The 144,179-nt window shown below is 42.6% G+C and overlaps 2 protein-coding genes across 4 annotated transcripts; one reads left to right on the top strand and one right to left on the bottom strand.

Moving 5' to 3' along the window:
- The first annotated feature begins 24,053 nt into the window (after positions 1 to 24,053).
- On the top strand, positions 24,054 to 44,429 carry Csrp2 (cysteine and glycine rich protein 2). 2 transcript variants are annotated; one of them, XM_052164992.1, is made up of 6 exons: positions 24,054 to 24,114; positions 36,886 to 36,998; positions 40,297 to 40,465; positions 42,865 to 42,994; positions 43,577 to 43,670; positions 44,146 to 44,429. In XM_052164992.1, the coding sequence occupies exons 2-6, from the start codon at positions 36,887 to 36,889 to the stop codon at positions 44,220 to 44,222; spliced, it is 582 nt and encodes a 193-aa protein (XP_052020952.1). In that variant the 5' UTR covers positions 24,054 to 24,114; position 36,886; the 3' UTR covers positions 44,223 to 44,429. The 2 variants fall into 2 exon arrangements, with proteins under 2 accessions (XP_052020952.1, XP_052020951.1); XM_052164991.1 differs by lacking the exon at positions 24,054 to 24,114 and adding an exon at positions 36,273 to 36,402.
- Positions 44,430 to 46,820: 2,391 nt separating this feature from the next.
- Zdhhc17 (zinc finger DHHC-type palmitoyltransferase 17) lies at positions 46,821 to 108,551 on the bottom strand. 2 transcript variants are annotated; one of them, XM_052164989.1, is made up of 17 exons: positions 108,351 to 108,551; positions 89,606 to 89,709; positions 86,082 to 86,204; positions 77,774 to 77,851; positions 77,167 to 77,311; positions 72,498 to 72,562; positions 71,729 to 71,891; positions 64,966 to 65,091; positions 60,468 to 60,610; positions 59,034 to 59,134; positions 55,727 to 55,851; positions 54,850 to 54,912; positions 53,107 to 53,200; positions 52,270 to 52,353; positions 51,143 to 51,300; positions 50,452 to 50,546; positions 46,821 to 49,545 (listed from the first exon to the last, which is right to left on the bottom strand). In XM_052164989.1, exons 1-17 carry the CDS (start codon positions 108,441 to 108,443, stop codon positions 49,407 to 49,409), a joined length of 1,899 nt encoding a protein of 632 aa, XP_052020949.1. In that variant the 5' UTR covers positions 108,444 to 108,551; the 3' UTR covers positions 46,821 to 49,406. The 2 variants fall into 2 exon arrangements, with proteins under 2 accessions (XP_052020949.1, XP_052020950.1); XM_052164990.1 differs by lacking the exon at positions 52,270 to 52,353.
- Positions 108,552 to 144,179: the final 35,628 nt, after the last annotated feature.

Here is a 144,179-nt window from a genome sequence, read left to right as displayed (position 1 = left end):
CTCCCTCTCTCCCTCTCCTCCTCTCCCTCTTCCCTTCTCCCCCTCCCTCTTCCTCTCTCCCTCTCCCTCTCCTCATCCTCCTCTCCCCCTCTCCCTCTTCCCCTCTCTTTCTTTGGCTGTGTCTCTCCCTCTCCCTATCCCCTTCTCCCTCTTCCCCTCTCCCACTCCCTCTTACCCTTTTCCCCTCTTCTGCTCTGCCTCTCCCCACTCACTCTTTCCCTCCCCATTTTACCCCTCCCTCTCACCCTCTCCCTGTTCCCCTCCCCCTTTCCTCCTCACCCTTTTCCCCTCCCCCTCCCTTCTGTCCCTCTCCCTCTCCCCTCCCTCTTCCCCTCTCCCTCTCCCTCTCCCCCTCACCCTCTTCCCTTCTCCCTCTTCCCCTCCCCCTCTCTTTTTCTCCCTCTCCCCCTCCCTCTCTCCTGCTCCCTCGTCCCCTCTCCCTCTTCCCCTCCCCTCTTCCCTTCTCCCTCTCCCTCCCCCTCCCCTACTCACCCTCTTCCCTCTCCCCCTCTTTCGTTCTCCCTCTTCCCTTCTCCCTCTCACCCTCTCCCTCTGCCCCTCCCCATTTTCCCCTCTCCCTCTCCCCTTCTTTCTATCGCCCTCTGTCCTCATCTTCATCTCCCCATTTTCCCCTCTTCATCCTCCCCTCTCCTTCTCCCTCCCTCCCTCTCCATCTTCCCCTCTCCCTCTCCTCCTCTCCCCTATCCCTCTCTCCCTCCTCCCCTCTTCCTGTCCCCCTCTTTCTCTTCCCTTCTTCCTGTCCCCCTCTCCCTCTTCCCTTCTTCCTGTCCCCCTCTCCCTCTTCCCCTCTCCTCCTCTCCCTTCCCCTCTTCCTCTCCCTCTCTCCCTCCCTGCCGCTCCCCCTCTTCTGCTCTCTCCCCCTCTCCCTCTTCCTTTTCCCCTCTCCCTCTCCCTCTCCCTCTCCCACTCTCCCTTTCCCTCTCTCCCTTTCCTCCTCTCCCCCTCCCCCTTCCCAGTCCCCAACTCCCTCTCCCCCCTCTCTCCCTCTTTCCTCTTCTCTCTCCCTTTCCCTCTTCACCTCTCCCTCTCCCTCACTTTTCCCCTCTTCCTGTCCTCCCTCCCTCTTCCGCTCTTACTCTCCCCCTCTCTCTTGCTCTCCCCCTCTCCCTCTTCCCCTCTCCCACTTCCTCTTCCCCTCTCCCTCTCCCCCTCTCCCTCTCTCCCTTTTCCCCCTCCCTCTACCCTCTCCCTCTCCCCCCTCTCTTTCTTCCCCTCTCCCTCTCCCTCTTTTCTTCCATTTTCTCTCTTCCCTTCTCCCTCTCCCTCTTCCCCTCCCCTTCTCCTCTCCCTTCTCTTCCCTTTCCTCTCCCTCCACATATTTCATCCACCGATGCTTCTCCTTTTCCCTTTCCTCCCCATGTTCTCCCTTCTCTCCCCCCTAGGTTCTCAAAAGCTCAATCCCACCTCTCTCTCTGCTCAACTATTGGCTGCCAGCATCTTTACTCACCAATCAAAATTAACTTGGGCTCGTCCCTGAGGCTCTGTGCAGACTCCAGATCTTGGAGACCAGCACTTAGCCTTACAATAAACAGTAAAAGACAAGACCTCAACAGGGGTGTTGCTTCTTTTGGCTTGTCCAACCTGCTTTCTTAGGTTGGACCACCACCCCAACGCAGCACCACTCACAATGGTGTGGGCCTTCCCACATCAACCACTAAGAAAATACCCCTCGGGCTTGCCTGCAGCCCAATCTTATGGAGGCATTTTGTCATTTGATGTTCCCCTCTTTCTAATGATGTTAGCTTATCCCAAGTTGACTCAAAAGTGTGCAGTTACCAGCTCATCAGATGCTGGGGTGTCCTTCATTTAGCTGGGCAGTCTCTCTTGCACTTTCTTTCATAGCCAGTTTGATTTTGGCCGCTGGAAGCGTGTTGAATCATTCTTGCTCAGGTCCCCATTGATTCTGAGTGTTCGCTAGAAGCTCCGGCAAAGCTGTGATGTGAAAAGTCTGCCTACATCCCTGGATGTGTTCTTACCACCGGTGTGGTGGTTGGGTTTGAAGATCCTGGGTCTAAATCCCCAGGTGCAAGGTACCTTTATGACATAGCCTATGAGGTCATACAGGGTCAACTTCAGCATAGTTACAGGTGTCCGATTCAAGAAGAAGCCTTGGGGGGGGGGGTGCACGGCAGCATCACAGTTTTCAAGGGAGGAAATCGACACATACTTGGTCCTCCCTGTACCCACATCTGCATGGCCAAATGAAAAACCATTCAAACCCAGTAACTGAGTAACTAATGCCTTTCTTTCATGGGTACATACTTTGAAATATTGGTTGATTAAAAAAAAAAATAGCTTGAACAAGGTTACTCCTTGTAAATTTGCAACAAAATTTGCCTTAACAGTGTTTCCTGTGTTGAGTTCTGGGAATGACCATTAATGCTGGCATAGAAAGCTAACATTTTGCTGGCTAATGCTTTACTGTTAGGAAGGTTTGTCAGATGGATTTCAGATAATTGTGGACTGTCTAGGTCTCCTGTTAGGAAGAGGAGAAGTATGCATCTTATCCTATGCACTTAGTCTTATCAGTAAGGAGGATGGGAGGAGGAGGAGGAGGAAAAGGAGGAGGCAGAGGGAAAAAAGAAGGTAAAAAAGCCAGATTAGAATTTACAGGCGTTGCTTACTAAGCTCAATACACTAGGAATTAACTAAGCACATCTTCCAATAACACCATGCTTTAATTTATAAACTCAAAATTTATAAACTCATATGAAATGAGAGCTATCTGTGTACAGAACTGCTCAACACTGTGAACTCAGCTGATTATTTTGAGAAGAAAAGACCAAAAGATGGAACAGATAGAAGGAATTACAAAATTTCAAACTGGCAAAGGTGAACCCTGTTTTGTTCCCTCTTTTGCTTCCCACCCCCACCTCCCAGTCTCCCACCCCTATCCCCCACCCCCATCCCCCAAGCTTTGCTTTTGGCTGAGCTGCCTCCCATTCCCAGCCACCCCATTTCCTCCCTCCCCTCCCCCCTCTCCACCCCACAGACTTTGCTCTGTTTTGACTGACATGCTTAGAGAACAGGAATGCTTGGCCTAGTATCAGGAAGCCACTCCTCAGCCTTTATAAATCTCACAATCCAGATACTGTAAGTGCACAGACTGTGATAGTAGGCTGAACACCCAACCTTAAAAAAAAAAAGTCTCTGATGATTTATATTGTCAACTTGACACCCTCAGGAGATAAATCTCTTGGCGTTGTGTACAGTAGGCTAACTGGGGTGAGAGGCTCTACCCTAAATGGCAGCACCACTTTCTAGAGGCTGAGGACCTGGACTGAACACCAGCATCCATTACTTCTTCCTGACTGTCTTCCACTGCTGTGAAGAAACACAATGAACAAGGCTTACAGTTTCAGAGGTTCAGTCCATCATCATCATCATGGTGGGAAACATGTCGGCGTCCAAGCAGACAGGGTACCGGAGTAGCTGAGAGTTCTACGTCTTGATCCGAAGGCAGCCAGACCACACTGACTCTTCCACACTGGGTGGAGCCTGAGCTAACCTCCAAGTCCCGCCCCCACAGTGACACACTTCCTCCCACAAGGCCACGCCTCCGAACAATACCACTCTCTATGGGCCAAGCGTATTCAAACCACCACACTGACTGTAAACACAGCGTGACCAATCACCTCAAGCTCTGGCAGCCATGACTTCCCTACTATTGTGGACTGTATTCTCAAGCTTTGAGTCCCTGGGCTAGGAAAATAACAGCCTTCCAGGATCACACAAATGGAGGTTTTCATTACTGAGATAATCAACTTTCTCCTTAAGGCTTGTAGGGATATTTTCTTGTCAAACAAATTCAGAAACTTGAAGAAGAGTCTTTCAGGCACAGCATCATAGACTGATTAGGATGTATTTAATGAAAAATATAAGTGGTGGGGGATATAGTAGAAAACACAAAAAAGGAACACTTCTTGCCCTCGTGATACAACTAATTATTGTGAGGACATGTTGTTGTCATAGGTGACAGAAAATGTAAGGCAAATGTCGTAAACTGTAGACCGGCTTGCATCCCACTCACCCTGCTCACACTTACATAAACCAAAGTGTGGGGGAGAGGGAGGGTAGCAGTTGATTGGTCTGGTTTAAAAGCCAAGGGCCATCTGGGACAGAGTCTTAAGTCACTGAGCGACTTGGTTCCTCAGATTTTTACCCTGCTCACCTTCCTTTGTGTTTATTGTCATGGACAGATTCTGAAATCAGCTGAATTACTTTCTCAACTGCTTTGAATGCACCTTATCAGTAGAAAAACTCTCCCCCCCCTCTCTCTCTCTCTCACACACACACACATACACACACACACACACACACACACACGGGTCAGTCTCTAGAAGAGATGGAGATGTCTTATAAGGAGACTAGGAATGGCTATCAGCCACCAAACACATTAGTTGTCTACTTCAGTGCCCCTGAGGAACAGATAGTTTGTTCCAAATAGCTCCCTATTCGGGCAAAGTACAAACACAAACTTCTACTGAGGTCATTTCTGTCCTTCTTGGTATCTCTCAAAAGACTATGAAAGGGGATTCAGTGGCCTAGAGACACATCCCCTGTCCACATCGCTCTCAACATCCTACACATTCTGTAGATTTCCCAGGGTCTCCCTGAATACAGTGCTATCCAGGCCCTGCCCACCTGCGACCCTGGCCCACCTTCCGGCCGGCTGCCCCTTGCGTACGGTGCTGTCCTTGATCCATTACTCTCTCAGCCTTGAACTTTCCTCCCTGGTTTCTAAGCTTTCCGGTCTCTCAAGTTTCCCTTCATTGATTCACCCAGTCTACACAATGAAGCCCACCAATTTTGCTAAACAGTGGCCCAAGGAGAGAGGTGGAGGCAGAAGACTGACTGTTTTAATCTGTGTGGGTAAACCCTCGGAACCTCTTTGCCTCCACCTCTGCCATCCAATCATGCTACACACGCTGTAGTTTCAGACTGTGATAAAAATCTGGGGTCAGATGAAGCTACGGGCCTGTGCAGTGGCAGGATTTGGATTACAGAGCTATCGAGGGGCTGGGATCTAGCCCGTTAGTGGTAGAGCTTGCCTGGCAAGTGTGCTCAAGACCTTATTTGACCTCTCGACATCACAAAAGACGATGCAAAGAGCAAATAAGAATGAAGTCAATGAGAAAGATGGGGAAAGATAAAACTGTTTGTGAAGCACTTGGAACATTAGATAAGACCCTGCCACTAAAGGAAGCCAAGAACGAAAGAGAAACGGATGGTTCGGAATACCGCTTGGCGCTGCACAGAGAAGGCTCCTTAGGGTAACCCCTACTCAGTGGACTGCAAAACAGAAGACACTGCCTCACAAAACAACCATGTGGCCCGAAGATCTACAGAGGCTCAAAACCTTAAGAGCACAGACCTTCAAAAGTCTTTCCCTTTTGAAGCCTTCCTGGGTGGTTCTGCTGTAACCACCAGAATTAAGTAAGGGTGCTGTGTGTGTCTCTTGGCTGAACCTGCCAAGCATCTTTCCGTGAAATGCTTAAGTCAGAAAAGGAGTCATTGCCAGGAGCATTTTGCTGTTGTAACCGCAGCTAATGCAAGTTTCTAATCCTCTGCTCTTCAACTTTGGGAGAGACATTTGATGCAGAGAGGAGATCAAAGCCAACTTGTTGACTTTCGTGAGAGTTCAGGCTGCCCACGCCCACGCAACCTGAGTTACACAGCCTCCTCTCCCGATCTGTCTTTGGTGTGACTCATCTCGTCTTTGATCCGGTTCCCTTATTTTCTGCCTTCTTTCGGATTGCACGGGTATTTCTCTGATTCTCTTCACCCCTTTTGGTGACCTATTAGCTAAGACTATTTGTGTTGTTTGGTGTTGGTGATAGTTTTTGGGTTTATACTAAACTTACTACAATCTACCTTAAATGACAATATATCATTATTTAAATAGCCCAAAAGACCCTTTCTTTTCCCACCTGGGGCTTTTCTTAAGTGACTGTCACACTCTCACTTTATATTTACATCTTACATTATATTATAAACTCTCTAGACACAATACATTGTATACATTTTCAGAGCTATCTTGTTAAACTCCCCAAATACCTTTGAAACTATTTATTTTAAACAAAGAAATCAATCTTTTACATTTATCTGCTTTTTTTTTTTTTCCCTATAAACAAGATCTTGACTCCTTTTGCTGGCACAGGTTTCTCCTTAGGATCATTTTCCTCTGGTGAGCAGGAATTGTGTTTTACCATTGCTTGTACTTCAGTTAGTCTGTGATGAATTTTTTTTTTTTTTCAGTATTCACGTAAGTGAGATTTCACCTTCAATTTTGAGGGCATTTTCGCTGGGTTTTGAAATCTACGTTGACACTTCTTTTTTCTTTCAGTAAAGACTATTATGAACTCTTCAATTCTTCTTTCTCTCTCTTTCTCTCTCTTTCTTTCCTTCCTCCCTTTCTTCCTCCCTTTCTTTCCTTCCTTCCTTTCTTTCTCTTTCTTTCTTTCTTTCTTTCTTTCTTTCTTTCTTTCTTTCTTTCTTTCTTTCTTTCTTTCTTTCTTTCTTTCTTTCTTTCTCTCCTTCTTTCAGCTGCTTTCATTACAGGGTTTCTCCGTGTAGACCAGCCTGGCTTTCAACCCAGAGAGCCACGTGCCTCTACCTCCCTAGTGCTGGGAATGAAGGCCTGCGCCACCCTACCCAGCAACTTGTTTCTAACAAGATGTTCGACCCCATTCTTACCCTTTCCTGCTCTGTATGTGCTCCGGTGATCTGCTGTTCCACTGCTCTATCAAAGGATTTATTTGTTTTAATGTGTGGGTGAGTGTTTTGCCTGTACACATATATATGTGAACCATGTGTGTGCCTAGTACCCAGAGGTTCAAAAGAGGCCATCACATCCCTTGGAGTCACAGATGGTTGTGAGCTGTGATGTGGGTGCTAGGAACTAATCCTGAGTCTTGTGCAAGAGTATGTGCTCTTAAACACAGCGCCGTTGCCCAGCCCCTCTTCAGCGGCTTCCTAATAATCTTCATTGTTAATAATTTCTATTCCCTAGTGTCCTTCCATGGGTTTTGTTCTTAGGATTTGGCGATTTAGTTTTCATGCCTTTTGGAAATTTTCTTCTCATTGTTTATCAATACTCTCGCTGACCCTCTTTGCTAGGGACTGTACATGCACACATTTGGCCACTGAAAACTGTCCTACAGGTCACTAAAGCTCCGCCCATCTTTTCTGGCCATCTTTCCATGTATTTTATGTTTCCGCTGCTACATCTTTATTTAATCTTTCATCCTGCAGAACTGAGTAGATTATATTTCATCTGAGACATTGGCTTTTTCAACTGTACAAGTTTCATTCAGGTTACCTTGTATTTCCCACACAATAAATCCTTTCTCTACCTTTTCTGTCCCGTGAACAAGTGGAAAGCGGCTATCACTGTTATCACCCTTGTTACTAATCCCTCTTATTTGTCAACCTATTTCTATTTATTTGCTTTTATCTTCTTATCATTATGAGTTATATTTTCTAGTAAATTTTTATTTGATCCCAATTACTGTGAATTTTCTCTCACTATTCCTGAGTTTTGTCCTGAGATGGCCTGCTATTTGGAAATTATTTAATCCTTTCAAGACTGACTCATTTTAAGCTTAATTGGGGTTAGCAAAGACTTTGAGAGCTAATTCTGTTTCATTACTAAAGCAGTACCTTGGAGTATTCCACCATTGCTCCTTGGATCAGAACACAACTCCAGGCATTAGAATTACAGATCATAATCCCACATGGGGTCACATGACTGAACATGGGAGCTATGAAAAATTGGGTGAGAATTTTAAAAAAAAGGTCTCTGGATGCTTTGCAATAAAAAATTAATTCAAATCAAATGCATAGTGGATCTGAGATGCTTATGGCTTTGTTCATCAGCTTTGAGATGGATTACAATTTCATTCCATCCTTGGTTCTGAGTACCCAGCATGCATTGCACACGTTATCACGTCATGCAGTGCCAATGCTGGCTGCCTGACACCTCTGCTCAGATTCAATTGTATGTCAAGAACTGCAACATTTTTTTCTGTAAATGCAAGTATCTGCTTCTATAGAAACATTATAACTGCAGAATACAAAAATATTTAATATTTTCCTACTATACTCTCTCAGCGCATATCAAATTAGTTTATCTCTGGGTTGTTTGGGTTACAATATTTGATTTTTAAACTTGCAACTTATCTGTACTGATGAGTGCCTTTGACCCCCGCACTTGGGAGGTAGAGTTAGGCACATCCCTTATGAGTTCAAAGCCAGCCTTGTCTATGCAGGACAGCTGTGGCTACTTATAGAAATCCTGTCTCAAAAAAGCAAACTAACTGAGTTGCAAACTGAGTCGGAGGCTTAAGTTCCATAAGATATTGTTAAATGAGTTTAGTTTGGGATTAAGACAGGATTTCCCACAGCTTCTAAAGTAGGTCTACATACTGCCAGTTCGATTCTATACATTTATGGGAAATGGCACTCTCAACACTGACGATGATAAAGTCAAAATATCGCTCAACTCTGAAAACTACAGAATAAACCCCATTTCCTATGATATCAAATATTTACCCCAGGTTAGCCCGTCCACTGCATCGGTATGTAAACTTGTAAGAATTGTAATTCATGGTAAGAAAAAGGATATGTAAACTGAAGAATTTTTTTTAAAATAATAGTTTAATTATTTGCTAATAATAAATGTTAGACTTACGCACATATTTTATGTACCTGTTTGCTCGTGGTTGTGTACAATTTGATTTGACAAAATGGGGTCTCAAGCAGAAAACGTTTGAGGCTTTCAATGAGGAGATGCGACATCCTTGGCTGGTGTGGAATAAAAATCCTTCTCTACCCCCACCCCACGCACCCAGAAGTTTAATTTGCTCCATTGGAATGTATCTTTGCTCCAGTCTCACCCATTCCCCCTGCACAACAACTGATACTCAGGAGACCCTCTGTAGCTCTCTGGATTTTCAGTACAGGCAACATTTGATTCTAGTATTATGCCCTGCTAATGTTGGCCACATTAGTCTTCTAAAATTTTCAATACATTTCTATAGTTCGTTGGTAGCCTGGATCTGCATGGTAGTTTGAATAGGAATGGCCCCACCGATTTATATGTTTGAACGCTTAGCCCGTAGGGAGTGCCACTGTTAGGAAGTGTGGCCTTGTGTGCTGGAATAGGTGTGGTCTTGTTGGAGGAAGTGTGTCACTAGGGGGTGGGCTTTGGTGCCCAGGCTCTGTAGCTCACTGCTGCCTGCCGGATCTAGATGTGGAATCCTCTCCTCCTTCCCCAACAACATGTCTGCTTGTACCCACCATGCTTCCTGATGTGACAATAATGGACTAAACCTCTGAAACTGTAAGCCAGCCCCAGTTCTTCATACCTTGGTCATGGGGTCTCTTCATAGCAATAGAAATCCTTAGACAGTCTGCCAAGGTTTCATCTTCCTGTCTTCCACTCTTCCAGCAAGTTGGAGTCCCCACAGGGATGGCTTCTCTTTACTCTTCCCCAGTAATAGCCATTTGTGCTGCCTCGAGTCCAGCCTCTAAGAACCTTTGATTCAGATATTTGCTCCAGTGCTTCCCTTGTACCTGATAAGAGTCAATATTTCTGAACAGAAAGCAAAAGTCTTGACTATTTAATATTAAGCAAGGTTCAATGTCCAGACTTGTAAAGCAAGACAAAACAACAACAACAACAACAAGCAACAATGTTATCTTCCAGTTCTACTCAAGCAATTGCACTGAGGATTCATGTTTCTTGGGGGACTTAGAAGCTGCGTGGCACAGGGCCACACATGGAGAATCACAACGTTAAACCACTCATCTAAGAAATACCAATGTTCATCAATGAATTAGCAGTAGAGGGTGAGCCACACCAAGAATCAAGAGAAAGCCTGCCAATAGTCAAACATTTATATACAGAGCTGCTGGGCTCCAGCGGGCAATGCACAGAACAAGCTCATCTCCTACAGGCAATCTGGGAAACCAACTCCTTGAAAACCATACAGAACAATGTCTTCTAAATTATGATTTTTTTTCAAGAGAAAATGATAGGATGATTCACGGATCTGAATGCTATCCTTGCACAGGTTCCATGCTAAGCTTACCTGTTTCCTTCCAGTTGTGTGGGACGCTTGTTTGGTCCTCAGCCTCCCTCTGGCTACACTAGACCATGGTGGGATCAGCCTATTTCCAGACCAGGAACCCAAGAGGCTAGCCTCGATATGGCTCAGGATCTGTCTGTTCATGTGCTAGGTAGCGTTACAGGAGTCAATCAATCGGGAGATACACTTTAAAGTTACTCTCCCAAATATGGCAGGAAACTGGACCTATAAGGAAATGCATACAACCGTAAAAACATATAAGATGATCTATGAACTGTTTTAATAAAAGGTAAGACTTGAAATAAGATATAATGTATATAATTATATAATTACTGAAACATAAAGATGCAGCCAGAATCCTGGAGAAGTGTCAATGAAAAATTACGGACAGTAAATATGCTCAAGTAGTAAGTAATATTTCATCTAGAACTCAATGGAGAAATTTCATTACACATCCTGATAATAACTGATATTGAACTGATCATTATCCCATGGAGACACTTGACCCTGAACTCAATCCCTCATGAGGAAAAAACAAATCAGAGAAATAAACTTCATGTGTCAAGATACATGGAAAGTTACAAAGGGAAAGTGATGTTACTCGAAATGACCCTTTATGAGATTCTGATCTCAAGTTGTTCTATTCCCTCTTTTGAATTCTACTTTATGACTTCTTTCTCCTAATTAACAAATTTTAGCCAGCATCCTCTATGTGCCAGGTGGTATGATAGCTATAGAGGTTTCCAATGTGAAGAAGAGCCCTGCCTTTCAGGGGCTTCCAGCCAGCCTTGGGTTTAACTGCATGTTTTTCCAGGGGAGAACGACTGGGAACTTCCATGGCCTGACAGGCCCTATCCCCTGCTAAAATGTCTAACCTAGAAGGGTGGGTTTGATCAGTCTTATTCGCCTTTGTATTTGTGAAACACATGTCTACTGATTAAATGTAAGTTTGAAAAATAACCTCGATGTTGACATGAAGGAGAGTAAACAAGAAGTGAGCTAACATCATGAACTATTTAGCAGCAATAGAAGAATTAATAGATTAAAAAAAAGTCTAACCATCTAACTAACTAGCATACCCAGGAGTCGGCCTTCTCTCTGTCTTCATACTATGCATTCTCCGTTTGAGATGGCATTTCCTCCCTTCACTAGTGATGCCCTATCACATTAAAGATCACTTGGAATGTCCCATCGTTTAAGCACTGACAAGATGCCTATGTCCCCGTGCTTGAAACCCATCTCCTTCTGAAGTGTAGGTGGGAAATTCCCACTCGCGAGCTTCCATCTTTACACTCAGGGCTTCCAGGCAGACTGTAAACAGCAGCCATCTGCCTAGGCGGAGGACTTCTTCCCAAGCTGGGGAGGACCACTGTTCCCATTTGCCTGGCAGGCAGGTGTGCTAGCTTTCTCCAGAACAAAGCCCGGCCCAAAGTTGGTAGGGACTAGTGAATAAACACCTGAGTTTCTTTGCTCCTTGGGCAATGTAGCTCTCCCACTGCGTAGGTATCACTTCCTGGTTCCTAAGGGCTTAAACTCACAGTTAATGGCTTCTCAATGGCTCTGCTGGACACCATCTCGCATTGCTCACTCTCTTCTGCATTGCCCACTCACTTCCGCATTGCCCACTCTCTTCCGCATTGCTCACTCACTTCCGCATTGCCCACTCTCTTCCGCATTGCTCACTCACTTCCGGATAAAGTTATCCCCCCCTCTACAAACCAAATGCCGCCTTCCTCTGGGCAACCTTTCCCCTGTGATGTCTAGCCTCAAACTGTACATCACACTCTTCTGTGACTGTCTTGGCTCTCCTAAACAAACTACACACTCCCGAACCAAACACTTAACTGCTCCGTTTCTCAGGGCCTGACAATGACTCTCTCAGACAACAAGCCCTTAGAAAAGACTAGATTTGGGTGGTCAAGATGGCTGAGAGGGTATAAGTGCTTGCTATGCAAACCCAGAGACCCAAGTTTGGTCTTAGAACCAGAGTAAAAAAAAGGCTACTGATACCACCCAGACGACTCCATGCGCATGGTAGAATGTGTGCTTCTTAGGATTCTGTCTAAGCTCCACCCCACAGCTACCTGGCAACCGTATGCCCCGCCCCACCGTTACCTGGCAACAGCCAGGTAGGTCGGCCCACTATAAAAGGGGCTACTTGCCCCTCCTCTCTCTCTTCTCTTGCCTCTTACTCTCTTAGCCTCTCTTTTCCCTCCCTCTCGTCACTTGATTTTGCCTGGCCTCTACTCTTTCTCCTCTCTGCCTTTCTCTGCCTCCTTAACTCCCCTCCCATGCCCTGAATAAACTCTGTTCTATGCTATACCATCACGTCTCTGTGTCTGGACCCGCTGAGGCACCCCTTCCCCCACCCGCTGTAGATCATATTCTTAAGGCTATTTCACTTTTTATGATCACAGCAGCACTCCCACACATATATACACATTAATAATGATAATGAGAACAAATAAAACTTAAAAAGAGAAAAAAAAACCCTAGATTTCATCAAATTGAGAATTTTTAGAAAACCAACTTGCACCTCTCACACCCAAATAAATAGCTTTGTCTTCTATGGCGCTGAGTAAATCAAATTATTGAAACAAGGTTTTTTGAATTGTACTTATATCCAAGTTCAGAAAAGTCATAAGCTGCTCTCCCAAGTTTAAATTGAGGCTTTAAGTTGAACCAACAATATGCCAAACATACTTTAGCATTTTCTAGTTGGAAAGATAAATCAGCATCTATTTAGGGAACTAAAGGGACCAAAGCTGGCTCGCATCTCAAATTCTTAGCTTGGTACTGAGGCCTCCCTTTCCAGCTTCATCTCTCTCATGTTTCTCCATCGCTGTGGTAGGGGCGTGCAATCTTCCAGTAAATAACATGCCATTCAAATTTCTGTACACGTGTTTAAAACAAACACATAATACTACAGATTTTTTTTTTACTTCATTCAATAAATTGGCATGCTTTTAATATGAGCAGTGAGAGAAATGGTGCAAGTAAAAATTCTACATCTTAAACTTCCCTCCCTCTCCAACCTTACTATAGTATCTCGGGATCACCATTAAGAAAGTTTGTTCAGAGACATAGGACTTTGTGGGCATGATCTGAGTTGAAATAATGTGTTTTTTTTTTGTTTGTTTGTTTGTTTTTTTTTTTTTTTTTTTTTTTTTTTTTTTTTTTTTTTGGTTTTCTGAGACAGGGTTTCTCTGTGTAGTCCTGGCTGTCCTGGAACTCACTCTGTAGACCAGGCTGGCCTCGAACTCAGAAATCCGCCTGCCTCTGCCTCCCAAGTGCTGGGATTACAGGCGTGCGCCACCACGCCCAGCTGAAATAATGTTTTAAATGCCCTTCAAATTTGCTTTCAACAGCTAGTCCTGTGGCTTATGTCTCAAAAATGGTTGTCTATAAAACTCAAAAAACAGGGTGTTAACTTTGTGCTACGTAAAGTCATAGGTAGACAGATCACAGGTATTACTCATTTATGAACTCATACAAGTTTGTCAACATTTTAGATGTATCTCTGTGTGAGAGCATTTTAGATGTATCTCCGTGTGTGAGCATTTTAGATGTATCTCTGTGTGTATGAACATTTTAGATGTATCTGTGTGTGTGTGAGCATGTCTACCTGCATGTTTATATGTGCACCATGTGCATGCCCGGTACTCATGGAGAAGAGAAGGTTGGATCCCAGAGAACATGAGTTACAGATGCTTGTGACCCACTATATGGGTGCTGAGAACTGAGAATCCTGTGTCCTCTGCAAGGCAGCCAACACTCTTAACTCTTGAGTCATCGCTCAAGCACCAGACAATATTTTTGGTCAAAAAAAAAAAAATTAACCTGGGCTAGAGAGATGGCTCAGTGGTTAAGAGCACTGACTACTAAGCCGGGTGTGGTGGCACACGCCTGTAATCCCAGCACTTGGGAGGCAGAGGCAGGCAGATTTCTGTGTTCGAGGCCAGCCTGGTCTACAGAGTGAGTTCCAGGACAGCCAGGGCTACACAGAGAAACCCTGTCTCAACCCCCCCCCCCAAAAAAAAGAGCACTGACTACTCTTCCAAAGGTCCAGAGTTCAAATCCCAGCAACCACATGGTGGCTCACAACCATCTGTAAATCTGTAATGAGATCTGACACCCTCTTCTGGTGTGTCTGAAGACAGCTACAGTGTACTTACACATAATAAATAAATAAATCTTTTAAAAAAAAATATGTCCTTATCCAAAAGCACATGAACATAATATATAATTGGTACAAAAATAGTAGTTGAACTGTAGAAGTTTAAAGCTAAGTAGAACCTTAGTAATAAGCTCTACTTAAATTAATTTAAGTCAATAATTAATAATAATAATAATAATTAATTAATCTAAGTCAATAACTTACCAAAGCTTCCATAAATGGAAGCAGAGGCTAAACAACATATGGTCCTATTATTCTGGCTCTAGATAAAGAATTTATAGCATCCTTTTGCCCAAAGAGGAAGTGAGGCAAATGGCCAGCCGGCTGTGCTCCCAGTTACACTTTTGCATTTTTTGTGTTAGCCTAATGTGCTCATCTGTTGTCTTGCTGACTTTAGTGGAAGGACACACAGAATCACAGACAGAATCTGGCGCTTTTGTAATGAGTTTACTTCCTTTTCCCGTCCACCCCACCTCCCACCTCCACAGCACAGGCCCTTTTCCACATCAGCTCCCCTGTCTGAAGCCTACCTAGATTGCCGCATGGTACCAGCGCTCTTAGTGGAGACTGCTGTATAGCACATCATATAGAGGCCTCTGGAGGCTGTAGGTCTACCCTCCAGTTAACAGAAGACAGGTTCCCAAGAAGGCAGAGTTCTATAATAAGTTCTCTGAGCTAAGAGGAACCTAATATGTATATATTTTAAAGTTGTTCTAGTTTGACATCAAAGAACCATTGTTGAAAGGATTTAATAGTGGAAAGAATGTGGAGCTCAATCCAAACTGGACTTAAATCCCTGCTCTGCCCCTTATTTACTATGTGAGCTCAGAGAAGTTATTCAATATCTCACCTTTTCATGTAAAATAATAAACTTGCAAGACCACTCAAAGGACTATGAAAAATATTCCCACAATGCTGGACATGCAAAACAACATTTAAAGAATACTTGTGGTAATTTTATTGAAATATTGTTGGCTTGAGGAACAACCAATGGTGACTTTTGGTCCTTTTTTATATATGATTTTACAGCTGATGCAGTAGGTCATAAGGTTCCAAGAGCCCGGCAGTGATAGAACACGCCTCTAATCCCAGCACTTGTGAGGTAGAGGCAGGTGGATTTCTGAGTTTGAGGCCAGCCTGGTCTACAGAGTGAGTTCCAGGACAGCCAGGGCTACACGGAGAAACCCTGTCTTGAAAAACAAAGACAACAGCAAAAGAACTAGCACACAAAAATTTCCCATAAAAAGAATTGAAAATGGGAATGGGAAAGATACCATCCTACACCAGCAGTTCTCACTCTGAGGGTGGCGAACCCTTGGTGGGGGGGATCACATATTTATATTACAGTTCATAACAGTAACAAAATTTCAGTTATGAAGTAGCAATGAAATAATTTTATGGTTAGGGGTCACCAAAATGGGAAGAACTATATTTAAAGGTCCCAGGATTAGGAGGAGGGTTGAGAACTAATGTGGAACACTGTATTCTAGTGACATTTAAAGTAAACTCTAAGCCTGGAGTGTTTTTAAGCACATAAGTGCAGTTTATAGGAGGATTTTCTTTTTTAATCATTAACTTTTCCTCCATAGCTCAACACTTTTCTTATGAAGTGAGAGCTGAGAAGATAGGACAGATTTTATTTTCTTTTACGAGGAAAGGTTCATTTTACAAATGACTTTTAATCCCATGTGTGAGGATTGCATAAAAATCCTTGCAGGCATATGCCCTAGACAATACAGTAGCTATTAATTACATAATTCATTATTGTTTCTAAAATTGAGTCAATTTTCTCTACCTCTTTCCCCGCAGAAACAATACACACACACACACACACACACACACACACACACACACACACACACACCTTAAGTTGACATTTTTATGAGGTTTTCTCCAGACTTTGTGGCCCAGATAAATGGAAATCTCATTACCTACATTTAAAATGAAACATATACCTATAAGTTAATTTTAAAAGCCTGAGTTACACTGATTTTTCTAGCATTTTCCTGAATGGGGAAAAATACTTTTTTGTGATAAGACGTATTGAGCAGTCTAAAAAATTTTTTCTTAAAAATTGGTAGATAAATGAATACATTTTTTATTTACTCTTACATGAATGAAAAATGTAATAAAAAAGAAAATAAAGAGATTTTCTTTTCCTCTGGCTATTTGGGGCTGAATACATGACTCAGAGATTAAAATTACTGGCTGCTGCTGTTCTAGAGGACCTGAGTCTGATTTCTAGAACTTACACGGCGGCTCACAACCATCTGTAACTCTGGTTCCAGAGAATCTAATGCCCTCTTCTAGGTCTCTGTGGGCACCAGGCATGCATGTGTTACACAGATATTTATGCAGCCCAAACACCCATAAAATAAGTAAAATAAGTAAAATGTTCCTGGTGCTTCTAGTAACAATTAAGATAATTATTTGCTATGGTTTCTAATGTCCTCCATCCCTCACCGCACAAATCTTGTAGGGAAGGCGTATGTTTCCCAGTGGTTGGACTTTATTCCCATGTCTCGTTAGAACAGTATTTAAAGATAGGCGTTAACTTGTGTGGAACTTCAGAAGAGCGTGTACATTCAGTCAATCGGATATTTATCAACGCTGTTAAAGAGCAAGAGAGTCGAGTAAAGATTGAAAACCCACAACTTGTTTGGCAGTTAGGAACTCTGGGATGCCTTAACAAGGGGCCCTGGGTCTCCCCCAAGGTTGCTGAAGCACTGGCCAGGGATTAGGTCGATTTGTTTGTCAGGACTAGCAGGTCTTCTGAGCTCAGCCTTGCTTTTGTTGCTTGGCCAGGGCTCTTGCTTCTCACTATGAACCCTCCTTAGGGCACCTGAGCCTCTTCCCAGCGTGGGCGGGGCGCTCATGTCCCCTGTAGCACATGTAAAAAGCAAGGTCAATCACGAAGCACGGCATCATTAAGCACTACGCCCGCCCGGCGTTAACGTGCCCTCTAGCACCCTTTCCTTTTTTATCAACTGAACATTTCTGGAGGAAAACTGGCCATGCCCAAAGGCAATTATGTCTACCATATAGGGAAGGCAAACTGAGTATGTCCAGATGTGTTTCTGTCCGCCATCTTTATGATGCAGGCTGACCATGCCCAAGAGTGCTCTTGTCCGCCATTTTAACCTTCTGTATATGTGCTCCATGGCAGTCAGCTAGGCATACCCCAAAATGTCAAAATGTGTCTTCTAACTTTCCTGCTAAAACTATGACCCTATTGAGCAACCTTAGGAATGCGCCTACCCATGATGGTCTTCCATGTGAGTGTGTGTATGTGTGTGTGTATGTGTGTGTGTGTGTGTGTGTGTGTGTGTATACTATCTGAATAAAATTCCTCATCTTTCCTCTATTGAGGACTGGTGGTTTGAATGAGATGATCCCCATAGGTTTTGCAGGCCTAGTCCCTAGTTGATGAGCTTTTGGGGAAGGATTAAGAGGTGTGGCCTTGTGGGAGAGGGTGTGGCCTTATGAAAAGAGGTATGTCACAAGGGGTAGGCTTTGAGGTTTCAAAATCTAACTCCAGGCTCTCATTCTCTCTCTCTCTCTCTCTCTCTCTCTCTCTCTCTCTCTCCCTGCTGCCTGCAGATCGGGATGCAAAGATCCCAGCTATCATTGCAGTACCAGGCCTTCCTGCCCAAGGCCATGCTCCCCAACATGATGATAACGGACTAAGCCTCCAAAACTATAAGCAATCCCTGAGTAAATGCTTTTTTTTTAAATGAGAGTTCCCATAACCATGGTGTCTCTTCACAGCAATAGAACACCAAGGTAAAGAGGCAGGGAGATTGTTCTGAAACTAACCTGCATGTTCTACTGGATTATTATAGGTGTTAAAATCTTTTTCTCCCCTTTTATTTCATGGACATCCTTGTTTCAAGCCTTTTATTTGCCAAGATACAAATTCAGTGGATCCAGTTATAAGATCAGGAAAGAGGTATAGGGGCAGGAATAAGACAATAGGGGAACAAGAGTGGGGAGAACTCTTTTGTTTCTTGTTTATCTTGAGGCCACATCTCACACAATCCAGGCTGCCTTTAAATGTGTATATTTGAAGATGACTTTGAACTGATCCTCCTGCCTCCACTTCTCAGGCTTGTCCACCATGTCTACCTATGAAATATTTATTTATTTATATCTCAGAACCACATACTTTATTTTCTAGAAGCAAGTTATAAGAGAATGGAAATATTAAGTCTTACCTTTTAAAGGTAATGATGTTTAAAAAATAATAGTGGTTTCCAGCCATGACCATGAGTTAGTCGGGAACCTTTACTTGAAGTCTCAGAAAACTTATATGACAAAATAGACTGACTGACAGGAACGCATTGTCTGCCATAATGAAGAGATACTGAAGGCAGGTAAACTTCGTGTGGCGTTGTTCTCAGCTCTGTTTCTCTGTCTTCTGTGTAGACTCATTCTTGGGCCAGTTTTCTAAAGTTACACTCCCTAGAAAGCCATAACAACTCTAGAATTTCTTTATGAACCCAACACTTTCCAGGGCTCTAAGATTCCCCTGCTCTCCATTTTCATATAAACCAATGGCCAGGATGCCCTGCTTGGTGCCTCTACCTTAAGTGCGATCTGTGGAATCACTTCCCTGAAACCATTCACACCCTCAGTGGGTTGAGGGGAGTGGATACAGAGAAGAGACCCCAAATACTAACACAAGGTTTGAGGACACTTTTGTAGGATTTCTTAGACTCTAAGATAGACAGTATTTTTGCTGTCTGAAAAGAAACCCCAGAAACAGAAGTTGAAAACCAAGGGGCCAGAATAAGCCAGGCAGGATGGGAGACACCTGTTGTCCCCACATTTGGTGAGACTGAGGCAGGAGGACCACTTAAGCCCAGGAGCTTGCCACCACTCTGTATACTGAAACAAGACATGGTTCAAAGCAAAACCAAATCAGACAATAACAGAAGGCAAACACTCAAACAATCCAAGGAGCATTTGTGAAGTGGGAAAGTCACCCATCCTCCCAAGCCCAGGGATGGTAAATACCAACTCTGGAGAAAACATAGGCAGACATTTTGTGACGAAGGGGATGGAGGTTGAGGTAATGTTGTCACGTGACTGTGGATGTCACTAAAGAAGCTGATGCCTCCAATAGAAAAGACAGGAAAGTGACCCAGCACTGGAGGGGCTGAAACACAGGAGAAATGCACTGCCTTCTCACATGTGTGGAGCTAGAAGAACTCAATTATAACAACAACAATAACAATGACACGTATGCATAGAGCTAGGAAAGCCAGGTAAACCTCGTCTAAAAGAAGGCATGAAAAACATGGTAAGAAAAGACAATGGTGAGAAAGATTTGTACTCACTGTTGAGAGCGGGTTAGAAAAAGAATCACGGATGAGGGAGCAGGGGTCTGTCGCAGATTTAAAAACACACAGCAATGACAAGCACCAAGGATGGGATTGTGAGATGCTACTCTCGGAATTTAAATACGGGGAATGTGTTTTCTGTCAAAAAACGCCTCAATGAGCATCACGGCTAGCACGAACACGTTAAAGTCCCCACCACTGCTACTTGACTTAAGCCACAGAGCAGCTGTGCTTGTTTTCTGTGTTGTCCATTAGCAAAATGGGAACCTTCTGCTTTCTTCAGTATGGATTTAAAAACTCCTTTCCTTTCTAGTCTAACTGGCTTCTAGGAGAGAAGGCTTGGCCTTCAAATAAAGAGGCTTTGGGTTTCTAGTCACAGCCATTTGATTGACAGCTTTTGAGGAAAGGTGGTAAGAAATGGAAACAATACAACTATTTGAAAAAAAAAAATCTAAGCTTCAAGCACAAGGTTATAAAGAAACAGCCTTGGTTTGAGTTGCCTCAGGACCCTGACCTTGACACAGAATGTCGACTGAAAATTGGTTCCAGATTATGGAAGGATCTGTTACACAGGCACTGTGTGTTTTCAGAGTGGAAAATGCAAACTCCTTCTAGATATTTTTTAAGCCTTCCATTTTGCCTTCAAGGTTGCAGGGGTCAAACAGACAAGAATTATATGACAGTAAGGAGAACTGAGTCTTGCCCACAAAGTCAAACTTCTCCAACGAGCTCTTCTCCAGGCACATAAATCTCTTTCTACTAAATTCTCCTAGTTGTTTTAGAGAACACTTAATAGATTTCTACTTCAGAACCTTTAAGAAGGCATCATGACTGGTTAGCAGAAGACAACTTCTGTTTCTTTCTTTAAAAAGCAAAAAAGGATTTTATGATATCCATTCCGAGTATAACAATCATTTAGCGAGAATTTGCCTAGGGCTGGGTGCTATGTTTGGTATTTTATATATGGCAAATGATTTGTTCTCTTACAAGCTGGATACTATTATCTTATTGATGTAATGGTTTGAATAAGAATGGCTTCCACAGGCTCCTATGTTTGAGTGTTTAGTCACGAGGCACTGTTTGAGAAGGATTAGGAGGTGTGGCCTGTTGGAAGAAGTATGTCAGTGGGGCGGGTTTCATAGTTAGGGAATTGAATCATCACAACATGAGGAACTGCATTAGGGGAAGACTAGACTTACTGCATGATAGGCTGTTTCAGAACCCAGCTGGCACACTGTGGAGCTGAATGTTGAAACCACATGTTCTACTCAAATGACACACCTGCTTCTATTTTAAAAGCTAAAAGAAGGTATTCATGTTCATAACTGAAATTCTGAGTTTAAACTAAGTAAATGATGTTTTAAAATATTGGTAGTTAAATACAAATACATTTTTTAAAAAAATCAGTGTATACCAGTCCCAGATTTACTGAAATATATAGAGACTGCAGCACTACTTTTGTCTTAGGGTTTCTATGTCTGTGAAAAGTCATCACAACTCTTATAAAGAAAAATAGTTAATTGGCGCTGGCTTACTGGTCAGAGGTCTTGTCAATTATCACCGCGGCAGAAAGCATAGCAGCACACAAGCCGTTGTGAAGCTGGAGAGGAGGCTGAGAGTTCTACATTTAGGTGGGCAGGCAGCAGGAAGGAAGAAACACACTGGACATTGAGCTTCTGAAACCTCAAAGTCCACCACCAGTGGCACACTTTCTCTAACGAGGCCACGCCCACTCCAACGAGGCCACACCTCCTAATAGTGCCCCTCCCCGTGAGCCTATGTGGCCATTTTTATTCAAACCCACCACAACTTTTGTACTGGCTGGTTTTGTGTGTCAACTTGACACACGCTGGAATTATCAGAGAAAGGAGTTTCAGTTGGGGAAGTGCCTCCATGAGATCCAGCTGTGGGGCATTTTCTCAATTAGTGATCAAGTGGGGAGGGCCCCTTGTGGGTGGTTCCACCTTTGGGCTGGTGTTCTTGGGTTCTATAAGAGAGCAGTCTGAGCAGGCCAGGGGAAGCAAGCCAGTAAGAAACATCCCTCCATGGCCTCTGCATCAGCTCCTGCTTCCTGACCTGCTTGAGTTCCAGTCCTGACTTCCTTTAGTGATGAACTGCAACATGGAAGTGTAAGCTGAATAAACCCTTTGCTCCCCAACTTGCTTCTTGGTCATGATGTTTGTGCAGGAATAGAAACCCTGACTAAGACAACTTTCATAAATAGCTTTGCTTCACATGAAAGGTTTTGACCTTAGAATATAGGGACAGATAACTTGATAGAAAGGCAACAGGTTGGGTCCTGTGACCTCTTCCACAAAGAGACTCTAGTCAACCTCAGGAGTAACAGAAAAAGGACAATCGCTTGCTGAACAAAAAACAAAAACAAAAAACAAAAAAGTAACACGAACTACCCTGCTTCCTTCCGTGAAAACAAACCAGAGGCCCCTCTTGTAAGAAGTGCAGCAAGCGGCAGAGGTGAAGCAAACAGATCGGAATCATGAATGTAACAATTGCCGGAAATCAGTCTGGCGGTTCCTCAGAAAACGGGACATGACACTTCCAGAGGACCCTGCTATACCTCTCCTGGGCATATACCCAGAGGATTCCCTGGCATGCAATAAAGACACATGCTCCATTATGTTCATAGCAGCCTTATTTATAATAGACAGAAGCTGGAAAGAACCCAGATGTTCCTCAATGGATACAGAAAATGTGGTATATATACACAATGGAATACTACTCAGCAATTAAAAACAATGAATTCATGAAATTTTTACGCAAATGGTTGGAACTGGAAAATAGCATCCTAAGTGAGGTAACCCAATCACAAAAGAATACACATGGAATGCAATCACTGATAAGTGGATATTAATTAGCCCAGAAGCTCTAAATACCCAAGGCACAATTAGCATAATAAATGACTCCCATGAAGAAGGAAGAAGAGGGCCCTGATCCTGGAAAGGCTTGATCCAGCATTGTAGGGGAGTACCAGGACAGAGAAAAGGGAGGGGGATGATTGGAGAATGAATGGAGAGAAGAGGACTTATGGGACATATGGGGGGAACTGGGAAAGGGAAAAGCATTTGGAATGTAAACAAAGAATATAGAAAAGAAAAAAAAAGAATTGCTGGTATTTAGAAAAGCTCACAGCAGGCACCAGGCTTTCACTCTTGAGGCAATCTGGGGAGAGGTCAATCACTACTTGCAGTGTTTTCATACAGTACTTGGTGGACAGCGAATCTGGCTGCAATTAGAAGCTTATTCTGGGCTGAGCCCAGCATACAACATAAAACAGTATCATAAGCCAGGACTGTACTTTGTCACCAGATATACACCCCGAGGGGCGTTCCTCAACTTTGCCTCCCTCCTCCCTGCCCCCCTCCCAACAGGGCCTTTGGCAACGTAAGCGGGACATCGGGACATTTTTTTTTTTTTAATAGTCGCAACGTGAGGGTACTGGCATCTAGCAGGTAAAGTCATCCTAACCCCCACCAAAGAATCAACTAGCTTGTTAACAGCATGATGTTGTGCCTGGATGAAAGGGATGATCGATTTGTGACAGGAGGGAGTAGTTTTTGTCTCTGTCTATTGCGGGAGGGGGCGGGGTGTCACGATTCTTCAAATATTAATTCTTAAGCCAACCCACTACTGATGACAGAGAAGTGGATTACCAGATGTCCTAGAATACAAACCAGATAGAGATGACATTATTTTGCTTTTTGTCTAGAACAATAAAACGTCACCTCAAACCCAGATTTTAGGTCCTTTCTGCTGTCTTCGCTGCAGAGGCCTCCCTGGGCTTTTCTGACAATTGTAAACAATTGCAAACTGAAACCCGAAGCCTTTTGGCGCCGGGGTTTTTTGCGTGGGTTGTGGGTTTCATCCCCCTCAGCCATGAGTGGTGGGGAAAGCAAAACACTTGGGGAATGAGGTGTTTTCATAACGTCATTTGTTTAGTCTAGATGAGGAATGCGGCTCTTTCACGACAGGAAAGCTGTGGATTCCAGAAGCTGGGATGCTGACCAGAGTCTATCCTGCACCGGGAGGCTAACATGTGGCGTTTGCGCCGTAGAGGGTGGTGGGAACCCCGTGGGGCGACATCCGATCTCGGTGGCTCCGGGCCGGTCCTGAGTGCTCAGGAAACCCGGGACCGGCGGGGAAGGAGCAGCCGGAGATGGTGGGAGACTTGGACGCGCGGGAAGCCGCAGGAAGAGGCGGGATTCCGGTCTTTTGTCTCGGAGCCAGAGCTCGGAACCCGCAGCGGGAGCCCAGCTCAGCGCACCGGGTGGGGGGGAGGGGGGGAAAAAACACATACACAGCCCGAGGGGCGTGCCGGAATGGTGGGCGTCGCTAACGAGGCCACGCCCAACATAAGTCTTTAAAAGCGGGCGCGGGCGCTCGCGTTAGTCTGATCCACCCGGCAGCTTTCCTCCCTCTCAACTTCGCTAGCTCCGCCCGCCGCGTGCTCCCTCCTCCCACTCGGGTGAGTCCTGGGAAGCCTGCCGCCCCGCGGTCCCTGTCATCTCCATCCCTGCTCCTAGCTGTGCTCCCACCCGCCCACCCACTTCTGCCCCATTGCGGGCTCCACCAGCACACCTGCTGTCGCCCCCAGGCCATTCCTGCCCTGGGACCTCTTGTCCTTGGAGCAGGTAAATCATCCCCAGTGACCTTTAATTTCAGGTCTCTGGGAGGAGAGGCGTCCTGGCCGCCAATCCCTTTTTGTAGCCCAGGCTCCCTCCTAGGGCTGATTCTCGCCTTAGGGTAGGAGGGGGTTAGAGGCTTCGGGGCTCCTGTATCTCAAGGGTGTGCATGCCCAACCCTGCCGAGCTTCTCGAGGGGGAATTGGGTGGGTGCTCTGGGGTGGAGGGCGTCTCCATAATCCTCTGAGCTCCAATTCTTCTCCGGTAGCGAATCGGAGCTCCTGGCCATCGCCTTTGTTCAGTGATGTCTGCCCACCCGGTACAGAATCTTAAATACAGAAGAAACCATAGTGAAATTAAAGTGGAACATTCCTAGCTTTTCCTGGTACATTCTACCTTTAAGGTACAAACAAGGATACAACATTGCTTGGTTCTGAAATTCTGCAACAGGTCCTAAAAGTCACAGTCTGGGTTCAGAGCTAGATGCTGGTATAGGCGTCCATGAGGTGAGGGGAGGAGAGTGCTCTTGAAACTTCTGTCCCCTTGGAAGCCAGGACTTTGAACTTTATTTGTTTACTTTACATGATTGCATTTGAGTAAACATTTGGTTTGACCCGTTTTGTTTGGGCTGCATACGTTTTTACTTTACAAATGCTTTTCAGTAGGGGGGGGCATACTGGATGTTGCAATTTTTTAACTTGGGCAGTGAAAATAATACAATTTTACCAATGTGTACTAAATCTCTACTTAACATAAAAACAACAAAAAGGACGAGATACTTGTACCCAGATTCTTCCAGAAAGATTTAAATGGTAGATTTTAAAAGAAAGACTCATACAATCTCAACACTGCATACAAGTGACATTTTTGATCCTTTTCCCTTGTGACCGTTACTGCTAATTCTTTCACTATGGGCTTTTGACCCCGATTTTTATAGCCAGGTTGCCATAGACGGATATATCCCGTGAGTCTCTGGAACACTGTTTGCTTAGTTATCTTAAATATGTTTGGAGCACACCTCAGTACTTGTTAACTGAATAATAAAGGCAGGAACGGACAAGGTGTCATTGTGGGGAGCAGTAGATATTCATTAACGGATTCTAGCCAACGTTTTTGTGTGTGTGTGTGTGTGTGTGTCGTTATGTTTTGTCTTTTATACCGTATGTACTGGCTGTTTTTTTTTTGTGTCAACTTGACACAGGCAGGAGTTATCACAGAGAAGGGAGTTTCAGTTGGGGAAATGGCTCCATGAGATCCAGCTGTGGGACATTTTCTCAATTAGTGATCAAGTGGAGAGGGCCCCTTGTGAGTGGTACCACCTTTGGGCTGGTATTCTTGGGTTCTATAAGAGAGCAGGCTGAGCAAGCCAGGGGAAGCAAGCCAGTAAGAAACATCCCTCCATGGCCTCTGCATCAGCTCCTGCTTCCTGACCTGCTTGAGTTTCAGTCCTGACTTCCTTTAGTGATGAACTGCAACGTGGAAGTGTAAGCTGAATAAACCCTTTCCTCCCCAACTTGCTTCTTGGTCATGTTTGTGCAGGAATAGAAACCCTGACTAAGACACCGTAAATTGTTAACAGATTCCTCCCAAGTTTGTTTAGAAAAATGTGGCTGATGTGGAATACACTCAAGACCATGCTGAAATCAGTACTGTTTGGAGGACCATCCTGGACTGGGGGAGGGGAATTGTATCTTTATTAAAGGATAGCATAATCATCCTTTGGTATCAAGTAGGGGGACAGGATACTAGGTCCAGGCATAACCCTGTCAATACATAGCTATGGAGAGATCAAACCCTTCTCATTTTCCTTATGTTACGAATGAGATGGATGAATGAAGAAATGGAGAGAGGGGGCCCTCTATGGGAGAGGAGGCGTAGCGTGGGGAGGGCAGAAATCAAGTCTGGAGTGTGACTCCCATGTCAGTACCTCTTAGTTTGCTGCCCCTAACAAGTTAACACTGTCTGGTCTCAGTCACTTCCTCTTATGACGTAGGTCTAATAGCGCCCTTGCTGGGGGCTGTGGGTGGGGGAGGGAAAGGGTGTGTGCGGGTAGGGTGTGTGTGTGTGTGTGTGTGTACGGAATGTGTAAGAACAAGGTGAAGCCTTAGGGATATGTATGTGGTGGGTGCCTTGTGGTTTTAGACCACATTCTGTGCTTCCTGAAACTTGAAGTGAAATGGTTCTTGATGGCAGTCTTCCCAGCGAGCGGTGACTTCCACTTGGACATCTCCCAGTCCTTCCTCTACCTACAGACCTCCGAGGTTTCCTCAGGACTCCATCACTGCCTAGACTGGCATTTGCTTGCCACCTCCTGGCTTCTGTCGGTTGGGTAAGACCTAGGGAATCCTCTCTTTGTGTCCCAGGCCTTTTCTCCAAACGTGTTGCTTTTTGGTGTGTGTTGTTTATAGTCCTGGGATTGAACCCAGGACCTTGTAAATACTAAGCAAGGACTGGGAATGGAGCCACAATTGGCCCTTTTGTTTTTCATTTTGAGACAAAGTTTTACAGAGTTTCCAAGACTGGCCTTGAACTGTAGATCAGCTCTTATCAGAGTCTCCCAACTAACTGGGATGACAGCTCTGTGCCTGGTCCAACATGTTTTTAACTATATAAGATACAGCATGGGTGACTGAGTTCACCGGTCCCAAGATTTAAACGAGTTGAATTTCTTACATTGAAAATCAAGATCGAGAGGACTGCTTCTCATTCTGAATTCTGGGGAAGCAAGGCACGATTTCTGGCTGTTAAATTTTATTATAACCTGCAGAGGAAGAGCCATAAGGTGTTGTGTGTGAATCATTTGCAAAGGCTTAGCTGGGTCCTTGAATTTTCAGGAGTGCCTTGTGTCAATGGTACTAATTGCTTTTGACTAGCTATCAAAGTTCAGACAGATTAGGATACAGCAAGATGAAGGGCCTTGTCAGTTAACTGTAGGAAACGTTTCCTGGTGGCTTCACAAAAGAAAGATGGAGAGAGAATTGAATCCAGTATAGCAAACACTCCAAATCTTTGTGGCATGGCCACCATCTCTACCTGGCAATGAGCTCTACTGGTGTTCTAAGTCAAATTGGTCGTCTTATTTTCATAGTTAATATTTACCAGGTTTTCCAGCTATAAAAATGGGAATCATGTTAGTGCCAACTTCAGTTGTGAAGACTAAATTAATAAATGACTTAACATAAATGAATATGATAAATATTACAGGAGTATTTGTAATTAGGACTACCTGCTATGTAACAGACACTATTGTAAGGGTTTGCTTATATCATTTAATCTCAGAACCACTTTATGATATTAATAAGCATTCTTTTCATTTTTTAAAATAAGAGAACTAGCAGATAAAATGTTATCAATCTTTTATCATTTGTCAAATAAGCAGGAATCTTGGCAGCTAACCCTAGGTTCTCCTTGTAAAGAGGGTGAAGATGTTGAATTGTTTGAATAGTCAAGTATCTGGTCATATTCACAGATTGGGGATTGCTCTGGGATATGTTGAGTCCAGAGATTACCAAATTTACAGCATAGCTGCGCTTAATTACAGAATGTGACTGGGCAGGTACCACTTGCATCCATGTCAAGAATTTTGCTGTCCTCCCGTTGAAGGCATTTTGGTGACGACATGCACTTTAGTTAACCTAAAGAGGCCAAGGTCACTCAGTTGAAGGGAGGTTTCTTTCCATGGTGAAACTAGATCTTCATGCGCAGAGAAGATAAGGCGGAGCTTCTTGTTGAAAAGTCAGTTTGAGTATGGAGGAGACCCGGGTGGGCAGGAATCTATTCCGGTGCATGGGACATGGGAACCCAGAGATGGAGAAATTGAGGTGATTTGAATGCTTTAATGTCCTTTAATGGGAAAAAAAAATCCAGGGAGTTGTAGGGATAGCTTCAACAAGAGTCTGATTTGCTACTTTGGAGGTCAGTGACCTCAGCAGGTATGCACGGTTGAACTTGGTGCCATATCCAGGCCAAGAGGTGTTCCTGAGGAGAAGGTGGCCTTAGTGGAGTGGCTGCCTTAGTGGTGGTACTGACCCTGGCTAGCTCAGAGCTCAGTTCAGGGTGTCGCAGCTCAGAGGTTATGGATTCACTAGGGTCACCTCACCGGGATGGGGCCTGGCTTTCAGACCTAAGTGCTTCAAATTCCCACTTCCACAATCACTGTGTCGGACCTGGAGTGTCCATGGTCTTGAGGTAGTGTGTACGTCACTGTTCGTGGAGGACATTGTTCCAGTGATCTTTAGTGTACAACCGGACTGGGCTTAGCGTTCTCACGGGATGCATGGTCATGGATATGCAGGAGAAAGCCGTGTCAGTAAAATTAAAACCGTGCTAAAATCGTTTACATCGTTTATGTATGTGTACTCTCGTTTGAGTGTGTGTGTGTGTGTATGCAGGTGGAGGCCAGAATTTCAATGTTGGGTGTCTTCCTTGATCCCCGTGTACATTAATTTCATTTATTTATTGTTTGCCCCCCCCCTCGCCCTGCTCACTCCAGCCATATTTATTTCATATATGTGAGTGCACTGTCGCTGTCTTCAGACACTCCAGAAGAGAGCATCAGATCTTATTACAGATGGTTGTGAGCCACCATGTGGTTTCTGGGAATTGAACTCAGGACCTCTGGAAGAGCAGTCGGTGCTCTTAACCACTGAGCCATCTCTCCAGCCCTATTGTTTGTTTCTTTGTTTACCTATTTATTTTGGTTTTTCCAAGTAAGAGTTTCTCTGTAGACCAGCCTGCCCTGAACTCAGAGATTTATCTGCTCTGCCTCCCAAGTGCTGGTGGACCACACTACCCAGCTGCTGTTTATTTAATTTTGATAAACAATGGCCTGACCCTTCGGCTTAATGATTCAGCTCTGATGGCGAGCCACATGAATTCAAGAGATCTACCTGTCTGTTTCCTCAGTGTTCAAACTGTACACGCACACGCTGCTATGGCCTGTTTTTGTGTCCATACTGGGAATCCCAAGTCAGGCCCTCATGAGTTTGTGCTGCCAAGCATTTTACAGACTGTGCTGTCTCAGCCCTGTTTGCACAATTTTAAAAATCGCTTTCTGTGTATGGATGTTTTGCTTGCATGTATGTATGTATGTATGTGTACCACGGGTATGCCTGGTCCCTGAGGAGTCCAGGCAACGGTGTAGGCTTACTGGAAGTGGAGTTACAGAAGGTTGTAAGCTGCTGTTTGGGTGCCAGGAACTGAACCCAGGTCCTTTTGAACAACAGTGACTGCTTTTAGTCACGGAGTCACTTCTCCAGCCTGTTTATATATCTTTACCACCAAAGAACAAATCCCTAAGAAACAGATGCTCTTCCTTATAACTTTGTGGTCTGTGTGTGCATCTGTCTGCGTACACGTGGGAGGGTGTGTTTGCTGATGGTTGACAGTGTCTTTAAGCTGTGCATTTTATAAGTTTTGAGACAAGGTCTCACCAGGCGTGGAACTCAGTGTTTTTAGTTTGGTTGGTTTTGCTTTGGGCTGCACTGGTTGGCTAGAGAGCCCCTGAGATGCTCCAGTTTGCCACCACCCCCTAGCTCTGGGAGCACAGTGCATGCCATCAGTCTGCCGTGGACACTGGAGATCTGAACTCAGGACCTTCCTCTTGGTTGTACAGCAAACTCTCGGATTACTGAGGCATCTCTAATTCCTGACCTCCAGCTGCCAAGCCAGTGTATGGTATGATGATTACAAGGCCTTGTAATGCCTTGTTTGGTGCTGTGGCTGGATCCAGATCCTCAGTCCCATCTGTGAGACACAAGTGCTCATTGAGAGTCACCTTCAGCCCCCAGGATACAGCGTCGAATTATGGTTATATCGAGTTCTTCATAAACTGCGATTACACAGTGCTTATAATCCACTTCTTCCCCAGAGGAACGTATGTACAGAAATTAATTTAGAAGTTGCTCCCTGGGTGGGGGAGGGAATGAGGTCAGAGGCCATCAAAGGCAGGGGCAAGGAGGATAAAGAGAGAGGAGTATTATAATGATGTTTACACATTCCTCTGGGCCTGGTAGCATAGGCCTGCAGTGCCATCTACTTGAGAGATTGTCAGGAGGCTCGAAGTTCAGCTCTCAGTAACTGCGTCCTGTGTGTAGAGAAGCGGAATACTGTGGAATATGGAGACACTGTCATTTCAGTGTCTGCTGTCCCAGCACTGTCCTTGCAAATTCTGGGAGCTCTGTAAAGAAGGCATTGCTGTCCCTGTTTCTCACCAGGGGAATGGCAGACTCTGTGTTACACTGTGTTACACTGTGTTACACTGTTTGCTACATGGTTACTCAGCGCAGGGGTGAAGATCTGGCTTTCTTAGGACTCAGATGGAGATCTGGCCTTCTTAGAAGGACTCTGATGGAGCGGGTAGCAGGATACCACACCGTGAAGAATCCGTTCTTGGCGCTGCTGTGTTTAGTAGCTGAGAGAATTAGCCTGCATAGGTAGCTGGGGCAGCAGAAGAAAAATCCTCAGACTAGCAGGAGCTGCTGCCTAGTTTCTGGTTAACAACAGCTTTCAAAGACTTGCTTTGCCAACAGCCATTGTATTAGGGTCAGTCCCACTAATTTGTATCCTTTAACAAGCCACTTGTCCCCAAATGTGGCTCGAGATGAGGCTGGTTTATAAAAATGTTCCCTTTTGAGAGAGTACAATAGACAAGTTTCTAGGGTAGCAGGGGAGGCTTTGATGTAGATGCATTGAGGCCGGAAGTATTTAAATTTAAAATCTGGATTTATTCACAGAGACACCGAACTTTCAGTGCTAGATCAGGTGACTTAAACTCCCAAATGGGGACGTGTACACTTAAATGCACAGGTTCATTCCTTTTAGGTGCCAAATACGGAGCCAGCAGTCTAAGAGCGGCTGTTCTATGGGGCTGGAGGGGTGGCTCACTGGTTAAGAGCACTTGCTGATCTTGCAGAGGGCTGTACGTAGTTTCCAGGACCCACGGGATGGCTCAAACCCAGCTGAAGAGCAGCAGTTCCACAAGTCTGTGGACCTCTTCTGGCCTCTACAGGCACTGTACCCAATACATAGACAAGTGCAGACAAACCGCTCAAATTTATAAAATAAAAATAGATCTAATACATGTGTGCACGCACACACACACACACACACACAGAGACACAGAATGACTTGGCCCTGTAGCCACTTTGCAGGTCTTTTTATTTTGCTTTATTTTATTTTTTTGGTTGGTTGGTTTTTTGGAATTTTTTTTTTTTCCCCAGACAGGGTTTCTCTGTGTAGCCCTGGCTGTCCTGGAACTCACCCTCTAAACCAGGCTGGCCTTGAACTCAGAACTTTACCCCAGATTTAGCCTCCAGTCAAGTCTCTGAAAAACAGGTCTCTTGGATTTGGGTTGGTGTTTTAGCCTGAAGAGAAGCAGGAAGGGAAGGAAGGTTTTCACCTCTGTAAACCAAGCTGCTTAGCTGAGTGCAATGGGTAAATTCTAGTTCTGGAAGTTACACTGAAGCCCAGGGACAGGACTAAGAGCAGAAAAAGCCCGTGTTGGGCCTACACTGTGCGGAAAGTGGGAATTTATCTGTGCGCTTAACATTCTGCAAGTGCGTGCATGGGCTTGGGGAAAGGCACGCGGGGCGCAGACTGCTCTGCGCGGATCAGTCTGCTCTCATTAAGGGCTGCAGCTGTCGTAGAGGAGCAGCCAAGGACTTGGAGGGAAAATGAAGCTTTGCATTTCTTAAAAATATGCACAGCAATGCCAAGAGTGACAGAAATGCAAGGTTATCGTGTGTTCTCCTGCCAAATCCAGGTCCCGTCCATAGGGGTTCGGAGTAAATGTGCGAAGTTGAACTTCATTTCTTTAGACAGCCAGTGCTGTAGGAGGGACCGTTATGTATTTTATGTTCAGGAAGGATGCTTATGGGTGACTAAGCAGCTAAGCTTTTTGTGTTTAAACTCTGTGGCTCTGCCGCTATGCTGTTTGAAGGTTGTTCGCTGTGTTTTCTTACAGATGTAGGATTTTCTCTTTTCAGTGCCTCTGGAGTGGGAACTACCCTTCCAGGTTTATAAGACAAGCAAAACATTGAAATAAAAAAGCCCAAACCAGCCTGCCTCTCTGCTTTCTTTCCACCATGGAATGGTTATACGTACAAAACACATACAAGTGACTATAACTAGCCATCATTTTTTGTTTGTTTGTTTTTCTTTTTTTTTTTTTCCTTTTTTGCCAAGAGGTTCTTCAAAAACTCTTATAAAAGCCCTTAAGATCAATGGGACTTTTTTTTTTAATTCGATATATTCTTTATTTACATTTTAAATGATTTCCCCTTTTCTGGCTCCCCACTCCCCAAAAGTCCCATAAGCCTTCTTCCCTCCCCCTGTTCCCCCACCCACCCCTTCCCACTTCCCTGTTCTGGTTTTGCCCTACACTGCTGCACTGAGTCTTTCCAGAACCAGGGGCCACTCCTCCATTCCTCTTGGACATCATTTAATATGTGGATTATATCTTGGGTATTCCAAGTTTCTAGGTTAATATCCACTTATTAGTGAGTGCATACCATGATTGATCTTTTGAGACTGGGTTACCTCACTTAGGATGATATTCTCCAGCTCCATCCATTTGTCTAAGAATTTCATGAATTCATTGCTTTTAATGGCTGAATAGTACTCCATCGTGTAAATATACCACATTTTTTGTATCCATTCCTCCGTTGAAGGACACCTGTGTTCTTTCCAGCTTCTGGCTACTACAAATAGGGCTGCTATGAACAGTGTGGAGCATGTGTCCTTATTGCATGCCAAGGAATCCTCTGGGTATATGCCCAGGAGTGGTATAGCAGAGTCCTCCAGAAGTGTCATGCCCAGATTTCTGAGGAACTGCCAGACTGATTTCCAGAGTGGTTGCACCATTTTGCAATCCCCCCAGCAGTGGAGGAGTGTTCCTCTTTCTCCACATCCTCGCCAATACCTGCTGTCTCCTGAGTTTTCGACCTTAGCCATTCTGACTGGTGTGAGGTGACCCAGAAATGAACCCACACACCTATGGACGGGACCTTAATGTCTAGATACAAGCCACACGGATGGGTATCAAGTGAGAGAAAACCGGGGTGTAGTAGAAGTGGAAAGGTTAAGAAGGTGGTAAGCGGGGTGCTGGAGAAGGCCGGGGGTTTCCTCAAAGTGGGCGTTCTCTCACTCTGCTGCAGTGACGTGCACACCTGTGTAATGTCAGACCTCCAAGTGAGTTTATGGTAACTGCTGACACATAAAGAAAGGGGACACTTTAAAGCGAAATCCAGACTGCTGTTCACTGGACGGAACGACATAAATGCTCAGTTAAATATGTCTGAGTGTCACTCAAGGACAAGGTGATCTAACCTTGGTCTTGGTGGCGCTCTGTTTCCTCATTGAGATTGCTCTGGAGACAGATAGCAGGGTCAAAAAAAAAAAAAGCTGGCTACGAGGATGATATTAAATCGCCCGTGCTTACACACCTTGATAACCGTAGTGCCTCCATAGCCAACTGATTACCTATAAGCCTGGTCTTATGTGACCTCTGGTCTCCTTAGGTCTCACGAGGGACCCTCCAGCAGATGCCTCTTACAGCCATGAGCACTGCAGAACACGGGCAGGCAACCTTGGAGGCCAGGGCAGTCTGCAGCAGTCGCTAATTGTACTGTGAATTGAAGCCTGCGCAGGCTGCTGGAGCTGGTATTCTATGTCTCGGGTTTATAGTGAGGCTTAAGTTCCAATCAGAGTTTAAACAAAGAGGCACCTGTTTTCACAGGCCGGCCTCAGAGATAAGACGCCACATCAAAAGAGAAAGCTGGTTGGCTTCACGGCAAGCCTAGGAACGCTTGTAGTCCCTTGCATTCCATTATCCCTGTCTAGGCAGAAGTAGTTTCTTTTTGCAAATCGATACTCACGACTTAGTGCTAGCTGGTGATAGCAGTTAGGTCTTTGTGTGGAAGACCTTTGCGTGTTTATTTCAAGGAACAGACTCTGATCTCACACGGTTTGAAAGATCAAGTTGAGTGGCTCATATGACTAAGGGGCTCGGGAGAAGTTGAGTACAGCCGGATCGGGCCTCAGAGACCCAGCGCGCCTCTCCCTGGCACCGTGGGGCCTTGGGCTTTGTTGACAGTAGCCGGCATTGCCCTTTCCTCACCCTGTTTTAAAGCCCTGCTCTGGCGTTACCTCTCACTGAGCTGGACTGGCCTTGTGAGGTCTTGTGTTCATACCTGGTTGAGGGTTGCAATGGTGTGAGCGGTTGGTTTGGTTCAGAGTGCCTGTTGAAACTCAATCCCCAGGGAGACAGGGCGCAGCAAGTTAAGTTCATAAGTGGATTAATGCCACTATAGAAAGGCTCATGGGACTGGGTTTTCTTTCTCGCTCTTCTGCCTTGTGCCACTGTGTTGAAGACACAGTCTTAGAAGCAGGGACCAGGGTCCTTCACCAGACCCCAAACCTACCAGCGTCTCGGTCTTGAACTTCACAGCTCTGACAACTCTGAGAAATCCATTTCTGTTCTGTACAGATCTTCCAGCCTGAGTCTGTTACAGCAGCACAAAACAGGCTAGGACCAGCAGAGTCAGTGCCCTGGAAGTCAGTGCCTCCAAGCTGTGTGCGGTGACGCAGGGATATGACCTGTTTTGCTCACCAAGTGACCTGGCATGAACCTCAGCATAAACTAGACACGAGATGCCCGCATTGTTTCTTAGCAGACATTGCAGATATCGGGACTTTTGAGAAACTCCAGATATATTCTGGTCGGCCAGAGCCTGAGTTTGTTCAGCTCTGCGTGTGAGCCCTTCCTCCTGCCTGGGGGTGGGGGTGGGGTGGGGCACATCCTTTCTTGTTATTGCCAAAACCCTGCTTCTGTCCTTAAAGCCTGCATTGTGCAGTGCTGATCTGTCTGCCCTGCCCGTCCTGACCTTTGCTAACATGTTCTTGTGTCCCAGGAGCGGGTTTTCCTAAAACAGAAGATGACTTCACACACTCATGGTCATTGTGGCAAAGCATTAAATCTTTGTCTTGGTGTTTTTGCTTTTGCTACAACATACCTGAAGCTGGGTTACATTTAAAGGAGTTTGTTTTGGCTAATAGCTCTGCTATCCCACGTGTGGTAGTAAACTGGAAGGGGAAACTGGTGCGTTTATACAGCGAGGATGGGGAGGCACCTTCTAACAGGTCTCTATTGTGAGAATTAATTTATCCCCCTGTGTATGTGTAATTGTGAACCCCCCCCCCCAGGGGCCAGATACTAGGCCCCTACCCCCTAATGCTACCACACGCAGAAGTTAAATCCCAGCGTGAGTTTTGGTGACCATTAATGATAGACACTCAATCTCAAGTTTCTAAACACTTGCCTGAATTTTGGCTTGAACTGGTCATTTTAAACCTCTGCGAGCAAAGCGATGTTCCCTCTACGGTAGGCTGGATGAAAGTCTAGGGCAGTGACCAGAAGAAGGACAGAGCATCTTGTATTAATTGTGTAAATATTTAGTAAAGGTATTGTCAGGAAACCTAATAGAGGTCTGGACCCACTTTATCGGTTGTATGGGAAATCACCCCCTTTAAGGTTTCCCCTGCTTGCCAGAACTTCTGTGTGTTCTAATTAGGTTTATATTTATAAGGGAAATGTCAGCTCTTATAACCAGCCATTTTCTAAAGAGGCAAGGGCTGCATTTAGAAACTTAACAGGCAAAGGCTGCAGAAACCCCTCACAGAAGGGGAGCCCAAAAACCAGTGCTGGGGAAAGGGAATATTCCACTGGGTTGGTAGATACCAGTTAGGGGGCCACAGGCCGGTGTAGTGGCTCAGACAGTGGAGAAATCAGCCAGTTAAGCTGTCCCAGGAGGCCAGTTTGTTACAGGAACTAGCAAATGTTGCCCCTACATCGTAGACAGTCAGGGATTTCCCGTCACATCAGACCACATTTGGAGGCTGTCCCCCACATACTCTGACAGTCACGGCCAAGGAGGGGGCTTTGGTAGCCTTTTCTGTAGGCCCGACAAACCTGCCAGTGTGGGGAACCGACTGTTGGCTGCTCTGGGGGCTCTGGGGTTAGTGAGGCGCACGCAACTCGGCAGCAGCCCTATTTGTTGTGGTGACCATGGGACCTCATACAGCTGTGCTGGCCACGTGAGCTGTAACTGGACTGAACTCTCAGGTCCATACACGTATGTTCATCGCTTATGTACATTAAATGTTAAAAATTTGATGTCTTTGCAGTCAATTAAACATGTAGCAAAAAAAAAAATCTATACTTAAATGTAAGCTTTCCAGCTGAGTTTTTTTTTTTTTTTTAAGCTCATTAAGAACTGGGTGTGGGAGAGGGCGGTGCCCGCCTCTCCACTCCCGCATTAACTCCTGTGGATTCCAGGGGCTTATTCCGCCTTGTACTTTGGTGACCTGCCTCTTCCACTGGATGCAAAGGTTCCTTTGTCTTCTAGAATAAAAAAGAAGAAAAGGAGACTGTCTGAGCCAGTTTCCTAATGAGAACTGTAATTTGGGAGTGGAGATGGAGCTATTTTGGAGGAACGCAGGCCTCTGAAAGATGTGGTTTGTGTGGTTGGCGAAGAAGCACGATCATGGTCTCCTGGGCTGAACCAGCCCCCAGGGATCTCGTGAAGCAGGCGCCCTAACGCACCCTTTGTCCGCAGAATGCCTGTCTGGGGCGGTGGAAACAAGTGCGGGGCCTGCGGGAGAACCGTGTACCACGCGGAGGAGGTGCAGTGTGATGGGCGGAGCTTCCACCGCCGCTGCTTCCTGTGCAGTGAGTATGGCCCCTCCCCCTTCGGAGCCTGGGGGGGGTGGCGGGGGAAAGCTCCAGTTTCCCTCTGGACGAAAAATAATAACACAAGCTAAGAGTAATAGATTAGAGTAATAGATTAGAGTGACAGGTTGAGTTGATTTGGTTTGATTTTTTTCTGATTGTTAACTGCTGAGTCATTGCACCAGTCTGATGGGTGGTTTTTATGTCTTTGATCTTAAGTACTGAGTCCCAGGGAACAACACCTACCTGACTGACCCTCAGTTCCGGCCATTGGCCTTTGCTTTTGCCACCTGAGAAACTGCACCTACCGACAGTTTCTCGCACGGGTGTGTGTGTGTGTGGCTTGGTTTGGTTAATAAGTTGATCTTTGTCAGTTTTCCCTTTCTAGCTGGGTTCCTTCCTGACATATTCTTAACCACACCAGGGACTGAAGTTCAGAGTCTACAAGCTTGGTTTTTACAGAACCTTCCAACTTGACCTTCTATGGCAGTGGGCCTCAAGTTTCTAAACGCTGCGATCCTATGATACAGCATGTTGTGGTGACCCTCAGCCAGACAGTTAGGATTCCTTACATGCTGTTATAAATTGTAATGTAAATATACCTGATATATAGGATATCTAAGAGAGGGCGTGGGATCGAGACTCACAGGTTGAGATTCTCACGGCAATTGGAATTCTCAGTTTGTTAGAGTTTAGGATAGCTAGATCCCTACAGGCATACTGGGATTATCATTGTTCATTAGGTGTGTGGTGTAGAAGGAAGCAGGGTATAAAACACTTATCTGTGTGTTCTGAAGAAGGAACACCCCATGAGAGAAACAAGAAGAGGAGAAAAACCCCTTCAGAAGACACATAAGTTGTTTCAAAAGCCTGAGAAACTCACCGTGAGTCAAATGCTAGAACTTTCTTTAATGAAGAATCCATGCATGCAGAGATCTGCCTTATTTATAGATTAGACAGTGAAGAGTACTGTGAACAGCTACATTTTAAACATAAATTTGCTGCACCAGTGTGTGGTGGCGCCCGCATTTAGACCCAGAGGCAGGCAGATAGGAGTCTGAGGCTAGCCTGGTCTACAGAGGGAGTTCCAAGCCATTTAGGTGACAGTGAGAAGATATTGAGACCCTGTCTCCAAAAGTTACTTACATTAAAAATTAAACTTTAGGAAAGAAACTTTCAAATGTGGCTTGTCTTGCTCCCATAAGTGCCATCATTCAGGCCGTCTGGACCCACGTACAGTGTGTGTGTTTCACACTCAAGCCGTCTGGACCCACGTACAGTGCGTGTGCTTCACACTCAGGCCGTCTGGACCCACGTACAGTGTGTGTGCTTCACACTCAGGCCGTCTGGACCCACGTACAGTGTGTGTGTTTCACATTCAGGCCGTCTGGACCCACGTACAGTGCGTGTGCTTCACACTCAGGCCGTCTGGACCCACGTACAGTGTGTGTGCTTCACACTCAGGCCGTCTGGACCCACGTAGTGTGTGTGCTTCACACTCAGGCCGTCTGGACCCACGTACAGTGCGTGTGCTTCACACTCAGGCTGTCTGGACCCACCTACAGTGTGTGTGTTTCACAGACAGTAATAACTAACAGAAAGCCATGGTTGTGAGAAGTAAAATTATTACACATGCATTTTTCTAACTTCATAATGGCCACTGTCCCTCAGATTTAGCAGACAGAACTATTTCTTTTCCAAGGTAGTGGCTTTTTTTTCCCCTGTGATTTTTTTTTTTAAAGGGAATCTGGATTTCAACAGGCACATAACTAAGCAAAAATGTTGGAAATCTGAAATCGCAAATACTTTAGAAATTGTTCTCATTTTCTTCTGGGGTAAGCCCTGATGCCTGTATCATAACAAAACCAGCGTGTATTTATCAACTGTCTATCACGTTGTTCACCGTCAGCTCTCTTTCCTCAGACTTGTCCCCGCTGTCTGAAGCCTTAACCAGGTAACTCAGGGTCACACACAGATCCTGAGAACTCCCTGCAGAGGCTAGGGCTGCGGAAGGAAGAGAGATGACCACACAGCAAGCCATGGTTGTAGACCTGCTGTGGTAACATACACGCGAGTACAAGGTTAAGGCCTTGTACTTGCTGGGAGAGCGTTCGATCCGTGAGCCATATCCCCAGCCCTAACACGTTTTTGAGAACAGGTTTTGTGTACATTTACACTGTGTTAAGGCTATTTGGCCTTAAGGACAGGCGGTTAATATATTTTTAAGCAACTGCATTTTAGTATTGAGCCTGAAGCTCGGGGTCACAGGAGTGGCCATTTATTCTGCCAGAAAACACTCTGACCTAAGATTGTACAAGCCCGGCATTAACTTTATTTTAAACCAGCCAGCCAACTAGTTCTTCTTTTGACTACATCTCCTCCCTCTTTTTAAGAGGGAAAAACGTCTTCTCTCTACTCCACTAAGGTTTGATTTTTCCAGCTGCCCAATTTGCCACCAGCGAGTTCCCTCACAATGTATTTTTTCCCCCTCAAGCCAATTTGAAAGTTTTAGAAAGTGAAATAATGTCTGGATATAGCATGATGACATTTGGCAGTCTTAAGAAGTGGGGTCCGTAGAAATGTCTTGTGGTAAGGAATCCATCAGGAAAGAATGCAGTCTCCTTTGAGACAGGGAACACAAATCTGGCCCAAACCACTTGCTGAGTTTCAAGCAAGTATCGCTGCCGGGAAAGCTGCTGAGGAGACAGAAGGACGGCTTTTCTCGTCTTCATTTTAAATTAGCGATGAAAGCTAGAATTCTGGATTTAAAATGTTTTTTGTTTTGTTTTGTTTTGTTTTGTATTTTTTTATCCAGAGGATGCTCTTAGGGGAAAACGGGAAGCAGAAGCAGCTGCCGCCGGGCCCTTGCGGCTCTTTGGTCCTTCTCAGGTTGTGATGTAGCAATTTTTGGTGTGCCCAGGCAGAGAGGATGAGAGATAACAGCTGAGAGGAAGGGTTTGCAAGCAAGGCATTATTATTCACTCTTGAATAGGCGCTTCCAAAACTCCCTGCTCTCCTGTCAATAGGCAGATTCTACACAGGAGAGTTTGAATCTCTGATCTTGTAATTTTGACATTCCTACGAAGCAGCTACCATACACACCACAGAGGAAAGCTACTGAATCTTCAGGTGAAGTGGGCTGTGCAGACAGATGCTGGCTCATGGCTTTTGTGAAACTTCAGGATAAACCGTGGGACAGAGACAGCCTTGTCCTCTGGAGGTGCTGCTGTTTTAAGTTAAAGATATATATATATATATACATACAATGTTTAAACTCTATCTTCCTGGGGGGGCTTAGTGGTTTGCAGGAAAAACTTAGACAGCACAACTGTGGCGATTCATGATGAAGAGATCTACTGCAAATCCTGCTACGGAAAGAAGTATGGACCAAAAGGCTATGGTTATGGCCAGGGTGCTGGGACGCTCAACATGGACCGTGGTGAGAGGCTGGGCATCAAGCCAGAGAGGTGAGAGAATGTTTGGTTCTCTCTTAAAAATGCATAGAACAGTTGCTGTCGCCCTGGCCCCAGGAGCCTGCGTAAATATTTAGCTTCAACTAAGCAAGCAAGATGTAATGTAACCTCTCCTAACACTCACAAAACCACTACGATGTTCTGTAACATCAAAATGTTGACAGTTTTGTATTTCAAATCTTAGTAATTATTGCAGGGACTTCTATCCCTGTTTTTTTTTTTTTATAGCATTTTAACTGGTATCAGGAAAACATAAGTCTCAAGGAACATGACTTAAATTAACATCCCACAGTACTTTGGAGATCAAATATCTTGACATAAGTGTCTGAATTCTCAGATACTTCTCGTATGCAATTAAGCTATCCATGGAAAGTCCTTAGTCACTGTTTCCTCAGGAAATTACGATCATTCAACTTAGAAAGTAAAACAATTTCCTGCTTCTGATTATTCCAGGGACAAATGCAAAGCATGTCTTCAGTTCCCATACCAAAGGACCAGGGTGTTGATCTGCTCCCGTGTCCTAGTGCTTCGTTTCCATGCTCAGGAAGTTCACTGGGAATGTCCTCTATTTCCTCCCTTCTTTCCTCCCTGTTTTTGAAATAGGCTCTCCCTCTACAGTGCAGAAACAGCCAATAGAGCCCTAGTGGACACTGTTGAAATGTACTGTACTTTTTATGTTCTTCTTTTAAGTACATACTTAAATTCCAAAGGTTTATTTCAATTTTTTCAAAATATACATTACCTCTAAATCTTCCCATCAATGAAAACTAAATTCACAAGACCCCAAAAGCCTGTGTTTGTAGCCAGAACTGGAAAATCACGATGATGACAGAAGCTGCTCTTTCTGCCCTGTCTCCACCTTTCCTAGCAATAAGCTAGCGCTGTGTTCACGCCTTGTGTGCACACCCTGTGTGCAGCTGTAACCCTGTCTGCTCCTTCTGGCTGGGCCCTGTTCTGTTCTTTCCCCGGGGTCAGGTCCACCTTTTCCAGCCACAAGCAAGCTCTGTGTGCACACCCACGTGCAGCTGTAATCCTGTCTGTTCTTTCTGGCTGGGCCCTGTTCTGTTCTTCCTCTGGGGTCAGGTCTAAGGAATTCTTTCTCCCAGAGGTCTTCTTTAGGACTCCAAACCATGGCCTGCCTTTTAATACACAGATTAAAGAGCTTCACAAGAGGTTCCCTGAGAGGTAGCACTGAGGTAATTTGTCCCATCAGCAAGATATTTAACATCTATTTAACAACAGAGCCCCCATTTTTAAATCTGTAATAGGAAGTATCCAAAACCTTGGAAGTTGTTAAAAGGCCGGGGGAGAGGGGTGTGATTTCTGTAAAGTTCTTAATGACACACTGGGAATTTTTTTTTTTTAATGGGGACTCTAATCTTCTAAGTGTTAGATGTCATTTTTGCAAGTTTTTAAAGATCATATCAGTAGGTTTGGAAATGATTTGAACATGCTCCAGTGTTAGGTACAACCGAAGAAACACTGAATTCATACTTTGAATCAGATACACACACACACACACACACACACACACACACACGACTCCAGGACAGCAATCTAGCCATCAATTCATGTAGAAAACTCCTGTGTGACTCAAACACAGAGTGAAGGGAGGTGAAGGGGCAGTGAAGTCTTTGAAAAATTATTTAGAAAAAAAAAATCAGCATCTCTGTATAGAGATTTTGACTTTACTTGTGAGTATTTTTACAGGTGTTATATGGTGCAGAGCTGTCACGCAGCGCACCTGTTGACTTCAGGTTCTGAAATGCACACAGCCAAGGGCATGATTTACATATGCTAGTGTGACAGCTTATGAATGAGGGGAATCAATCCTGTCAAATACAATTCACCCTCGAAACCCATAAACAGTGAGAAAAATACCATCCTGCTGCGAGAAACTCAGAAGCAGCACAGCAGAGTGACAGGGGATTTCCCAGGAGGGAAACAGCCGAGTCACACTTCAGCTGCTGAAGATACAGTGAGCAATAACCTGGAAAACACGTCTACCTTCTGTACCAGCTGTGAACAACTCAAGTCGGCCAGTGTGTTTGCGGGGATTTTTAATGCCAGGATTGTTTACATTTGACCTTGCAGTGTCCTGTGAGACACAAAGTTATGATCCAGTTATATTGCTATGTCTATGGGGAGAACCAATGCCGGGCACACTCAGAAGGGAAGATGCTTAAGTTTCAGGTTCGGCCTGACTCTTTCTAGTCTGGATGAATCCAGACACACAGGTAAAGCTGGTCCGGTCGTGAGCACTTGGGTGTTTCTTTATTTTCAGCAACTTGTGACACGGCCCCTGGACAGCAGTGGAGTTCCAAAGCTCCGTTAGCTTATGAGGACATTTGGAGAAACACTGCCTCATTTTTTTTTTTATTCCTTTCCTCCAGTGCTCAACCTCACAGGCCTACAACAAATCCAAACACTTCGAAATTTGCCCAGAAATACGGAGGGGCTGAGAAGTGTTCCAGGTGTGGGGATTCTGTGTATGCCGCGGAGAAGGTCATTGGAGCTGGGAAGGTAGGGAGCTATCCCTAACACACACACACACCACCCACCCACCCCCACCCACCCACCTACCCCCCCCCCCACACTTCCATTTCCCACTTAGGCAATGTGTTCTGCTTTAAAATTAAGCATTTCCAAAAGAATCTCCATTGGAATCATTGATTTCTGGAAGTGAGAGCCATGCATAACGTCATGTTTAAAGGAACCTGTTTTCCCTGACAATGCGGAACTGTGAACAGTCTGTACAAGTTCTGCGGTATAATCAGGGCCGGGCCACCAGAGGGTTGTTAGACACGTAGGCTTGGGAAAACTACCTCTTAATTCCTTCGAGCTGCTAAATTTTGAGCCAGGTGGGTGGTATCTTTGAAGGAGCAGACTGGGTTTGTGGTAAGGCCAGAGCCTGCTCCTAGGCAAACAGCCCTTAACTGGTGGCTAGGAAGGATATGGACAGGAAGGAGGGCCAACTTTCTAGCTGAGCCAAACCATACACAAGGAGGTTGCCTGTGCACTGGTTTCCCCCGGCCACTTGCTGCATCTAAGTCATACCAAAAGCAACAGGCCTCTTAAACGTCCTAATACCGCTGTCTCTTCCAGCCCTGGCACAAAAACTGTTTCAGATGTGCCAAGTGTGGGAAGAGTCTGGAGTCTACAACTCTGACTGAGAAAGAAGGTGAAATCTACTGTAAAGGTAAAAACTCATCTCTGCTGTCCGTTAGTATTGCCAGCAAAGGAGACATAGTATACTGTTACTTGTTGAAAATTAGACATGTCAGGGCAGTGATTGTACCCTTCCGTTCCTATGCGTGCTTAACTCCCACAGGGCTGGGAATCTGGCTGAATCTGGGAATCTGGTAAAGCGCTTAGTTAGCACACTCACAAGGCTGATTCCCATGCTCCCACTACATCCCCGAATCTTATGACTTCCTGTTTTAAGCAGAGCATATGAGCGTATGAAGGTAACACACGAGAAAGTTAGCTGGATTTCACCCTCGCAACTCAGCAGGATCTAACTATGGTGCTGGGAATTCCTGGGCTTGCTTCGCACAGGATGCTCACAGCAAAAGCACATTTTATATCTTAAACTGACTTCTGGCAGAACCTCCAGTTTGCCTTTAAATTCATGGACATTTGTTAATGAACTTAACTCTCGATTTCCTTTGTAGGGTGCTACGCAAAGAACTTTGGGCCCAAGGGATTTGGCTATGGTCAAGGAGCAGGGGCCCTAGTCCATGCTCAGTAGTGGTGTGAACCCAGTAAGCATGACAGAGAATCTCCATTACCAAATGCAGATGGCCGTACAGCACTCGCTACTGTGACACAGCCAGCACTCAGCACCGTCATTGCGTGCGCCTGCACAGGCGGGCTGGACTGGGCAGCGCTGTCCTGGCCTGCCCATTCACTAGCATCTAGAGCATTCTTTTACATTTGAAATAAAATTTTGGCTTGATTTGGGTACCATCTCTTAATTAACCTTTCAAAGGAGCTGCTGTGATTTTAGAAGATGGCAAGTTATCTGGTTCCTTCCTCTGGTGAAAACCAGTCTCCTGATTAAAAAAAAAAGAAAGAAAGAAAGAAAAGAATCAAGCTGTTAAAAAGACAATTCCTTTATGCAGTAGGCTAACATTTGCACTTTGAGAGTGGAACAAGGTTAAAAAAAACATTTTTACTTTTGATATATATATCATATATGATATATATAACATATATATATATGATATTAGACACGTGGACTTGGAAAAACTACCACTTAATTCCTTTGAGCTGCTAAATTTTGAGCCAGACCAAAATTTATATATATATATTTATATATATATATTTATAAATATATATATTTATAAATATTGTGTATATATACACATATGTATATGTATATATATATATATTTGCATGCCACAAAACACTCTTTTTGAAGGTGTGTTCACTAGCAGTTTTTCAGGCTTCCACACCCACACACAAATGGGCAGATCTCTGCAGCTGTCAAGATGCCTCGACTCATGGTTATCAGGCTACAAGCATCATCGATGGCTTCAGCTCCTAGCCCTCAGCATCTCTTTCCCTTCCTCCCCATTCCAGCCTGCTGACGGCGACTCAGTCAGGACAGGTCCCCAGAGTGTAGATGGAAATGACCTACATCAGTAATACCTGGGTATGAGTCTCGGGCTGGGGAGGCAGCTTGGTGAAGATGTGATCACAAGGATGCTCCGGTCCCCAGTGCCCTGCTGAGCTGCTGAGCTCTGGTTCAGAGACCCAGTTCTCAAGAGTCAGGTGATGAAGTGAAATACCTGCGGTCAACCTCTGCTACTCACGTTGGGGTAGCAAGGTCCCTACTCCCCAGAGGCAGAACCATACATAAAGCATTGCTGGAGCTTTGGCTAGTGTACACAGAGGGTTATTAGTAAACTGAGCAATGTTCTAGCCTTGCCTAACAGATTTTAAAATCAAACCCAAAACAGATAAACTTTTTCCAAGTAACTTAACTGAATTATGGAACTAAGTTCAAAATGTTAAAAAAAAAGTCTACCATTAATAATAAATTACTAGGTATGAAAGGAAGGGCAAAACTTATTAAATGCACATCATCTATAATGAGGGTGGGAATTATCAAAAGGCACCAGAACTGGCAAAGATGTAAGGGGGAAAAATGGGTGAGGAGGTTATAGAAACACCCCGCAGGGAAAAATTGTCAGGAAGTGCTAGACCATTCAAACAGAGCATTTAGTCAGAAAGAGCATGGAAGTCCCATAAACAGGACTTTGCTACCCATGTGAGTAGCCGGAACTGCTTAATTCTTGGGAGGGGTTGGGGCCAGAAAAATATCTGAAGAGTGACAGAAATTTCCAAATTTGGTAATCCTGTAAATCTATAGATCCAAGGCTTTTGATGCTATAAATGCAAATAACTAAGTTCTAAAGTAGTGCCATCTATTAAAACTAAATCAAGATGGGAGTGGGGATGCATTTTACAGTCACTGCTACTGGGAAGCAGAGGCGTGGGGGGGGGGGGGGATTCTGCAACTCCAGCAATGGATGGTGACAAAGCACAGAGGCAAAGGCTTCCTGAGGTCAGGCGGGCCTCCTTGAGTCTGTTTGTTACTTAGACCAACACTGTATATTATTATACTTGCAACTACAGATTTTCTACTTTAAAAAAGCCACATGTCCTTTAAAAGCCAAGTGTCTTTACAAACATAGAAGCACTCTGTGAGGATGAGGGTCAATTTCCTAACAAGCCCTGTCCCCAGATGTATTTCTTTTTCAGATATTTCTATAAATTAGAGCCAGACAAGGACAGACATGTGACTAATGAGGAGAGTTCAAAACGCCGTCATGCTCTGGATAGTTCTGGAGCCCTTCTATCTCAAACCACAAAGTTAATTATGAACTGAATGTCAGTTTAGCCTGACACCACCCCACTGCTAGTCCTAGCCTCTGAGACCTCAGGAAATGAGGCTGCTGACAGGGAAGTCTCATCATAATTTTGTCTTTCAAACTTGCAAAAGAAACTGCTTTTGTTTGCCATGCCTAGTATTTGAAGTGATCTGGATCAAAGTTTGGTAGGAATAATTTTGTAAAAATAATGCTCTAGACATTCTTACATTCAAAATTCAGAGGTCCTTATTAACTCCATGGAATCCAAAATATACTATGGAAAAAGGTTGTCTTTTTATTGAAAAAGATTTATACGCAACTCAGGAAGCCAGAAATTTTAGAATACCAACAATTTTACTTTTGCAGATCCCTATAAATCCTGCACTTGACTTCGATCTAATCAAAACAGAACTATAGAATCTTTATATTACAGTTTTATCGATTTATAAGTGAACTGAGCAGACACTACATTTAAGAGTCAATATTTATTTTGATTAATATTTTACAAAATTTTGACAGGTTTAAATTATGTAAGGAGGACTGATTTATTAAACACTTTACAAGTTTTTCTTTCCACAGAGTAACACAGTAAGTAGCAGAATAATACTTGGCACAGTTATAAATAAAGAAAATACAAAACAAAAACATTCATAGCTTAAGTAGGATGCTTCTTTATGCCTAGTATTTAAAATAAACTCCTACAAAAACAACAGAAATATGAATGAAAAAACTTCAGAGAACTTAGTCCCGACTTCTTAAAGGAATCCAACTGACTGGTAAGAACTATCCCTCAAGGGAAACCTTCAAACACAGCCCACACTGGTGGAGTCCCACAACGCTGCACGGTTGCCTGGAGACCATCTGACAGGCCTGTTACAGACGCGCAGGCGCAGAGGCTCAGTCAATCTGGAAAGCATCTCCTTCAAGTGTTTCCCATGGAGCTGCACATCTACAGGGCTTGTCTGCTCGACTGAGAAGCACCTCTCCCGTCAAAAGAATACTGTACCACAAAGAAAGAACATGGTAACAACATTCTTACTCAAACTGAGAAAACCACCATAGTCTTTAAGTGTTGATAAAAATGTATCTGATAAAAATTGCAACTGAGTCTTCATGTGAAGTGACTCGAAATATAAAATTAAAACAAATCCTAGCATTTTATAAACTTTGAATTTAAAAATTACCTAAAATTTCCCCCCATTAATAGCCAAAACTACCAGACATTTGTACAGTTGACCATTTTTTTACATTCTATGACAAAATGGTACAATGCTATTACCACCCCACACCCATCTCTTCCCTTTTCAAAAAATAAAGTACATATGCCAATTCTAATATTAAAACCCTCAAGTACAGTAAGGGTATTCTGCGGGGTGCCTTACAGTCACAGAGATTACTATAAAATGGTAGTACTTGGAAATACTGAGCATCAGCTATGACGTGTCTGCTGTCCTCTTCCTAAGGCAGGGCGGGTGTACCACTAGAGTGCTTTACTACCTGGAACCAGCATTTCACAGGGAATACTAATGTTACCTAGCACTGGACATGCAGTGAACTTGCAGGGGCTAGTGCCTATTAACAGCGAGATTGAACATCACTAGAAGCTCATGAATATCTCCCTTTTCTTTTTGGTTGGACAAATGAAATGAGCAGCTTTAAAAACACTAATACATATAGACACAGAGAAAACTATTTGATAAATTATTTATATACAGATACACATTCTTTACACTGGTCTAGGATGTCAGTCTGACCCCGCCCCAGCCCTTCCCACAGGTTGCGAACCACAGTTTCTACAGCATGTCTGAGGGCTAACCAGAGTCTCCCTGTAAACAATATTCATGGAAGCAGTGACAAATCAATCCTGAGGGTGTGGAAACGCTGCAACAGAACGCCATCAGTGCGTCACATTAACAGTAAGATCCGCGAAGGCTTCAGAAAGTGTTACCAACTTCAAAACATATTCAATACTGGAAAAATTAAAACAACCCTGGGGTTTTTAAATTCCACTTTCTGATAGGTCATTTTTAAAAAAGACTATTCCATTAGCTTTTCATTTATTCACATGTGTTCACATGTGCTATGTACAGAGGTCATGCTCCACCTTTACTCTAGACTCCATTATTTTGTCTACAATTTATTTTTCAGCTTTGAATTTAAAAAGCACATCCACTTATCTCTATTAATAAAGAATTTTGCGTTAGCTTATTTGTTTTGCATCTTCTTGAAAAATCCACCTTAACTCTTAAAAAAAAAATGGGCCGTTTTGCACATGAAATTAAATCCTAATTAATGCTTCACCGGACAGTAACTGCTAGTATACATCCTATGCAGTGTATCATGCACTTAGTAGGGCTTTAAATTTCAACAAAATAGTATGACTTAGTATACTCATGCAAGTGCTTTGTTATCAGACCGTGAGACCTCAGAGCAAGGTTACTAGAAATTATTTCACTGAACCAGAGATAAACCAGCACGCCAAGGGCTGGCGGCGACAGGGCGAGCATCCCCATGAACATTATTTTTCCGTGCCTCCGGGGACACAGTACAGGAGACCTCTAATAAAACCACATGATTTTCATCACAGTATTTACATGTACACCTAAAATGTACATAATACTAGTCATCAATTTAAGACAATTTTCTTGGAATTAAATGCAATACTCTCAAGTACTGCTAATACAATGTAGCTGTATAACATAAATGTAGTTTTAGTTACAACATTAATCCTCAGTATACCATCTCTAGTAACAGAATAAATTCACTTTTTTTATGAAAAATGTTATGAGAACAAAACCAGAGTCGAGTATGATGTGAATTTAAACATTCAAAACCGTGAGAATCCTCTTATGCTCTTCTCTTCCTGGGTGTGGCAGTGCGTTCCATCCATGTTTGCTTTTGTTAATAACAGTACTGAACAAAGGCTGTAAAGCCCACGGTTAGCCCTACATATAGCATGCTATTTGTTCCGAGGATGTGGATTCGAGGGAGAGACAGGGACAGACACAATCTTCAGGCACCACTCAGCATTGCTGTTTCCTGGCACACAGACGCTGCTACACCAGCTGGTACCCAGATCCCGATACTTGGTCATAGTCTATAGTGTACTGCCTGGTCCAGTCCACGATAACAGGACGAAAGAGGCCACAGCATCGGAATTCAAAGAAGTCTATAATATTCCTTACACATCCGTGGCTGAAGTCAGACCCAGAAGAAAGGAGAATTCAGTTAGTATGAAGAACTCAAGGGCTCCTATACACGTTTCATGTTAACAGTTTTTTCTAAGCTTAAAAACTTAGGCTGATTACAAGAAAGAATTTATCACTGCAAAATGAATACCTTCATCTCTACCAGCATTTATTTTATTCTTTTTAAGATGCTGCACAATTATACTTTATAGTGACCCAACTGCCCCACCTTAGTGCTATATAGCATTTGCTTCTAAATCACACAACAACAACAACAACAACAACAACAACAACAATTGTGCTATAAAGAATTCCAGGGTGCGCTCAGACACTCTGACCCTGCAGTGACACTCAAAAAGCGTCCACTTACACTTTCTATATATAATCATGCCTCTACCATTAGAATCTTCCTTTTTATGTAAATGTTTGTTTCCCTTCCAGAATTATACAATAACTAATCATACTACAGATGTTTGAGGGTCAATAGTAGCCTTATAAAAAACCTGAACTTTAAATATTTCTCTTTTCTTATTAGATATATTCTTTACGTTTCAAATGTTGCCCCCTTTCCTGGTACCCCCCTTCCCCTAACCTTAAATATTTCATGTAATTAGTGCACAGTTACTTCTAAGCATCGGTTAAGAGGTATACATTAAGAGTACAAGTATATATTGTATAATGTGACAGATTCTACATCAGTTAGGATGAACTGACCAATGACATCACTTCTATAAAACCTTAAACTCAGTAGTAATCAAATCAAGTGTAAGCACAGCTAAAGGAAACATCCGAACTTCAGATACGGTTCTATAGAAAACACACCCCTTTGATGTATTTACTAGATATTATCGAGCCTGCTTTCTAAGGAAGCGTGTAGCACAGGAGAACACTACATTTGTAGATAGATACATACTTGAATGGGCTTTCAATAGATGTCGTCGTGACTTTAAAGTGCTTGTACCTCCTGGCGTTCATTCTTTCATTTGTAGTAATACCTAAACATGTTATCTAAGAAGGAAAAAAAGCAACCCATTATCCTTTCTGAATTTAATGGAAAAAGAATTCTCTAGCCCAGAAAACCATGTTTCCCCCAGATCATCATGCTACTGCACACAGTATCGCTGCAACTGTGAGACGTCGCCAACTGAATGTGAAAGGAAGTGTGCATGCAGGCTGCTGAACACGGCGCACACTGACAGATGGGGGAACAGTCTCCCCCAGTCACAGGCCTGTAATCCTAGCATCCAGAAAGCTGAGGCAGGAAGACCCCAAATTCAGAGTCGGCCTGGTCTACAAAGGAGCGCTGTCCCAAAAAACTGAGGAGAAAGAAAAGATCCACAAAAGACTTCGAATAATATAAACAGTAAGCCAGTATCATTAAACACAAAGTTAACGGTCCACAATGTAAGTTCACATATGTTCCACTGCAAATACCCAAGGAGAGAGTAAAAATTCTTATGGAACTAGAATACGAAAGAAAGGAGGCAGAAAGAGAAAGCAAATAAAAACTGAAACTGATTCTTAACAAGCCAGAGAGAATAACGGAAAGTCGAGTTTTGCAGGTTTTATTGTAAGCATAGTAAGGAAAAAGTCCTTGCACATACCTGGTACACCTGACACATGAGTAACACAGCCACCCACATGAAATGAAACACGCTGTTCAGAAACATCCAAAACATCCAAGGGGAGCACGTGGCGATCTGAGTGATGTATGTCCAAAATCCATCCTTTGTGTAAGTGGTCTCACAGTGAAGTCCCCAGTCTAAAAGTGGAAGACAGGCAACTCACGCACTCTCCCAGTCCCCTCAGGGCATGCTGACACAATCTAACAGCAATTGTTTCTACAATCTTATAATTCTATAAGACATCAATAACAACATACCAGAGCAAAAACTGAGAAACTGGCTGGCAAACTTAAAAACATTCCTGTCTGATAAGAATAAACAGTAACGGACTGTTATTTCACGTTCCCAGTACTGGAGAAAACGTCTTTAAACAAGATAAATGATACAAGGCAACTTGTCAGGAGGGATTTTTCTAACACAAAACTTGGCAGAAGAATTATTAATGACTTCTGCTGGTAGGAAAGTGTTCCTTGTTAGATCTGATGATCTGGAAATCAGGTTCCTGGGCCAGATCACTGTCTCATTTGTCTTTGGGGACTGTGTTTATCACTGACCTTTTTATTTATTGCTATCTCTATTTTTCCAAGCCCAGAATCATAGAAAGCAGCATCTTTCTCTAAACTCTTAAGGCCATTGATAAAACAAATGACAACTTATTTTTAAACGGTAACTTCTGAAACCTGCTGCCACTGCCCAGTAAGCAGTTCTTTATACCACATTTTGCAGAATATTTTTAAGTTTTTGCACACTTAACTGTAAGTTTGTTTTCCTGACTGCTGCGAAGGAGGAGCTCGCACGGTCGCTGCGCCCACTCAGGCCGCCTCAGTCCCACTTCAAGCAGGGACTGTGAAGTGCTAGTGCATCTGACCCAGAAACGCTGAAGCTTAGTAACCCAACAAAGGACGCTCATATTAAAGGGGGCTCACTGTCCACTGTTTGCTTGTCCTAGACACTGAATACTTTTGATAAATAGGTTCCCTTACTTTTCTTCTTCATGTTTCATCAGATGCCCCAAACAATAATTTTTTGTTAAGATTAGTTAACACAATAAATGATAAGTATATAAACATTTATGTTTTAAGAAGGCAGAAACTAATTGTACTCACAAGAAACACAACCATAAATCATCCAGCAGATCATAAAAAGCAAGAAGAATAGGTAGCCCATAAAGTATCTATGGTTGCCTGCACCTAAAACAACACAGAAGCAAGTATTTTCAGCTAAGAGAAAAATAACTGGTCACACCTCACTAGGAATGCATGAGGGGTGTGGTATGACTTGGGCGGTATTCACATAGATTATTTATTTTGTAAAATGGTCAAGGAAATTGTTGTACTAAGTTTTAAAGAAGAACAGACTTGTGAAGAGAGCAACGGCATTCACTCTGAGGCAGAGAGTCCCAGAAAGAACAGAGTGTAAGGTGGCTTCCCGCCCTACTCTCTAGGTCCAAGGGTTCCGTTAGGCCTTTCCATCTTCCTTTATAACCCCTGTGATGAAGAGTTCCACGAGCTCCTCCCACGCCATGCAGTCTTCGTAAGCACTTCCTCTCTACCACCTCGTCCATCGGAAGCTGCTTGCAGATGCCAGCTGTTCTTCCGCCCTGCCGCTGACACATCTTTTCAAGGATTACTAACTACTGCTTCACTCTCTCCAGCTTAATGCTTAAATAAATCTTTTTTGCCTATCAGATGAATGTCCTTCTTACTTGGACACAGCAGATATCAGAAAGAACGCAGTCAGACAACTAGACTCTTCAGATGGATTTTCCCACACACCCCATACACAGACACGCCTAACAGTGAGTTGCTATATAGACAACCAGAAGTTAATTTAGGAAGCATGTGGGGTGTAAGAATGTACTATCTATTTAAATATTGTCCTTCATTAGTTACCTGAACTAATTTAAACTAACACCACACTTTGAGGTTGCTAACGTAACTTACCTACACAGTTACCCACCCATGGGCAATGGTGATCAAACTTCGCTATACAGCGGTTGCACACACCACAGTGTTTGGACCTCACTGGCTTCCGAATCTAGTAACAGACAGTGAAGTATTATAAAGACACTGTATGTAAGAAAATAAAAGCTGAACATTTATATTGTCAAAATACAATTGAAGAAAGACAGTACTATATTTTTTGAGAGTTATATCAATATTTCCAAACCAAGAAAACCAAACAAAATTACTGTTAATTTGTTCAAAACAAAAACCATAGCAACAAAGAAGGTAAAGTACTCCATAATAAGAAATCTTAAAACAATTTGTTGACAAGAGAGAAGGCAGATGCTACAGAGTAAGTAAGTAACACAACTGAGCTCTGAACACTGAACTGAATAGTCAGTGCACAGGAAGTGGTCTACCACTGCACAAAGTCTCCGAAAATAAGAACTGAAGATAAATCTAGGGGCTGGAGAGATGGCTCAGTGGTTAAGAGCACTGACTGCTCTTCCGAAGGTCCTGAGTTCAAATCCCAGCAACCACATGGTGGCTCACAGCCATCTGTAATGAAATCTGACTCCCTCTTCTGATCTGTCTGAAGACAGCTACAGAGTACTTAGATATAACAATAAATAAATCTTAAAAAAAAAGAAGATAAATCTATTACTATAAATGAGTACATACTTAATTCACGGGTTATATACTAACTACCCTGAGGTAACCAGGACAAAGTAGACTGTGGCCCTTAAACCACCAAGAATGGTCTGTGGACGAGTTCTTCTCCTCACAGATGTGACTACATCTATTAAGAAGGCACAGGATGCATCTAAACCCACCCCCCTCGCAGCACTCGGTTATATTTCCCTTTAGGTAGCACCACTTTAAAAAGAACGTGAGCAACTTTTACTTTAATAAAGAACATGGAGCTGTCTTCTGCGGTGGGAACGCCCTTTTCTGACAGGAAGTGAAAAGGACAGGCACAAACACAGTCCAATCATAAACCAAGTTGTCTAAACCTTCCCACAATCCCAAGTTACATGAATTATTTTATTTATTTACTAGTATGTACTAATAAAATTTAAATGCCTTTAATCTGATGTATGATTTGGGGAATTTTAACATTTGTTAAAATTACAGCATTTTTACAAATATATAAAAATTAAGTTTAAACTGTCTATCATAAGACAACTAGTTGAAGTCGGGCGATAGTGGAGCATGCCTTTAATCCCAGCACTTGGGAGGCAGAGGCAGGCAGATTTCTAAGTTCAAGGCCAGCCTGGTCTACAGAGTGAGTTCCAGGACAGCCAGGGCTACACAGAGAAACCCTGGGGGGGGGGGGAAGAGTCATTTTTTTCAGTTTAGTGACAACACAGACACTTCTAGACAAATACTCAAAGTGTATTTAAAACTATCTGTCTGAAAAATAATCTATGGAATTTTCATACTTCGACTTTTAAACTCAAGAAAAAATTTAAACTGTAGCTAAACCGTTTGCTGTTAAGTAGTTGTGGGTTTTCACTGAGTCACATCTTGAAGGATAGAGAGGATGAGAAGAGGTATGCGAGGGACTCTGTGCAGCTGGGGTCTGCCTCTGGGAACAGGCACAGCGCAGATGCGTGCATCCCCCACCGCTCCATCTCCCACAGACTCCAGGATGTAGGAATACGCTCCCCAGTCCTCCCTCTGTGCTATGACACTGTCGGCAGGAAGAGGAGAGAAGTAAGAGACGATAGTGAGTATTACCAAGCAGGTACTGCAGAATATACTGAGGTCCAGACTTCCAGTCTCTGCAAGTTCAACTATTGTCTGTGGATTTAAAAACCGAAAAAAATTTTTTTACTCAAAACTGAATAATGTTCACCAATTCTTTTGTTATTTCTAGGAATCAATAAACGTGCCATTCGTCTCAACCTTTTTAAGTTCAAATCAGACCTATGACTGACTCGCCTCTGCTATTTTATTACCGTATAAGAACTGAAGAACATCAGTACAGCAACTTCTACGCAGTCTACCCAAACAGGGGAACAGGCCACAGAATTTGCTAATGTCAGCTAACTGTGGACAGAAATGATTCATTAAGATTTGTTTCCTTTTAAAAAGAGCTTTCTGTTGTGACAGGTCTCCCTCCTGGTCCTCAGAGGGCCAAGAGCACATGTGGCATTTCAGCTAAAACAGCTCTTAAAAAAATCTGCAATGCCCAGTTCAGTTCCCTACTGACAGAAACCTTTACATACCTTTAGCCTCAAGCCTGTGTCAAAGGGAAATGATGCCCAACAGCAGTCATACAGTATTTTGGCTACTGGAGTGGGGTATCTGTACTATCTGCTGACTGGGTTTCTAGTTTAATGGGTAACTTAACAACCATGTCCTTGGGGTGGGTGTTAAAGAGATGTTTCAGATATAACATTCACCTCTGGAAACCACCAGAGCATTTTTGGTAAAGGAAAGGGATGTCAATCACACAGTGGAAAGTGTGGTGTCACAAGGGCACGAGGCTCAACACCACATAAAATATGGGTGAGCACAATTCTGCTTAAGCTGTCACCAATCCTAAGAGCTTCTGCCCTTTTCTGATCCTGCTGTAAACACTGAGAGACGTAGTTACTGCGCACATCACCACCTTTTTCTTCTGTTCTTCTGTAGCTTTAATAATCCCTGGATCTGATTTCCAAGACTTTCCAAAATTGTAGAAAAGAGCGACACTGTTGGCGAGGAAGGGGAGGTGGATGGACAGGAAACTGAGATGTGTCCAGGTTAAGGACTCCAAGCCCGCAGTGACAACAAGCTTCTAGAGGCTACAGCCTAAGTGCTCTTAGCACACAACAACGTCTACCGACCAGAAGGGTACATTTTCTACATTCAGTTATACCTTCTCATAATATTCATATCTAAATATAAAAGGAACAAAATACGACTTTCTATTAATTCACAATACCTTATATAATACTTTGAAATTCAGCAAATATTAAGAAACTTAGTAGATTAGGTAAACAATATTGCTTTTAACAAAATGAAGTTATGTTTATATTTGAAGTTAGACATATACTTTTCTTCTTGCACCAACAATTGTATGCAGAAATATGGACAGATACCAAACTCTTCAGATATCTGCCATGATTAGTTTTTAACTGTCCACTAGACTCACCGGAGAGGTGACTTGATGGGGATCTGGTTAGACCTAGCTCAGCCTGAGAAGCACCACCCCTGCAGGGGGTCCTGAGTAATGCAGGGGTGAGACCATCAATGCAGGGGTGAGACTACCAAGCTGAGAGCAAGCAAAGGTAAACGTGCTAGCTTCAGAAAAGACTTTTTAAACTTTCTTAAAACAGCAAGGTTTACAACAAATGCACCAGACATTTATAAATACAAAAGAATGAGAAACTATAAAAAATATTGCTAAAGCAATACAGCCCTGAACAGAGAATATCTGCTTGACTCGATAGCATTTTAAAGATGTGATTTAGAGATAATTAAAATACAAGAATGCTGATGGCCATGATCATGGCCTGCTTACGTTTTATCTGAAGGGCAGTTATGAAGACAACTTGAATGAGATAACCCTACATGTGTTTGTTGAGTAGCTGAACACTGAATGACCACATCAAATACAAGAGAAGCACAAGGGGAACCATTACCAGCACGTGCTAGGCAATCCCAGCACAACTCCTCAGTGACACACTGACCTCTGCACCAGCACTAGGGAAAAACACTGCCACTATTCTGGCAAAAAGCCTTATTTAACTCTTTTAACTATGAGCTTCAACACACACACACAAACACACACACACACACACACACACACACACACACACACTGGTGGATGTAAAGAGCCAGATCAGATGGTGAAGTGGTACTATCTAGACACCAACGCAGACAGGAAAACACAACAATTACTCTAAAGTCTATCAGAGAAAACATTAAAGTCTGAGTAAATTCACTTCGGTTAATCACAGAAAAGATGAAAGATGAACAGAAATGGCATAACAATTGCACCAGCATACTCTCAAGAAAAATCAAAGGAGAAGCGTTTACAGCAGCCACTAGAAGACAAGCGAACCTAAATAGGAGGGCTGTGAGATGGCTCTGGGTAAAGGTGAAAACGCGCTGTGCCGACACAGCCGCCTGAGTGGAAGGACAGAGCCCACTCTTCCTGTGCTTCTCTGACCCGACCAGGTACCACGGTGGGAACACGCCACATCATACGCAATAGTAACAATAAAAGGTGAAATATAAATCCTTCTAGAAATAAGAAAACAAACAAAGACCAAGAAACTAATACCTAACAATAAACTAAGAAAAATTCAACAGACAGCATGGAAAGGCTACTGCCCTGGGCTGGGCTGGACTCTGCCTCAGGCGCTCAAGTGCTGCGCCCACAGCCATGTGCCATCTCTTCCAGAAGCCTTCCAATCTTAAACAAGGGGGTTTCAATTTGTCTGTTTTATCTGTTGAACACATTTCTGAGCTTCAGGAGAGCCAGAGCGCTCACTCCCAGACAAGTGCTGAGTCCACAGCCAGAGGTGAACAGCTCTCAAAGCCAGCGTCTCTCCCGGGCGTGCACTCACACCTGGATGATTACAACATTTGTTTCTAAAGGTCAGAAGAAAATGATCTTTTTTTAAAAAGGACAATAAATGTTGATGTAAAAAAAAAAAAAAAAGCATTCGTGTTTTTGGCTTTCAGTCATCACACACTGATGTGAAGGTTCAATGGATTCAAAAGAAGCCAAAGTCCAGGTAGCAGCGCCTGCAGGCGGCCACAGAAGGCTGGCTACACACAGAGCACTGGCAAACCTCACACTCCTCCCAGTTGTGCTTCGGTAATGACAGCATGCCCTGAAGACCCAGACCCCTTGGTCTTATGCACAGAATGTGCTGAAAAAGCACAGAGTATCACTTTTTAACTTGCTGCTATTACAAAAAGTAAAGGAATCAAAGAACAAATTAAGAAGTTAGAAAAGAACACAGCAGTACAGGCCTTCAGTCCAAGGTACTTGGAGGCTGAGGCAGAACTTCCTTGATGACAGAATTCCGAAATAGGTTAGACTACAAGATAAAGCCTTCTCAAAACCAAACAAGCCAGATGTGTGGTAAACGGTTTGTGTGTAATATAGTTCCAAACTATATTGTTTAAAAAAGTATTTTATGCTGGGTGTGGCAGCACACACCTTTAAGGAGCACTTGGGAGGCTGAGGCAGGCGGATGGATCGCTATGGGTTTGAGGCCGGGCTGGTCCACACCGTGAGTTCCAGGACAGTCAAGGTTATTTAGAGAGATCCTGTTTCAAAACTCAAAAAAAGAAAAATAGGATTTTGTTGATAATTTAGTAATGTATGACGTAGATGAAGCAAAAGATATTCAGTAAAGACTAAGATAAAAAAATTAAGATTAATAAAATCCCTAACACTTGGGAAGCTGAAGCAGGAGGATTGCTGTGAATTCAAGGTGAGTTTGTACTATAACAAGACCCCATTACAAATGAGAGGAAGAGAAGTGGGGATAAAGGTCTTTAGAAGAGTTGGATACTATAAACATGGACATCATTTTCTTACAATGTCAGAAATACTTCGACAGTTTTCAATCCTACCTTTACCAAAGACCAACTATTGTATTGTATTGTATTGTACTGTATGGTATTGTATTGTATTGAATTTAATTGTATTATTCAGCCTTGAGCTAAGGCCTACATTTCCCCATCAACAAAATGAAGCAACACTACCTGACAAGATATAGGTGATTTTTTTTAAAATATTGTTAATATTGGCTGAATTAGTGTTTGTGGCTGTTATTGTTTTTAAAAACACTACACTAAGTATAAAATGCAGACATGAGCTCACACGTTCCTAGCAGCACAAGCTCATCTCTGTCGTTACCTCACCAGACGCTTGAGTCAGACTGCATTAAACACATTTTCACAACAAAGGATATCATTCCAAAACCAGAAGAACCATGTCACATACATCCAGAATTTGGTTGCCAAATATATCCCAAGGGGCAATGCACTGTGCATTGAATGATCAAAAAATGACCTGTAAAACACAGAGTTTATAAAATATAAGTGGTATATTTCATTATAAAATGAATATTGAGATTAGAATCATGAAAGTCAAAGATATTTAAACACTGGCATTGTTTTCATAGATTGAGGTCATCAAGATTCTTCAGCCTACCCAGATCATAACTATATTCCGCATACTTTGCAGCTTTAGAATTTCAGTGTATCCAGCTTGCTGAAATCAGTAATTCACTCTAATATCCATCAGCTTCATCACCCAGCGCAGTATTCAAGAACATTACAGTTCTGGCAAGTGAGAAGAAGACAGTGCTCATCTCTCCTACCCTGCCAGGTCAGGTAACGTACGAACACATGGACACATATTTACAAGTAAAACCAACTGGCTGATTCGTTGCAACTGGAGTATCACAACTGGTTTGTGATAGTTAACTTTAGGAAGAAATACCAATGAATCTCACTGATACAAACAGGACCCTTTATCCATGTAGATCAAGTAGTCCTGATGACTTCCTACTTAATATTTAATAACCTGTCAAAGCTCCTAGAAATACTACAGAGATGAATTAACCAGCAGTCACTCCTTCTCAGAACTAACATCAACATATGACTAGTTAGTCTTGAGTGAACTGTTTCCAAAGTCTCTCTACATATCCAGTGAAAACAAGAAGCTTAAAGAAGGCAAGTTGAACAGGAAGCTCTGGGTCATAGGTATCTTCCTAGGACTGCTGAACCAGGCAACGTTTAGGGCAAAAAGACTCAACAAGACAGGAGATGGTCAGGGCTTAAAGCAATGGGAAAGTCCACCCTGCTGATAAGCTACAACTCTTAGTTGTCTGATGCCAACAACCAAAGTAATACCTATGGAGAGGTAAGGAGAGTAATACAGTAATACATCACACTACAGTACAACAACCTCAGACTCACTGCTAAGAGATATTTTAACATTTCTCAAAATGTATTTTAGCTTCAAAGTCACATGCTAGACTTTTGTCATTAAGGGTCTTTTTGAATAATTTTTAATAATTTTTGAAAAAATAATTTCACAAATGATCAAAGCAGGTAATATTCTAAACATATAAAACATTAATTTGGGGGCTGGAGAGATGGCTCAGTGGTTAAGAGCACTGACTGCTTTTCCAGAGGTCCTGAGTTCAATTCCCAGCAACCACATGGTGGCTCACAACCATCTGTAATGGAATCTGATGCCCTCTTCTGGTGTGTTTGAAGGCAGCTATAATTGTACTTATATACATAAAATAAATCTTAAAAAAAAAAAAAAAACAGTAACATAGCAGGGTACAAATTATTTTCTGTCATAAAATTAAAGTTAAAAAGAATACACTTACTTGGACAGAAACTGCACTATAGCCCAGACGCCACCGTACATTAGCCCTTTAATGAGCCAAGAATCAATGTTTAGGTCTGCTATAAACCCAACCAGCCAGATCACTAGGAACGGAGTTCCCAGCATTACTTTCTGCCGAAATTCCTGTAAAAAAACAAAAACAAAACAACAACAACAACAAAAAATGTTACAAAGTTTCTGCATGTTTCAAATGACCTCAATCTTAACCACTGCCATCTTATGAAAGTATGTAACAAAAGCAAAATTTATTCATTCATTCATATCTGTGTATGGTGTTCAGGTACTACACAAAAATCATTTAAAAGGAGTGTGTTACAGCAGTGGAAAATGAAAATTATGTGGGAAGTTCAAATTATGGAGTGAGTTCTACACAGCCAGTCATAAAAACAATGAACAGTGGGAGAGGTTACCATGGCCTGGTCAGAGAATAGTTCATAGCTCAATACCCCATTTTAATGGAGGACCTACTAACAGGGACAATCACAATGACTTATCACACAGGGGATAGCTAAATATGCTTAAATTGGAGAAGACATATATATTAACAGTCTATTACAACTGTAAAATTAAATCAAGGCCAGTAAGATGGTTCGGTGGTTAACCGTGCTTGACACACAAAGCTTACCACTTGAGTCTGAACCCTGAGGAAGGGAGAACTGATTACCCAAAACTTGTTCTCTAACTTGTTGACATGCGTGTACCATCTATAAAGAAGTGTGCAAACACATGTGTACACGTACACACACACACACACACACACACACACACACACACACCAAGCAAGCAAAACATTAAGTGCATCATCAGGGCTTCCCAGCCCCCAGTGCTCAGAACTCTCAGACGCTTCTATACAGCTGGTGTCCTGGACAGGTTATCAGAGGTCCACACTTGTAATGCACAAGCTCGCACGCCTGTGATATCCACCACAACTGCATCTTCACAGCAGCGATGAGTAGCACTGGCTGTCTCGTTTACACAATAGCTCCTCACAAACCTCGGTACCTTGCCCAAATCATCTTAGGTGACAAAGGTGCATAAAGGCACATAGCTGTGGTCTTCTTGTCTTGTTTTGTTTTGTTTTAGTCTCATGGTATAGCCCAGGCTGGCCTCAACCTCACAGAGATCTGCCTGCTTCTACCTCCTGGGAATGGGATTAAATGTATATGCCACCAGGCTTCCATATGATCTAACTTTCATGGTATGGATACACTACAGTCTATTTAACCATTTACCTATTAAGGAACATCAAACTGTTTACAATCTAGGATTATGAATAAAGATGCAATGAATAGTGGCATATAGATTTCTGTGAGTTTAAGTTATCATGCCTCTGAGATAAACGCAATTCTGCACTTACAGATCACAAGCTGCTTTCTGTAGTATTATATTCATTTCCAATCCCACCAGCAAACATCTGAAGAACCCAGTCTTTGTGTACCATCAGATATGTCTTTAGACTTCTTCCTCTCTCTGGGTAAGCATGTATACTTGAGATAGCATCTTGCCATGTAGCCCATGATGGCCTGCAAGTGATAGCCCCTCCCCTGCCCGTAGTCTCCCAAGTCCTGGACTGCAAGTGTATATATACCACCAAACTGACTTAGCTCACTTTAAAATTGGATTCTCTGACAAAGTTTCATTGTTAGACTTTATTAAGAGTTCTTTCCACAGTCTGTATCTTTGTCTTTTGTTTTATATATGACTTGTTAGCATTATCTTCTAGTTTGTAGCATGTTGATAATTTTTTTATTTTCTTAATAGGTTTTTAATCCAAGTTCTTATAAGCAATACCAATAAACTCACTGGGTCACCACACTAACTCGGAATCTTTTCTTTGGTCACCTGGGTTATCTGGGTTGAATCCAAAAGTGTTCCCATTTCCCTGGGATCCTAGCATCAGAGACTAAAAGCAAGAGGTTCTGTGGGGCTGGCTACCACCACCCCACAGGGTGGCCAGATTAAGCCCCGGGTTAATGAGAGACACTGAATAATAATCATAATAATAATCATAATCATCATAGTAGTAGTAGTAGTAGTAGTAACAGTAATAGTAATAACAACAACAGTAATGATGATGATGCAACTGAAGAAGGCAGGCATCTGCTATCAATCTCTGGTGTCTCCATGCTATACATGCCTTGTGCATGCCTCTTCATCCATGTATATGCATGTGCACACACATTGAAAACTTTCAAACTCTCAGTAGTTTCAAGATTGTTTCTGAAGACCCCAGCTCCCTGAGTCTGTCCCCTCCCTGGAGGGACGGCACAGTGCAGTGCTGGTGAAGCCTGGGCCAGTATTATCTTGTCCAGGTTTCCTCTCCACTTCAAACACAGCACACACTTCAATAGGCTGGCAAACAAAAGCACGGTCATAGTTTAAAAGTTTCTGATGTGCAGTGAGTTCATGTAATTGTGGTACTTAATGTCACAAAGTGCTCAATTACTGCGTTTGCTCCAGCAGGCCCTTTTCAGAAAGTAGGTTAGCATACACCTTTAACCCTAGCACTTGGTAGGCAGATGTCTGTGAGCTCACATAGAGGACACATGTAAATAATTCCTGAGGAGAGACAAGCCCTAACATGTTTAAAGCCACTGAAGCAAAACCAAGACGCTCAGTCTCTAAGCTGACGTCACTATAATACACATGCACTACATGATGAAGCTCTTCTTTGCATACATGTATGTGTACAGTGTGCAGCTGCACATGTGTGCACAGATATGTGGAGAAGTGAGGCTGACATCAGCTGTCTCGTCTGCCATCTTTTATCTTCTGTACTGAGTCAGGGTCTCTTTGCTGTTCTCGTGAGCTAGCGTGCTCCGTGGATTCCTTATCTCTGGTGCACTGGGAAGACGGGCTTGTAGAACACGACCCGCCCACCCAGCCAGCTTGCATGTGGATTCTAGAGATCCAGCCTCCAGTCAGTCCTCATACTTGCTGCTTGAGAGACAAGTGCTCCACCTGCTGGGCCATCTCTGTGGTCCCCGAAGCTCTCTCTCATTTTTTTCATACTTTTAATTTATCACTGATTGGAAGTGTTGGGGAGGAAGCAAAGAACTGCGGTGTCTCTGGAGGCCAGCTGGGCAGGAATCACAGGCGCTGTGAGCTGCCCCACACGGCTGCCAGGAACAGAAGTCAGGTCCTCTGCAAGAACCACTGAGCCTTATCTCCAACTACTAAAGCTCCCTTTTTACAGAGAAACAGTACCCAAATCTATAACCTCAAAAATTAATAAGGAAATTTATATATTAATATATTATCTTAATAAATTTTCACCTGACCCCATAGGAAAAAAAAAAGAAGTTTGGAATATTTACATTCAGCAAAGTCAGATTATGGAATCTTCTAACATGCAGCCAACAGAATGAAATCAAAATTAAGTTTCTAGATCACAGCTATGAAATGACTGGAAGCATTAATATTGCACATAAAAACAATCCATTGCTCTTATCTGTGAAGTTTCCAAACAGCTGTATAAGCTTCAGATACAGCTATTCTGTTCTGGCATCTATGTGAGGGACCAGGAACTGTCCACCCAGTAAGGAAGTCTAAATTCTTATAAATAAATGAGCTGCTGCTTTCAAGTATATCACACTTTATTTATTTCCATCACACTCGTAAGGGATTAATATTAACCTCTGTGACTTTAGTATTGCCATTAGTAAAGCTTAATTCTCAAGTTTTCTACAAAAAACTAATAAGAAAGAACAACCTAATGTCACTCAAGTTGGGGATTATTCTCAAGCTAAAATATATAGTTATTGTTTATTTAAGCATATATATATGTATATTATAATTTTTTTTCCAGAGCTGAAGACCAAACCCAGGACTTTGCATTTGCTAGGCGAGCGCTCTACCACTGAGCTAAATCCCCATCATATGTAATTCTTAATGTCAGTTAAATAGTACCATCCTTTTTAGTGGAAATAATGTTTTGTAAGGAATACAGACTCTGCATTTAGAAAATGTTTTAAGTTTTAAAATGCTATAAAAGTAGACAGTTAAGCCAACAGTCACAAATTTAAAACTGAAGGTTCATGGGAGAAAATGCACTGTCTATGAAACAGCCGACAGTGGGAGCTTTCTCTCTGGAAACTGCAATACATCCCAGAGAGGAAAAGGCTCGGTTAATCAGAGCTATGGAACTTGGTTTAGAACTCACATTAAGATTAAGATGGTTCACAATTCGTTATTACAGCAACACAGGTACACAGGATGCTTTCATCTACTGGAGACCGTTAGGTGGAATTTCTGTCACGCACACATGGAGATTTAAACCCATTTATACGCATCCATCTTCCTTAAGCATCACAACACAGACCATACGTAATTCTAAGAAACTGTTAAATACTCTCATCTTACTTTGGATGAAATAACACTTTAAACACTCCAATGGGAAATGTAAATCTAAGGCACATGCGTGAACACTGAGGCGCAGTAAAGTGCGAGAGAAGGCCTTGAGTCCCTCAGTGAGTTACCTTGTCCGCCTTCAGCTTCCGCAGGAAGGACGGGCTGTCGTAGCCTTTAGCTTGTCTCGCCTCCTGCAAGTGGTTGATCATCCACACGTTTTTTCTTTGCTTTGCCAAATCAAGTGCTGATTCACCCTGATAAATATAAGAAATTCACATTAAAAATAAAACTAGTATTTTCACTAATAACTTTAAAGAAATTCCATAAAAAGACTATATAAATTCATCAACAATGGTTTCTGATATTGAATAAAATCAATTTAAAAAAAACTAAATTATTACATACCTGTTATCATTTCCTATTCAAAACACATTAATACAGATAATACATTTTCTCATCTTACACTCTAGATTCTATTTTTGCTTGCATTTTTGACAAATTAGAGAGCAAATCAAAAAGTAGGTATTTTAGTACCTGCTGGATCAGAGGCTATCATTAAATTTATGAGTTAGTGCACGCTCCTAAGATTGAGCGTGATAAGACATCCTACCACTGTACCAGGCTGTCAGAAATCTGTTCTATTTCAGGGATGGTTAAGTAAGCGCCTTAACAAGACACTAGGGAAGAAAAAGAAACATCAGCGACTGTGCCTCCACTGTGCTGGCGACCTACTATAAAGTCACCACCCACACAGAAACGCCCAAAGAGAACAAGAGAGACTGAGAGAAAAGCATTTCATCAGGTCAGAAGCTACGAGGTCCTTTAACTCTGAAACAAGAATGCCAGGAATACAGTAACACGGCAAGAAACAAGAAATACACAACTCACTCCTAGATGTTCCTTTTCTGCTTTTCCTAATTTAAATCTTCTATTACTTTTGTAAATTAGACACCTACATATCCAATCTATTTAATGTCCTCTATTTATCTGACTCTTTAAATAAAAAAAGATAAAGCTGCCAAAATGTGAAGAATGATAGTCATATTATTTTTTTAAAAAATAATCACTGAAATTACTTCAAAATACTGGATTAAAAAAACAGAATCTCATTTTTGGGGAGAGATAACAATTTATCAAGCATGGAATATACTTTTAAAAACACAAAAAATTAAGCAAAACACTACTATATAGCAACAAAGAATTATAAACAAACAAACAATAATAATAAAAAATTTCAAAAGCCCAAACACACTGTTAACAGAAAAACCAATGGTATTTACTAAGGAGTGGACTAATCTAGGTGCGCCTCCCACAGACAGGGATATTTTATTTTAGATAGTCCTTGCTTATTCCAGAATTCCATCACCTAAGTTTTCAGCATCAGCTCATTAATCCAAACTATAAATATTACCTGAATAATAGCCATCCCTTGGGTAACAACTCCCAGAATATCCTGCAGTTGCCTCGCTCGGTCCAGCTGAGCACCCCTTCCACTAGAGGGCCATGTGACAGACACCTAAGGATTGCCTAGACAGAAAGATTGAGGGAGCTTTAAAAACCTTTCAACTTCTCTAGTCACCTGACTGTTTGTATAGTTTTCATTCCGATGGTAAAATAAACAAACGATTCCAGAGTCACACTAACACCAGGGTCTGGAGTCAAGTCCACAGGGCTTACTCCATGTCACAGCCCACAGAGTCGGCGTCACTAACGATAGTAAGTAACGTCAGCAAGAATCCACACGGAGTAACTGCGTCACTGGTGGGAAGCACAAGAAATCCTTCCGGGGTTTAGTCAGATACCCATGGCTAAGGTGGAGAAGCACGTGATGCTGTGCCTCAGTGGGCCTGAGGCTCACTGTTAGACCAGGTCAGAGACCATCGAGGTCGGGAGCTCAAGAGCTGATCAACAATCCCTTCTCCACAGACTCTCACCTCCTTCTAAGAAACTACAGGAGAGCCTTCTGTCTACTGACATCCTTTGATAGTTTTAGAATGAAAATTTTGGAAATGCTTGGGTAACACTCAGATTAATTGTTCTTCCCAAAATAAATTTCTAACCCTATGGTTGCTATTTAACCATAACCTAGGACTGTAAAATTCTTCTGACACTTATAAAAGACAATGATCTTCCCCCCAAAATGCTATCACAAGTAATATTTTAAACAAGTCCATGTCATCCTAGATCTAAAGGTGACCTAATTTAGAGTATTTAGCTACTTCTTACTCTTCCAAATATAAACGTTAAGTACTTTAAAGTTATCTATTTATTAAAATAGTCTTCAAAGTAAGTTGTCTCATTTTCATAGAAAATTTTATTTTATATATTAAAAGACTCTAATTTCTTTTTCAGACAATTTGCAGCAAAAGCAATCTCTAGCTAACACAAATTAACTATAAATTTATTTTAAATAAATTTTTAAAATAATTATTTTAGGATAAGATCAAATAGATAAATAATTACAGGAAAGAATGTGTTTTATCTTGTCTAAAGAATATTACTTTTTATACCTTTTAAAATAAAATCTAGATTTGCAGCTATATCCTACCCTTGCAATTTATTTTTACTTTACAATTTTTAAAGGTATATTTATTTTATCAGCGTGTATTAGTGTTTTGCCTGCATGTATGTGTGAGTACCACATGCATACGCGGTGCCCACCAGTCAGAAGATGCTGGATCCCTTGAAACTGGCGTTACAGATGGTTGTGAACCATCTGCAAACCTGTTGTGAACCTGTAAAACCATACAGGTGCTTTTAATACTTTTAATAAGTAATCTTTCTGACTACTTAAAATGAAAAATGAGATAATAAATGTCACAGTTATGAACAAAGAATCATGTTGGAGATTTTAAAATGAAATTTCTTTTTCAAAATCTGCAGTAGCTTAATCAGCTTTAAATGGTGCACAGAGAAAAGACATCACCTTCATGCTAAATATTATCAAACAGAATGAATTCCTATCATCTTCCCCTCAAAAGAGCACTTTCCCTTCGGCATTCGCAATCTCAACACGCATGGACAGACAACTGAAAAAAGATAACTGCGTCATCAATGATGCCTTCTTTCTTTCATTCTCAGATCTTTCCTTTATCTAACAATATTGTAGCTATTATCTTCAAATCCTCTCAGCTAGCCCCATCCTTGGCTAAGCTAACATGGTCCTTCAAAAGCAACAACAAAACCATCAGCCTGACTGACTTTCCAGTCTTTCTACTGTCCTGTCTTAATGATTCCATCACCTCTCCAACCAAAATAGCACCTAAATGAAAAGGCACATCCTATGGCAGTCTATAGAGACCTGCCTGTACCCTAGGACTTCATAAACAACTAAGTGTCTTATCAGAGTCTCAGCGACCTGGCATCTGTCTCTCAAGTCACTTCTTGATAGCTGTGCTTCTAACCCAGCCTCAAATCTGCACCTAAAACTCAGCCTTACCTTCCCGGGCCTTGTAAAGTGCGGATCTCTCTATAGAAAAAAATCTGTTTACCCCTTATCTCCACACAACTGATTTCCTCACAACCTCCAAGGAATGAATCACCTCCGAGGACTCCTCATATCACTACCCCCTTCTCAGGCTCACTCAATTGATTATTCGTTTGTTCACTATTTTATTTCTTCAAGAGAATGTACGTTCTGAGACCAACACAGAGCCTAATCTGTCTTGAACATTCAGACAACCTACCATAGCAATGAACTAATATTTACTGAATGAACGAAGAAATGGTTTCTATTAAAGTGCTGACTACACTTGAGGTATACAGAGAATGCTAAATCCCAATAGAAACAGTATTTCATTCTTATTTTCTACTTTTAATTATATGAAAAGAACATTTAGGGACTAAAATCTTTCTTAGGAAAGTAAACAGATATTTTCCCCTCAAAACTGTGGATGTTGCATAAGCAAATGAATTTTAGACTTAATTTAGCTTTAATGTTACTCCAGAAGTTACTAAGAGCATTACACTGTTTTAGGCTAGAGGATATTTCTACTCAATGGTAGCATGTTTACCTAGCATGCATGAAATCCTGGATTCAGTCTCTAATATGGAAATGGGACAACAGTCAACTTTGAATCTGTATCAGATAAAATAAAGGTATCAATGGGAAGCTTGTTAGCAGTTTAAAAGGGCATGAACTTAAATAAAATGTCTACAGGCACATCAGTGAGCTCGATATTGGTACAGTGGACTCTTCGGGGCATTCTGATCTCGGTAGTACATCACTAAGATGCCTGGACCCACAGCAGATAGGGGAACTAATGTGAGTACTTTACCTTTCTGCTGAAATTCATTTAGGACTTTTATAACTTATCAACATTAAAGGTTTATGCAATAGTTAGTGAAGACCACAACTTTTGAATATTTGAAAAGATATTAAAATTTTCAAACATACTGCAAATACTTAAGAGACCATGACTGAGGAAACCTGTCCTAAGGTTTTATATGAATACAACACTGGTTTCAAACCACAGAACTGTTTAGACATCTTGCTTTCATAATTGTTTGGTACACAGAAGTTCAAATGTATTAATATAGTAATTAAGAAAGGCAAATTGAGCCAGGCAATGGTGGCATACGCCTTTAATCCCAGCACTTGGGAGGCAGAGGCAGGTGGATTTCTGAGTTCGAGGCCAGCCTGGTCTACAGAGTGAGTTCCAGAACAGTCAGGGCTACACAGAGAAACCCTGTCCAAAAAACCAAAAAACAAAACAAAACAAACAAACAAACAAAAAAGCAAATTGAGCAAATTTCTTTGCTGTACTGAAATTGGTTCTATTTTTCTTTCAGTGATATAAGAAAAATCTTAAAATGTATTTCTAGTTCATGACCCTTAAGACTGGGACTCTGGCCGGGTAGTGGTGGCTCACGCCTGTAATCCCAGCACTCTGGGAGGCAGAGGCAGGCGGATTTCTGAGTTTGAGGCCAGCCTGGTATACAGAGTGAGTTCCAGGACAGCCAGGGCTACACAGAGAAACCCTGTCTCGAAAAAAACCAAATCCAAAAAACCAAAAAAAAAAAAAAAAAAAAAGAAAGAAAGAAAAAGAAAAAAAAAAAAGATTGGGACTCTGAAAGTCAAAGACTGAGATGGAAAGAATGCAGATGATAAAACCGAGGACATTCCAGTTACCTTTGTCTAAAGGAATAAACACTGGTCAGGTTTAGTTACGCATCACCCATATTCTTTTGTCCCAAGCTTGGCATGGGTGCCAGTGTTAAGGATTTTCGGAGCATTCCCTTTAAATCTTCTGCAAAGGCAAACATTACTCTATCATTTCTCAAGTAGCAGAATGGTATCCTGGCTATCATAAATGCCAGCTTGGATAAAACTACAGACTGCAAATCTTCACTCTTTTGCCTAGAGGTAGCTGTCAGGTGCTTGCCACACGCTGCTCGGTCACTACAGGAAGCCAAGCCAGCCTCCCTTTCCCACCCTGACCATCCTGAGCAGGAACAAGACTTAGACGTTAAAAAGTAGAAAGAAAACGCAGGATGTTTTAAAATCAATTTTATAGTGTATAATATTTAAACTAAACTCAAAGTTTGTTATTAGGCTAGTTTCTAAAACTTCATTAAGCTATGAAGTAAAAGTTAAAAAAAGAAAAACCAAAACACACTCCAACCCATTTTTAACAATCTAACCTTCTCTTCTTAAAGTAACCAAATAAAGGAAAATTTCGTCATAAGACCATAAGGAGATGCCTTGATCCAGCAAGAGATACCCACTTTTTGATTGGCTACTTCAGGTTAGTATAAAGCTTAAGCTCCCTTTACATTTAATTAGCACATATCCTTTAGGCATTTATAAAACATGGCTCAGAAAATATTACAAATTATAGCTAATCCTTAAAAATGTTTGTCCAAAGACAGTGATTCCTGGTAGTATTCATGGTCATTCAGATTACTGCTAAAGGGCTCTAAGCCTTTAAAAACACAAAAGATAAATCAAAAACTTGAGATTACCAACAGAACCATTTGGGGGGGGGGAGCCCTTATTGATACTGTGTCTGTGCAAGTGCACCAGCACCCCAGGACCCACGTGGCAGTCAGCGGACAACTGCACAGAGCCAGTGCTCGCCTTCCACAGTTCCTGGCGTAGGACTCAGGGTATCAGGCTGGCAGCCGGCACCTCTGGTCTACTAAATCACCTTGCCACTCCCCCAGCAGAATCTTGTGTTTGTAGATGTGTACAAATTCTTAAAACTCAAAAGTGTACCTATTAAATTGTACTTGGCACTTAGACGAATTCTGTATACTTATCCTGGGTCAATTCACCATTGTTCTATAAACTTTATAAAGTGTTTTATCAAATGTAAAAGTCTTCTCTTTACAGAAATAAGCTACTAAAACGACCAAGTCAAAGCATGACTCCAGTCTCCCACCACTGCTGTTCTTACGCTGTGTGTGAAGGTAGGCTGCGCATGGCGAGCTGGGCCACAGTGTGCGTGTAGTCAGGGGAAACGTGTAAAGCTGGCGTTAGCCTTCCACATCGTACACGATGGGTTCGGTCGGGGACTTGTTCAAGGGTTGTCAGCCTTTACACACAGGTGATTTTATCAGCTGTGCCATTTTACTGACCAGATAATGTATTTTGAAACTATAAACTTATACATAATGATATTAAGAAACCAGAAAGCTGCACAAATGTCCTTCATTTGTGTAAGTTAGAAGCATGCAATCTCTAAAATCCAGTACAAATTCACTAATAAAAAGGCCACCCACAAACTAAAAAACAACTTAGTATCATAAGATGACATTAAATTATTTAAGTTTTAACTGAAGAAGCGAAGGATAGAACTAAATAATAAGTTTCTCCCAATGATCACAGTTTTAAAAGAAGACCGTGTTTCCAGAAGGACTTGTGTCAGTGCCTTCCTGCTGCATATTTACCTTGACGTTCTGGGCATCCACGTTCCCTCCGGCTTCCAGAAGAAGACTAATGACTGTGGTGTTCCCTGCTAGGACTGCCCAGTGCAGAGCAGTGTTTTTGTGATACTTGTCACCAAGGTTAACTGAAACATTGAATGTTAAAAGCAATCTAGTTGGATCCACACTGAAAAGGAAAAAAACAAACAAACAACAACAACAACCCTAATTTCAATTATCGAAATCATTACAGAGACTACACTGACTGAGGCTGCGTTCTCACTCCACCTCAGAACACATCTACTCTCGCCTTGCCACCAGTACAGTCAGTAGCTGTCACGTATGCACAGCCCTGGGTAAGCGCAGACGGGGCTGAGAGGCAGCACGCTTGGATCTAACTTTCCTATTTTTAATCTGGGAATTTGTGCTATTAACACCTATATATTTAAGAATAAAAAATACTGTTATTTCCATTTAGACTGATCCAAAAAATGATTTAAGACAGCTTAAAAATGAATACATAAAACTTAAAACAGAATCACATGAAAAGGTAATTACTTTTAAAAAAAGGTAACCTCTTCTTCCACTGTCAGAATTAAGAAGACTACTGAATCAAAGCAGAGACAGCGAAGCGGGCGGGTGGGCAGAGAGTAGCTCGTGCTCTGTACTAGGTAATGGCTGCTGCACAGGCCTCCAGAGCACTGGGCACAGCGGCTGCGGCCGCTCCTGCTAACCCCTCCTTTCCACGCTGTATTATGCTGAATGAGCCGAGAAGTCCACAACAATTACATACCTATGTGTTCTATAGGCTGCCCACATTAAAGGCGTCATTCCGTTCTGATCCATCATATCTACATCCTGATAATAAACCAGACAGCAGAATTTTAAGATCCGAACCAAAATTAGCTGGAAACATCTAATTTATACATTATACAGTCTAATACATTACTACCCTGCTGGGAAGGCTTTATGCAAGTTGGTCTCGGAATTTTTAACTAAAGCTAAGTTCTGCCATTAACTAGCTAAGTGGCTTATAAATTATGCCTTACCCTTCCCTTGTCATGGTTTACATTTAATGATTTGCAATTTTAGAATTCTCAGTAGTCTTTAAACACTATTATGACACAATCTTCCTTTAGAATAAAAGACAACTGTCATGGAATGAAACTTGATGCAAGACACTGTTTTGCAATATTCACTTTCCAGAACACAACATCTTCTGATTTTATACAATCAGTAAAAAAGAAGCAGAAGAGAACCTAGGTGGTATTTCTGTTAATAGAACAGATTTATCAGAAAAGCACAATGTGCTGAATAGGTACATAATTAATGAATAGGTATACAGTTAATGTGATTTTATGCTCACTGATGCACACTCAAAAGAAGAAAAAAAATAAATGGAAAAGCACAATGTGCTGTATAGGTATATAATTAATGGATAGTATATAATTAGTGGATAGTATATAATTAATGTGATTTTGTGCTCACTGATGCACACTCAAAAGAAAGAAAAAATCAACATCAAGAACTTAAATTCCATGTTTCCTGACAGAAACTGCATTATTTTATGCAATAGAAAAATGAAACATGTTTTATTATTTTTAAAATCATTTCCCTCAAAAGGTTATTAAAATAGAAAATTATCAATCAATAAAATTAGCTTCAGAAGTTTACATCAATTCAGATGCCAAGTTTCAATATTTGCGCTGCTTAGTTTTAGGTCAACATGACACCTATTAGGGTCATTTCAGAAGAGGGAATCTCAATCGAGAAAATGTCCCCAGACTTGCGTGAGGTACATACATTTTCTTGAGGGCTGATTTCGGAGGGCTCAGCTCACTGTGAGTAGTGCCATCCCTGGGCTGGTGGCCTTAGTGCTATTAGAAAGCAGTCTGATCAAGCCCTGAGGAGCGAGCCAGTAAGCCCTGCTCCTCCACGGCCTGTGCATCAGCTCCTGCCTCCAGGTTCCTCCCTGGGGTTCCTCCCTGATCCATTTGACAATGAACTATTGCCTGACATGTAAGCAAAATAAAGGCTTCCCTCCCCAAGCTGATTTGTAAGCAAAATAAAGGCTTCCCTCCCCAAGCTGATTTTCGTCTTGGTGCGTGGTCCCTATTGCTTTCATCACAGCAATAGGATCTCTAACTAAAACAGAAATTGTCCCAGGTCATGGGTGCTTGTGACAGACTTGACCTTGTGTTTTGGGGAGGCCTGTGGCGACAGTGTACTTGGTGCTGGAATAGGTGTGGATTGCTCTGAGGGAGCTTGGAAAATAAGAATGTTGAAAGAGAGCTAATGATAGAGGGCTGCCTGGCTTGTGAAGCTTCAGAGAGAACTTCTCCGAGTCCCTTAAGAACCCGCAGGACTGTCAGAGCCTCCAGGACAGGCTGAGGTTGGCAGGTGGCCCGCAGCTTTTGCATGGTCTGCAATGGGTGAGCTCTAAGACACAAGGTCCCAGAGAGACTTCATCTCAGGATTGCTTCTCGCTGATATGCCTTCTTTGTCATTATTAAGTTACTAAAATAATCCCTGGGCATTAGCCTATCCTACTGATTAAATTTTCTGCAGATCAACATAACTTTCATGAATTAATGCCGTTTAAATGAATTAATGATTTTATTGAACTCCTGATTTGATTCTAATAATCTTAGGAAGAAAATTTTAACAGATTGTTTTAGTTGTTTTTCTAGAACGATGTAATAAAGATAGAATCAAGAACAGAACATGCCCACTCCTCAGAATAGTAAGAACACAATGAGCTTTCATAATTACACTAAAATGAGATGCAGGCCTGAGACCAGTGTGTGTTCAAGGAACAGCATTTAGGTCCAAGGATGGAGCGAGCCACAGGTGAGCCCATCATAGACAAGGCTACAGAAACCGTTCCGGTGAACTTACAATGAGCACAGAAAATGGCACGCTGCTCTGAACTTGATATCAGCTTCCTTCTGCAACTCCCACTTTATCTATGAGGTAACAGTCTAAGAACTTTTGTCTATAAAAAGGCCAAAGAAAAGAAAGAAAGGTGGTGCGGTGTGGAGACTTGGGGAGCTCTGCCCCATCCATGCATCCGTCCATCTATCCAAATGTATAGGTTTTGTATGGACGTATGAAGGCATTTGTGTATGCACGGAAGCACGCATGAAGACATGTGGAGCTGACTGAGACAGACAGCCAGGCCCAGCCAGAGAGAGGATGTATGAATGTGTCTGTGTATATTTATTTACCTGCATAAAGTATCTTAATTCTTTTCCTTTCCTTCCTCTCTGGTTCACAAAGCTAGGCAGAGAAGGGCTGCCTGGCTTTTTAGAAAAGGAAGTGTTAGCAATAAATCCTTTACCTAATCCCCCATTGTTAAGCAAAAGGTGAAGTCATCATCTTTTTATTGGGGCTTTTGGCCCCAATATAACTAAGAGAGTAAATATTATTAATACTAAGCAATGTTTACTTTTGCAAGACCAAGTTTTACCCACACCAATGCTCTGCCCAATCACTACCTTCCAGAGAGGACCCAGCCCAGGGCTTTAAGAAGCTGCTGTTCTGGTCAACTGGAGCTTAAGAGTTGGCTGTAGTTGACAAGGGACCAGCACCAGTGAAGTAAAATATTTGCTCTCCTAGAACGATTAGGTAGTTAGAGATTAGCTGTGATTAAGAAGAGACTAGCATCACTGAGCAGGAGGGTCAGCACAGAGAACCTGTGGCCCAGAGGGCGCTGAGGTACATCTTATGCTGGCAGCTGAACTAGGCAGTGTAAAGTCATCTAGCTGGTACTGGTTTGGAGGCATGAAGGGGTCAGAGAGAACGACTGAGTCTTGGCACTGTGTGGCAGGACTGGAGTCCTAGAAGAGAGACCAGAAGCGGTCTGTGTGCATGCCAACTGCACCGGAGACTGTAGCGTTTTAGAAATGCCAGAACCACAAGAACCAGAAGGTCAGCAGCAGGCTGAGGTGAAGCCAGCCTGACTTGAAGCCCAGCTGCCGCCGTGTGGGGGGTGGCTGTGAGAAGCATCTGAAGGAGCCCACGGGCTTGTGAGGGAATCCCAGATAGCTGACACTGAGCTCCTCACACTGACTGCTCCCTTGGAGTTTGCTATGTTCGGCCTGCAATGATATATATCCTGCTTCTTCCTTCTTGGAGTTGCAAAGATTCTATATTGACTTTTTTTTTTTAATTTTGTAGAAGCTCATAGTTATGAGACCTACTATATTCTAGATTGATTCCTAGTGTAGGCATAATGTTTTTGTATAGGGTGTAAAGTCTGCCCTTGCATTATTTCAAATGCTGATTTCTCTACCCCACTATCAGGTTTCAATGTGGGCATGGCTTTTGTTATGTTTATTTTTGGAAGCTCCAGTCCCAAGCTTGTGTCAATGAATGCTCTTCATTCATTCTTTGCCTTGCCAATAAAAGTCAAGGAGGGGTGGAGCTAGTGAAGGAGGGGTGGAGCTAGTGAAGGAGGGGTGGGGCTAGTGAAGGAGGGGTGGAGCTAGTGAAGGAGGGGGTGGCATAGGCTTCAGGAGAAGAGCCTGACCTCTGAGAACAGATGCCCGTAGGCTGGGGGCGCTGCTGGCTGGGGAACCCTGATAGCTTGGAGGTTTCGAATGGAGTAATAACTATGCAGCATTTGGCTCACCTCTATTTTAATAAATCTTAGTCTTTCTGTGTGGTTATTGGGGAATCAGCTGGTTGAGGAATAAATTGCTGCTGTACTAATTTTATAAAATCTATATTAATAATTATTTTATACTCTGGATATCTTAAATAAACCCAACTTTTAAAGTGTGAATTTTTTAAAGACTTTCAAGATTTAGAATATGCCTTATATTGTGGTACGATTAATATACCATCTTGGGCACAAATGAGAAAGGAAAGTTCTAGTGGACTTGTAATGATTCTGTGTCAACTGTGCTGGTCAGTTTAATGTGAACTTGGCATGGATTACAGCCAGTTTAGAAAAGGAAAATGAAATCTCAATTGCAAAACATGTCCCCTCCAGACTGTGGCCTGTGGGCAAACCTACGGTACCTTTTCTTGATTACTGATTGATTTGGGAGAGTCCAGCTAGCTCACTGTGGGCGGTGTCATAACTGCCCCTCATAGTCCTGGGTGCTATCAAAGAGCAGGCTGAACAAGGCACAGGGAGTGAGCCAGTAAGCAGCGCTCCCTCCACCGGCTCTGCGTCAGCCCCGGCCCTGACTGCGGGCAGGACTGGGATGGACTGGGATGTGATGTAAGTAAGCAAACCCTCTCCTCTACAAGTTGCTTTTAATATTGGTGTTTTATCACAGCAACAGAAATCCTAATTTCTGTTTAGACAATATTTAAGAGAAATATTTAAAGGAAAAAATAGATGATATATTTTCCCCTTACTTTTAGATATTAAAAAATGCAATGCTACGAATATTAGGCATGTAAGCCGTGCGTAACACGTGACTGAGACACGCGCTGTAAGGCTTCCTTACCTGGCCTTTTGCTATGAGATAAGCAACAATTGAGGTATGTCCGAACTGAGCGGCCAGGTGGATACAGCTGCACCCCTCCCCATCAATTAATGAGGGGTCTGCACCATATTTCATTAGTTGTACAACCATGGATAAATGGCCTTGTCTAAAAAACAAAGACAAACAGACATTAAGTTATTTCGGAGACGTCTTCTAGAAAAGAGTAGACTTGAGGACCATAATGATGGGAAGTCAAATCTCGTATTTTATCAAGTTGCTTTAAAAAAGACTTGGGAGTTTATGTTTCTTGAAAGTCTTAAATGGAACAACAGCTCTGATAACTTAACAAAAACATACTCACTATTAAGTGAGTTCATTCCAGTATGATCCTAAAAACCTGAAGAACTAAGCAGTTAAGTAAATGCATGCAGACTTCCCAAGTGTCCCATTTACGACTGGATTAGCATGCTTCCCTAGGAACAACTTGTAACTTTGTTTCCAGTGAAGACAACACTGGGCAGCAATAAATAAATGATTGACTACATCAAATAATAGCATTATCATTCTTTAAAAAAACAATAAAGGATCCTGAAGGGAAGGACGATCAATACAGATATAAAGTGTAAACCTCGTGGCCCAGTGCAACGGAGTTGAATTCAGGTCTCCTCCAAGTTGATCCACAATAGCACCTTTCGAAATATAGTATCTGTAAAATAAAATTCGTAGTAACTTACAGAGTTTTCATCTTCAACTTTAAGAAATTATGTGAAAAATAAAACATGTTCCACTATCAACCCTCTTTGTGCCTTTGCAGATAGTGCTTTCAACGCTTAAAAAACATGTTTAATACAATTTCATATTAAACACATCACTTTTTTGTTCTAGAGGAAAAAGGAAATGATCTTTAAAGTTGCAAGAGAGAGAAAGACTAAGTTACAGAGAAGGCTCAGGGCGAAGGGACCACGTGGCTCTCACCGGAAGGAGAAGCACAGAGGAGTTTACCAGTGGACTTGGGAGGGTGAAATGGGATCAGAGGGGGCTGGTGGGAAGGCTTGGGGAAGACGGCTGGAACTGGGGGCATCTAGGGGGCGAAGCAGAATCCCTGTGCCATGGAAGCTCTGTGTATCTATAAGACTTGTGGCCCTAGTGCAGCTTCCTATCAATGGAGGATATAGAGCCCAAACCGGCCATCTATAACCAGACAGAGTTCCCAGCAGTGGGACTAGGACATCAACCCAACCACAAAACCTTCAACCCACAATGTCCTGCCTGCAAGATATGCTGGGGTAATGGCAGCACAGAACTTGTGAGTGGCCAACCAATGACTGGTAAAGCTTGTGGCCCACACCACAAGAGGGAGCCCACGTCTAACACTATGTGGATGGCCAAGAACCAGAGGCTGGTAAGCCAAGTACTAGGACAGAACCAAATATGACTGGAAAAAAAAAGTCAATGAAATGATTTCTACCAACATCACTCTATACTCATAGATCAGTGCCTGTCTCATCTATCACCAGAGAGGCAAATGGTCCATCAAGGGACAGGAGCAGATGCAGAGACTCACAGCCCAACACTGGGCAAGGAAGGGGAACCCACAAAGGAGAAGGATTCTAGAAACCAGAGGAGTCGCACGAGATCACAGCCCACGGTACCAACTAAGCAGGGTTCCCAGGAGCTCACAGACACTGAAGTGACAATCACAAACCCTGAATGGGCCTGAGCTAGGGCCTCTGCATATACCTATGGTTGCACAGATGTTCTCATGGGACCCTAACAGTGGGAGGGGGTGCCTGGGACTGTTTTGCCCACACTTAGGACCCTTCTCCTAGCAGGTTGCCTCATCCCACCTTGCTATGAGAGTTTATGTCTAACCTTATTGTAATTTGTTTTGCAGTTAATATCCCTGGGAGCCCCCCCCCCCCCCCGTTTTAAGGGAAAGGGAGGAGTAGATCTAGGTGAAGGGGGAGGTGGAGGGAAGACGTAAGAAGAGAGGAGGGTGGGGAAGCTGTGGTCAGGATGCACTGTATGGGAAGAATAACAAAATAAAAATGGGGTAAAAAATTAAATCATATAAAAAGATATTCAGGCAACCACAAAGATCTGAAGAGCATACAAACTTTTGGAATCAAGTAGCTGGACACAGAGCAGCCAAGAACAGCCAAGGCACAGTCTTCTTTGAGTGGAGCAACTTTTTAAACTTTACTTTCCTCAGAGGGTGAATACAGAGTAAGCCAAGCAGCAGACTCAAGAGAATGCTCGCACCTACAAACGAGGCGGTAAAGATCCTTCACTGTGCCCTATGTGGTACAAAAGGCATGGCTTTCAAAAGAAAAGGGCAGCTTTGTGACTTGATGCATTACTGTCGCAGCTTCTGTACACACTCTGAAATGAACGAGACCTAGCTGCCCTCTGTGATGCTCAATTATGGACTAACCACTCGAGGAATCTTAACTATAAGTGCCTTTAAGGCAGGAGAGAAACACATAGCTACATATAATTGACACTTTAAAGCCATTTTAAGTGATTTTTAAATAACAAATGCATTCACTCTTAAGGCACACAGTTCTAATATAACCATACTTACATGTTCAATTCAGAAAACACTGCTTCATATAAATATGTACTAAACTGGTCTTGTAAAACATTATATAATAAAGGAACCAAGTTCTCTACCATGCAACATAGTTAAGGGAACCGAACAAAATAGTTCCAGGATGTGGGATTCTTTTTTTCTTTGGACACAAGGTACCACTTTGTAGCACAACCTGACCTGGAGGAGTAGCAGCCGGGATTAAAGGTGTGCCATCCCCATGCATCCCCATGCCTGGGCTCTACTAAGAACACAGATGGCAGAGGCTGGAGCGGTGGATGGCTCAGAGGGTCCCTGGAACTAGGCTGTGGCGCAGAGCCGCCTAGAGTGAGATCTGGTGCCCTCTTCTGGCTTGTAGGCATATATGCAGGTAGAACACTATACATAATAAATTAGTCTTTAAAACGCGCACACACACACACACACACACAAATGTTTACATAGGTCTGAATTAGTCCTTAAAGTGTCTGATTGAAAATGTTTTGAAAAGACTAGAATCTAAAGCAAAAAAAAACAAAAAACAAACAAACAAACAAAAAACCTCAAAACAACAACAAGAAAAAACACTACTGCAAAACCTCATCTGGGGTCTCTTTTTAAACAATTCATTCTTTTCTACAGAGACAATTTAATCTTGGAACTCATTTTTACTTGGTGAATTTGATACAAATCAAGTTAGTGTTGGGTAATTATTAAATGATTTCCAAAAAAAGTGACTTCTATTACTTTTCTTTCACTATAAACTCCTAGAAGAGAGTACTATGTTTTCATAATATGGTATTTTTACCCCAGATGTAAGACCTGTACTCAAAATGACCAGCATTTAAACTCTTATTTTGTACAGATTTTATTTATATTTTTAATTATGTGTATGTGTGTGGGTTTATACACATGAGTAAAGTACTCAAGAGGCTAAAAGAAGTTGTCAGTTCACTTGAAACCGGAAAAGCAGGCAGTAGGGAGCAGCCCGGCATAGGTGCTGGGACCTCGCTAACAACAGTATGCGCTCTTAACTACTAAAACATCCCTCCACCTTCTAACTCGCTTTCATTTTTATTTTTATATTCAAACCTCTGTTCAATACTACAAAAAAGGTTGCTGTAGTGGATTGGTCTGGTACTGCCATATATTCAAATGCTAACTTCTAAGCCCCAAGATCTGGTTGGGCCCCTGACAAGGAGATCTTCCCATTCAGCAAATGATGTTATGTTACCCTGCTCCCTGAGTTCACTGGTCTGTGAAAGGCTATAAAGCCTGCGAGGGGGCAGTAGACAGTCGTAGGCAGGCTTGCAGATGCCTGGCTGGAGGTCACAGGGAGAGAAAGGAGAGAAGAAAGAAGAGCAAGGAGGAGGAGGCCACCATGAGGGGTGAGGGGCCAGCACGCGGCCATGATAAACAGCAAGCAGCAAGGGACAGACACATGGCCGGGGCGTACCTTAGAACAGCTCCACACCTCCCGGGCTAGGCTCACTGTTTGTAAATAAATAAAATACCTAGATTGTGTGTCTTTGATATGGACTAGCAAGAATTTAAAATTCATTTTATAGGCTATCATCAAAGAATGTTCTTGCAGGCACTAATGTTCTCTAGGTTTTGAAGAGGGACCACCAATGAACAAGGGCATTAACAGGTATTTAAAAGACAGATTTCTCCAGAAGGGACACCGACTAGAATCAATCCAGGACATATTCTTAAATCTCTGGAAGGCTAAGAACTTGGCAGTGACTGTTGCCACCAAAGCAAGAATCACAGATTAACTTATAACAAAAGCAATGGTCCAATGGGCCACATAGGTGTCACTTAAAGCACAGTTAGCACCACACGGAGGTACTTCAGCAGTAGGGAGGCAATGCTGTCCTGGAAGGCTGGTGAAGGTTTTCCACGCCCAGCAGTGTCGACTCTCAGAACATGACTACACACTGTACTGCAGTTATAACCCAAACTCTTCATTGAATGTGTAAAGTCCTTTTTTGTGTGTCCCTGGTCATCACTGTAGAGCGGTGACTCTGGACTCGGTCTTATTAGCTTCACCGTTTAACCTTTAGAATCCACAGAGTGTTTTCTGTGCACCTTTTCCAGAGAAGTTTGAGGCTCAGGAACTAATGTCAAGAACAGCATGAGGAACTGTACCAGAAATATAATTATTAAAACTTCACACATTAAACAAGTTCCTCGACCTCTTTTGTAACCTGGGTGAGTAGACTCAGCTCTCCCGCAAAAAGAGATGAGAAGAATCTTTCTTAAGGGAATACTAACAACTCCAAAGGGGGAATCACAGAAACTAAAAAGCTTCTTCAGGATAGCTAAAGAAATAATCAAATGAACAGGAAGCCCACAAAATGAGATAGAATCTTTGCCAGATGTATATTTGACACATGATAAATATCCTGAACATATTAAGAACTCGAAATGGAAAGAAAGGGAAAGGAAAAAGGAAAGGAAAGGAAAAAGGAAAGGAAAGGAAAAAGGAAAGAAAAGGAAAAAGGAAAGGAAAGGAAAAAGGAAAGAAAAGGAAAAAGGAAAGGAAATGAAAAAGGAAAGGAAAGGAAAAAGGAAAGGAAAGGAAAAAGGAAAGGAAAGGAAAAAGGAAAGGAAAGGAAAAAGGAAAGGAAAGGAAAGGAAAGGAAAGGAAAGGAAAGGAAAGGAAAGGAAAGGAAAGGAAAGGAAAGGAAAGGAAAGGAAAGGAAAGGAACCATATGACCCATTTAAGAAACTGGTTTGTTTACTAAACAGTTTTCAAAAGAAGAAATAAAACTTGTTTGTTTGGTCAGCTATGGTGGCCAGCACTCAGGAAACGGAGGCAGTTAGATCTCTGAGTTCAAAGCCAGCCTGGTCTACATACTGAGTTTCAGGGCAGCCAGAATTACAGAGAGAGTTCCTGCCCCCAAAACAAACAAACAAACAACAAGAAATATCTCAGAAACTGCTCATTGTCCCCAGCAATTGGGGCACTGCAAATCAATAAAATTTTGAGAATTTATCTTACCCCAGTCAGAATGGCAAACATCGACAAAGCAAGCAAGAACAGAGGGGGAGCCGTGGGAGGGGATGTGGGAAAGTGACCCTCAGTCACTGTTGGAAGAGCTGCAAACTGGCCCAGCCACTGTGGAAACCAGAGTGGAGAATATTTGAAAATCTAAAAATAAATCTATCATACACTCCAGCTCTATATATGCCCAAAGGAATCGCTCAACGCCCTACTCCACAGATTCCTCCTCAGCCAGGCTAACTGCCACTTCACTCATAGAAAATGAAAACAAATCCTTCAGCTGATCTGTGATAATGAAAATGTGGTGCATATGCACTGTGGTTGACCCAGCTGTGAAGAAAAATAAAATTATGAAATTTTCAAGTAAATGGAAACATTATATTTAGTGCGGTAACAGACCCAGAAAGACAAACTTTGCAATTTGTTTCACATATGTGGATCCTAGCTCCAAATCTATAGATGTGAATATATAACTTGGAGTAAGTATATTAAACAGTTAAGTAAAAAGGGACCACAGTGGGGGCGGGGAGCAGAGAGAAGGGATGGCAAGGTGCAAGGAGACACCGGGTGGGGACACCGGTGGGGACACTTGATTAGGGAGGGGGAAGGGAGTGAATGCAGAAGGAGGGAGGGGTGAAGTAAAAGTGAGCATGTCTAAAAATTATATATTCATGTGTGAGTGAGTGTGTGTGTGTGTGTGTGTAATACATTAAGTCCATGCATGCACATATAGTGGAAATTAAATTCTCCCATCTGAGATACCAATGCTTACCCCAAGAGCCACAGACCATCTAACAAATAAAACCCCAACACTAGGTGCAAGACGCTCTCTAGTGAGTTGTTGGCAGCTGTTGTCCAAAAGACCTTTGAGCATTGTAGGTTATTACTGTTGCCTTCAGAGTTAAAGCTACGTCTCCACTACTGAAGACACAATGCTTTTGGGCTTAGGATCCAGAGGTTCTGGGCTGGATCTGACTGGAAACTTTCCTCCCTTAAGGACTCAAATTTTCACAATACCAGAAGGTTCCAACTAAGCTTCCAAAGGAGGGAAACAAGCAATAGTCCCTTTCCAGCTGTGACACCTTTGAACACAATACCCAGCATGGCACAATGTCCGTTAGGGTACAATATTAGCATGCACACCTTGGTGGTAATCATCAACTCTCTGATTTGACTTAAGGCCCACACAAGATGGAAATCATTCTAGGTCCTTCCCTTCCCTAGAAACCTAGCCAACCCAGGGCTAGCAGAGTTGTCCATCATGGAGAACCTATAACAACCCCTTTACCAAACCAGCATAATTTAGACCTGCATTCTGAATGCTTACCCTATGTCCACAGTTAAGTATCCATCTCACCCCTCATTAAAGAAACATCTTGCAACAGACAAAGGCTACTATAGAAAGCTACAACCAATCAAAATACAGCAAATGAATGATCCTGTGGTGTCTAGCCTCAACTGATACAATTCCTGCTCCTAAGGCTCATGGGTCAGAACCGAAGAAGGTGTGAAAATATTGAACAACTGAAGGAACAGGGAGTTTGCTGTGAGAGTGTATCTCTTAGAAATGTCAGAAGCTATGCCTATGAAATCTCATCAACATGGCTGCCTAAACATGACACTCCAATAGACACACTGACACAGAAGAAGAAAAGCTCGGGAGACCTCAACCCTGAAAGTACCGCAGGGAACTAAAGAACGCTGGGAGAAGAGAAACAGTGCTCTGCAGAGAAGAGCCCCGGACTGGCTGGTTATTGGTGACAGAGTGGCCAGCCTCGAAATTGCAAACATACTGCTAACACTGTATGGAATGAGCACTGTGCGTTTATTTAGAAATGTATACAATCCACACACAATGGTTAACAACAGGCTATGAGTCTGAGAGAGAGCAAGGCGGTATATAAGAATGGTTACAGGCAAAAAAAGTCATTAAAAAAAAAAAAGAATCAATAGCTAAAAAGATTTTTTCCAGAACTGATAAAAATGCTAGCTGGGCGGTGGTGGCTCGGGCCTTTAATCCTAGCACTTGGGAGGCAGAGGCGGATTTCTGAGTTCAAGGCTGGCCTGGTCTACAGAGTGAGTTCCAGGACAGCCAGGGCTACACAGAGAAACCCTGTCTCTCTCATATGGTTTTAAAGCCCACACCACAGTGACACACTTCCTCCAACAAGGCCACACCTACTCAACAAGGCCATACCTCCTAACAGTGCCACTCTCTGGGCCAAGCATACTGAAACAACCAAACCTACAAAAATCAAAATTATTTGAATTCAAATTCAAGATTAAAAAAAAAATCCATACTTTGTAGATATATCATATGAAACTGCAGAAAGAAGAAATGGAAAACTTTAAGAGGAACCAAACAAAACCTAACTTCAAATACACAATGCTTACACCGATTTCTCAACAGTGAAAACAGCCAAAGACACTACACTGGCGTCTGCCACACCAGGTTTCTGTGATGGTGCCACGGAAAAGCAGACACCTGTCAACCTAGATGTCCACCCACGTGAACGTGCCTTCATAACGATGAAACACAGGGCCTCCTAACCACTGAGTCAGATCTGAGAGTACTCAAGATGCACCGAGGAGAGCCAAGAAACTGAAGGAGGGAGACGGAGCGAACAGCATACTCTACAGGAAGCCGCCCCTGGGGACATCAGGCCCTCCATGCTGTCCCTGTGGGGCATCTCCTGGGACTTAGTGGCTGGTGCTTGCCCTGGCCTTAGTGTCTACTCTTCCCTCTCTGTGCTGCGTTTACCTGTCCATTTAAAGCAGTCAGGTTTAGATTCACATCTTCACCTGAAATATCTTCGGTCCAAAGTATCAAAAATCACTAATAGCCTCCTCGCACTCAGCTCTCGTCTTTCTTATTAACGGCCAACAAATTTACACTGAAGGATAGAAACCGTTTTATACTTAGAATGTGGAGTGCGTACCACACAGCCCTGCCTGGTGTGAATGATAAGAATGTCACCTATCACTGTTTTCCCTTCTAGAATCCATACTAAGGATAAACTCCAGTCCCCGGCTCGCTTGGACCACACTCCCTCGTGAGCTGGGATACTGGGTAGCACAGCCAAGCTTTCTACTTCAGTTCCTCATTCAAACAGGATAGTCTCAACAATATGGCGAAAAGACATACGTATGCAAAGTGTTCTATAGAACTCACCCGTGTAAATCTTCGGGGTAAGTTAAACATGAGGTTTTGAGGTTTTTGTTTTTCTTTTAAGTATACAGAATAAACACCATGAAAGGTATTGATTTTAGAAATTGTCAGTTCTTATGATAAGTAATTTCAATGTTATAGCAAGAGAAAAACCAAACGCCTATTAATGAAGAGCACAGAACACATACTTGACTAAATCTATCCTATTATTGATGGCAGCCCAATGAAGAAGTGTAACGTTTTCCTTGTCCGGTTGCCGCACGTCGTAACCTGCCTCCACCAATTCTCGGCAGCGTTCATATATTCCATATCTGAAAAAGAGAACAGGTCATGGCCTGAGCACTTAACAGACATCGAAAGCTGAGCACAGTATTTTCAGAAGCACTGCTTGGGGGGCAGCGGGGGAGGGGTAGGGGGCAGGATAGCCCAGGTTGGCCTTCAGTCCACAGGAACCTCATGCCTGAGCTCCCGAGTTGCTAGCATCACACTTGTATGACATCACACTTGTATGACATCACACGTGGCTTCATGCTTCATTACCACACTTACAAATTAAAGCCATCTTCAAACATATATTACTTAAAAAATAACAGTATCTCAACAGCTTTTACTAACCCTTTTTTGCAACTCTGAAATATCTCATTTATAATAAAATTTCATAAGATAAAAGACAAAAATATCTCAAAAAACATAAATCAGTCAGTTTCTTTATAACTTGGTTCACAAAACTATTGCAGACTTAAAAATTATATAGAAGCCAAAAAATAAATTTTAAGAAAATATGAGAATTTTAAGAAAAAAAGAATTTTAAGAAAATAAGTAACAGGGAATACTCAAGACATTAGAGAATGTCATGAACAAACAAACCCTAGGATTCTCCATTTATAAATTTAGCTGATATTCCTGAAAGCAAATAAAACTTTTGTGTTGGGGTAGAAAGGGCAGTGGGAAAGTCCTGTGATCCGGGTCAATACGTGACAAACTAGGGAAGGTCCCCTAGAAAGCCCCAGGAAGAGGCTGGCATCTAACAAAGGGGAGAAAATGCACAGAGGTGTCCTCATCACTGTGCCCCAAACCTTACTGTTTTAAAGATTTATTTTTATTTTATCAGTGTTTGCCTGCATGTGCGGGCACACAAACACACACACACACACACACACACACACACACACACACACCAGTTATGAGCTGTCAGGTGGGTCCTGGGAACCAAACCCAGTTCCTCTGAAAGAACAAGAGTATTTTTATCCCTAAGAAGGTTTTTATTCATTAGTATTTTCTAGGTATAAAGCTGATTTATCTAACTATTAGAAAGAAGTTTTGTGGGAAAAAAAAGTCATAATAAAAAAAATTAAGTCAAGCCAATAATCCACATGACAGTGGAGCTACTGATTTTAATCTAACAGGAAAAGGTAGAAAACTGTATTAATTTTAACTGCATAAAGAAAATATTTAAATTTCAATAACATTATTTTAGCTGTCTATTGTAGCTGGAATTATATACTGACCAAAAGCAGGCTGTGCTCTTCAGCTTCTGCCTACATCACATCTATCACTATAAAGGAAGGAACTCAGGCAAGAACCTGGAGGCAGGAACTGAAGCTACCCACTCTGTACATATGTGCACATAAGTGTGTCATAGTGCACGTCAGAGCATAGCGTACAGGAGTCAACTCTCTCCTGGCACTCTCTGAGTCCCGGAGGAACCATCTAGCCAGCCCATTAATGTCTTCTTTTATTAACGACTTGTTTTTATTAACTGTGTGTGTGTGTGTGTGTGTGTGTGTCAGGTACTGCAGGTCAGAGGCATCAGACCCCCCCTGGACTGCAGTGCCAGCTGTCCTATGTGGATGCTAAGAACCAAAGTCTAGGCTCTCTGCAAGCGCAGCAGACTCTTGACCACTGAGTCACCTCTCCTGTCCCCTCTCCTCCAACTCCTGCTTAACTAACCTAATTATGAAAAATCTCAAGTATAAATGAACAACAAAAAACAACAGAAAGTAAGTTACCAAAACTCCATCAACAAGCTACACGACATAATTTTTAATAAAAATATTAGATTTCTGGAATTATATAACACAAAAACTAACTTACATAAATTTAACAAACTGTATTCCGACAATCTTTGTTTGTTTTTGTTTGTCTGATTTGCTTGTTTCAGACTGGCCCTGACTTCACCAAACCTCCATCTCCCCCCCTGCAGAGAGCACTAACTGCACATTAAAGGCGGGTGCCACACCCGGACAGTCTCCTTCTCCATTTACCTCCTGCTCACTGGCCCCCTAGTGACCCCTCCCACAAGCCTTCCCCGTCAAGTTCAAAATGGGGAGGATCCCCATGGGGGAAGGTTACAGAAGAGTAAGCAGCAAGGGGACACTAACAGCAAACATTAGGACTTCTCATTGTGTGTACAGTGTGCCTAACAGAAATAAACTGTACACACATCCATAGAGCCCTCACACTGTTGCTATCCCTGATTCTACCATGTATGTACATGCACACGTGTGCACGAGCGCTTGCACACTTGCACACACACACACACACACACACACCATTAAGTAGAATTAGTATGTATCAGTATAGAAAGTATATGCTAATAAAAACATGTAGTAGGAAGAGAAGAATCAAGACTGATCCTGCTCCTCTGATAATTTTCATGTGTCTCTATGAAATGGGTCAATATGCTAGAAGAGCAGATTTCTGAAATGCCATGTTCTTAATATTTTATTTCCCACATGTGAAACTGCTCTAGAAGTCTGATACATTAAAATACAACTCTTTAGGCAGTGTCTGGTGGTACACACCTTTAATTCCAGTTCTCAGGAGGCAGAGACATGCAGATCTCTGAGTCTGAGGCTAACCTGGTCTACATGGTGACTTCCAGGCCAGCCAAGGCTACATAATGAAACCCTATCTCAAATAAAACAAAAGCCTTTTTCCAATCTCATCCACAATATCTAGACTTTCAAAAAGAAACCCGACAGGAAGCACACTAGAAGAGCAGGGCAAGGAGGAAGGGCAATGAGGGAGCCAATATAGGGCTAAAGGACATGACATGGATGCATGAATCATAATGAAATAGATTACCTTATAAAATTAATACATGATAGCGTGTTTTCTTTTGAACATAGATAAACAAAAAGATCAAGACATGATTAAAGTATACTGTGACTATTAACTGTGATATATAAACCTTACTTCATGCTGAAGGACTCAATTCGTGTTTTTTCTGTCTGTAGATAAAAACATCTGTTGTATTTCAACTTACAAATGATTTGAATTATAATATTCTTAGACTCATCCACCATATCCTTGTCCAATTTCAAAGACCAACATAATCTGACACTTTGAAGACCACATTTTGAACATTTTTGTGATATCCCTTAGTAAATCCACATTCATACATAAGATTAACTCTTGTTGTATTTGTGTACCTGGTTTTAGGGATAGGGAATTTGGGATATAACCCATGTTTTTAACTCAAAGGTGCTTTTAAAGTTGGAAATGTTCTCTAGTTGTTTACATTCAATATTCTTAAAGTAAAATAATAAATTTCCACTAAATGGCAAGTACCAAAAGCTAACAGCTGGTGCAAATTACAATAATTAACTAAAATACTGACATTTCCCCAAGGCATTTGAATATGTAACTCAGATTTCGAAAAATAAAATAAAATAAAAAAAGAAAGCCAGCAAACATCAGAAACCCTTACTGTGTAGCCTTGACGATGTCCCATGTGCTGTAGTCATCGATGTGAGTTTTCCGCCCAAGAGGTTCACCATATCCATGGTTATAATGGCTCTGTGGTTTGATTTCCTTAAAAAGAAAAAGCACATAAACAAGAAGTGAAAAACTACAGAAAGTATTTTAGTACTTTTATTTTTGTGCCTTTTGACAAATATTGAAGTAATTATGCTTAGAATTCATCTTCTAGAGAAAAAGCGTAGTCAAATGATACATCTATCCCTGGTCTACAGTCCCCAAGCGAACAAGCTCTGAGGTTAGAAATCAGTGATAAACTAGAAACTGGCTGTCACACCAGTCGCCTGTAGGTTCTGTGAACATCTCATTCTCTTCCGTCCTTTACAGCTCGAGAACAGCCTGAGCTCCAGCACTGTCCCAGACAAACCCTAAGACACTGACGAGGGAGAGCTCACACGGTCTCTCAGAGAACGACATTGCAAGAGCATTCCTCTCTAAGCATGGTGCAGCACACCTTTAATCCATGCAGTCAAATCTTCAGGAGTTCAAGGCCCGCTGGCCTACATATGAAGTTCTAAAACAGTCAGAGCTACATAGTGAGACCCTACCAAAAAAAAAACCAAAACCAAAAATCTTCTATTCCCTGGTACTAGCTTTCCCTAATCGTTCTCGATAAATAAGCAACTCTAACAGAATGTCTAACTGTCCAAATCCAGTCATGCATCCCACAGCACTTCAGTCAACAACAGACGACCACACAATGCACGAAACTACCCCAGAGCTGAACACTTCTTACCCCCTGGTATTCTCACCACAGACAGCTTCTAGGCACTCCACACTCTGACATGCTGCCACACTCCCTGGGCAGCATTCCCTACCGCCGCCCCGAGGGCTGAACTCTCAGGCAGTCGTGCTAACTAACCTCTAAGCTCTGTGCGGAGCTCCTAACCCACAAACCTGTCTAAACTTCTCCTCAGCACTAGGCTTAAAATACGGCAGGCAGGGCAGAAACCGTATCATTGCAGTATCTACTGCACAGCAGAGCCTCGAAGGACTCTAGTGCCCCTCTCAATCTCACTGAGTAGCCCAGACTGACCTCAAACTCACAATGCTCCTGCCTCAACCTCCCAAGTATTAGCACTGGACCACCAAAAGGAAATAAAAGAATGATGGGATTTTCTTTTTCATATTGAAAAACACTTTAATCTCAACACTACCGGCGGCAAAGACAGTGATCTGTGTGAGGCCATCCTGGTTCACATAATACATTTTAGGACAGCAAGAGTTACACAATAGAGAGACCCTGGCTCAAAAAACAAAACCAAATCAAACAAACAAACTAAAACCACCTTAACTCAGTTAATATTTCTTTACTTCTTGAAGATGATATTGAGTATTTCTACCTATAGGACAATATCTGCAATATATTATTAACTAATTTCCCATGGCAATGGACATTATTTTAAAATTCTCCCTACTTAAAATAACATTTATGATGGTTGTAGTGGCACACACTTTTAATCCCAGCACTCTAAAACAGAGAGAGGTAGATCTCTGTAGTCTGTGGCAAATCTGGTCTACATAGTAAGTTTTAGGACAGCCAGGAAGGACTACACAGAATACCTGTCTACCAAAAATTAACAAACTAATTAATTAATTAGTTAAAATAAGTATTTGCCTACTGTTTATTTTTGAAATTTTCCTGTTCGAGTACTTTGAAGTATAAGAACTTTACTGGAATCCTGAGATTCATTTAACATGTTTAAATTAGATTTGTATATGCAAGATTAGATATTACTTAATTTCTGACTTAAAGACATCTGTCTCATTTCTAGTATTGCTGATTTATGACTTCAATGTATTTCTGACATTCTACAACTAATAGTCATATACACTGCTCTTTTCCTTGGGCTTCTCTAGTTTTGACTTTATACTTAAATACAACTACAATCTTTAGTGCTACTGACCGAATATTCCCACTTCTCAAGCACATAGATCAGACAGCGCTTACCTCACACACCAGAAGCAAGCACGGGCCCTCTGAGGTCACTCAGCACTATACAGCGCTCTCCTCCACTGCATGGTAAATGGTATTTCGCTGCACCAATACGTCACACAAAAATACTGTCCCCGCTTATCTTTGGGATACTGTGCTGGTTAGAGCTGTTGATTTAGGTAAGCGCCTACTTACAGATAAAATGACTCAGTTCCTTGAACTTCATTATTAAACTGACTTGGTGTCCTGAACCTCATTATTAAACTGCCCTCGGGTGGCAGCACCACTTGATACCTTTGTTTCCCTAGAGCAAAACAAAGAAAGCTTCTCAGACTGGCCTGGGAACTTAGCAGCTCCAGGGCACATCACTGTGACAAGGTGTACTTGACTGGAGAGGGCTGAAGAAAGGATGGACAGAACAGGGGATACCTACAACTCTTCTAGGCAAGTTTTGTTAGTAATAAGAGCAGAAGTCAGAACAGAAAGAGACCTAAGGAAAAGAATGGTGCTCAGCTTGGTTTCAGAAATGAAGAATTATTTCCTCACTGGTAGAAATGGTGTGGTGAGGCCAAGAACTGGTGGTGTGTGAGAGAAAATAAGGGGCAGGAGTCAGTGCAGCATCGTCTGTCAAAAACCAATCAAAGAGATCAAAATCCGGACAAACTGACATACACACTACACTTATGAACTAGAACATTCATCATAAAGATGCCATTCTCCTCACATTTATATATAGGTTTAATGCAATTCCTATCAAAATCTCTCAAGATTGTAGCTATAGACGAGGTTATTATTCTAAATTTATATGGGAAGACACCTGTTATCTTCTAAAAGTCAATTTTAAGAACTATTACAAAGCAAAAGTTACCAACATCGCACAGGGCTGGCTTAGTTTTAGACACAAAAAGACTTGAGAAATAGAACAACAACAACAAGAACAACAACAACAAAAAAAAAAAAAAAAACAAACCCCAGAAATTAAAACCCATATATTTGCTCAATGATTTTTTTTAACAATACAAAAGCAATTTAAAGAAGGAGTATTCGGAGATGAATGGGAATCTATAGGCAAAATTAAGATTAAAAAAAAAAAGATCAATCCATTTTTCTAAAAAGATTTATTTATTTTATGTATGTGAGTACACTGTTGCTGTCTTCAGACACACCAGAAGAGGGCATCAGATTCCATTACAGATGGTTGTGAGCCACCATGTGGTTGCTGGGAATTGAACTCAGGACCTTTGGAAAAGCAGTCAGTGCTCTTAACCACTGAGCCACCTCTCCAGTCCTGATCAACCCATTTTTTAAAACCCAAATTATATAAAAAACAACTCAAAACTTATTACAAAACTAAATGTTAAAATATATATATATACATACATACATACATACATACATACATACATACAAAACCTTTAAAAACATAGTGAGACCAGACATCTAAAAGTTATCAAAGGAAAAAGCACACTAGTCAATAACTTAATCTGGACCTTTGTTATCTAGCCTCCAAAACTGGAGAGGGGCTCTCCACGTGTAAACCATCTGGTCAGTGGTATTGTATACCAGCAGCCCTAGTAAACTAGTACAGATAAGAGATACTTTACCAAAGATACAGGAATGAAAATATTCAGCAGAAAGGATATTCAATATCATCAGCCACTCGGGAAGTGGCAACAGCTTTACATCACAAGCATTAGAATGGTCCAAGGGCATGGTGCCCATACCAGTCCTGTGATCCCATCACCAGGACACCGAGGGAGGAGCATTACAAGGGCCTGAAGCCCCCTGGCCAGAGGTGGCAGATGTTATCTAAGAAAGAAAGGGGTAGGCATCGGGCAGAGAACAGCTCCTTAGGTAAAGCGACTACTTAAAGCCATATGGATATGATAAACTTGTCTTTAGTCCCCAACCCTCGGGAGACAAGGGGCAGGTTCTCCAGCAAGCCAGCTAGACGCTCCAGTAAGCTACCAGCCGAAGCTACCTGAACGATGAGCTCCAGGTTCAGCAAGAGACTAACCTTGAACTATAAAGTGGAGAGCAACCAAGAAAAACAGTAGCAGTGCGCGCGCGCGCACACACACACACACACACATTCCACATGGAGGGGAGGGAAAGACAGACACACACACACTCCCCACCTTGGAGGGGGTTGGGGGAGAGAGACAGACAGACAGACAGACACACACACACACTCCACATGGAAGAGGGAATGGAAAGACAGACAGACAGACAGACACACACACACACAAACACACACACACACACACACACACACACACACACACACACACACACATGGTGGGTGGGCCACTCATAATTTAATAGAATTGCTGTCTCCATTATCTATTTTTAGGCTTGACATGAAATATCTGAAACCAAGGGCTTCCTTGTCATCTTTGGCCTAGTTCAAACCTCCCTACTTGAGTGACTACAATATAACTAGTTTGTTCCTTATTTCCTAATCACAAATCAAACAACCCCGCAGCTGTTAGCTGTGACATACCTAGTGGCCAGTTGTTAGCGCCCGTGTAAGAAAGCTCTCAGTCATGTGTAATCTGGGGGCTACCAGGCGGCGTGGCAGAGAAAGGTGCTTGCTGGGTAGCCTGGGAAGCACAGGTCAATCCCTGGAATCTACACAACTCCATGAAACTGAACACAAGTGCTGTGACACATGCAAATTATGTAACGCACATACCATGCGCGCACATTCACTAATTTTAAAAGTTTTGACTAGCAAATCCACAACCTTTCCCTTCCCCAGCAGGAAGGTCAACACGCCCACACTCGTGATCCTTAATAAAGGCACACCAAGAGCTGTCCCCTCTCTTTCCCTACCCCCAGTTCACCTTTAACCCCCAGACTTACTACAAATTTCTTCTGTTTCATGCACACACACCTGATCCTAAGTCCACACTCCCACCCCTGCCTGCCAGCACTCTCCTACTTAACTGAATCACAAAAGAAATCTGAAAATCAGACTGGAAAGAAGCCAGAGCAATGAAGTAATAAAGCAACATTATCAGATCCCAATGAGGATGCGGAGCTGATATCAGACATACCCAGCTATGGGAGCGCAACATGAGTAGCCACTCTGGAAAACAGCTTGATTTCTTAAAATCATTAATATACAACCATGTGATCCAGGAACTGCATTTCCCCCAAAGAATTAACATTGTGCACCTGTACACACATACTTATAACTAAATATAAAAAGTATGACCTATATATTCTATAACACGCACTAACTGTAAGCTGGGAAGCGGTCATTTACAGTCGTGTATGGAAGGGTCTATCACACTGTGAAGCATTAGTAATGTACAGAAGAACCACCACGAACACCTGACAAATCTCCAAGAATCATGCTGTGTGGGGAAAAAGTCAATCATGTATGGCATGTTCTAGATGATTCCACTCACGTGCTCCTCGATGGTGTGTATGTGTGTACGTGTACGTGTGACATATATGGGTGCATGGAGATGTGTTACGGGTTTTGATGCCTAAAGTTGAAGTGGGGTGTCTGCCTCAACTGCTCTCCATCTTTTTCTTTTCTCTTGATTGTTTTTTATGTATGGCATCCTCAGAGGCCAAAAGAGGGTGCCAAATCTCCTGACCTGGAGTTGCACACACTTGTGAGCTGCCCAGTGTAGGTGGGGACTGAACTCCGGCCTCTGAAGAGCAGGGAATCTCTTAACCACATTACTTTCTGAGACGGGTCTCTCACTGAGCCTGAGCTCGGCATCTGGATAGACTGGCTGGCGGCCAAGCTCTGGGGACTTGCCAGAACTCATCTTGAAATGCATAGGAAATACAATCTCGGGACAAACGAGGCTCAGCAGGTGAGGAGCACAGCTCTCAGAGAATGCTGCCCACCTACCCGTGGCTACCCACCTACCCACGCTGTCTCCTTAAGGCAACTCACAAGCCCAGGAGCTCTGGCTCCAGGGTCTGACAGCTGCGCCCACATGCACAACCCTGGTTCCCATATATACACAGAATTTTTAAATACGCAAATTTTTAACAATTAAAAAGTTAAAAAATAACATTAGTAAGAATAGCTAATTGTTCTTCCTAGGTACTATTCTGGGCTTTATTAGGAGACTATACATGGACAACGAGACTGCTCCCACGTATGGCTGAGGGAGGTCTCTCTTACAGACATGAGAGAGAGGAAGGGCAGCCAGAGGCATCTGGAAGAGTCCAGAAGAAAGAGAGAAAGTAGTACACTACCCATGCCCAGCAGACTAGACCACGGGGTCAGAACATGGGGAACAAGAAGAAGACAAAGAAGAGACCAAGAACAAGGGCCAAGAAGGAACCACAGAGAGAGAATAACTGATATAGCTGGGTTATAGGGCGAAATGCAGAGCTGGGGGAGTGAGCTCCTGAGCTGAAGAAGGTTCTGGAATGGGACGGGTGAGAAGAGCTACCTCCTGGTGATGTGGACAAAGCCAGGGGCCACCTGGTACCACAGAGTCATGTGACCCTTCTGTCAGTGAGAAGGAAACTGACTGCTTTTCAGGAGGGGGATTGACATCACAGGTCCTGAGAAATGCTGGCTTTTGTCTAACAACAACAGAACTTAGGGAGTTTCCTTTAGAGCTGACAGTGACAATGTTTCAAACAATTAAAGATGCTACTGGAAACCACACCATTACTATCATGTGTCACAGAGAGAAAACTGCCAGTGGAACCATTAACAACATCTTTATCATTTGAATCGGAGGGTTATACTACTCACGAGATCCTCTACAGAGGGATAGGCAGATTTAATCGGTTACTGAACTGCTACATTTTCATGGTCAGAGCTGGTCTGCACCCCACTATTTAACCTACAGCTGTCAATGCCACCTGTAAATCCCAAAACAATGGAATCTCCTTCCAAGCCACATTCCACATGTTCCAATGCTGTAATTTTCTTGACCCTACTGGAAATTAGCTATAGTTTGAACATAACCAATAATCATACACTCTCAAATATTCTTTCAATGGATTGCTGACTAAAGTGAGGGTCTGCACATGTATAGTTACGCTGTGAGGAACAAAGAGAGTCATTTACTAACACCACTACTACCACCACAACAACCACCACCAACCACCACCACCAACAACAACAACCACCACCACCACCAACCACCACCACCACCACCACCACCAACCACTACTACTACTTCCCCAAAGCAAACGACACCATTCACTGCAAAACACAAACCTCAGTTTTAGAGTTTGAAAATGTTAAGCCTCCAGCACTTAGTACATTAATTCATTCAATTCTATAAAGAACCCTTAAAACAAAGGTTTTCTATTATCCTAGCATTTTCAGGAAAGAAAATGGAGACACCCAAAGTAAAAGTAATGTGCCCAAGAACAGAGTTTCTATCAAAGAATGTGGCAGTTGGAACACAGCACTCTCTCTTATGTACAAGAATGTAGTCTGGCAGATCTTCACATCAGATGTGCACAGGACCACAGGGATTTTCATCACATCAGATGTGCACAGGAGGATGACAGGGATTTTAAAGCAGTACCAATTCTCCTTCCCTGATTAGCCTCTGGTAACCACCGTTTATTCTCCATTTTCTGTAGTTTTGTAATTGTAACTGTATACAGGGGCTGGAAGAGGGCTTGGGTGGTCAAGGGTTGCTCCTTGTACAAGCAGGAGTACCTAAATTTGGAGCATCAACATCCATTTTTCTTAAACTCAACAACATCAAAATTTCAAAATGCAGTTAGGGCTGGGAAACAGAGTCAATAAAATTCATGCCATGCAGTCATCAGACCTCAGACCCACATGACAAAGGAGCATCAGTGCACTTAAAAGCCCAGACTGGGGAGATGCGGATCACAGAAGTCCTGGGGTGCTCTGGCCAGTGTAGCCTAACCACACACACACACACACACACACAACCAATCTTACCAAAATGGTTATCTTTTAAAGGATATTATAAAGTTTATTGTAAAAAACTTAGCAAATGCAGAAAGCATCACAATCACAAGCTAGCTGGGCATAGTGATGAATGCCTTTAATTACTCCCAGCTCTTGGGAGGCAGAGGCAGGTGGATCTCTATGAATTTGAGGCTAGCCTGGTCTATGGGGATCTCAATGGACTTCTCTAACGTGGAGCAGCCATTCTATGAGAGCTGCAGGCGGCGTCACCCTGACTTAGGTCTCACTATCGAACAGATGTCCATGCAGTGATCCACCACCAACCCAAAACTCCAGTCAGACCTGGAGCCAGAGCAACGATCAGCTGTCTCCTCTGTCGTAACGCATTTCATCCCTGCACTCAGTCCTTCCTCACCCCAGTACTCAGCCTTCTTCTGTCATCTCTACGGTGTGTACGGCTGGACCCACATGGACACTGGTTTACATAGTCACCTGTAGTGCTGGCTAGACCCTGCATATGAGAGAGCATATGGGTTTTTCCTGAGATTGTATAAACTCACTTAATATTATGTTTTAAGCTCAGCAACTTCCCTACAGATTTTGTGACTGCATTTTTCTTTCTTTCTTTTTTTTTTTAAGATTTGTTTATTTATTTTATGTATGTGAGTACACTGTCGCTGTCTTCAGACACACCAGAAGAGGGCATCAGATCCCATTACAGATAGTTGTGAGCCACCACTTGGTTGCTGGGAATTGAACTCAAGACTTCTGGAAAACTAGTCAGTGCTCTTAACTGCTGACATCTATCTCTCCAGGCCTGCATTTTTCTTTAGAGCTCAATAGCATTCCATTCTTTAAGAACAGAAACAGGATCTTATGAAACCCAAGTTAGCTTGAAACACACTATAACTCAGGCTGGCCCCGAACTTCCAGGAACCACTTGCCACACCCTCCGAGTTCCCTGAGCGTACAGCACACGTGGGCTGCGTCAGGCCCAGCCTGAGTCCTGATCATTCGCCCTAGTGCCTGCACAGATGCCTGGCTCGCAGCTATAAAGAGCATCACAACACTGTATCTGCACACTGTTGCCCAAGGAACAAAATGTGAAGCATGGTTTCTAGTTAGTGTATGCTCCACAGTGAGCAAAAAAGACATTTTAGGGAGTCTTCAATCATGGTAAACATGCATCCATTAAGATCCATAGGCTGTACAACCTCTAGAATGAGCCTTAAATATGAAGTATGGCCTGGATGGCAGTGGCACACTGATAGAAGCCGAAACCCTGTCAAAGGACCTCTCTGCTGCCGCACGCTGCTAATGGGAATCACAAAGACGTGGGGGAAAGCGGATAAGGGAATTCACCGTACCTCCTGCTCAATCAACTCTGCAGAATCTAACTTAAGCCAAACCTAAAATAACTAAGAAAAAATAAAACTGTACATGATTACAAACAGCATGGATGAAAACATCTGCAACCACAGCTATCTGGTATCTACCAAACAATAATCAACTTTGCAACTTTGATCACGTTGAAGTATGATATAAATAGAGGGGCAAAGTGGGTTTATACGCACTTCTGCTGCTTACCAGCAAGTCTGACTCCCACATACACCAATTATCTCATTTGTAAAACAGGCACACCAAGCAGTGAAAATCAAATAAACGCATCTGTTAAAGTGTTTAGAATGCTAGGTGTGGAGGTCTGGTCGGCGGCTATGTATTATAATGCTAAATTCTGAAGGTCTAGACCTAAGAGCAATTCTCACTTTACAAGCTTTTGTTGTGCAAAACCCAGTTCCTCAATTTAAAACTGTTGGTTAAGTAAACTGGCTTCAGCCAATTACAGGAAGGATTTGAGGTGGGTTTGGAGTTTCCTGGTTGGAGTGGAAACGTGGTGAGAGAGAAGGCGCCAAGAGAAGAGGTTCTATGAGCACGTGGCCAGGAGAAACAGTGTGGACCCTGGGGGGAGAGGGTAGCCAGGCCAGAAGTTAGAAAAGTAGCTTAGGGTTCCGCCCTTCCCCCCCATAATTGTCAAAGCCAAATAAAATAACCAGATAAGCCAAATAAAATAAATCAGAGTCTTGTTTATTTGTAAGCGAGTTGGGGATACGTTTAAGTTGGCGGTGCTGTGCTCAGCTCACTGTTACATGTCAGTGTGTGCAATTATTGCTGTTATTATGTGTCACGCTGAAGCAATAACATTAAATAACTGTCAAATCAGTCCCGTCCTCCTGTATACAGCGTTGTCCGGGAACCAATACGAGGACTGAGGGGTGGAGAGCGCAATGGAGGCACTTATAAGAACACCTTGAAATGTTTTAAAACAAATATAAGGTAAGGCCACACAGCAGAGAATTCCGGAGGAAGCATGTTTACTGTGGGAAAGGTCCCTTCAGACCTGAGTATCCACATACATGTTTCAACTACCCCAGGTCCCCCATGAACACAGACCTGACAGAGTTAAGATAGGAGATATTGAGCTTGCAATATGTTGAAATGTTCCTTAACATAAATTTCTTGGCGTTTCTATGCATCTTCTTCTGAATCAGAGGTTGGTAAGGTATAGCCCCATCATCTGAGTTTACAATAGCTGCTATAGGAACAGCACACATATTGCTTACAGCTGCTTTATACAACAGCACAATCCAGCAATTACTATGGTAACTGTACAGCCTGAAATTTTGAAAAAATACTATAACTATGTGGCACTGCACAAGAAGGTTTACAAATTCCCAGTCATAACACATGACACCCAGTTGGTCACTGGAAATTGTATTCAGTAGTTAGCACAACTAAGTTATGCTACCATCTCAGAACATGCTTGATAAAGAGAAATGACATTTGCACATAAAGAGCTCACAGTACTCTAAGTCAGACATGGACTTGTCTGCCCACATATTCTTCCCCAGCTCCAGTGACATCGTCCTAACCAGCAACTGCTATCCTGGTTAAGCAGGCTCAGAAACTAAATCTGAGCCATTCAACACTGCCTCTCAGTGTGGAGAGAGAGACAGCACGCAGTCCCTCTCCTCTCTTCTGAGATGGTCTGAGCAGTCTGGACCAAAAATAAATAAACCTGGCTTCGGTGTCTATATCACAGAGTAAAGAAAGCTGTTCTCCATGGAGCAGGAGAACACAGTTGAAAGGAAGAGAGGTGAGAGTCTCAGTCCAGGCTGCGGCTGTCTGTCCTTCAGTGCAACTGCGCCCTGACATGACTTTATGGGGGATCTGAGATAGTAAATTAAATCCTCCCTTTACCCAGCTAATCTTTAAGTTGTTGACATTTACAACCAGAAGTTTCTAATAAAGTAACAGCAACTCCATAATCAGTGTAAGAACGAGATTTCCCCCTATGAAAATAGGGGTAATCACATTAGTTTTGTTCATCCTCATCAAATCCTTCATAAATTACAAAGTGGCCATAATCAGGAATCATTCACTTGGGTTTCCCCCTAGAACATGGCAGCGATTAAAAACATAAGCCATTTGGCATCTGGAAGCCTCCGGCCCCACACAGCTATCCATCTCATCCCCACACTGACTCACGAGGGAGGGACGCTCACAAGTCCTTTTTGTACTCTGACTTACCAAAGAAAGACTCTATCTGGCAGGTATTAACTCTAAAGAAAGCAGAATCCATTCGGAAAGGTTTTTTTTTTCTTTTTTTCTTCCACATAGAAAAAAAAATACAGCCGGGCGGTGGTGGCGCTTGCCTGTAATCCCAGCACTCTGGGAGGCAGAGGCAGGCGGATTGGATTTCTGAGTTCGAGGCCACCCTGGTCTACAGAGTGAATTCCAGGACAGCCAGGGCTATACAGAGAAACCCTGTGTGTGTGTTGGGGGGGAAATACAGTTTAACCCTTTGCAATCCGAGGCATGGCCTTGCTTGCAGTTATTTCCTTTCTCAGAAGGCTGAGGGTTCACTGTACTTTCTTCCAACTCAGTCACTAATAATTCTCTTTTAACAAAACCCTAAAAGAAGGCATTGTCCTAGAACTGGATAAATAAGCCACTGAGCAGAAATTCTTATTCATATATTTTATAAATATATCATCCTGAAGCATGACCTTCAAAACTCAGATTTAAGATACTTGATTTATTTACTCTTAAACTTTCCACGTGTAACATTTAATAGTAAGATAACGGTCGGACACTTTTAAAGAGAACGTCTGCATCTTAACAGTAAATACCTACCTTTATGACTGACATTGAGGTCGTTTGGAGTTCTTTGTAAAGCACATTACATTTAATATATCTTTATAGTTTTGCTACATTAATTCCGTATCTGGGTGGGGTGCCACGGCCCTCACGTGCAGGCAGTTTCAGGAGTTAGTGCTCTCCTTCTACCATGTGGGCCCTGGGACTGAACTCAGAGAGTACATGCCTTTACTTGCTCAGACACCTCACATTTTTAAGACGCCTTAACTGTCCAACCGCAGAACCCTCAACAACTCTAACAGCCTACCTACAATCCATTCTTTTAATTTAACACACACACACACACAAACACACAACCTCATTCATCTTTGTCTATCCTGAAATATCTCAAAACCTCTAGTCTTCTGTTTCACAGTGTGTTGCTTCGTACACTTCATCCCTCTGTGGCTTCAAGTCTGTGACAAAGTCACACTCAGATGTTCTACAAACACAGCTTAAGACCATAAAGTAAAGCAAACAGGCTTATCTTAAAGTCCTCTAATTATTCTCAACACAACCAGTATTACAGTTATCATTCAGTCTGTGATCTCTACACAGACACACACACACACACACACACACAGAAAGCTATTGCTCAATTTGAGATGTTGTTTCTTAATACATTAATAGCTAAGATCTACTTTATTTATCAATGGATAGACACAGGACTTTGCATAAATTAGCTCATTTAGTTATTACAATAATCTCATAATATTATAACTTGGTGTTGGCTTAGAACACAAGAGTTCAGAAGTTTGTCCAGGTCACACATGTAATGTAGTAAGCAGCAGAGTTGGGATTTGAATCAAGCACCCTAAGATCACTTATCAGTCGTGTGTATAGTTTTCTATCTACGTACTCCAGAGTTAACTCTTAATACTTTTAAGATAATTCCCACAAATTATTATGATGAAGATTTGGGTATTCTAGTTTCATTTCTGATGCTTTGATAAAATGCCCTAACAAAACGACAACTTAGGGGAGAAAAGGGTTTTTTGTAGCTTGTGATTCCAGGCTACAGTCGGCCGCAACAGGGAAGTCAAGAAATGGGGAACTTGAAGCCACTGGTGACGTGCACAGTCAGAGCAGAGAGAATGGATGCACACGCGCCTCCTATTGCTTAGCTAACGTTATAGGTCCAGGACCCAAGCCCTCAGGAACGCTGACCCCAGCCACTTTCATCAACTAACAGACAAGGCATCCTGCAAAGCCAGCCTAATCCAGACAGTTCCTCAGTGAGACTTGGGGGACTCTACATGTGTGGAGTTGACAATTTAAATAAACCACACCCTGGGCATGGAGCCCTTACCTGTAACCCAGTTACTGTAGGACAGGCAGAAGAATCCAAAACTCAAGGTCATCCAACACTACACAGTGAGCTAGATCCCAGCCCGTATGACACAAGACCCTATCTTAACAACAAATGACGTTAAGATTGGGAAAAATAAAATACAGGACAGAAAAATGACATTTCCTCCTCAAAGTAAAAAATCTGGTTCTACTACTTTTCAACTTTGGATTTATCTATAAGGTCAACAATCTTATTTTCATTTTATATAGACTTAGTTATTATCATGTCTTTAAAATCTAAATTACAATTATGATTTACAGCATTTTTGCTTCAATTAAAAAAAAAAGAAAAAAGAAGGTTGGAAAAGCAGCTCAGTTGAGAATACGTGCTGGTCTTCCAGAGGCTCCATGACCAGCCCCAAGCTCCCAGCCTCCCAGGAGAGGCTCTGTTCCCTTCATCCGGCCTCCGTAAGCGTGCATGCATACTGACACAAACAAACAAGAAAAATACAGCTTTTCTTTTTTTTTCTTTCTTTCTTTTTTTTTTTGTTTGTTTTTTGAAAGAGGGTCTATCTTCATAACTCTGGCTGTTTTGGAACTCTGTAGACCAGGCTGGCCTCAAACTGAAGAGATTCATCTGCCTATACTTCCAAGTACTGGATTTAAAGGTGTGTACTATTACATCCAATTAAAAAAATCCTACAAAGAAAAAAGGCACCCTTAAGGCATACAATCTACTGTCCACAAGAGTCTGATGACAGAGCAGCCAGTAACCTAATAGAAGAAGATCCCGTCTGCAGACACCAGTTTATACACATAAACAAATCTATCTCTAAATACGTAATAGGATGAAAAGTGCAAATGGAAAAAGGCATCCCTCCTAGAGCCTGGAAGAGGAGACCAGGAAGAAAGCCTGTGAGATGGCAGGGACAGTTACACTTTACTTCAACATTCGACAGCCAAATCATGAGAAAACAAAATGGACAAAGACAATGTAAACTAAAGCGATACCAATTAAAAGACACGCACAGATGTGCAGGATGGATGGATGGACACACACAGACAGATGGACACACACGGACACAGTGGTCAGGGATGCGGGAAGCAGGAGGATGAAGCACCACATTTTGAAAACAAGGGGAGAAGTGGAGAGAAAAGTGAGAGCCCAGGCGATCCAGTGCAGCTGTCAGATTCCTGACACAAGGAGCTCCAACCAAGGGCTGGCAGAGGGCTGTGATTTCCTTCCCCTGAAGCGCTGAGCTGATCCGCTGAAGCCCGGCTACTATGAAACAAGAGGCCGCAGGTCCGCAAAGCAACATATGGTCCTCCCAGTTTTCTAATGGGTTATTCCGAGTGACAGCAACCTGACACAGCAAGCAGGCTACTGCTCCATGCAGCACTGACATGGTCTCCACGGAGATACTCAGATAGTCTAAAATATTACTATGTGCATAGCAGCTAGATGTTCAAGTTGATTATCCTACCCCCCCCCCCCAAAAAAACAAATCAAAACTTCAATCAGAACATCAGAGTTTAAAGAAATCTTGGAGATCATCTAATCTAGCCTCTTTATCTAAAAAGTAAAGAAACTAAAAGCAGCTAAATTTCTGCTAACTCAGGGTTACAGAGGCAGGACCAGCAGCACCCTAATCCCCTCACGGCCAGTTTATCCATTTCCAAATAGCCTTTAATTCTTCCTCTGTGATAAAATGAATTAGCACCTATTTCAACAGAGCAAGGTAAGATCAACTTCCCTTTCAGTATTCACTATGTGATAGGCCACTGGCTTGTCAGGTCCACGTGATGGCTGATTTTCAAACAGTAGTTTATAGCTTATCTAAAACTAACACTCACAACGGCTCTACAAGGTAGGTGAATAGCAACCCAACTTTACAAATAAGGAAAATATAGTTTGACCTCAATGACAGTAAACAGCAAAACCCACATTTAAAAAGAATAGTGCTCTTCTTGACCTTATACACACACACATACACACACACACACGCACACCTGCGTGCACACAAACACACAGACAGACACCCACACACACTTCTGAGTTTAGTACCACACCTAGTCCAAATCTGATATACAAGCTTTTATATGACTAAATGAATGGCATTTCATTTAAAAAGTAAGATTTTTTTTTAAACCAAAAATACCTCTAAAAATGTTTCACTGTCCATGTTAACTGCATATCTGTCTTTAGTAGTGGGCAGTTTGTATACAAATTGGTGAATTAGCAATAGTGGATCCTAACCACCTATCTAGAATCTATCTATCTAACCTGGAGGGACACAGTCTTGCTGTGTAGCTCTCCCTAGCTGGAAGCTTATAATCTCTTGTTTCAATTCCTCAGCTATGTGTTTGCTGCCGTGTTTGCTAACAGCTAAACTATCCTACAAATAATTTATCCATTTAACAAATACTTAGAAACTATTTTTGTGACAGTATTAAGTCCAAAGAAAAAAGTAAAATGAAACATTTCTACAAAATGTAAATCCAATACATTAAAAACAGGTAAGCTGGGTGGTGGTGGTGTACACCTTTAATGCCAGCATTTAGGAGGCAGAGGCAGGCAGATCTTTGTGAGTTCAAGGCCAGCCTGGTCTACAAAGTGAGTTCCCAGGCAGCTAGGGCTACACAGAGAAACCCTGTCTCACCGCCCCCCCCCCAAAAAAAAACCCTCAACACATATAAATTTCTAAATCACTCAAAAAGCAAGCATCACTCTTTCTGGTGGTGTGAGTGGGAAGATGACCTCACCAGAGCCCCTAAAATGTTTTCGTTCGTGAATTCTAACAAATATTCCCGTACAGGTAAACAAAGTCTGGAAACACCGATATTTTCTGATGAACAGATAGAAGCGTTAAGAAGTTTTTACTTCGTACCATTTAATTACTAAGGATTCCAAATCAGAGCCCAGGCCTAGGCTAGGGATGAGGTGTTCGCAACAGGGGCTTGCTTGCCTAGTATGCACAAAGCTCTGGGTTCAATCCCCAGCACTGCATAAACTGGGCCTTGTGGCACATAGCTAATGCAGGGTATGAGAATCAGAAATTCAAGGTCATTCTCGGATACAAAGGGACTTAAAGCTACAGGATACCACACCTGGAAGAGAGAGAAGAGGAGCAGGGAAGGATGGAGATAAAAATGCAGCAGCTACGGAACGGTAATCCCAGTCAGTCTGACACAAATGCCTGTGTTCTCCATTAGCTCCTTAATGGGCCATTAGATAATATCATCATCATCATCATCATCATCATCCCAGTTTCACAAACTCTATAGACAACCAGCATGCCCTGCTCTGCTCCTAGCAAACTGTAAGGAATGGACCACCACCAGGTCTACCGCAGGTGCAATAAACCAACCACAGAAAATAATGATGATTTCAGTCAGCCCCCAAAGTTCCAGAACTTAAACTTACTAAACCTAGTGCTTACTTGGTAAAAGAAATCTCTATCTTACCATTATCAACTCTAAACAAGAGGGAAGCTGATTTTCTAGTAACATACCATCTGTTAAATAACAGACTGATGCCACCGTAAGTTCAAACTCTCTATTATACCGAGCAATCTCTACATTTATTAGAAGGTTTAAAACAAGAACAAAAAAAAACAAAACTGTTTTGAGACACAGAGTCACTATGCGGCCCTGGCTAACCTGGAACTTGCTATGTGGACTAGTCTGATTTCAAACTCAGAGACATTCCTGACTCCCAAGAATTGGGTGTGAATGACCACGCCCTGCAAAATTGTGTTTGGGTAACAACAACATACACTTTTATAAAGAGGAAAGATTTTTAGTTTTGTGTACAGTTTGGTCACATTGAGCCACCAGCTAGCCTCCAACTCATCACACTGGGTTCAAGAGCTTTGAACTCCTACTCCCTCTCCCTCCAAACACCCAGTGTCACAGTACATTAAAATACATAGAACACCTGAAGTGCTTGAGATATACACTCGGGAACAGATGAACCAAAATTATCCTTTATCCCAATTACACAACATCTGAAAACTTTCTGGACATATTTTTAGGGCCTAGGTATAAGCCAAAAGAAATCTCTCTAATGCTAATTCTAAGTTTGTTACCACTTTAATTTTTCAAAGTTTCTTCTTACTGCATAGCTGTGTCAGAAACCCAAAATGGCCTTTTCTAATGAGACTTGTCCCAGCATATATTTCTAAGAAACTGTCTCGTTTTGTGTGTATGTATGTGTGTGTGTATATATATGTGTATATTTACATATGTGTGTAATATATATTGCATGTATGTATGTGAGAATATATGATCAAGTTATGAGATAACGGAGTATTATACGAAAGTGGTCCTTTGTATTCACAATTAAAAAAAAAAAGCACGACAAAAAGCCAGAAAGAAATAAAATCAATCTAATGCAAAGTAACTATGTTTGTTCACCCTGTGGCGAACATTACGGATCTGTGCACAATCCTCAGCCTCAAAACACGACCAGAGTTCTGCAGGAAGCTGCGCTACTCTTTCCTGCCCTCCCCGCATCTCACCGTGCACGGTTAAAGAAACCTGGATGCACAAAGAATTGCTTCCAGCCCTTAAGTAAACACAAACTCCGCTACAAACTGGGAGGTAAACAACTGCAGAACCTGACTGATCTGGCAAGGAAAACTGTTCACTTCCGTGAGAAGATACAAAAGAAACGGTGGGAAGCGTGTTGCGCGGTCTACCCTCCCCAACAGTCCCAAAACGGCACTACTTTATGACAAGCTACTGTGTGCATGGGTTTATTCGCGAAAGTTCTGACCCTCTCTCCTTTTGGTTTTTTGGTTGGTTTGTTTTTGTTTTTTAATAGCTTAAGGGCAGATACTCAAACACCGAAATTCGCCGCCCCCAGCGGCGAGCTAGTTGCGATCGCATATCCTGGAAGGACATCACTTTGCCCAAGAAACTACTCTCCCCGGGTACGAGTGAACGAATGGGAAGGGCAGTGTCATTCACCAAGAAAAGAGGGGACGAGAAGAGAAAAACCAGCAGCAGATTGGCTTCCTCCCCTCCCTGGAGAGGCTTGGAGCGAGACCAGGGGCTTCAGCCGAGGTTCCAAAGTGTCAGCAGGCCCCCGTCGTCCCTGCACCCGACCGCGGGCAGCGACAAAGCAGGACCACCGCCATCCGCACCTCTGTCCTCCAGGCACCGCCAGGGACCGCGTCCCAGAGCCCGCCCCGGCCGGGCCCGCCCCGCTATCTCCTCCCCCGTTATCCGCTCGCCGCGGCGCTCGGGCCTGGACTCGCTTCTTCAGCCTCCCCGGGTCCCGCACAGGTCATCGCGCGGACGCATCGGCCGCAGCCCCGGGGGACGGCTGAGGGAGCGAGGCCGCGGGGCCGCAGGCCCGGGAAGACGCTCGGCGCGGTCCCTCACCTCCGGGTGGAGAAGGGGCACGCAGCCCGTCTCGGTATCGTACTCATCCGGGCCGTCCGCCATCTTGGTGTTAAATCCCTCCTCCCGCTGCATGCCGGGAGAAAGCGTTTCAGCCTCGCGGGGCTCGGCAAGGCGGAGGGCGAGCGCGAGGGCGAGCGCGAGCCCGGATGAGGGCGCCGCGGCCCGCCGCCTCCTCCTCCTCTTCCCCCGAGCCCCCGGGACGCCCCCTCAGCCCCTCCCGCCGCGGAGGGCGCGGGTCCCGATGTGCGTGCGCCGGCCCGGCCCGAGCGGGAGTGCGCTCTCTGCTGCACTGCGCCGGGGCAGCGGACCGCGCTGGGCGTGGGCGCCGCGGCCCGGGGGCGGGTCCCGGTCGGAGGCCGATGCTGCCCGGCTCCGGCCACCCGGGAAAGGCCGCGCGCGCGAGACAGCACCGAGATCCAGAGCTGCGCAGGGCAGGGTCCGGAGCCCTCCGAGGCCTTAGGGTGTGACCCCGGGAGACCGAGGATGCATTCTCCTCGCCTCCGAACCAATGCCTCGGGGACAGCGGGAGAAAGCTTCCTGGAAAAGCTTTTGTTATGTGATGCCCTCTTGGCGATTGAGCTAAGGCAGTTTTAAATCCTTGTTTTTGACAAGGTCAAAGCCCCACACGTTCCCATCTGCTACATTTTAATAGGGACCCGGGAATTCAAAAATGAAACCTTTTAGAATGGAAGCTCTAGAGTGTGACCCAGATAAAAAATGATTAAAGCCGCCCTTAAGAGGATATCGGGGCTGGGAGGGGGCTGATGGAACAACGGCAGAAAGGATTTGTTTCTGGTTTGGACTGCTAGGGATTGTAAATCTCTACAGCACGAGAGCACGTTTAGCAGAGAGCGATCGTGAAACACGACAGAATAGAGATTCTGATACTAACCAGTCCCCTGTCAAAGCCAAATTCAGCCAAAGATCACCATTCCACCAAAGATTCCAAGGGAAAGCTGTAGTCGGACAAAACCAGATTTAATAGTAAATAGGAAAAAAGAGATGGAAGAGGAAACCCCTTTGTAAGGTTATGTTCCCGCCAAAAGAATCTGAGGAGGGTCTGGGGAGAGCTGAGATCGGTTCTGGATTGGACATCATCGGTTCTGAGGAGGTGAGGAAAAACAGGAAGAACACGCATTGGACGAGATTATGAGGCTAGGACAGTTCAATACTAGTCTCTGCCAGTAATAAATGAAAATGGCAAAGTAGACCTAGTATTCATCGGTAAAAAGGACGGTAATCACTCAGAAAGGATGAATATGCTATTTCATAGCTGCTTCTGGTGGGGGAAAGCAGCGATCTCTGTTCTTTTTGGAGCTGGCTGTTTCAGTGTATCCTCTCAGCACGGCTTTTCCTTCCAGCACGGACCGATTTTCTTTTCTTTTTCTTTCTTTCTTTTTTTTTCCCCCCTGGCAGAAACCAGAAACTATGCAAATCTAAACAGAATTCCTAGTTCTCCGTTTACAGCACACAAATTTATTTTCAGTCATGTGTCAGCACGGACAGAATCTTTTATTACTGGGATATTACAGGATCAATCTCCTTACCCTTAGGCTTTTTGCATTTACTCGAATCTAGAAAAAAAAAAAAGAGTAAAGAAATAGTTGAGAGGTTGTGGCATTTAAACAAACTTGAAGTGAACGATAAAACTAGGCATGGAGAACAAAAACAAACAAACAAAAATGTCAGGAATGCCCATGAGTTAGAAGTATTAGTGCAGGTATATGGCGGGAATCTTCATAAAAGAGATGTTCAACCTGGGAACCCTGGGTTCACAGAGTGCTTTGGTAGAACGACCAAAGCCAATTGAATCAGCAAAATCTACCATTTAGCCCACATGGTAATTTGAAAAGATGTAGGTTAACTAGATATCAAAATTAAGTAAATCAAGAGATTTCAATTTTTTTAATGTAGTTTTGGGTTTTGGGGGTTTTTTTGGGGGGGGCACCTTCTTTCTGTCCACTACAAGTCAATCTGCCTTCTCCACAATGCTCCCCATGATGCTTGACTTCACTCAGCCCAAGAATCAATGAAGACAAAGATAGCTGAAACCTCCAAACCATAGACCAAAATTAATCCTTCCTCAACTGGAAAAAAAAAAAGAAAGTCTAGGTCTCTACCTGGAAAACCTGGGCGCCTGAGCCTTCTTGCTCAGCCACCACCGGACATAGACTTCTCACTCATCATTGTCGTTATTTGACTGACTCTTGGAGACATTTGTGTTTGTAGCTTCTGAGAAACCTACAGCTTCCAGAGGAAAAAACATTGCTATTAAAAGTGACTGAAGGAAAAGCAACACAGAGAATGAAAAATGCCATGTCTTCCGTCCTCGCCTCAGTACAGCTGAAATAAATAATTAATACTGGAGGAACAACTGGCAATCCCAGAGCAGATGTGTCCATTTTCATTTTCATAAATAGAGGCACACTCAAGACATGGCGTCTACAAGCCAGCCTGGCCCTTGTCACCTGATTCAAACAAAAGGCCAAGAAAGAGCAGCTGCTCTTGGGAAAGCATGCCAAACTGAACTAGGCTTAGTAGGGCGGAAATGAAGCAGTTGGATCTGTTCAGACTCCACCTTGGGAATCGCAGGGTTCTTATCTAAAAGCCTAAATCTGATAATGTTTTCATGAGACGGTCAGTACAGCCGGTAAATATACTGTTCCCATGGATGACGAAAGAATGGCGTCCGCAGATTAAAAAAAAAAAAAAAAAAAAGGAACAAAGTTCAAAGAGAGCCACCAAAAGAACTGCAGAGAATTTAGATAGAGGAACCTTGGAAGGCACAGGCTCCAGGTGGTGTAGACATGGCTTCAGAGGGAACCTGAGAGACAGCACAACCTAAACACAACTTTAGCCACCGCCTAGTATCACTCCGGTTTTACCATCTCACAATGGGTAAATGATGGGAAGCATAGAAACCCTCCGAAAGTCACACAACCAGGCTGTAACAGAATCCCATTAGGAAGTCGTCCAAACTTCCTGGTCGGCTCCTTCACCGCCATCCCAGGTTTCTTCTGTAGCAATTATCTGCGATAAGTTTTTTCATTCATTGGGGGTTTTTTTTGAAAAAAAAAAAAAGGATAGATACGTGTGTCTGCATGTGGATATGAGCATGTGAGTGTAGTTGACCATAAGGGCCAGACATTGGAGTCCCTGGAGCTGCAATTACAATTTGGTTCTAGGAGGCAAACTCGAGTGCTCTGCCAGAGCAGAAAACGTTCTTAGCATTGAGCCATCTCTCGAGCCCCTATTCCTTGTTTGTTTTTTAATCACAGTAAGAGCATTTAACATGAAATCTGAACTGTTAGCTACATAGCATAGCACTGTTAACTACAGGCAGAACTTGTCCACGGGACCCCTTGATCCTCTGGCAGTTGATACAGTGTAGACACACTGAACAGTTGATACAGTGTAGACACACTGAACAGTTGATACAGTGTAGACACACTGAACAGTTGATACAGTGTAGACACACTGAACAGTTGATACAGTGTAGACGCACTGAACAGTTGATACAGTGTAGCCGCACTGAACAGTTGATACAGTGTAGACGTACTGAACAGTTGATACAGTGTAGACAGTGTAGCCGCACTGAACAATTGATACAGTGTAGACACACTGAACAATAGCTCTCTGTGTCTGTCCCCTCCCCTAGCTCCTGCCAACCCCCTGCCATGCTTCCATCAGTTTCACTGTCTTCATATGCCTTATATAAGCAGAAGCATGCACCATTCCTTCTATGACCAGCTTATTTTACTTAACACAATGTAAACCCAAGGTTTATCTATGTCATTGTAAGTGATAGCGATACAGTACATTGGAGTTATCAGTTCACCCCTCAGAGACTGTTTACATGCATGGCATACCTTGGCTACTGTGAACCATGTTGATTGAAATGAAAATGCTGCAGTCAATATGGAAAACAATACACACACATTCTCTCTCTCTCTCTCTCTCTCTCTCTCTCTCTCTCTCTCTCTCTGTGTGTGTGTGTGTACACACTGGCATTTATTAGAATGGCTTGCAGGCTGTGGCCCAGCTAGTCTAAAAATGATTGTCTCCCAATGGAAGGTCCAGGAATCTACTAGTTGTGCACGAGGCTGGATGTCTTAGCTGGTCTTTGCTATACACCAGAATTCCAAAGAAATAGCCTCTAACGCCAGTGAAGAAATGGACTTTTAGGCTGCCCTCAGGTGTGACCCAGATTAAAGGCGAACTTCCTACCTCAAAAGATCCAGATTAAAAATGGCTCTTCCCACATTAAATGATTTATTTATTTTTTTAGGCTGTTTATTCTTTTTTTTTCTTTTTTTATTAGATATATTCTTTATTTACATTTCAAATTATTTCCCCTTTCCTGGTTTCCCCCTCATTCCCCCCTCTCAGAAAGTTCCATAAGCCCTCTCCCCTCCCCCTGTTCCCCAATCACCCCCTTCCTGCTTCCCTGTCCTGGTAATTCCCTACACTGCTGCATTGAGCCTTTCCAGGACCAGGGGCCTCTCCTTCCTTCTTGGACACCATTTGATATGTGACTTGTGTCTTGGGTATTCCAGGCTTCTGGGCTAATATCCACTTATCAGCGAGTGCATGCCATGAGTGTTCTTTTGTGAATGGGTTGCCTCACTCAGGATGACATTCTCCAGTTCCACCCACTTGCCTAAGAATTTCATGAATTCATTGTTTTTAATAGCTGAGTAGTATTCCATAGTGTAAATATACCACTTTTTTTTGTATCCATTCCTTCATTGAGGGACATCTGGGTTCTTTCCAGCTTCTGGCTATTATAAATAGGGCTGCTATAAACATAGTGGAGCATGTGCCCTTATTACATGCTGGGGAATCCTCTAGGTATATGCCCAGGAGTGATATAGCCAGGTCCTCCAGTAGTATCAAGCCCAGTTTTCTGTGGAACCGCCAGACTGATTTCCAGAGTAGTTGTACCAGCTTGCAATCCCACCAGCAGTGGAGGAGTATTCCTCTTTCTCCACATCCTCTCCAGCACCTGCTGTCTCCTGAATTTTTGATCTTAGCCATTCTGACAGGTGTGAGGTGAAATCTCAGTGTTGTTTTGATTTGCATTTCCCTGATGACTAAGGATTTTGAACATTTCTTTAGGTGCTTCTCAGCCATTGGAAATTCTGCAGGTGAAAATTCTTTGTTCAGCTCTGTACCCCATTTTTAAAATCCCTCATAGGTGTATCAGGCTGCTTGGACTTTTGTCAATTCCAGATATAATCAACTCGACAGACATGACTTGCTATGACAAGGGTTCCCATTTCTCCATATCCCTGCAAACACCTGTTCCTTTTTTCAGTCTCTGTGTCATGTGGGTTGGTTGGTTTTTTACATTTTTTTTTAGTGTTTTATTTATTTATTAGGTTACAAAGTCGCAGGTTTTCTTCTAGCATTTCCCTCCCACACTCTTCCTGTTCGATATCCTTGATCCCACCTCTCTGATGAAGCCTTCTACTCCTTCCATTTTCCTACGGTGTGTGCTCCACTGCGTTCTCCCCCTCCCTCCCTTAAGGCCTCCTTTCCCTCCATCCACATTCACTCCCACGTATTCATATTTAACAATGAGAAGCTGTTACAGGATCCACATATGGTAGAGAACTTATGTTACTTGTCTTTCTGATCCTAGATTACCTTAATAAAATACTTTCAAGTTCCATCCATATTCTTGCAGATCTCCCAATTTTGACTCTCTTAATGGCTACATTTAAATTTCGTTGTATCTAAATACCCTGTTTTCATCATCCATTCATCTGTTTTGTACGTCTTAGCTGTCACCATTCCCTTGCCGTTGTGAATAGAGCAGTAATAAACATGAATGTGCAGATGCCTGTGGTAGGATATAGAGCTTTTGGAGCGCAGACTCAGGATAGAGTAATTAGTTCATGTGGTAATTTTATTTTGAGTGTTTTGAGAAGTGTCCACACTGATCATTAGCTTTACCCACTTACAGTTGGTTTTTCTGTTTTTTTTTTTTTTTTTTTTGCTTTGCTTTTGAGGCGGAGTCTAATGTAGCCAAAGATGACCCCAAACTCCCTGTGAATCTGAGGATGACTTACACCCATTATCCTCCTCTGTCCACCTCTCAAGTGCTGGGATAACAGGTGAGTGCCACTGTGCCCAGCTGCTTTTTGGTGTTTGATAGTGTTCATGCAAACATGTGTAGGGTTTTCATCTGAATATTCCTAAAAATTAGCAGTTTGGGGCACCTTTCATAAAACCGTTGCCCATTTGTCTAGAGACAATGGCAGAAACTGTCTTTAGAGAAGTGTTTATTTCTTGGTCCATTTTTACTGGATTGTCTGTGGTTTCTCCACTGAGTTGTAGGAGGAATTCACTGCCTGTTTTGGATATCGGCTCTGTATGATTTGCAATATTTTCTCCCCTTTCTGTAGGTTGGTTTTTCCACTTTGTTCATTGACTCCTTTGCCTTATCTGAGGAGTCATTGCCAAGCCCAATGTAAAGATTTCACATGCTTTCTTCTAGAAGTTTGTGGAGTTTGAATTATTGCATGTCCACATCATTTTGGATTGATTTCTGTGCAAATTATGAATCTAATTTCATTCTTTTTGAATGTGAAATACACCTTTCCCAGAATCATCTTTGTTCTGTCTCTCTGTCTCTGTCTCTTTCTCTCTCTCTGTCTCTCTCTGTCTCTCTGTCTCTCTGTCTGTCTGTCTGTCTGTCTCTCTCTCTCTCTCTCTCTCTCTCTCTCTCTCTGTCTCTCTCTCTCTCTCTGTCTGTCTCTCTCTGGAGTGTTTTTTGACGATGTAGAGATTGTGTGGTCCCATATGAATTCCAAGTTTTAGGATTTAACAGTTGGAAGAACCCACAAGATTGTTCTCTTTCAACCTCCTTGAAGAAATGCCCAATGTCCCTGAAATCAGCTTTTATTCTTCTGTGAGTTTTGCTCTCAGAAAAGTTTCCTCTCTATATCTTTTTTAAAAGATGTATTTACTTTTATGTACATTGGTGTTTGGCCTGCATGTATGTCTGTGTGACAGTGTCTAATCCCCTGGCCCTGGAGCTATAGACAATTGTGAACTGTGATGTGGGTGCTAAGAAATGAACCCAGGTCCCCTGGAAAAGCAGCCAGTGTTTTTAGCCAATGAGTCATCTCTCCATCTTTCCAGCCCTCCTCTTCCTATCTTAAATTCCTCATCCTGTGAGTCTTCTTTTTCTTTTCTTTTTTTTATTAATACTTTTTAATATTCTTCTCAGCCCCCCCCTTTTTTTGAGACAAGGTCTTACTAAGTTGCCCAGGTTGGCATTGAACTCATTCTGTAGCCCAGGCTAGCCTTGAACTTGCAGTCCCCTGACCTCAGCCTGCCAAGTGTCTGGGATGATAGGCCTTTGCCACCAAGCCCAGTTTTATCTTTTTTACCTAAGTCGTTCTAAGACAGGCTTAGCTTTAATAAAAACTACCAGACTGCCATTGGTAAAATCTCTAGTTTTCCTCATTTCTAATAATCAATCATATGAGAAGTATCACTACTAATGACCAAAGGCTTCCCATTAGATATTCTGTCTTTGGGGGAGAGAAGTTTAAGTATTGTGGGCATATAAAGTAATATCTAGTGTTTTCCTGGGCCGGTTTATATACTTCCAAGATACATTTGAAGAACAGGTAGACTGGCTAAAGGTGCAGTGTTAAGAGAATGAACTAAAGCCAGGTATGATGGTACATGCCTGTAATCCCAGCCCTCAGGAACGGAGGCACAACCATGTTCAAGGCTAGCCTAGGCTACATAGTGAGATCATGACTTTAAGTTAATTGATCAATGAATTCATTAGTTCCTAGATTCCCACAGAATCCAATTCAAAATGGCAGCCCAAGTCAACAATTCTTTGTCTTAATTCCTGTAAATTGAGTCTTTTTCTAGTAAATATTCTTGAAATGTGTTTTAGGTGTGAGTATATGGCACACAGGTAATAACCAGAGAGTCCAGAAGAGGAAATGCAAACTAGGGGTACAGGTGGTTGTGAGTCACCCGCTCTGGGTGATGAACGAGGTCCACTGGGAGATCAGTCAGTGCTATTAGGCAATAGATCATCTCTCCAGCCCCAGTCAACCAGTGTTTAAAGTCTAGAATGATTGCATGTACATTAATTTTTAAACAATAAAATGAGAAAACAAATAAGCTTCAGTCTCATTTGCCTCCCTGCTTACCCAACAACAGTTCCCAGAGTTCATCATGGTTAATCATTGTCTTCCTAAAACCTTAAGTCTATACAACCTTGCAGCACATAAAGAGGTGTTGGTCAGGGAGGGGCCGTGTAAAGATGGCTGTGGTTCCATTAGATCCCAAGGGAGCTGACGGTTTTCTCTACTCTAGTGGCAGTGTAGCCATTGTATAGTTGCAGTGTACTGCGCAGACTGCTCTTCCAAAGGTCCTGAGTTCAAATCCCAGCAACCACATGGTGGCTCACAACCATCCATAACAAGATCTGACTCCCTTTTCTGGAATGTCTAAAGACAGCTACAGTGTACTTACATATAATAAATAAATAAACAAATAAATAAATAAATAAATAAATCTTCAAAAAAGAAAAGAAAAAGAAAGCAGTAACAGGATGATGTTCTTAATTTATCAATTAATTTATACTGTATTAACTTATTTTATAATGTACCCTTAAAAAAAAACAGCTTTGTTTCTGCTTTTTAAAGTGTCTGTAACTGTGTGTGTCTATGTGTCTGTGTGTCTGTGCATACATGTGTATAAGGCACTGGGTACTGCATTATCTGGAGCCAGAGTTGCAGGTGGTTGTTAGCTGCCCAGTATGGGTGCTGAAGAACAAACTCGAGTGTTCTGGAAGAGAGATGTGGGCTCTTATCTCTCTACGTTCATAGACTGTACTCATGCCACTTACAAGGGAAAGGATTACACTGAGAGAGCAGGCCAGGTCACACTGGCTTGTGCATCTCCCATGTGCAGCACTTGTTTAATTTCTTCTGAGTAGTATACTCTCCCATCTTATCCATTGTGATGTAGGAGCAAGCTATTCCATATATAGCCTACTTATGTAATAAGTAAATCTAAGTTTGTGTAAGTAGCCTTTGAGGTGCACACAATGATAAAATTGTTCCACGCATGTCTCAGTCTGAGAAGAACATATGCACTTCTGCACATGTGTTCTGAAAATATGCTATCTTAACTGTGTAACTTTGTCACAGCTTTCTTCATTCTACGATATTATTAAAATTCGGTGTTTATGATCATTCACATAAGTCTTTTACATTATTTATCAATAGAAGAGTATCCTAGTTTAGAGCAACTGAAAACCTGATTGTGGTTGCTTATATAGTAGGAACCTTTGTTATTTCTTACAAGCAGTCTAGAGTCGATGTGGTCCAACAGTCTGATGACATTTAAAGTTCCAAGTATTTTTCAGGTTAGTTCAACAGCTCAGTGCTATCATGAAGATTCTATCAGATTCCTCTCTCTGCTTTGCTCTTCTCAGATAAAAGTGAGATATTTCATGTTCTCAACACGACTCTAACAGCCGTCGCTATTGCTCACCACCCAGCAGCATCGGCAGGCAAGAAAGAGACTGTTCCTTCCCACGTGCCTCCCTTTGGAGCCAGATCTCATTCCTCAAGATTTAAATACACGTGTGTACTAAACCAATCTCTGGCAAAGGAACCGAAGCCACACTGAATGAACAGGAGAAGGGCTTGTGGGTACGTCCGTCTCTCTTTTTTGCATAGCCCATGAACTATGGGTGTTGTACGTTGTATTTTTATTTTTGTTTTTAAGACTTTTTAATATCTTGGTTGTATATAAGTATTTTTGCCTGTATATATGTAAGAGCACTGAATTCAGGCCTGGTACCCAGAGAGGCCAGAAGAAGGTACTGGATTCCTGAGAACTGGAGTTTGGGGTGGTTGCAAACAACCACGTGGGAGCTGGAAACTGAAACCAGGTCCTCTGAAAGAGCAGCCAGTGCACCTAACTGCTGAGTTCTCTCTCCAGCCCCAGGTGTTATATTTGAAATGAGGGAGAGAATGAGAAATAGTCCATCTTACATATGTGTTGTTTTGGTTTTGTTGTTGAGACAGAGTTTCTCTCTGTTGTTCTGGGTGTCCAGGAATTCCCTCTCTAGAGCAGGCTGGCCTCATGCTGACAGGGATCTGCCTGCCTATACTGAGCACTGGGATTAAAGCAGTGCGACACCACCCTGGCCCATGTCTTAAGGCTCTATATCTGTGGAGTAAAGTAACACAGGATTGGAAATATTTACCAAGAACAAATTACATCTGAGTTAAACATGTACACCCCTTCTTGCCATCGCTTAAGGAATAATGTACAACTACTTCTATAGGATTTACATTGAATCATGCATTACAAGCAACTTAGAGATGGCAACGCCTATTAGAAGGTGTCTGTAGGTTACATGCAAGTTCCGTGCCACTTTACCTGAATAAAATGGATTTTTGATTTAATTAAAAATTGGATCCACGGGAGTCTTCCAGGTACCATTGTCATGTGCTGTAATGTGGAAAAATGATGAAAAAGGTGAGTTCAGTATCCAAGGAAAGGATGCTGTCAATACTGCACTAGCAGAACTGTATAGTTACAGTGGGAAACTGCGGGGCTCACAAAGTCCAAATTAGTCACTAATCTGGTTACTTAGAGGAAACGTGTACTCGTCCTTCGCTCACAATATCAACCCCAGGGCACAGAATGTTCCTGTACAAAGCTGTCTGGTTGGTGAGGACAAACAAAAGTGACCTCTTCCCAGCAAGGCTGGAAAGAGAGGAAATGAACGGGTCAGATACGGGTCAGCAATGTCTGCATACTTCACCACACATCTTCTCTAGAACTTTCAGTTGGTGGAGAGCAAATCAGGCTTAGAATGTCTCCCTGCTGGGAAGAGAGTTGGCTCACATTGCTTCAGTCTCAGGACAAGGTGTGCTACAATGACAAAATATAGCTATAACATTAGGATAATGACAAGAACATGTAAGAGAAGGTCCCTAATGGCGTCATATGCCACAGCTTAGCCTGCGGCACCTGATCCCTGCTCATCTTTTTTGGCATCCTCTGACATCTCAACCACGCACTCAATAATGCTGCTTCTCCTGTGGAATGGCCACAGATCTCCAATCTCACCAAGGCTTTTCCTAACCTCTGTTCATGTTGCTGCATCTATCTGGAACACGCTTTCCTCTTGCCTACCTAACTTCTTACATGAAACTTTAAGGCCTAACTCACACATTGTTGCCTTGTAAGAACCCTGGAGAGCATCCCTTATGCTACCTTACTTGCTATCTTTGCAAGGTTTCTCTAAAGGGGTGTGGGGGAGCCAGAAACAAGAGTTTCCTGGAATTTATTTGCTTTGTGATGTGTTTCCAGGGGACAAGAATTGGGAGTGCAAGATTAAAAGTTAAAAACCAGTAGAAAGAAAACAAAAACCAGGTAATAGGTTACAGAACACATTTACTGTTACCAAGGTGACTCCATCCTATTGGAGAGATTCCAAGCTTTGAGAATTCAGAACGACTTGCTCAAAGAAGAAGATACTTCTGTAATCTTCTTTGTCTAAGCTCTCTCTAGCTTTTATGTTTGCATGGAAAGGGAAGCCTCGGGATTGGAAACAAAGGATACACGCTGCAGCAATCATGTGTCATCTTGGCTCAACTGGTTACTATGGATACAAATTGCTTACAAGGTGTCTGGTCCATTCCACAGTGTGTTTTATTCAGTCTGCCTGGAGCCTGCTTGTATCTGTCACAGGGTCTTCAAGGCGATGAGTGAGGGTGGGTGAACATGCCCATGAGAGAGCAAGTCTGATAGCACTGGAGGAACAGGTACAACCTTTGACTGGTTTCACTCAAGGCTTGGTATTTTCATCCCATTCAGCACTGACTGGCTAGGTGGCTCTTTGTCTCAGAGGGTATGGAGCAATTAGTCTTCCAGAGTAACAGTTGTTACCTTTTCCCATTTATAGTTATCATTCAGGGCGGTCACTCTGAGAGTCTCAGTCAGCATCATGTTGTTGTCCCAAGGTAATCTACCAAATTTCACGTTGTTCCAAGTGCTAGGAACTATTTATGTTGTGCCAGAGAATAGGAACTTTAGCCTACGTCTGTGGCAATAAAGTGTGTGTATACTGCTCTGCCTCCTACATAAAAGGCAACTTTTGTCCCCCTTTATTAGCAGGACTGAGAAGAATCTATTCCCAAGAGCATTAACCACAAGCCAGACAACTTATTTTATAGTAAGTAGTACACACCCAACAAAGCAGCAGAGATTGGAGCCGTCCTTAGGTTAAGTTTCCAGTCGTCTGCCATGGTTTTCAGTGATGAAGTTTGCTTTTTTGCAGTGATCAAACAGGCTCAATAACTGACTTGAACAAGAAGATGATGAATCCCTAGCCAGGGGGTGCTGGTGCACCCCTTTAATCCCAGTACTCTAAGTTCAAGGCCAGCCTGGTCTACAGAGTGAATTCCTGGACAGCCAGGGCTACACAGAGAAATGCTGTCTCGAAAAAACAAAACAGAAAACAAAACAAAACAAAAGAATATGATAAATATCAAAAAAATCCACATACGAGTCTTTTACAGAGATAGGAATTTCTATGTTTCCCTCCCAGCTGCCGTAGTCAATCTGATTTACTGTTTTACCTAGAGAAGGCACGCAGATTCAGGGTTTTACCCAGAGAAGGCACGCAGATTCAGGGTGTTACTCAGAGAAGGCACGCAGATTCAGAGTTTCCCACTGTTTCTTTCTTTGCTTTTCCTATATCATAATAATTTGCTACACAATAGGGAAACCAATACAAGAATCCCACCAGTTGCTACCTACGCATCATATACATCTCAGCTTGACATTTAGGAATATCAATGGGGTGAATCTCTGACTCCCCTAAGGTGAGCTTGGCTAGCTGGTCTCCATGAATACCCACTCTGTCTGCAGGCTATGATGGTACGTTCTGTCTCCCAGTCTGATGTCAGCTCAGAACTGTATCCCACAGGCCTTGAAATGTTTGCATGCTTTCCTCTTCTCAATGTAGCGTCTCTATAAATAGCTACATCTGGGGATTTTGGGAAGAATATGCAGGACACATATTTGTGCTAGAACTGCAAGCTATTTAATCCCCTTCCCCTTCATATGATGAGCTTGCTTAGCCATGTAATGGGTAAGGGGCCGTGGTTTTCCACAGAGACAGCTAGCACGGGGCTTCTGCTCACCAGCTGCCCACTTTTTAAGTGACATATGTAGGTCAAATGGCACTCCAGCGGATGCTCATCTCACTTCCCCAAGGAACACCGCTCCAGTGGCCATTATCTCAGAAGCCCGTGGGCAAGGTTCTCGGGTTGCTGCTCCAGCCTGGCAGCTTGTTATCGTAATTATGTCCACTTTCTTTCTGTCTGACAAGGGCTGCTGCCATCTGGCCTCTGCTATTTTGGATGCTTATTGATTGATTGAATGAAGAAATCCAGCTCTATGGCAGGACCTCTCAATGTGTCTTTAGTTAGGGTTTCATTGCTGGGAAGAAACATCATGACCAGGCAGCTCTTATAACAGCAAATGTTTAATTGGAGTTGGCTTACGGTTTCAGAGGTTCAGTCCATTATCATCATAGTTGGAAGCATTGCTGGAGTGCCCGAGAGTTCTACATCTCAATCCAGAGACAGCCAGGAGGAGACTGGAATTCCACACTGGGGGAAGATTAAACACAGGAGACATCAAAGCCCACCCCCACAGTGACGCACTTCCTCCAACAAGGCCACACCTATTCCAACAAGGCCAAGCCTAATAGTACCAGTCCCTGTGGGCAAAGCATTCAAACACACAAGTCTATAGGGGACAAGGGACAAACCTACTCAAACCACCACAAACTGTCAAATATAGTAGACAGCCACCACTGACTATCCCAAAGAAGCCAATGGCACCTTCATCACGGAATGTCTGTCTTAAGGATTTAATATGTCCTCTGGGCTCTTAGGAGAAACACAGTTAGGCAGTGAGTCTTAGACCTTATATTCTATTTTTCCCAGTCAATCTAACTTCCTCTAGATGCCTTCCTTAAATCGAGATACTGTTGTGTCCCCTTCAGTGCCTTCATCTGTGTTTCAGGAACCCTTCCCCTCCATCTATTAAAATGGACGCAGTGGCCTTGCTTCACCATAAAAACCCATGTTGGCAGTGCTAATTTTGTCCACTTTTATATCCCACCCTCCCTGGCTTATTACTATCAAGATCCACCCCTACACCCTATACAACAGTATTATACAGGCAATACTGTTTCTCACCTCATCAGAGGTAAGTGCAGAGCCCCAGGCAAGACTGCCCTCTCTAGGCCAGTGGTTCTCAGCCTATGGGTTATGAACCCTGTGGGAGTCAAATTACTCCTTCACAGAGGTCACCGAGACCATCAGAAAACATAGATATTTACAGTTTGAAACAGTAGCAAAATGGCAGTTATGAATAGCAACAAAAATAATTATGGTTGAGGTTCACCACAACATGAGGAACTGTATGAAAGGGATACAGGGTCAGGAAGGTTGGGAACCACTGCTCTAGGCAAAGCAGAGAGAACTGCTTATCCCAGCAGACGCTTCTATGTAAGTAGAAATGTCACAGACTGAACACTATCATGCTGGGTCTCAGGTTCCCATTCTTTCTCTGTCTTGGATTTTGATATAGACAACTTCTCTGGACTGTCCATTTTGTCTCCTTGGTAGTTCCACTACCATGTTGTTCAGTCTTGGGTCTGACTGCTAACACAGTTTGCTCTATAGATACAGAATACAAGCCTCTTTAAATGCTGCACAGAGGCTGTAATGGTTAGCTTTAAATGCCAACTTTACACAACTTAAAATCTCCTGGGAAGAGAGGCTCAATGACCAATTGTCTACATTGGTTTGGCCTGTGGACGTATAGGTCGGGGGACTATCTCAGGCTGATTGATCTGAGGAGACAGAGCCCACTGTGGGCAGCCCCCAATCTCTAGGCAGGGGACACTGAATTGTCTAAGAGTAGAAAATCAAGCTAGCTCATGCACCCAGGCAGCCAGCCTGCCTTTATGTCTCCCTGCTCTCGGCTATAGAGATGATAGAGCCAGCTGCTTCAGGTTCCTACCACTGTGATTTCCCAGCAATAATGGACTATAAGCCTGGAACTGTGAGATGACCACCAGACCCTTTACTCTCCTAAATTGCTTGTTATCAAGATATTTTTATAACAGAAATAAAACTAAAATAGAGCTTTTCTGTTTTTTTTCATGGCCGGCCCAGAACTAAAAACTGGCTCCTTGAGCCCATTTTTCTTTTTAATCTAAATGCTTCCTTGTCAAAAGCAGGCCAGTCCATAGGTCTCATAGTTATTTGTACCTTCAAAATGCTCAAAGATGTCCCTATTTGTCTTAGTCACTGTTCTGTTGCTGTGCAGAGACACCATGACCAAGGCAACTCTTCCCAAAGAAAGCATTTAATTGGGGGCTGGCTTACAGTTTCAGAGATTCATTCCATTATCATCATGGCGGGAGCATGGCGTCGTGCAGACAGGTGCTGGAGCAGTAACTAAGGGCTGCATCCAGATCCAGAGGCGGGGGGAGAGAGAGAGAGAGAGAGACAGACAGACAGACAGACAGACAGACAGTGATAGGGAGACAAAGAGAGACAGAGACAGACAGAGAGAGAGAGAGAGAGACAGACAGACAGACAGACAGTGATAGGGAGACAAAGAGAGACAGAGACAGACAGAGACAGAGACAGAGAGAGAGAGAGAGAGACAGACAGACAGATAGTTATAGGGAGACAAAGAGAGACAGAGACAGACAGAGAGAGAGAGACAAAAACTTTAGGCTTGTAATGGGCTTTTGAACCCTTAAAGCCCAGCCCCCAGAGACATAGTTCCTACAAGGCCACACCTCCTAATCCTTTTAATCCATTTAAATAGTACCACTCCCTGATGACTAGGCAATGAAATATATCAGCCTGTGGGGACCATTCTGGTTCAAACACCACACTTTTGAACCTATACCGTATCCCAATAATTTGTCAATGAAAGTCTTAGTGACAAGACTGAGACAGGGTTACCTACACGTGTTTTCTACCAGCAGTGGAAGGAATTCTGACCCATGAGACATTAGTACTAGAATCTGACTTAGGTAGGGCAGGGAAGTCTGCCTTCGAGGCTACGTTTACTATCAATGTCTTAGTCTCTCCACAAGCCAGAATCTGATACACGGGTTTTCATAGAAGTAGTTCACTTTGGGAAATGATTGAAAAGAACAATAGTAGCGAAAGGTAAATAGAACTCAAGAAAGAACTCCAATGGATGTGTTTCACTGGGCACCTGGAGGCTGGTCGTGCTGGGAACCTCTGAATACTTGTATAGACTGTGCCTCAAAAGTGTCAGAAGCAGGTGGCATAGAAGAGGACCAATTCCATGCTGCCATTGTGAGAGGTAGTACAGTGGCAACCCCTCCAGCCACTGTATGCCTGCACAGAAAGGAAGTAGACAAGTTTCACCAGGCATGTCATGTTCTGTCAAAGATGACACAGTGTAAAATGCAAGAGATACTCCATCCACTTGAGGCAAAATGATGTCAGAGCACAGTTGCTATGCCATCAAGGGCACAGCAAAAGGTGGGGAGAAGGGCAAAAAATACAAGGAAGAAATCAGTTAGGCTCACATGCACGTCTTCCTTACTGTATTAACAGACTACACCCTGGCTGTTATTCTTTATGCCTGACACATATCTTAGATGCTGAACATATTAAAAATAGAAACAGGGAATAGATTGGTGCTGTGAGCCCTGAGAAGAAGACAGCACTTCCGTGGTGCTCCTGCCAAAAGCCAGATCCCAAATCTGCGCAGGAAGAAATGTCTGGCAAACAAATTAAGGGACAAAATTTATGCCCTCTACTCCTGCTCCCCCTCCCCCAGATGTGACTGTTCTGAAAGACAAAATCTGGGGAGTTAGCTAAACAAAAAGTAAATGTGGCTGGGCGGTGGTGGCACCACACCTGTAATCCCAGCACTCTAGGAGGCAGAGGCAGGCGGATTTCTGAGTTCAAGGCCAGCCTGGTCTACAGAGTGAGTTCCAGGACAGCCAGGGCTACACAGAGAAACCCTGTCTCGAAAAAATCAAATCCAAAAAACCAAAACCAAAAAAAAAAAAAAAAAAGGTAAATGTGATATTGAGCCTGGATATTGTTTTGCTGAAACAAACATTTGGGACAATAAGCAAAGTCTGATTATAATCTATAGCTTAAACAATGTATTTTGAATTGATGTTTATTTCCTGATTTGTTCTATTGTGGATAGTTTGAAAGGTTCTTGTTTTTATGAGAATGTACCATGGTATGTTAGGCATAAAGAACATCATCTCACTGGGGGCAGTGGTGGCGCATGCCTTAAATCCCAGCACTCTGGGAGGCAGAGGCAGGTAGATTTCTGAGTTCGAGGTCAGCCTGGTCTACAGCCAGGACAGCCAGAGCCACACAGAGAAACCCTGTCTCGGAAAAAAACTAAATCCAAAAATCAAAAGAACCAAAACCAAAAAAAAAAAAAAAAAAGAAAAAGAAAAAGAAAGAAAAGAAAGAAAGAAAGAAAAGAACATCAATAGAGAGTGACAGTAAAACTTTTAGAATTTGAAGGGGAAAAAAGAAGACATGAAGGATATTTGATAGATTTTTTTGTATGGATACTGTGAAATTATGTCCAAATGAAACTTAAATTTTTAACATACATTTTCATCTGGATATGTATACAAATATGAATCTATACATGTATGTATGTATGTATTGCTCTATGTATATCTGTCTTAAGCACCCAGCAAAAGGCTTCCTGTCACAGAGAAGATGGTATATGTATGTTTGAGAGGGGAACAAACCAAGGGCAGGTTTTGAGCTATCACTGTCTTTTCCTTTAATAATTCAGGATAGTCTGCTTAGAAGAGTTCTTTCCCCCAAGGCATCTATTTTTCTAAAGAAAGTTGTACTTTGATCATGAATCCTGATTGATCTCATAGATATAGGCAGGCATTAGAATTTTTCTTTCTAATATTAAAAATTCTACATATCCTGGGATTTACTATAGTGCTCCCATTTGGAAAGAGGCTGAAAACCCATCAAGAAAGTCATTTAGGTATAAGTTTCTCAAACTGAGGATCTCAACGCCACATGGGATCACGTGACTCAATGTGGTGACTGGGAAGAATTTGGTAAGCGTCAAAGGTTTCTGAACCCACAGTGATCAAATGTTAATTCAAGACCAAGGGGTATAAGTCTCAACACACAAACTGTGCCCTTTGTTCCTCCACTACACAGTGCTGCTCAAAGCAGCTTAGTCCAGGTTCAGGATACCTGTGCTTCAGCTGCTATCAGGTCAAGTGTTAGATGATAATGGACAAAGATGGAAACACAGTAACCACCTTCCCCAGCACATGTCAAATAACTGCATTCGGATTGTAGTCTGTTAGACAAATGTTACCATGTCATTAGAATGGAAACTTTCTTTCACCTCTAAAGAATGGGAAATATTGCTTATGTACCAAAGAATGGAGTTAGTTGTTTTTCGAGACAGGGTTTCTCTGTGTAGCCCTGGCTGTCCTGAAACTTACTCTGTAGACCAGGCTGGTCTCAAAGTCACATAGATCTGCCTGCCTCTTGCCTCCCAAGTGTTGAGATTAAAGGTATGCACTACCACAGCTGGCAAAGAATTGCTTCAGAATAAATTTCTTTATGATTTATCAGCAGTATTTGATTTGTCTACCAATTTCATATAACTATACATCCAGAGTTCCACTAAAATTTCCCAGGTGTAGAGGGCAAAAATGAAGGAATCCCTGGTATAAGTGAAGGCAACAGAGAGCTAGTTCTCTGGAAATAAATTTAGTAATAAATCTGTATCAAACAAAAGAAAGATTACAGATGGTATTTTTTTTTTAACTATTTCAAAGTATTTAAGGCGTCTCCTAACTTCTGTTTGTTGCTTCATAGCCGAGTCTTAAAGTTGAGAGGGAAACAAACTCGCGCTCAGAAAATGGCAGGTGAGAGTTGGAAGATAGAAGAGAGCCCCAAGGAGCCAGCTCTAGTCACTGATCTCCAACATGGTTAATACCCTAACTTCCTTTTACATAATCCAGGGAATCTTTTTTTAGCCACAGCTAGTTTGAGTCAGGCTCGTTGGAAGTTCGCTACAAAACCTGTCACCACCAACACACATGAAAACTGAAACCAGTGGTTTGTCACACTCAGACTTGACCGTGTTGGAGATGTATTCATCGTGGTTTTAAAGAAACCCTAAATAGGACCTTCTTTTGATCCCCACTCAGAGGGCGCTCCAGCGTTCAGGCTCCCCCATCCCACCCCACCCCGACCCTCACCCCACCCCACCCCCACTACTGGAGATTTTCCCCTTGGCTGTTTCTTTCTCAATTGCGCTCGAGATCTGGACCAACCCCAGCTTTTCAGTCTGACACTCACGTGGCAACACATTTCGAGTCTTCTTTCTTATGTAACCTCTCGAAAGCTGCTGTATGTCGTTGGGATTCAGCCAAACCCTTCTCAAAAATTCTCATATTTTTGAGTCTCAAGGCTACGATAAAACCATATTTATACATAGTATTTTTGGAAAGGTGGTAAATTTTAAAAGAATGTGAATCTGGGACTGCAGTTCCTGGATATTAAGAACAACAGTGAGGAGGTAAGTAGACTACAGCTTTGCATTGTGGGAAAGAGAAGACTCCCTGGGGACCAATGTGAACTGAGTATATTTTCTTGTGTGAAAAATCCATTATATATGACCTTACTGCCAACCTAATTCTAAATTCAATGACATGCGTTAAAAACTCCTGAAGTCAGTATGAAATTCAAAAACATGTATATTATTCCCTGGAAGTGATCTGCAATACATATATTAAAAAAAAAATTCAGCCATAAAAATATAGTTCAGAGAAAAAGAAATAAAAACAGTTTATGCATGAATGATAAAGTACTGAATTACTTTATCATTCAGGATTGATATGCGTATCAATTACGGATTACGGAAATGCGTATTAAAACAATAATAGTATGCTGTATCTTACTAACCGCTTGGCAAAGGTTAAGAACAGAACCTCTCAGATGCATACTGCTGGTAAAAATTCAAGTTAGCATAAGCTCTTTGGATGGCATTTTTGTAGTATTTATTTAAATTTCAAACATATCTGTTTCTTTGACCTAGAAATTCCATTTCTAGAAATATACAGATTCAGCACACAAGCATGAAAGAGCTTATATTACAAAGTTATTTATTATGACAGCTTGTCACAGTAAAAATCTAAAATCACCCTAATAGTATTTCAGCAGGGAAACAGTTTAGTATAGGAAATTTATGCTGTGAAATTGCTGCATAGCAAGGGCAGAGTGTTAGGTGGGGAAAGCTGGCTATAAGACTGCGTGGGAGGGGCGAATTCTGTATAGGATTAAACGTGACAAATGACAGAGAAATGCTGTTGGCTTCTGAAAAGCAGACTTCCAGTTTGCTTGCTTGTTCTCCTGTTTGAGATGGGGTCTCTCTGTGTACCCAGGACAGGCCTGGAACTTACGATATAGCCTGTGCTGACGAAGCTCACAGCTGCCTCAGTCCTCTTAGGGCTGGGATTACAGGTATTAGCCACCAAATCTATGGGGGGGAGTAGAGTTTAAATGAGAAGAAATAAAAGGATAATTTATCTTACTTTTCTGTTGCTGTGATAAAACAATATGGCCAAAAGAAGAAAGAAAGAAAGAAAGAAAGAAAGAAAGAAAGAAAGAAAGAAAGAAAGAAAGAAAGAAAGAAAGAAAGAAAGAAAGGAGGAAAGAACGGAAGGAAGGAAGGAAGGAAGGAAGAAAGGAAGGAAGGAAGGAAGGAAGAAGGAAAGAAGGAAAGAAAGAAAGAAAAAGAAAGAAAAGCTTAATTCGGCTATGGTTTCAAGAGGGTTAGAGTTCATTGTGAGGGCGCAGAAACAGGTAGCTGGAACAGCAGCTGAGAGCTCACATCTTGATCCACAAGGGGGAGGCAGAGAGCTCATTGGGAATGGCATCTGTCTTCTGAAGTTCAAGCCCCACCCCCAGTGACACCTACTCCAACAAGGCCACGCCTCCTATTCCTTCCCAAACAGTTCAACCAACTAAGGACCAAGTATTCAAGCATGTGACCGGATGGTGATGATTCTCATTCAGTCCGCCACATCCCACCCATTTCCTCAGAAGCTCATGGCAATATTATAACGCAAAGTTATAGTAAGTTCCCATAGTCTTTTATCCTCAAGTTTAAAAGTCTAAACTTAGCCAGGCATAGTGGCATATGCCTTTAATCTCAGAACTATGGAGGCAGAGACAAGTAGGTCTCTGAGTTCAAGGCTAGCCTGGTCTACAAAGTGAGTAGGTTTCTTCACAGAGAAATCTTGGCTCATAAAACAACAACAACAACAACAACACCCAAAACAAACAAACAAACAGAAAACAAAAAGAAAGTAAGAACGAAAAGAAAGAAAGAAAGAAAGAAAGAAAAAGCCAGAAGTCAAAGTATTTTCTAAGACTCAAGTCACTGTCCTGTAAAGTCAAAAATCAAATTACATGCATCCAACACATATAGGCTCAGTGTACACTGCCATTCCAAAGGAAGGAAATACAGACCCAAAGCAAGATCGAAACCTAGCAGGACAAACTCCAAATCCTGTTGCTCCACGTCTGATGTCATAGTGCTCGGATTCCCACCCCCACCCCACCCCCAGCTTGTCTACTAGCAGCAACATTTACATAAATACCTGCTGCTTTTATAACAAAATATATGTTTAATTTATGCCAGGGTCCAGCCTCGATACATGATCGGAGTTCTCAACTGGAAGCAGGGATATCTGGAAGGTGCATAATAAATATACACAGGCTACTTTTTGGGTGCAAGCTGACAGGCAATTTTTCAAGGCTTAAAGTTTCTCTTCTCTCTCACTCTCTGCTCTCTTTCTCTCTTGCTCACTCGCTTGGAGCTCGAGGCTGTACACAGTCTGCATTCTCCTGCGCACTCTGCATCCTCCTGCGCACTCTGCATTCTCCTGCACACTCTACATTCTCCTGTGCACTCTGCATTCTCCTGCGCACTCTGCATTCTCCTGCACACTCTGCATTCTCCTGAACACTCTGCATTCTCCTGTGCACTCTGCATCCTCCTGCGCACTCTGCATTCTCCTGCACACTCTGCATTCTCCTGCACACTCTGCATTCTCCTGCGCACTCTGCATTCTCCTGCGCACTCTGCATTCTCCTGCACACTCTGCATTCTCCTGCACACTCTGCATTCTCCTGCTCACTCTGCTTTCTCCTGCGCACTCTGCATTCTCCTGCGCACTCTGCATTCTCCTGTATTCTCTGTATTCTCCTGCACACTCTACATTCTCCTGCACACTCTGCATTCTCCTGCGTACTCTGCATTCTCCTGCGTACTCTACATTCTCCTGCACATACTGCATTCTGCACAGTCTGCATTCTCCTTCACACTCTGCATTCTCCTGCGCATTCTACATTCTCCTGCACACTCTGAATTCTCTTGCGCACTCTGCATTCTCCTGCACATACTGCATTCTCCTGAGCACTCTGCATTCTCCTGTGCACATACTGCATTCTCCTGCACACTCTGCATTCTCCTGCGCACTCTGCTTTTCTCCTGTGTGCTTTTCTTGCACTCTCTTGCTCATACACACTTCTGTGTGTTCCCCTTTCACTCACACACACTCTTCACACACATCTCACAAACACACCACATGCACTCTGCTTTCACTCACACACCCACTCTTCACATACACACCACATGCACTCTCCTTTCACATACACACTCCTCACACACATCTCACACACACCACATGCACTCTCCTCACACACACACACACACACACACACACACACTTCACAGACAACTCACATTCTCTCTTCACTCACTCTTCACAAGCTCTTCTCATGCTCTCTGCATTCTCTCTCTATTCTCTCTGCATTCTCTCTCTATTCTCTCTCTTTTCTCTCTCTATTCTCTCTGCATTCTCTTTTGCCTTCTTCTTGTCCCAGTCTTTTATTGATATTCCAAAAGTAGATTTAAAAGAAGACATTGTATAATTGTTGCCAAATCAAATTCAAAAAATAACTAAGTCCCACAAAGAATCAAGAATTACAATTGGTCCCAAAAGTTTCAAGCTTCCCTATTCCCAGGCCTATAGCCAAAATAATAATAATTGCAAACTTATCATTATTTAAACTTTAAGTATTTTACTTCAGAGCTCAGAGCTCCGAGGCCAGCTACTTGCATTTCCTTGTAAAGCTCTAATGATAAATGACATGGGCAAAGCTGCCAGGCAGTGGCCAGAAAGAATCAAGTTAACCCTTAAGTCCATAGTTTCCCCAGCTTTCCACTTCTACACATTGCATACAGTGACTCTCATACAAGTCCAAGTGCTTTGACTTAGTTTTACTAATCTAAGATTTAACATATTCCATACGTGCTTATCCAGGAACCACTCTCAAATGTTGTGCAGAACTTATTTCATAACTTTAATAGTTTTTTCTTTCTTTGGGGTCCCAATGTTGGCTTTAATTCATTTTCTAATAATTTTGTCAAACTTTCTTTGCAAGTCAAGCAGTAATCTGGAACTACCATTGTGCAGTTATCGCATTGTTTCTAAGATGAGAACACACAGCATGCACCTGGCCATTAGGACTGTGCTGTGCTGTGCTGTGCTGTGCCCCATGCCTCAATTTTTAATTGTTTAAGAATCATTACATCAGGGAACATCTAGTTTCACAGAATTTGCCAGAGAAGGAGAAAGAAGTAAGAAAGTCCGATATAATCAAGACCAACTGAAAAACAGTCACGCACAGATGAAATCTATACAGCCAGCCATTGTCAAGGGCTAAGGTTAGGAGAAATGGGAACAACTATTGTTACAAAGAGCTGCTGTGAGCTACTGAAGATGTCTCCATCCAGGCCTACTGCAGACAGTCCCTTATTTCAGATGGCGGGTCCCCTAGAGGGATGTGCCTCCTGCTTCTCAGGGTCCCAAACACCACCCTTTTCTATAAGGAGCTACTGCGGGCTTCTGAGATGTCTCCCTCCCAGCCTGCTGCAGGCAGTCCTTGTCATTGCTGTCCCCAGCAAATTTGATCTCAATGTTGTAATACTATCCAACTCACACTACAGCATGAAACTCTATTAAAGCTAAGGAAACTATGGGGACAGTACGTCTTTGCTGTGCAAGCCTGAAGCTATGCATTTGGATCCCCAGAACCACATAAAAGCTGGGCACAGCTGTGCACAGCTGTAAGCCCAGCACCAGGGAGGCAGAGACAGGTGGATCCTTGGAGATAACTGACCAGCCAACCTAGCCAAGTCAGTGAGTCCCAGAGTTAGTATTTCAAAACATAACAAGGAAAGTGATTGAAGAAGACATTTGCCCCCCAACACACACATGCATGTGTGTATGTATACATAAACTCACACATATACCACATGCATTTAAAAAAACTACAAAAAATAAAATTGAAGTTTTTTGCTGTAAATTGAGCCAGTAATAAAAATCTACAATCTACCCTTATAATAGGTGGTATTTTAGAATGCTAATAAATGGAAGTGAAGAGCACTATGTGTAACAGGGTAATTTCAGTGTGAGATGTGAACCAAGCTTGGTGCCCCAGGCCTATAATTCTAAAACACAGGAGGCTGAAGAAGGATCACTGTGAATTTGAGGCCATCTTGAGCTAACGGGAATCTGGCCCAGCTTGGGCTAAAGAGTGAGATTGTTTCAAGAAAGACTCACTTTTGACTCTATTTATACATACTATGAGTATTAAACAAGTAACAAAATTCTATTTTATATTAAGTGGTCAAGCGAATTGTACAGAATTATAATTTTAGTAGTCAGTAGGGAGGCTGTATCTATATCTTGGCTTCAAGTCTCAACAATATTGTTCTTCTAATGCCATCTTTAGTAGGCCAGTAGAAACTAGTTTACAGGATCAGTTATGTGGAATTTTTCCCAGTTCCTATCTTTACCCTTAGAAGAAGCCTTTATTTGGAGTCTTTATTTTCCCTGGATAAGCTAATATGCTGTGCCTGAAGAGGAAAGCATCATACGTTGTGCTGGGGAGAAGTGAGCTTCCTGGCTTGTAAATAGGTGAGGAAGGTGTGAGATACTAGGTTATACTTCTGGCTGGGAGGCTGAACTATGCCCCCTGTGATCCTGTAAAAGTCTGGGGGAGGAAGATGGCAGCAAACACTGAGATGCTGTGGAAAAAAATGCATAGCCCTAAAACATCAGGGCTCTGCTCCACGAATCTGCACTGCATAGCTATTTGCTTTCACATCTGCCTTAGATTCAGCTAGCCCTGTGACAATTGCCATGTGGGGGGCATTCCTTAAATATAGATATGAATACGTGGATGGCTCAAGATTGAATGTTAGATGGAAGAATCCCTGAAGGAAAATGTATCAGGTCCCCAAAGCATGTAAGGACTTGTGAGGCAGAGGAGGAGGAGGATCAGGAGGAGGAGGAAGAAGAGGGAGAGCATGAGGAAGAGGGAGAGGGGGGAAAAGGAGGAGAAAAGAAGAAGAGGAGGAGGAGGAGAAGATGGAGGAGGAGGAGGAGGAGGGAAGGGAAGGGAAGGGAAAGGAAGGAAAGGGAAAGGAAAGGGAAAGGAAAGGAAAGGAAAGGAAAGGAAAGGAAAGGAAAGGAAAGGAAAGGAAAGGAAAGGAAAGGAAAGGAAAGGAAAGGAAAGGAAAAGGAAAAGGAAAAGGAAAATCCTGCCTGATTGGGCTCCTGAGCTGCCTCTGTGGGCATAGAAGCCCCATTTCCTTGCATGATGTAAGGAAAGCACCACACACGTTCAACTAGAACCACACAGCCAGACCAAAAAGGATTTCATTATTTCTAATAACAGAGTACTTGCCTATAAAATGTTTTGCCTTGAGTAAGACTCTCTCAAAATCTGCACAAAATAGCATGTTCCTGTTCTCAGAATTTCTCATTGTGTATCTATCCATCACAGCATGTGACATCGACTTTCCTGAATCACTGAGCCTACCTTCAATCTCAGAGCTGTGAATACCCAAAGAATCTTTCCTTTACAGACCTAGAGGGATAGACATCCAGTCACAGAGGTTACAGCTGATGATTCTATCACAGGAAATCTTATGGAAATACTGATATTCTTGCCACTACCATCGCCATGACCATTAACTAAAAATGACACCATCTGGTAGTAAATTGGGTTGACGTCTCTTTCTTTACTCCTTTGGGCAGCAAGAAGAGGATTAGCAGAAGGGACATAGAAGGTTCAATTCAGTTATTTGCATATCTGTGGTACCATTTGTTTACTATTATAAGAATATTGGAGAGGCAGAGTTGAGGGAAGACTTCTGCAGACCAGAAAGGTTATAGATCTTGGAAATTCTTTTATATTTTAAAATTAGGGTTCTATTTTTGTTTCTTATGCATTTGTATTTTGTCCGCGTGTATGTCTGTGGGAGGGTGCTAGATCCCCTGAATCTGGAGTTATAGACAGTTGTGTGTGCTGGAAATTGAACCTGGGTCTTCTGAACGAGCAGACAGGGCTCTTAACCACTGAGTCCTCTCTCCAGCCGTTCCTCCCTCTTTCCAAAGGGCTTGGAAATTCTATCTGGGACTCAGCATCTGCAGAGATGTGTCTCTTGTCTTAATTCTCACACTCTTTTACTTTTGCTTGGCCTCATTGTCTTCTGGAACAGATGGGCTTCCCCATCTGCTAGCAAGCTTGATCTCCTAGCAATCCAGAAGATTCTAGCATCTTCTAGAAGATGTCACACTTCCCATTTCACTTTCAAATTTTTCCAGGGAATTGTCTGAGTGACTTGTTATCACTTAACCCTAGACCAGCCAAGAGGATGTGGTTTACTCTGACTGGCCCCGCCTACCCTGTACCTCAATCCTTAGGCCAAACGATTTGAGTAGTATGATTGACAGCTCCGTACAAACCCATATGGTGTGCAGAGTAGAAATGATGCCCTTCTGAAGGAAAGGCATTGCTGATGTTACCAAAAGAAAAGTGCTACCAAAGGACAGAAGACAGACAGCAGACAGATAGACAGACAGGAGCTCTCTCTCTGAATTGAGATAAAGGCTCCTACTGGAGCAGGGAGGAAACAAATCACAGGCTAAGATCTGAACAGTGTTAATGTGAGAAAAAGGAACAGACCCTTTCACAGAATTCGGGGAGTAGGAATGTGCTGGGGGTGGAGCCCCTCCCATCTGGAAGTCGGAATTCCAGCCTGGAAAGGACCGTGCTAATATCCCAGCTGAATTCACAATGGTCCCATATACTCCTGGAACATTATTTAAAGTACCCCGTGGGTTTTGGATTTTTCTTGTCCTTAAATGTTGGACCTTATTTTATATAATATTTATCAACAGTTTTACTGGCAAGAACATGCACTCTTTCCTTACATACCTGCATATATACACAACACACACACACACACACATACACACATATATATATATGCACATATATTCATATATGGAATATATAAGCACATGTGATATATATGTAGGTATGAACTGAGTAGTAAAAAGGTGTGCTGGGTTCCTTTAAATTCCTAAATACCTTTGTCCACCTGTAAAAAAGATCAGTTCCCTTTACAATGAAGAATCCCTTGGACCATCTTCTACTGTAGTTCAGCTGCCAACAATTGTCCACTGCTTCTTACCTATCTGAAAACGTCTTTATTGTGTATTGTTTTGTAGACAACCCTTTTAGAGCATTCTCCTGTGGTTCTGCCATCTGCCCCACCCCCATACTGCAGCTTGGCTCCAGGAGCAATGTTCCTTTCATTTTATTTTACCTATGGTTGGCTGAGGTCCCTTCTCCTTCCTCTCTCCTTTGGGGCTCTAGTTTCATGTTTTAGAGTATTTGTATGGTCCCAGGGTCACAGCTGATGTGGTCTTTTTTTTTTTTATTGTTGTTTGTTTCATTTTAATCTCTTTCTTCTTTGTGTTTAATTTGGTGATATCTTCAAATTTGATAATCTTTTCTCTGGCCCTGGCACTATTGGGGCAAGGCTACTTTTCAATGCGTATAATAATTTTTTTGGTCATTTTAAAAAACTTTCCAGGAGTTCAATTCCCAGAAACCACATGGTGGCTCACAACCATCTGTAGTAGGATCTGATGCTGTCTTCTGCTGTGGCTGAAGACAGTGACAGTGTACCCACATATATGAAATAAATATGGCCAGGGTGAGTGGGCTGGAGCAATCAGGACTGGAAAAAGATAATAAATAAATAAATAAATAAATAAATAAATAAATAAATAAAACTAAAAATTAAAATTAAAATTAAAATTAAATTAAAAAACTTTCTAGTATTTTATCAGTTTCCTTCTCTCTGCTTAATTTTTCTACTCCTGTGTCATTAGTGACTCAGTTGTTGTTGTGTCCTTGTTGCCATGACAAAGCACTTTGAGGAAAGCAGGATTTAGTTTGACTCACAGTTCAAAGGCTCAGTCAGTCGTGTCCCAAAAGGCACGAAAGCAAAAGCATGAGGCAGATGGTCACATTATACCCACGGTTTGGAAGCTGCAAACAGTGGACGGTGGTACTCAGCTCATCTCCTGCTTTTCATTCAGTCTAACAGCCCAACCCATGGAATGGTACAGTCCGTAGTTAGGGTGAGTATTTCCACCTAAACTACATCTAAAAATCTCCCTTATAGAGAAGCCTAGAAGTTTGTCTCCCAGATGATCTAGATCCTGCCAAGTTGACAATATTAACCAACATACACATTGTCCATTTTCTCCGTTTCATAATTATAAACATGTATACATATACATATGTTCTGCAGTCACATGCATCATCTGATAGAAATGTCTCTGGTTATGTAGCCAAGTTTAGATTTGGGAAAATTGGGGTTGAATTGTTACCCTTCCACTTAGAGTCTCTGCAATCCTGAAGTTTTATTTTCCTTTGAATTCCAGATTTTTATCTGTAAAATGGGGATTTTTTTTTTTTAAATCTCCCCTGCAGGGTTTATGTGAGGATGAAATCTGCTCATATAGCACAGCAATCAGCACAGGAGGGAATCAGCTCACACTCACTCTCACCTATGAACTGAGTTCACCCCTAGTGAAAGACCACATGGTTATGTTTAACCTAGGGTTTGATGGAAAGTGGTTGGTTGTACGGGACTTAAAATGGAAACAGACCTGACCAGTAAAGATCTCCCATTTTGGGTAAAAATTCCCTGAAAAAAAATCTCATGTTGTTCTGAGTCCAGATACAACTGTGGAAGTCCTGTTCGCCCAGAGTGATCCTTAACCCCTTACATACAATAAGTAATCTGTAGAGCGGTGCTGATGCTAAGGTCCTGTTCCCCGATCGGTTCTTGATCTGTCAGTAAGAAGCCACAGGCCAATTGCTGGGCTGAAGGAATAGGCAGGACTTCTGGATTCCTGGAGGAAAAGAGACAGATGAAAGGGAGGAGAGGAGAGTTTGCCAGGCTTTGGAGAGAGATCAACCAAGCAGTCATGTGAGATCTCAGGAGGAATGGAGGCCTATGGCCGCTCCTACAGGCAGGAGGTCAGAAATGTTTAGCAGGGACTAGGTGTATCTGAGTGACTAAAGTTTAGGTCAGGTGGGAGGTAGGGAGATAAAAATATTGATAAGGACAAATTTTCCAGGCAGAGATAGCAGCAGCCAGCAATTGTGCCAAGAAGGCAAAATGAAAATGAGCAACCTGTGTGTGTGTGTGTGTGTCTTTTATCCATGTATTCAAAGCAAGCTTGGTGGGGGTTGGTAGTGGGGTCCATTCCCAGATCTTAGGCGGAATGTCAAAAGCTACATACAACAGTAATCCAGGCTGTACTCCAGTTGAAGACTCTGGGATCTCCAAGTCTTACCAAGGTCGTGGTTTATGTCTCTTACTTGTAAGTCTGGGACCAAATGGATGCTTCAGTCCTTGACTGAAAGGCACCAGCACGGGAAGGAAGAATGCTCAAACCTAAGGAGGTTGTGAAGGCTCTGGAAGCAGCCCAGAGATGGAGTGAAGCCATTTTCCAGGACCTGGACATAGAGATTAGGTGGTAGCCAGTGTTGGACCAGTTCTGGCTTGTTCTAATCCTGTTATAACCTTTATGTTCAAATGAGTTCAGCAGAACACAGATATTGCCCCCAGTTCTGATGTGAATATATCTTTCCAAGGATGCTAAAGAACAAAAAAAAATTTGGGGGGGGGGGGTTCAAGACAGGGTTTCTCTGTATAGCCCTGACTGTCCTGGAACTCACTTTGTAGTCCAGGCTGGCCTTGAACTCAGAAATTCGCCTGCCTCTGCCTCCCAAGTGCTGGGATTACAGGCGTGTGCCACCACATCCAGCTCTAAAGAACAAAATTTAAATAGATTTTAAAAATATAACCAGAAAGGTCCAGCTCTGTCAGGTTTGGTGATGTGTACCTTGAATTCCAGCTCTTGGGAGATTGAGGCAAATTATCCTATAATTTTGTCCTGAGTGGAATAAATAGAGTTCATTTTTTAAAAGGGGGAGAGAAAAATATAACCAGAATGATAAATACCTCAGTAGACTAAGGCATTTCCCATAAGGGCTGATGAACCAACTTCCACAAGTTGTCCTCTGACTTCCAATTGCTCTGCCTCCCTCCCTCCCTCTCTCTTTCCCTCTCTCTTTCTCTCTCTCCCCTTCTTTCCTCTTCTCTCCTCCTCCTTCTTCCCATCCTCACACCCCACCCCCACAGTTAGGCCTTTCAATTATCTTGACTTGTCATGACCAGTATTCTCATAGGCCATCCAGAAAAGAGACTATCTTTTTTTTTTTTTTTTTTTTTTTTTTTTTTTTTTTTTTTTTTTTTTTTATCAAATCTCCTAGCCTTAGAAGCCTCAGACATAACAGAGTACTTCATGCTACACACATAGACAGCTCAGAGATGCAAGGCTCTGATTGGACAAGGAAGTAGTAAATTAGATTTAAGGCTGTGGTTGGAGCAATGAAATAGAAAATCTGTTTTTTTTTTTCCTATGTGGAAGCAGTTCTCTGAACACTTCCTTCTGCAGTGAGAGGGTGAATCAGGATGAGGGACATCTACAGATACTAGAGAAACATTGGCTTGGCATTAATGTGAACGAGATGTCTCAAGGTGAACAAAGTGTGCATCCGTCTAGTTTGGTGTGGAGCAAGGCTCTGGTTGCTCGAAAAGCTAGTTTGACTCAAGGAAAGCAAACACACTCTTCTCCAAGACTGGCTCTGTTTCCTACAGTCTTCTAAGCAATGCTTGAGGAGTGCAGAGTATATGCTCCCTGGGAAAGGGGAAGTTAGTTATTTTACAAAATGCTTAAAAATCGCTTTATTTTTAGAATGTTCCCTTTGGTCGTTGACATCTTAATGTGCTGCGATTTGAAGCGTTTGCATGTTGAGCGAGCAGAGCACAGCACTTCGCAGCAGTGATGATAATTCTCCTCCAATGTGCTATAAATCAATACACAGTGGAGGAATGCACTAGAAGCTTGGAGTACCACTATGCCTTCTCAATGATAAGAATGGCTTTTAAAAGACCGGGAAGGTGCTAAGCAAAGTACTCACTTTAAATAAACTCTACAGTTCTTTCTTCATTGATGTCACATTCCAAACAGTGACATCCAAGAGAATTAACAGTGTCTGTACTAGAACTGAAATGAACATCTCGGGGAGATATAATTTAATATGTGTAAGCATCTTGGTTTGTTTCTCTACTGCTGGGATAAAACACTGGCCAAAACCATCTTTGGAAAGGAAGTCTTATGTGGCTTAGAACCCATGACTGGGGGACAGGAACTGAAGCAGAGGTCATAGAACACAACTTGCTGCCTTGTTCCCTGCATTCCTTCACATGCCAGAATCACCAACTCTATAGCAGCAAAGGCCATACTGGCCTGTGCCCCAGCATCAACCATCAATCAAGAAAATCCGACAGGTAATCAACACATGCCCACAGGCCAATCTGATGGAGGCCTTAAAGGTTCCCTCTTTTAAGATGATTCTAGTTTCTGGCGTTGACAAAAACTAATCAGCACACTAGCTGTATGGCATATTTTGGACTTCTAGACACCATGATAACATTAGATAGTACCTTATTCTTCCGCTACATATATATGGGTGTGTATATAGACATACACATTTAAATGTGTTTACACACATTTATAAGAACATCTAAATCACAGATAGAGACTTGTCTTCTGTCTGAGCATAGGTGGGTGTAGCTGCATGAACATGCACATCTACACATGTACATGTGATAAAGTGTGTGTACACATGTGTATATGCATGTGGAGACCAGAGAATCACATCAGATGTTATTAATCAGGCACTGTCCACATATTTTTTTTGAGACAGGATCTTTTACTAGCTTCAATCTCACTGGCTAGACTGGTGGTCCAGTGAGCCCCAAGAATCTGCCTGACTCCATCTTTCCAGAAAGAGAATTATCATCAGGCAATCCCATGCCTGGCTTATATAGAATCTTATCTAATTTGGTTCTGTTTCTCTGCAGAAGCAAGATTAATTTTCCTGTGACTTGTATTTTTTTTTGAGACAGGGTTTCTCTGTGTAGCCCTGGCTGTCCTGGAACTCACTCTGTAGACCAGGCTGGCCTCGAACTCAGAAATCAGCCTGCCTCTGCCTCCCAACTGCTGAGATTAAAGGCATGCACCACCACTGCTCTGCTGTGACTTATATTCTTATCTTAAGGGGATAAATGGGGTTTGAAGTTACAATAAATTTAGTAATATTGACATGGGATGTTTGGGATTTTATAATAGTCATAATGCAACTATAAGAATACTCATGCACAAGTGTGAGAATCAGGGAAGACATGAGGAGTAGGTCCATGTCGTGTGATGGCTTCTTGGAGGCAAGCCAGGAAAATATCCAGAAGAAAGCTCAGAGTGGCTTTTAAAATGTTGATTTTAGACTAGCAAGATTCCATTGATTAGTCTCAATTGTCAATTTAATGAAATCTAGAGTCACTTGGGAGATAAGCATGCCTACTCTGACAGATTATCTTTATTAGTTTGGCTAAGGAGGGAAGACATGCTTTAAAAGTGGGCGGCGCCATTCCCTAGGCTTGGGCTCTGGATTGCACAGAAAGGGGAACCTGAGCTGGGTGTCAGCATTCAGTGCTTTCAGCTCCTGACTCTGGACACATTTTGATCAACTTCTTCCAGCTCCTGCTGCCTTGGCTTCTTAGCCATGATGGATGCACCTCGAACCATAAAACAACATAACAGACTCGTTCTCAACTTTGGACTTCCAGAACCATAAGATAATATCTCAAGGCAGTAAGTTTGTGATGATTTGTTATAGCAGCAGTAGGGAACTAATAATGTGTTCAGGAAACATTTATTGACCTGCTGGGAACAAGCAAAAGAAAATTGTCCTAAATACTGCCATTTTGTTCCAAAACACAATGACTGTTCCCAACTACAAAAGAACAAATGGCAAACACTGGAAGTTACTGGGACCAGCAGGACCCAGGCACACAGGAACTCCACCAGACCAGTGGCACGGATTCCTTCCGGTCTTTCTGGGTCAGTGCCTTGAGCAGACCTTGAGTGCAAACTCCACAGCCAGTCCCACAACACCCAGAGGAAGCTCCACTCCCAGGCATTCTAACACACCCAGGATCACAGGATCACAGAATCAAGAGGATCACAGAGATGGTTGACTCTGAGGAGTTCTGACACAACCAGGATCACAGGAAGGACAGGCTCCAGTAAGATATAGTGAGAGTAGGTAGCACTAGAGATAACCAGGTGGTGAGAGTCAAGTGTAAGAACATAAGCAACATAACCAAGGCAAGGTGGCATCATCAGAACCCACCAGGGCAAGTCCTGGATACACCATCACACCAGAAAAGCAAGATTCATATCTAAAATCACTTCTCATGATGATGATAGAGGACATTAAGAAGAACATAAATAACTCCCTTAAAGAAATACAGGAGAACACAGGTAAAGAGCTAGAAGCCCTTAAAAAGGAAACACAAAAATCCCTTAAAGAACTACAGGAGAACACGATCAAACAGGTGAAGGAAATGAACAAAAATCATCCAGGATCTAAAAATGGAACTAGAAACAATAAAGAAATCACAAAGTGAGACAACCCTGGAGCTAGAAAACCTAGGAAAGAGACCAGGAGTCATAGATGCAAGCAACAGCAACAGAATACAAGAGATAGAAAAGAGAATCTCAAGTGCAGAAGATACCATTGAACACATTGACACAACAGTCAAAGAAAATGCAAAAAGCAAAAGGTTCCTAACCCAAAACATTCAAGAAATCCAGGACACAATGAGAAGACTAAACCTTAGAATTATAGGTATAGATGAGAGTGAAGATTCCCAACTTAAAGGGCCAGTAAATATCTTCAAGAAAATTGTAGAGGAAAACTTCCCTAACCTAAAGAAAGAGATGCCCATGAACATAAAGAAGCCTACAGAACTCCAAATAGAATGGACCAAACAAAAGTCCTCCTGACACATAATAATCAAAGCACCAAATGCACTAAACAAAGAAAGAATTTTCAAAGCAGTAAAGCAAAAAGGTCAAGTAAGATATAAAGGCAGACCTAACAGAATTACACACAACTTCTCACCAGAGACTGAAATCCAGAAGAGCCTGGCAGAGCTCATACAGACCCTAAGAGAACACAAATGCTAACCCAGGCTGTGATGCTACCCAACAAAACTCTCAATTACCATAGATGGAGAAACCAAGATATTCCATGACAAAACCAAATTTACACAATATCTTTACACAAATCCAGCCCTACAAAGGATAATAGTTGGAAAACACCAACACAAGGAGGGAAACTACACCTTCAAAAAACCAAGAAAGTAATCTTTTGACAAACCCACACAAACATAATTCCACCTCTAACAACAAAAATAATAGGAAGTAACAATCACTTTTCCTTAATATCTCTTAATATGAAAATTAATATTACCAACATATCCTAATCAATTGAATTTCAAAAATATGAGGAATTAGAAAGTTGTTGGCTGTCATCCAGTGGTCTCTCTAATTTGGTAATTGGAGAAATTGGTCCAATGTTGTACAATCCATATACACTCTCTGCTTGTTTGTGCATGACAGTGTCTTGCTGTGTACCACATAATGGTCTTGAAATCATGCTTCTCCTATCTCAGCCTCTCTATAAGTAGGATTGTTTATTTGATGTTTTTACACCACACTATGGCTTTCGGAACAGCTTACATATTTCAAAATTACTTATACAGCCAAAAGAAATGTAGACAATTAATTTGAGAGATGGCTTGTAAGCAAACAACAGTGAGACTGAATGCTTTACATGATATTTATAATTATTGTATCAATTTTGAAGAAGAGGACCTTATAAGTTACTCTTTTTCTGAGATGAATGCTTTTCAAAATCATCACAGCCAATGAACCAGAATCTTACCCTCAGTTAATGTCTGTGCCATGCTCCAAGCAGAACCACTGTTGATTGAAACAGTTGATGAATGACTTCACAGATAGACGACCTTAATACACACACCATTTCTTAAATAAATGTAACCTTCTCCCCACGGACTGCGAATGATGACAATTACTGAAGTCAAAAGGCTCTGACTAGAGCAGGAAATCTGTATCCAAATAATCGCTCCTACAATTTATTTCCTTGGCACAGCAGAACTGTCAACTCTTAGCTTAGCTATTATGGAGGGAAAATCCTTTGGTGATGTGAGGGACACTGAAATACAGCCTTATTACAATGAACTCCAATGTCTAAAAATTGT

The sequence above is a fragment of the Apodemus sylvaticus genome, chromosome 20 (assembly GCF_947179515.1).
Source record: "Apodemus sylvaticus chromosome 20, mApoSyl1.1, whole genome shotgun sequence".
NCBI classification, from domain to species: domain Eukaryota; kingdom Metazoa; phylum Chordata; class Mammalia; order Rodentia; family Muridae; genus Apodemus; species Apodemus sylvaticus.
Note: the sequence above shows the minus strand (reverse complement) of the source record. Positions and strands in the feature narration are given on the sequence as shown.

Bases quoted from the DNA above. Each gene is read 5' to 3' on its own strand.
- Csrp2 (XM_052164992.1), top strand. From the start codon at position 36,887: ATGCCTGTCTGGGGCGGTGGAAACAAGTGCGGGGCCTGCGGGAGAACC. The intron at 40,466-42,864 runs GTGAGAGAATGT...CCTTTCCTCCAG, and splicing joins CTGGGCATCAAGCCAGAGAG to TGCTCAACCTCACAGGCCTA. The intron at 43,671-44,145 runs GTAAAAACTCAT...TTTCCTTTGTAG, and splicing joins AGGTGAAATCTACTGTAAAG to GGTGCTACGCAAAGAACTTT.
- Zdhhc17 (XM_052164989.1), bottom strand. From the start codon at position 108,443: ATGCAGCGGGAGGAGGGATTTAACACCAAGATGGCGGACGGCCCGGAT. The intron at 54,913-55,726 runs GTGGTGATGTGC...TTAAATCCACAG, and splicing joins CAGAAGAACAGAAGAAAAAG to ACAATAGTTGAACTTGCAGA. The intron at 51,301-52,269 runs GTGAGTACAATT...TTCCACTTTTAG, and splicing joins GATTTATGGTTGTGTTTCTT to ACTGGGGACTTCACTGTGAG.